At 37.8% G+C, this 144179-nt stretch overlaps 3 protein-coding genes and 3 long non-coding RNA genes across 16 annotated transcripts; 2 read left to right on the top strand and 4 right to left on the bottom strand.

The window, feature by feature from the left end:
* Positions 1-21071: 21071 nt before the first annotated feature.
* Positions 21072-23212, top strand: LOC127902385 (uncharacterized). The gene is made up of 2 exons (XM_052441293.1): positions 21072-21912; positions 22026-23212. Exons 1-2 carry the CDS (start codon positions 21072-21074, stop codon positions 23210-23212), a joined length of 2028 nt encoding a protein of 675 aa, XP_052297253.1.
* A 7325-nt stretch (positions 23213-30537) lies between these two features.
* On the bottom strand, positions 30538-124417 carry LOC102622337 (probable disease resistance protein At4g27220). Of its 9 annotated transcripts, none has more exons than XM_052442834.1 (6): positions 86394-89069; positions 34199-34973; positions 32584-33063; positions 31562-32383; positions 31172-31277; positions 30539-30779 (listed from the first exon to the last, which is right to left on the bottom strand). In XM_052442834.1, exons 1-5 carry the CDS (start codon positions 88511-88513, stop codon positions 31230-31232), a joined length of 4245 nt encoding a protein of 1414 aa, XP_052298794.1. In that variant the 5' UTR covers positions 88514-89069; the 3' UTR covers positions 30539-30779; positions 31172-31229. The 9 variants fall into 9 exon arrangements, with proteins under 9 accessions (XP_052298795.1, XP_052298794.1, XP_052298792.1 ...); XM_052442830.1 differs by lacking the exons at positions 30539-30779; positions 31172-31277; positions 31562-32383; positions 32584-33063; positions 34199-34973 and adding exons at positions 81937-82226; positions 82619-82724; positions 83009-83830; positions 84031-84510 and having other exon boundaries at positions 85619-88522; positions 88637-89058; XM_052442835.1 differs by lacking the exons at positions 34199-34973; positions 86394-89069 and adding an exon at positions 120996-124410 and having other exon boundaries at positions 30538-30779.
* On the bottom strand, positions 53858-56023 carry LOC127902779 (uncharacterized). The gene is made up of 3 exons (XM_052442839.1): positions 55375-56023; positions 54411-55205; positions 53858-54317 (listed from the first exon to the last, which is right to left on the bottom strand). Exons 1-2 carry the CDS (start codon positions 55984-55986, stop codon positions 55005-55007), a joined length of 813 nt encoding a protein of 270 aa, XP_052298799.1. The 5' UTR covers positions 55987-56023; the 3' UTR covers positions 53858-54317; positions 54411-55004.
* LOC127902780 (uncharacterized) lies at positions 63835-71267 on the top strand. Of its 2 annotated transcripts, none has more exons than XR_008055377.1 (3): positions 63835-65997; positions 66266-67293; positions 70374-71267. It is a non-coding gene; the product is annotated as an uncharacterized LOC127902780 (long non-coding RNA). The 2 variants fall into 2 exon arrangements; XR_008055376.1 differs by having other exon boundaries at positions 63837-65997; positions 67222-67293.
* LOC127902782 (uncharacterized) lies at positions 72398-75193 on the bottom strand. Of its 2 annotated transcripts, XR_008055380.1 has the most exons (3): positions 72994-75193; positions 72824-72870; positions 72398-72720 (listed from the first exon to the last, which is right to left on the bottom strand). It is a non-coding gene; the product is annotated as an uncharacterized LOC127902782 (long non-coding RNA). The 2 variants fall into 2 exon arrangements; XR_008055379.1 differs by having other exon boundaries at positions 72398-72870.
* LOC127902784 (uncharacterized) lies at positions 76004-78479 on the bottom strand. Its single transcript, XR_008055383.1, has 3 exons — positions 78038-78479; positions 76393-76505; positions 76004-76089 (listed from the first exon to the last, which is right to left on the bottom strand). It is a non-coding gene; the product is annotated as an uncharacterized LOC127902784 (long non-coding RNA).
* Positions 124418-144179: the final 19762 nt, after the last annotated feature.

The raw sequence follows: 144179 nt of genomic DNA, 5'->3' as shown, positions 1-144179 counted from the left end.
TCGTCATCTTCTGTCCACATAATAGGAACTTGCCGCACTTTTGCTCTTTTGGCTGCCGGTAAATTCAGAAGCACCTCTTTGCTAGCCATGGCGTATCTCCCATAGTTCTTCCGTGCTCTGTTTGAATCCCCGGCCAATGTTGGCCCTCCTGCTATCACACGAATGGTCGGCTGTTCTCGTTCTAGACTCCTCTCAACTCCTTCATCCCGTATGTACTCTGACTCAATGACAGGGGACACTCCGTCTACATACTCATCCAAGTATCGGTTCCTTACTAAATCTTCCACCTGAATCTTCAGGTCACGACATTGGCTGATTGTGTGACCGTGAGTGTCGTGGAATTTGCAGAATCTGTTCTCATCCCGTCGATGAGCCGGTTTTGTTATTGGGGCTGGAGGGTATAGCAGGCCTCTTCCCTCGATCCTCTCATATAGTTCCTCCATGGAGATCTTTAATGGAGTGTATTGTCTATAGGCCGAGCTCTGATCTATTAGCTGAACTGATCGGCTATCATGAATGTCACCTCGGGCTGTCCCAGTTGCTAATTGATCTAGTCGACTAGCCCTGGAATCGGTTGCATGTAATGTTCTGGGAGTGTTGTGATAGGGGTGGGCAGCCATCTGCCGGAATTCTCGCTGCCGCTCTGGGATTGGGGGGCGTGGAGGTTGAGCCCGGCTGTGTTGGAACTGTTGTGCTCTCGGAGTTATGGGGTAAGGGCGGGACCGAGCTGATGTTCCGCCCATCCCTGAAGATTCTCCAGTTCGCTTTCCCAACCCGCTCCCTTTCGGGGCTCTCCGCTCCTTCCGCCTCAGCTCTTCTAGCTGTTCACTTTTTAGTCTTGCTGATTTCTCCTCTTCAATTTCAATATCTCGTCTCGCCTGCTCATACCCTGCTGAATAATTCTGCACCAGGGGGCTTCTCAGGTTATACCATAGCCGGCCTATCCTCACACCCTCCTTTAAACCCCTCAACGCCTGCGGGTGATTGAAAGCTCCCAAATCAAGTACGGCTCGGTGGTATCGCTTTATAAAATCCCGTAGGGACTCATGCTGTAATATACGCACTTGGACTTTCTTAATAAAGTGCCGATTTTTATTTTCCTCTTCTCTATTAATTTTTAATTTCGTCACTATAGTTTAATTGGGATAAATTGAGCTCGATTATACGCGCCGATGGTCGGATTTTATTTTCGTAACGGGTCTGAAATTCGCTTAATTTGTATTAAGCTTAAAAAAAAAAAAAAAAAAAGAGGGGCAGAATTGTATAACTGGAAAGAGGGAAACATGTTTTCCATTTTAGAGAGAAAGAACCCGAGTAGAGAGAGAAAGATAGAGAGAGAAGTCAGACCCGTTGACCCGAGAACCCGACCCAGTAACCCGCGGATTGACCCGACGATTTCTCCAACCTCCAGCCACTTTACCGGCCGTGCTTGGTACCGATCTGAAGCTTGGAAGCAGACCATCGTATCCCTACTGTTATCGTCGCCGGAAACTGGCCAGAACGCCGGTGATCGAGCTCGAAAAGTCGCGGCTTCGACCCGTTTTCGTTGCTGTTGATCCCGCCGGAGTTGTGACGCGCCACCACTTGGAACTGGTTCCTCACATCCCCAGCAACATTTCCCGACCAGCCACGACCGCCGGGGACGCCCGGAACTCGCCGAATGATCTCCGAAAATTTACGGAACTTTGGAACTTCGATCCGCCGCCGGTAGCGCGCGTGGCGACTCACTGCCACCACCGTTGGATTCACCGAGGCCGGAACTAGCAGACCTAAGCTCCCCGTCATCGTTGACTGAAGTCCGGTCACCGTTGACCGGCAGGGGCAATTCGGTAAATTCATGAAACTTTGGGGTGAATTTGTAATTTTATGTAATCAGTGGACATTTCGGTAATTTTATGCCCTGAGGGTAATTTCGTAATTTTGGACAATGTGATTAATTTATGTAATCTGAATTGAGGACAATATGGGTATTAATGAATATGAGGATAATTTGGTAAAATCATGAAGTTTGAGGATAAGTTGGTAAAATATTGATGTTGGGGTATTTTGGCAATTTTGGCCTATAGGGGCATTTTGGTAATTTTATACATGCGGGACTAGTTTATCGTTAATAGATATTTGTTTCGAGATTTATTATATTAATTGGTTTTTACGGAGAATAATTATGGTGTTTTCCGTGATTAGGAGGATCCGCATCCGCGAACGAGAATCTACCCGCGGACGTTGTTGATACTGAGTCTAGACATCATCACTGTGAGTGGAATATACAAAACCTATTTTCATAGTATATGCTGATTTTATTATATAGTACAGTATGGTTGAGAAATAAATATTTAATGCGTCGATTTAATGATTTTTCAGCGAATTGATTTTTAGTTATGTGTTGATATTTATTGATATTGAGAATGAGTTCGATTTACGATTTTATTATCGTTTTGAGTAAAAGCATGATATTAGAATTGAGCAGACTTGAGATATGTTGAATAGAAAGAAAATGAGATTTCAGATGGGATCATATGTTTAATATCAGTTTTGAAATCATTAGACAGTACCCTTCCCTCCAGATACAGAGATACAGATAAAAAGAGATACAGAAAAGAGATACAGATAAGATGAGATAGAGGCCTTTGGGGCCCGTCGGGACACACATAGAGGCTTTGGGCCGTGTGTTCGGGCGCTTTTGCCTTTTGGGGGCTTATGCATGCACAGTACAGATATATGAGATAAGAGATATGAGATATGAGATGAGATCGTCCCCATCTATCCGTTGTGGCTCCGGGGCGTGACGTTACCCAGATAGTGCGTTATTGCCTGGCCGTTGTAGCCCGGATATGATCAGATTATCCCCTGGGTACTTGTTTGATGACAGTTTTTAGTATTCAGTATTTAATATGAGTATGGTGATTCCATCGATTTTATGCAGATTTATTATTGCAGTTATTCAATTTGAATTAAATGAGTTTATGATATTTTGAGAAATTGATTTGAGAATTGATTTACGAAATTGAAATTGATTTAAGAAAAGATTTGAGAAAGATTAAATGATTTTGAATAATTTATTAAAGTATCAGCACCTACTATCCACTCACTGAGCTCACTGAGTTTTATACTCACCCCTCTTTTATTATATTTTTCCCCCCACAGGAGATTTACAGGTACATCAGTCAACCCAGTAGTGAACGTTAGTTTGATATTGTGGTCACGTGATGGTGCTAGAAGTCGTGGATTTTATTATTATATTCGAAATTTGTGTTATTATTTTATGTTATTAAGGATAATCGTTGTATTTTAATATTCGGATGATTTTGGTGATATTTGAGAAGTTGGTTTGAGAAGTTGGTTATGGAGGATGTTTGGTTATTAAATTATTTCGGGAGTGTTATTTTGTCAATTGCAGGGTTGGATATGTTTTATTTATAAGGGAGACTCTGCCGAAATTTTTATAGATTTGTTATTAATTTGATTTTACGAGTTTAGATAGACTCGCCCTGAGGGAGGTTGCGGGGCGGGTCGTTTCAGTTGGTATCAGAGCATGGTTTTAGATTCTGTAGACTTTACGGTCGTAAATAGAATAAGTTTTGATTATTAAGTCGGATTTACTATTTTGTAGGCACCATCATGATTCGTCGTAGCAGTCGACGTGGCCGTGGCCGTGGTCGTGGCCGTACTAGATTAGTAGCTGGGTTGACTTCAGGAGATGTACCTGCGGGGGAAAATATTCCCGTAGACGAGGGAATAGTTGAGTTTTCGACGTACGAGGTTGTGCAACAGGCACCAGGAAATGCTCCGAACATTGAGCAGTCTATTGATAGATTAGCTCAGATTGTGACTACAGTGGTTCAGAATCAGGCTCAGCCGCATGTCGGTCAAGTGAACACTGTTGAGCGTGTTCGAAGTCTTGGGGCGAAGAGTTTTAATGGTTCTGGTGATCCACCTGAGGCAGAGTCGTGGCTTATCAAGTTAGAACGTATCTTTGATGTGATGAGATGCTCAGAGGAGGATAGACTTTCATTTGCCACTTTTCTGCTCGAGGATAAAGCTTATCATTGGTGGCAAACAGTAGAGCGACGATACCAAGGCCATGCTGCGCTTACATGGACTATTTTTCGTAAGGAATTCTACGATCATTATTTTCCGGCTGTGTATCAGGATATTAAGCGGAGTGAATTCCTTCGATTGGTTCAAGGAGCTATGTCAGTAGAAGAGTATGAGAAGAAATTTCTGGATTTGTCTAGATTTGCCATTTCAGCAGTTGGTGATGAGAGGGAGAGATGTAAGCGTTTTGAGGAGGGTCTCCGATTTGAGATTCGTACTACTGTGACGGCATCACGGTACACTGAGTTTATTGAGGTAGTTGAGGCAGCTAAGAGAGTGGAGCACAGTATCTCTGAGGGACGTAGAGTTCAGGCTCTGAAGCAGAAACGTAGCCAGAGTTGGGCAGAAGGTAGCTCGAGCAGCAGACCACCGAAGAGAGGCGCGTATACAAATTACTCTGCTGGTGTGCAAAGGAATCAGAGTATGAGTAGCAGGGGAGATCAGAGACAGACCGCCAGTTACAGTTCGGCGCAGCCTTCAGTGGGGAGTAATGTTAGGACTCAGGGGCAGTATGACAGGAATAGCGGAGGACCCCGTAGGAGTATACAACAGACTCCTTGCCCTACGTGTGGTAGGAACCATCAGGGCCAATGCCGTATCGGAGACAATGTGTGTTATTTATGTGGACAACCTGGACATATTAAAAGATTTTGCCCTACTTTATCTCAGGGTGACAGTTCTACTCGAGGGGCAGCCCCACAGTATCAATCTCATGTTGGACCAGTTCCGGGTCAGAGGGGTATGCAGACAGGGGGTTCTATATCGAGGAGTCAGACCACTTTTCCAAGTCAGAGAGGTCAACCTGGTCGACCTCGTACTCAGGCTCGAGTTTTTGCCTTGACACAGCAGGAGGCTCATGCTACACCAGAAGTTATTATGGGTACATTATCTATCTTTGGTCATGATGCTCATATTCTTATTGATCCTGGATCCACGCATTCTTTTGTTTCTCGCACATTTAGTATGCATCTAGAGAGAGAGCCTGAATTGCTGGATTATGGTTTAGTTGTTAGTACACCTACCGGAGGGTCATTACTTGCTGAAAAGGTGTATCAAGATAGCATGATTCGATTGGGCGAGCATGAATTTAAGGCGAATTTGATTATTCTAGACATTCAAGATTTTGATGCCATTTTGGGCATGGATTGGCTTGCGTCTCACCATACTACAGTGGATTGTTTTAAAAAGGAAGTTGTGTTCAACAAACCAAGAGAAACTGAGGTGAAATTTTGTGGTGAGCGTAGAATTTTACCCTCATGTGTCATATCGGCCATTGATGCAAGACGCTTACTAAGGAAAGGTTGCTCAGCTTATCTGGCATACGTAATAGCCACTGGAGTTCGGGAGTTGAGATTGGAGGATATTCCAGTAGTCCAAGAGTTTTCAGATGTATTTCCAGATGAACTTCCGGGGATGCCACTTCATAGAGAGATTGAGTTTTCTATTGATTTAGTCCCTGGGACGGCTCCTATATCTATAGCACCATATAGGATGGCTCCAGCTGAATTAAAGGAACTTAAGATTCAACTGCAAGAATTGGTGGATAAAGAGTTTATTAGACCTAGTGTATCTCCGTGGGGAGCTCCGGTGTTGTTTGTTAAGAAAAAGGATGGTACTCTTAGACTCTGCATTGACTATAGGCAGTTGAATAAAGTTACAGTGCGTAATAAATATCCACTTCCGCGCATCGATGACTTGTTTGATCAACTTCAGGGAGCAAAGGTGTTTTCTAAGATCGATTTGCGCTCGGGATATCATCAGCTTAGAATTAAAGAGGCCGATGTTCCTAAAACAGCATTTAGAACTCGTTATGGACATTATGAGTTTTTAGTGATGCCATTTGGGTTGACTAATGCCCCAGCGGCTTTTATGGATCTTATGAATAGGGTATTTCGCCCTTATCTGGATCGATTTGTGATTGTGTTTATCGACGACATTTTGGTGTATTCTCGGAGTCAGGAGGAACATGAGGAACACTTGCGGACTATTTTGCAGACTTTAAGGCAAAAGCTATTGTACGCTAAGTTCAGCAAGTGTGAGTTCTGGTTGGATAAAGTAGTATTTCTAGGCCATGTGATATCAGTTGAAGGAATTTATGTTGATCCTCAAAAGATCGAAGCAGTTGTAAATTGGGAACGACCTACAAATGTGACTGAAGTTCGAAGTTTTCTTGGATTAGCTGGCTATTATCGGAGATTTGTGGAAGGATTCTCCAAGATTGCTATTCCTCTGACAAGGTTAACCAGAAAGAATGCTAAGTTCCAGTGGAATGATGATTGTGAAAAGGGTTTTCAAGAACTCAAGGCATGCCTTACTTCAGCACCAGTTCTTACACTTCCATTGGGTAATGAAGGGTTTGTAGTATACAGTGATGCATCCAGGCAAGGATTGGGTTGTGTGCTAATGCAGTATGGGAAAGTAGTGGCTTATGCTTCAAGACAACTTAAGAAGCATGAACAAAATTACCCAACTCATGATTTAGAGCTAGCAGCAGTGGTGTTTGCACTCAAGATATGGAGGCATTACTTATATGGAGCAACATGTCAGATTTTTACTGATCACAAGAGCTTGAAGTATTTGTTTACTCAGAAGGAGTTGAATTTGAGACAGAGAAGATGGATTGAGCTGATTAAAGACTATGATTGTACCATTGATTTTCATCCGGGCAAAGCGAATGTGGTAGCTGATGCGCTAAGCAGGAAGTCTTTTAGCTCTATAGCTCACTTGCGAGGGACATACATGCCGTTATTGATTGAGTTGAGATCTTTGGGAGTTGAATTGGAAGTTGATAATTGCAGAGCTTTAATAGCTAATTTTCGAGTGAGGCCGACTTTGATTGATAAAGTTCATCAGATGCAAGATCAGGATTTGCAGTTACTGAAGTTGAAAGAGGATGTGCAAAAAGACTTACGAATTGATTTTGCGGTGAGAGATGATGGCGTTTTAGTTATGGGTAATCGACTTTGTGTACCCGACATTAAAGAGTTGAAAAAGGAGATCATGGAAGAAGCTCATTGTTCAGCTTATGCTATGCATCCTGGTAGTACGAAGATGTACCGTACCTTGAGAGATCATTACTGGTGGCAAGGTATGAAGAGAGAGATAGCTGAATTTGTATCTCGGTGTTTAGTTTGTCAGCAGATTAAGGCTGAACATCAGAGACCTGCAGGGTTTTCTCAGCCGCTTCCTATCCCTGAGTGGAAATGGGAGCACATTACCATGGATTTTGTAACGGGACTTCCACGTACTCAGAGTGGTCATGATAGTGTTTGGGTAGTTGTTGATCGACTTACCAAATCTACTCACTTTTTACCATTCAAGACCACGTATTCGATGGACAAGTTGGGGAATATTTTTGTGGCAGAGATAGTTCGACTTCACGGAGCACCTGTGTCTATTGTTTCAGATAGAGATTCCAGATTTACTTCTAAGTTCTGGACAAGCTTGCAAAAGGCTATGGGCACCAAGTTGAATTTCAGTACAGCTTTTCACCCACAGACTAATGGTCAGTCAGAGCGTACTATTCAGACCCTGGAGGATATGTTACGAGCTTGTATTTTGGAGTTTAAGGGTAGTTGGGACATTTATTTACCCTTGATGGAGTTTGCTTATAATAACAGTTATCAAGCTAGCATTGAGATGGCACCTTATGAGGCCTTGTATGGCAGGAAATGCAGAACTCCCGTATGTTGGGATGAGGTTGGAGAGCGGAAACTTTATGGTCCCGAATTGGTTCAGAATACTAGTGAGAAGATACAGCTTATCCGGGAAAGATTAAAGGCAGCCCAGAACAGACAAAAGAGCTATGCAGATAAGCGTAGGCGAGAACTTGAGTTTGAAGTGGGTGACAAGGTTTTTATACGGATATCTCCTTGGAAAGGGGTACTTCGTTTTGGGAAGCGTGGGAAGTTGAGTCCACGATACATTGGACCTTATGAAATTGTGGAGCGTATTGGTCCGTTGGCATACCGATTAGCTCTAACACCTGAGTTATCTAGAATCCACAATGTCTTTCATGTTTCGATGCTCCGGAAGTATGTGTATGATCCTAGTCATGTGTTGTCGAGACAACCAATTGAGCTGAAAGAAGATTTGAGTTATGAAGAAGAGCCCGTGGAAATTCTAGAACAGAAGCATCAAGTCTTGCGTTCAAGAACTATTTCATTAGTAAAAGTGTTGTGGAGGAATCACACAAGAGAAGAAGCGACTTGGGAACGCGAAGACTTAATGCGAGCTCAATACCCTCACATGTTCTCAACAAATGTGTAAATTTCGGGGACGAAATTTTTATAAGGGGGGAGGATTGTAATATACGCACTTGGACTTTCTTAATAAAGTGCCGATTTTTATTTTCCTCTTCTCTATTAATTTTTAATTTCGTCACTATAGTTTAATTGGGATAAATTGAGCTCGATTATACGCGCCGATGGTCGGATTTTATTTTCGTAACGGGTCTGAAATTCGCTTAATTTGTATTAAGCTTAAAAAAAAAAAAAAAAAAAAAAAAAAAGAGGGGCAGAATTGTATAACTGGAAAGAGGGAAACAGGTTTTCCATTTTAGAGAGAAAGAACCCGAGTAGAGAGAGAAAGATAGAGAGAGAAGTCAGACCCGTTGACCCGAGAACCCGACCCAGTAACCCGCGGATTGACCCGACGATTTCTCCCAACTCCAGCCACTTTACCGGCCGTGCTTGGTACCGATCTGAAGCTTGGAAGCAGACCATCGTATCCCTGCTGTTATCGTCGCCGGAAACTGGCCAGAACGCCGGTGATCGAGCTCGAAAAGTCGCGGCTTCGACCCGTTTTCGTTGCCGTTGATCCCGCCGGAGTTGTGACGCGCCACCACTTGGAACTGGTTCCTCACATCCCCAGCAACATTTCCCGACCAGCCACGACCGCCGGGGACGCCCGGAACTCGCCGAATGATCTCCGAAAATTTGCGGAACTTTGGAACTTCGATCCGTCGCCGGTAGCGCGCGTGGCGACTCACTGCCACCACCGTTGGATTCACCGAGGCCGGAACTAGCAGACCTAAGCTCCCCGTCATCGTTGACTGAAGTCCGGTCACCGTTGACCGACAGGGGCAATTCGGTAAATTCATGAAACTTTGGGGTGAATTTGTAATTTTATGTAATCAGTGGACATTTCGGTAATTTTATGCCCTGAGGGTAATTTCGTAATTTCGGACAATGTGATTAATTTATGTAATCTGAATTGAGGACAATATGGGTATTAACGAATATGAGGATAATTTGGTAAAATCATGAAGTTTGAGGATAAGTTGGTAAAATATTGATGTTGGGGTATTTTGGCAATTTTGGCCTATAGGGGTATTTTGGTAATTTTATACATGCGGGACTAGTTTATCGTTAATAGATATTTGTTTCGAGATTTATTATATTAATTGGTTTTTACGGAGAATAATTATGGTGTTTTCCGTGATTAGGAGGATCCGCATCCGCGAACGAGAATCTACCCGCGGACGTTGTTGATACTGAGTCTAGACATCATCACTGTGAGTGGAATATACAAAACCTATTTTCATAGTATATGCTGATTTTATTATATAGTACAGTATGGTTGAGAAATAAATATTTAATGCGTCGATTTAATGATTTTTCAGCGAATTGATTTTTAGTTATGTGTTGATATTTATTGATATTGAGAATGAGTTCGATTTACGATTTTATTATCGTTTTTGAGTAAAAGCATGATATTAGAATTGAGCAGACTTGAGATATGTTGAATAGAAAGAAAATGAGATTTCAGATGGGATCATATGTTTAATATCAGTTTTGAAATCATTAGACAGTACCCTTCCCTCCAGATACAGAGATACAGATAAAAAGAGATACAGAAAAGAGATACAGATAAGATGAGATAGAGGCCTTTGGGGCCCGTCGGGACACACATAGAGGCTTTGGGCCGTGTGTTCGGGCGCTTTTGCCTTTTGGGGGCTTATGCATGCACAGTACAGATATATGAGATAAGAGATATGAGATATGAGATGAGATCGTCCCCATCTATCCGTTGTGGCTCCGGGGCGTGACGTTACCCAGATAGTGCGTTATTGCCTGGCCGTTGTAGCCCGGATATGATCAGATTATCCCCTGGGTACTTGTTTGATGACAGTTTTTAGTATTCAGTATTTAATATGAGTATGGTGATTCCATCGATTTTATGCAGATTTATTATTGCAGTTATTCAATTTGAATTAAATGAGTTTATGATATTTTGAGAAATTGATTTGAGAATTGATTTACGAAATTGAAATTGATTTAAGAAAAGATTTGAGAAAGATTAAATGATTTTGAATAATTTATTAAAGTATCAGCACCTACTATCCACTCACTGAGCTCACTGAGTTTTATACTCAACCCTCTTTTATTATATTTTTCCCCCCACAGGAGATTTACAGGTACATCAGTCAACCCAGTAGTGAACGTTAGTTTGATATTGTGGTCACGTGATGGTGCTAGAAGTCGTGGATTTTATTATTATATTCGAAATTTGTGTTATTATTTTATGTTATTAAGGATAATCGTTGTATTTTAATATTCGGATGATTTTGGTGATATTTGAGAAGTTGGTTTGAGAAGTTGGTTATGGAGGATGTTTGGTTATTAAATTATTTCGGGAGTGTTATTTTGTCAATTGCAGGGTTGGATATGTTTTATTTATAAGGGAGACTCTGCCGAAATTTTTATAGATTTGTTATTAATTTGATTTTACGAGTTTAGATAGACTCGCCCTGGGGGAGGTTGCGGGGCGGGTCGTTTCACATGCTCCTCCTGTTTCATCCCCATCAGTTCCATCATGTCGTCCTCTGGGGCTACTGCCCCTCGGAACCTCTCGGCCGACTCCTGACACATCTGCTCATACCCCTTTATACTTCCTCGGGGCAGCTTGCGGTACCATTCTCGAGCTCGTCCCTCTAGCGTCAACGGGAACGCCCTGCACCTCTGAGCTGGTGTCAGCCCCTGCACACCTGTCATGTCGTTGAAACGCTCAATGTGCACCAGTGGATCACTTCGCCCAGAGTATTTGAGGTCGGGGAAGCGGAAATCTCTTGGGATTATGGTACCCATGATTTCAGCTGATAGCGGAGATTCTTCATCTAGCATTATCCTCCAGCTCGGGGGTTTCCTCTTACCCTGTATCTCCTCTATCACTTGCGCTAGTCTGCGCACCTCTCCCTCCAATTCTACAGCACGGTCAGGATCACGTGCAGCTATCTAATCTCGCTCCTGCTCGGCATTTTGCAACCGCTGTCTGAGCTCTCCTTCAACAGCGTTGACTCCTCGGCCATCAGCTCCCGGTACTTGCCTGGGGCGAGGTTGGTTCCTCCCTTCGTCTACTTGTTCTCCAGGAATCCAACCAGTGCTTCTGTGGGGATGAACCCCATAAGGTTGGTCCGCTGGTGGAGGGATCTCCTCGACTCTATGCCTCCGGATGTTGGGCTCTGCTCCCACATCATCTCTCCCCACGGGGATTTCGCGATCCCTTCTCCGCTCATCTCTTAGCTCATTCAGTATGGTGGCGAGAGTCTCCATTTGCTTCTCCATCCGTTCCAATCGATCTTGCGTCACCCTCTCTCGGGCTTCATTTGCAATTTCCCGAAGGGTGATTGTTTCCCCCGATTCGTTATCCTCCCTCAAAACGTCCTTCCTTGACAAATCCATGTCTACTTGTTCTCTGTCTCTCCGGTAAGTGCTAATTCGGTGGTAGCTTTTTATCCAGATCCCCGGCAACGGCGCCAAAATGTTGATGCTGAAATCTGCTCGCCCTTTGACCGACCAGATTCTTTCACCAACGTTTGTGTTATCTGTTGTTGCTCGTTCACTGGAACTGGAATCGTCCCCCTTCCTCTCAATAGACATGCGCTCACTAAAAACGGATCAGAGACGCCGGTGGTTTTGTCGGCGTAAACCCTCCGATGCCTAAGTTAGCTCAAGGTGTTTACGGGAAAAACTTAGCGACGGCCATTCCGAAGTATGCATTCCAGGGTATGAACATCTAAGGTACGGCAATCTTAAGAGTTTCAGACGCCGGAAGACAAAAGAAGGGTTCACTTGATCAGCTCCTTCCTCTGAAATGATATCCTGCAAACTCACACCATCGTGTATCTCCAGATGTTAGAGCTTCTCAAAGAGATTCTGATCACAGAAGCTGAAGATATGTGTTTTAATTTGTGACATCGACAGACAATCAATCGTGTTAAACTTTAAAAGCCAGGAAACGTGACTGGAAGTTGATTGTGCCGAATTTTTTCCACATTAAGTTGATACAGCTCCAAAGCCTCCAAGTTGGGCAACACTGTTGGTTTGAAAAATATTTTGTAGTGGAAATATTTGGATCGCAATTCTCACACAATATATAAAATTGCCATAATTTAGAAATCATACCTTTGCTTTTTCGCTGGTATAATCTAGGCTCTTAGATTACGATATGTCACCACCAATCTTGTTAGATCACGATCTGCCACTAATGATCTTCTAAGTTATGACTTAAGTTTGATCTGCACTAAACGTGTGGGCGCACTTATCACTACTACATATTTATCTCTACTAAAAGCAACTCACAAGACAAAAAAAAATTCTCTCAAAATTAGAGAGAAAAAATCTTTTTTTCTCTGATTTGTATATTGGGACTACTCCCTCATTTTAGAGAAAACAAACTCTTTTATATATCTATTTGGTGGAAACCTAGACTTCTTATTTTTTCTCCCATTTTTTTAATTATATTAAATCAAATTTGATTTAAATAAAAAAAAACAGACAAACCAAAAGTGGCGTTACACTTATTCTTGTTATAGGGGCCCACGTTGTAAAAATAATACAAGGTCCCTTATGCACAAGCATATTAAAATGAGCTTCCTACTAAATAGTATATTTAGACTTTTAACCCAAATAATTAGTTATCTTGCTTATCAATCTAGTAATGATGCAATCAATTAAATGAGCTAACCCATGGATCAATATAATACATACAATAGTGGCTACAATAATTAGGTCTATAATTAAACTACCTCGATTATTTAGTTCCAAACCAACTCCACTAAAAGATTAGAACTGACCTCCATAACTACATGTTATCTAGGATAGTGTTCTCGAATAATAATTCGACCCATGCCACATTGATTTCTTTACTGAACAATCTTTTGTACCACATCACTAATTAAATCGATATTTCAACTATCCAATCAATTTAATTACATCTTATTCCTTGACACTTACTGATTTTATCTAATAATCATTTTTAACATACTAATTATGTTGACACACTCTGGGCAAAGAATTCTATGATCAAGTACCGAAAACCCGTTAAGAGATGTGTTGTACAAATTTTGTATTGTTAATCTATAATCTCACTGCTCATAATTACTTCCACTAAGATACCGGATAATCTTGACTACAAATGTATGTTGCGTCCAGTGGTAACTCAAATGAAATGAAAATAACAAACATGAAACTATAATTAACTCAAGATTGAGATTGCAATAAAATCAATGTCTATGAGATTTAGTAAGTTTAACAGTTATTTCAAGGTTAATTAAATTTCATATGTGATTCAGTTCAATGTAGTCAAATTACATCAGTAAATTCATACATGATTAAGACAAATTATTCAATGAATTTACTACAGTTTAAATATAAATAGAGCAGCCAACTTTATTTATCAACTGCGAACTTAATTTATTTAGTTATAAGATAACTTGTATTTACGTCTTCTATGAATCCATATGATGATCATATAAATACATATAATATGATTAAATAGATCTTATTCAAAATATTTATACAATTAAGAATTTTTGAAAAATATTTCAAATATTTTATCAATCAAAAAATAAATAAATTAATATACTTTAAAGAGCACATCAACAAACACAACCTACTAAAGATAAAGTTTTAGTTAGAATTTTAATTCCTTCTTTTTCTTTTTTCCTAAATGATTTATTTTCAACATAAATATCCTTGTCATCAAATGAGAATGCATGGTAGAATAAAATAATAAAGAAATAATTAAAACAAAAAATGTGTTAGCCTACCTTCTTGTTGAACAAATGTGTCGAGGCATCCAAACGGATTTCGTTGGATTCTTGTCTATTTGGTGATGCTGAAGGTGGCTTCACTCCACAGCAAAAACTTGTAAGCTTTGGAAGACTTCCCAGACTCAAAGACCTTAATTCATCGAACTCTATCTCCTCGATTGCATTATTGTTGTCGACATCAGCTTCTCCACCAATTGCAAAAATCTCTTCCACATTGCTGCAATCAATAACTGCAATCCTCTCAGCTCTTGGAAGGCAGTTTGTAGCAGAGAGCAAGAAGATATTACTCAACTCAACACAATATTCCACTTTTATGGTTTCTAGTTCATTGAAAGACTACTTTCAGTGGATCAATACATATCCTCTCCAAGTTAGTCAATTGTAAAGAGTAAGTGACTCCAAATGAGGAAAGGAATCACAGGGTACTCTGTTTATTGAGTCAACCATACAAAGCAAGTCAGGATTATTTTGAACTTTGAGATGCTTTAATTCTGAAAAGCCATCTGTGTCCAATTCAAAAAGAACATTCTTGACACCTTGCAACTTGTCCAAACATAAGTATTCAACGTTCCTGATGCCCTGCAATTTGTTCGAGCAAATGGTCGTAGAATTAAGCTTGAGCTTCAACCTTCTTAAAGTCTCATGAATGGCGATTGAAAAAGATGGCCGACTGAATCTAAGCCAATCTTCTATGGAAACCTCCGAAGGTACACCCGACACATCTCCTACGGAAATTTTGAACTTTTCAAACTTTCTACTGAAAAAGCCTTTGGGCAATGTATTATCATTTCTAACATCTATTTCAAGCATGGCCAGCCGAGTCAAATGCATCAATTCATCTAGGCCAGCACAACCTTGAACATCCCATTCAACAAAGCAATGTCTTTTATTCAATTCTTTTGAACGAGATAAGCATGATATGACATTGGGTGCAATAACTCTTAGTTGGAAACAATTTGTCAAATCTAACAGCCTTAGCTTAGTCAGTTGACCTAGTGCTTCGGGCAACTGTACAATGTCAGAATTGTCAATGCTAAGGATTTCTAGATTCTTCAACTTTCCCATAATAGCTGTCTCCCAACATGCATTGATCTAAACATAGTGTTTGAAGAATTTCTAACAGATCAATTGAAGATGGCAAGCAAAATAATTGCATCCCAGTAAAATCTACAACTTTAAGCTTTCTCATCCCTGCAAAAATGTTCTCTGGAATATTGATTTGAAGGTAAGAAACTTTGGGAGATATGTATAAAATCCAAGTTACGGGCATTCCAATCCTTCAAGATGCTTGTGAATACGACAATCTCTTATAGAGATCGCATAGCAATTAAATTAAATTTCTAACTCCGTCTGTGTGGAGGGGAAATGTGTACGCTCTCTTGAGATTCAATTGCTACCAACATTTCAAACTTTATAAACTCTCCGATCCTTCATAGCTCTGATTATGGGGTCCGCCTACCTTGCACCTGTTTTGTGAGTAAACCATTAGATCTGACTCGTAAATTGTTTCAACGACATGGATCCAAAGGTTTATGTTTCAAACTTTATGTTTATGGCCCCTAAAAATTTTCACCTCTTTCACTTCTGGAACCCATGCTTTCTGGCACATGCACCAATACTTGGTTGCAACGACATGGTGCTCTTTGATAATTCAAAAATCCAATATGATTTATAGAGAATTACAGAATTGTGGTACGTGATAATTTGCTGATGTAATGAGGGGCCGAAATTCTTATACATGTGATTAAGTTATATATGTATAATTAAGTAATTAATGAGCACTAGTTGGGGGTATTTGTGTCCATGGAAATTTACAGCTGGTTGTTGACATTATACTGCGGGTGTGTAAGTGTAATCAGGGATCTGACCATTCAAATTAAAAAATGGAAAATGAGATTCTTACAACAGTTAGTACCACAGTTAGCACAAAACGGTGCGTTTTGTTAAGACTATATATTGTCACTGTTACTCATTGACTTCTCAACACACACATCGTTCACATCTCGCTCTCTTCCTCACGGCACACGCTCTCTCGCTCTCTCCCTCACGGCTCGCTGCCACAAATCTCACCAAGCCACCAATCTCTCGTTCATCCTCATCACACTCCGTCGGCGGCTCTCTCTCTCCCCCCTCCAAATTCAGCAGTCGTAGATCAAGGGTCACTCTCTCTCTCCCTCTCCAAATCCAGCCGCCGTGGGTCACAGGCCACTCTGTCTCCCCCCTCCAAAATTCACCGATCATGTTTTCCACTCTCTTCAAATTTCATTAATCCACTCTCTCCCTCTCCCTCTCTCTCTCTCTCTCTCTCTCTGTCTTTGTTTTCCCCATGTCATTTTTACCTTATCGGACTGAGAGGGAAAAATCCTTGGTGACCAAATCGACATTGAATTGACTAAACTTGAACCACAATTTAGCTAAAAATATAACAAATCTCTTTAATCTACAAAAGGCATATCCTTTTTTCCGTTCAAGTTCGCAGATCGTTGTTTACAATCGTGATACGAGGGGAATATATTGCTGAAACAAATGAACACAACCAGTCTCGCTAAACTGAAGTGGAAGAGACCATACACTCTAATGCTACATGTCTGAAAACAATCTGCCTAAAGCTGGAATCTTGATAACCAATTGAATTTACTCTCGGATATTTGTGTACAAAATGTGCCCTGAGGGAGAGAGGGAGAGAGCGTGTCTTGTGAACGGTGCGAGTGAGACAGCTGACAGCCAAATGTGGAGAGACCCACGGCGAGAGAGAGAGAGAGAGAACACCGATGGACAGAGCACAGAGCAGTCGAGTGGGTGAGAAACACGGCGTTTCGGCGTGAGTGCTGTGGTCCAGTGAGACGAGTGTGTGTAGTCTGCGCTTACGTTTGAGCAAGACGAGTGTGTGTTTTGGAGCAACAGCAATTTGTTTTATAGGTGGCACAAAACGAACCGTTTTGTGCTAACTGTGGTGCTCATTGGTGTGAGAATATCGGTGCTGTTAAAAAATGGGGTTCCCGCTAACTTACAGAACTAGTAATTATTACGTTTGCAGATATGTTCCTATACGAGAATCTTATCATAAATTGAAAGAATACGAGAACTTGATTGGGCAGGTCATTACATAATTAGAAGGGCACAGCTGGTCGGCAAGAACACTTAGTATGTCCAACCAATCACAAGATGACAGATCAAATGGGGGTGACTGCTAAAATTATTGACGATATGGACAATAATGCAACCTCATTAATAAATTCTAAAATGCATGAAAATTTGACACGCCTCAACAATTTTTTTTAAATAAAATCTATATTAATCTACGGAAAATAATTTGAAGATGCAATAAATAAGATATTAATTTAAATTTACTAATAATATTGACATATGACTAAATAATAAAATGTTCATTTTAATTTTTTTTAATACACTCACCATACTTTTATTTCAAAAAGAATAATTATTTGGCCTTAGCCGATAGTTTTAGAGAAATAATAATGATTAGTAGCACTTATATGTCTAAATTTTGAAACCTATATTATTTATCAATTTTCAACAAGAAATATAGATTACAATATAATTCAATTAGAAATAGATAAAATGGGAGTGAGTTACACCGAGCAACAAAGTTTTGTCTTTGATTAAGATTATTTGATGATAAGAATAAATTGATTATGATAACTTTTAAAATTTAATATTTCATCAAACATAAAACTACCTTAATTTTCAAACTGTAATTTATAAATATTTATCGAACATTTTGTGATTACACGGAAACAATAGAATTAAATTAACGATACTTTTTGAGACTTTTATTTTTAATTTTGTTTTCTTTTGAAGAGTTAGTTGCACTGGTGATTGCTGGTGGCTTCTTGGAATCATTTAAGTCGAAAAGGCAAATCATTGAAGGCCAAACAGACCAGCCAACAACTTTATGCATGAAAATTAAGCACAACATTTACAGGCACATTGATAGCATTAATTTCGTCAATCAGTTGTTAATATCATATGCAGCGCCACCTACCAATGGCGACGGATTTCCATGTTGTAAATGATCCTGTTATTTTCACGCTTGTATCTCCGGCTCCTATCATTAACAGGCACATTGATGGCTTTTTGGACAAGGATCCGATCGGTGGCAATGAAATAGACCAGCTAGCAGCCAACAAGTTTTCTAATGCATGATTTGATACCTCTTGCATTTTCTAAGCACTCTTTCCATGCCTCCTAAATTTTGAAAGTTAGATTTTGTGAAGCAAAGTAGCAAGCCCAATGAAATAAACAGAGGAACAGAACAAACAGGGCAAGAACTAAAATACAGAACAACAGTGATGACAATAAACAATTGGCAAAGAAGATTGATGCTAAATATGTTACGATGAAGTTGTTTCATAGCTACATCAATTTTTGCAAATTTTAAACTCCTTTTGTTCCTTAACTTTAACATTTTTCTTAAATTTGAAAATTCGAGGCAAACAAACTGAGACAACAAATCCTCTGGTTTCAGCATCATATATGTTTGGGGTAATTAAAAGAGCACTAGCCGCGCATGCCCTCATTACCTGGCCGAGGAAGAATCTCCTCGGCCTAACAAGCTATGAGCAGATTCCCGATGCCGGAGCACTCTCTGAGGTGCAGTTATGGCCGACCAGAGAAACTCCTGTTGTTCCTTCTCTTACCATATTTCTTAAATTTGAAAATTTGATTCGAGCTCGAGGCAAACAAAAATAAAACAAATCGAGACAACAAATCCCCTGATTTCAGCATCATGTATATTATGAATATCTCTAACATAATAAACTTATCATCTAAAATACTTGAAATTTCCAATTAGTAGTGTTGATGCTGAAATCTGCTCGCCTTTTAGCCGACCAGATTCTTTCACCAACGCTTGTGTTATCTACTGTTACTCGTTCGCTCAGATTGGAATCGCCCTTGTTGATGCGAGATTCCGGTTCTCCTCGTTCTACGACCAGGATCTCTGCTCGATCAACTTCCCCACGACCAGGAGGTCTCCTAGTAATGCTTCTTCTCCAGATATCCCTGCACACACAGACAAGTCAGAGTACGCCAGTTGTTCTCCCGGCGCAAACCCTCCGACGCTCAAGTCAGATATCAAGGTTCGGGGAACGCTTGCCACAAGTCTTATGGCTTTTTCGTGGTTTTTTTCTTTTATCTCAAAAATGCTAACCCTTTTACCTTCGTTGGCTACCTTTTTATAGGCTTCCTCTGAATCCCAGTTTTCCGCTTTTTTCGAGACGGTCTGGGGCTCTGACTGCTGCGTTATGGGCAAACGGGGGATCTTGCGTGTTACGCCATGGTTCAGGGGAAAGCGTGGCTGTCGTGGTTCTATGAGATCTTGCGTGTTACGCCACGGTTCAGGGGAAAGCGTGGCTGTCGTGGTTCTGTGAGACCTTGCGTGTTACGCCACGGTTCAGGGGAAAGCGTGGCTGTCGTGGTTCTGTGAGATCTTGCGTGTTACGCCATGGCTCAAGAGAAAGCGTGGATGTCGTGCCTAGATTCTCGGGCTGGAGAGCATGTCTTGCCAACTGCCGTCGACCGGGTCTCCTCGCCTATCGACCTCTAGCCGGAATGGCCGTATACCTTTTATAGGGAATTGGCCTCGCGGATGACAACATCGTGGACGAGCAGGATATTTCTGCTCCTGTTCCTCCGCGCACCAGGCTTTTACGGAACACACCGGTTCGCAGAACTCTGCCATCAGATATCTGCTCGTCATTCCTGGTCTCGTCGACATATTTATCCCAAACAGTATCTCTCCCAAACAGCCCTCCTTTCTCTAAATAAGCCTGCGCTCACAAAAAAATGGATCAGAGACGCCGGTGGTTTTGCCGGCGTAAACCCTCCGATGCCTAAGTTAGCTCAAGGTGTTTACGGGAAAACAAATCAATTTGGGTTCAAGAAGTTTATCTGAAATTTGTAAGAAAATGATCTGGATGCAATTTGGCAGCGTTTTCCCTCTCCCCCTTTTCTTTTTCATTTTCCGTCGAGTTCCTTTTCTTTTATAGCCGCTGTCCCCCCGTTTCCGTTTTCCCTTCCTCCCACCTTTTTCGGGTAACGGCAGCCCTCATGGGACTCTAACCGTTGCATCGTGGCAAACGTGGGAGCTTACGTGTCCTTCAACGGTTCTGGGAAAAGCGTAACGGCCGCGATTCTGTGCTCTGGGAGAAGCGTAACGGCCGCGGTTCTGTGGGATCGTGTTCCCGCTTTCCTGGGGATGAGTATCGGCTCGGCATACACTTCTGGTCGGTATGTTTCCCTGGTTGCGTCCATCTCTGCTCGGATAATGTTTACCCCCGTGTTCTGCTCGTCCCACTGTAGTATGGCTGACCTGGTGCCTTTATGTACTCAACACCAGTCCCCCAGTTTCTGGTCTGGCGAGTAAAATGAGTTAAGAGCAGAAACTGATGGTTGAATCTCACCAGCCCGGGGAGCTTCTCTTCTGGGGAGACTCCGACCTGAGCATGGGCCTAAGTGAACATGTCCATTGTATATCTGGGCTTATATCTAACCTGGCCTCTTGTAACGGTTGGTGATGTGGCATCTCCAGACTCTTCGTATTTGAAATTTGAAACGACGGGCTATCCGTCCTCGATATATGGGGAGTGGGCTGGCATATCCCATCACTTAAATATTTCCATTTTCCCCCTTTTCGTTTCAAATCCCTAGACTGGAGTCATCTTCATCTTGTTATTCGTTTCTCCGCCGTTAAACAAATTTTCTCTGAACTTTGCTCACTACTTCCGGCGTCCGAAGTATCCGTTTACTGGGTGTTTTCTTTGTCGCGGCAGCGCTATCGGTGTCAGTCTATTCCAGGTATAGCCTTTAACCTTTTCTTTGGCTATTGTTGTTTGGGTCCTGTGTTACCCCTTTTTGTACCTGTGTACTTGGGTTTGTATTGGTTTTTCTTTGAAGTTCCGACATGTCAAACCGGAAAAGAAAATTAATTGTTGATGAGGGTGATGAAGAGTCAGGGGATTCAGGCCTCAACGTGCCAATACCCACCGATTTTTTAGGTCCCTCCAGTAGTGTAGGTCCTTCCCATGGGAGGGATACCCTTGAGTATCCACGCCCCTTAGTTGTCTCTCCCTCTTCCGAAATAGAGCTTGTAGGTAATAGAGGTGGACCTGCATCGGGCTCTGGTGAGAACCACAGCTGTGGTGAGGTTGGGGTCCCTGAAGGAGCTGGTGATGGTGAGGAGAGCAGTTCCGAACCGAGCAGGCCCCCTCAGAGAAGGCACCTTGGTCATAGGGTAGAGGCGGACTCTTACCCTATTGACTTCACAGCTTGTGCCACCACCCAAACCGATTTGTTCAAGCTGAGGAATCTTTACAACATTCCTCCAGAGGTTCTCCTGGTAGTTCCAGGAAAAGGTGACGTTCCTAGTCGGCCTCCGCGGGGGTATGTGACGATGCACCTGGAGAGCTTCAAATTAGGAGCTCGGCTGCCCCTTCAACGTTATTTTGCTAAGATATTGGGTGGTATGCACCTGGCCCCAGGTCAGCTACATCCCAATGGATGGAGGGTTCTCTCGGCAATGTTTGTGTTGTGGGAGAGGTGCGGGTTGGAGGAGCCTTCCCTTGTTGAAGTGAAACATCTGTATCAGCTGCGGAGCAGCCCACGGGAGGCGGGCTGGTACTACTTCATGTCTAGTTCTGCAAAGAGGAAGCCAATCACCGGTTTCCCCTCCTCGTGCAAAAATTGGAAGAACAAATTCTTCTTTGCTGGGGGGAATTGGTGTCCAGCAGCTCACTCGCTGGGTGGTGATATTTACCTTCCAACGAACTTTGTCACCCCAGGTCGTTCATTATTTTTTGCCTATACTCCTTCTCGACTTGTCACTTATTGGGTTCTTTAACCTCTTTTGTTATTTCAGAGTCGTGGGGTTTGATCGGGGGGCTTGAAGATCGACCTTTGCTTCAGGTGGAAACGGCTCTGTTGAACGCGTCTACCTGCCAAGACCTCCTGTCTCCAACAAACCTGGTCGGCTCGGGCTTAGTAGATATTGCTGCTGGAATGGATAACAAGATCCTCAGCGCGATGAGCAGGAAGCGTGGTCGAGCTTCAGGCAGCTCCAGCAACCCACCTCCTCCTCCGAAGAAAACCAGCGTAGGCCCATCCAAGACTCCTGTTCCTGCTCTGCCCCCTCCCCCGCCCCGTAAGAGTGGTGGGGAGAGAACTTCTGACAAGAGTCCCGAGGTCAGCCTCCAGTCTGGGGACCGATCTTCCCCTCTGCCATCTCGGGAACAAGGGGACTACCTGAGCTTGTATCAGAAGGATTACAAAAGATCGGTGGGGCCCAAGATGGTGAAGGACATTGAGAGTATGGACCTCTCAGAGTTGGCTGCTTCTGTTCAGAGAGTATCCTTCAGGTTGGCCACCATGGTTTCGTGTTACAAGGTCGGGGCCGCGCGCCATGAGAGGAAGCTTCAAGCTGACAATCAGGAGCTGAGGAAGAAAGCTGACTCTGCTGATCGTTCCAAGGAGAAGCTGGCCGAACTGAACCAGCAGATGTCGGAGCTGGCGGAGAAGGTTGCGGTTGCTAAGTCCACCTCCTCCAAACTTGAGGACGAGTTGGGCGGCCTGAAATCTGACCTTCAAGTTGCTCAGAGTGAAAGGGATACTTTGAGGACTGCCCTTGAGGGAGAGATCAAATCCCTGAGTGTCCAGCTGGCTGAAGAGAAAGGCAAATCCACTGATGTGGATGATCGGTTGGATGTTGAGTACAATTCTGGGGTTGCTTTCAGCTATAAGTGTATCATGTCTGTACTCAAGGAAGAATACCCCGAGCTCGACATGAGCAAGCTGGAATCTGGAGTGGAGAGGTTTATGGCTGGGGCCAGCCAGGGAGATAAGGAGCAGGGTGAGCAGGATCAGGTGGAGGCTCCTTTGGATAGAGCGCAGGAGGAGGAAATTGGGGGACGTGCTTTCGAAGTAGGTCAAGGATCCGTGCCTGCACCTCCCAGTAATGCTGATCCCCCACCTCCTGAGACTGCTGACGCTTTACCTCCCGAGGTCGCTGATTTTTCAGCTGCTGGAGCCGCTGACTCTCATAATCTTTAGGCCCCCTTTTTTTTTGTATGAACTCTTGAGTTGTATTCGTTTGATAAAGAATTGAACATTTATGAGATTTCCAGATACTTCTATTGGATCTCTTGTCTGGTGTTTACTTGCATTTAGCAAAATTTTTCGAAAAATTAGCTGCTGGTCTTTCGTTGACCGAGCAGAAGCAGACACTCATTTGCCTTAATAAAATTTACGAAAAATTAGCTGCTGGTCCTTTGTTGACCGAGCAGAAGCAGGCACTTTGTTGCCTTCGTAGGATTTTCGTAGCTTTAGCTGCTGGTCTTTTGTTGACCGAGCAGAAGCAGGCACTTACTTGCCTTAGTAATATCTTCATAAATTTAGCTGCTGGTCTTTCGTTGATCGGGCAGAAACAGGCACTTACTTGCCTTAGTAAAACTTTCGAGAATTTAGCTGCTGGTCTTTCGTTGACCGAGCAGAAACAGGCACTTACTTGCCTTAGTAATATTTTTACTGGTCTTGCTACCAGGGGACTTCATGCTGAATTCATCTTTATTGAAATTTGAATGCATTACAAAAAACGTAGAACATATGCATGTACAACAGACTATCATGCATTTAACAAAAATAACTTGTCAGAGCGAAAATTCAGTAGAGCATTTTGCTTACTGGAAATATTTCTTCAAGTGCTCGGCGTTCCACGACCTTTTCACATCTCTCCCATCCTGGTATGCTAGCTTATAAGCTCCTGGTCCAGTGGCGCGTATCACCCTGTACGGGCCTTCCCACTTCGGGCCGAGGGTGCCATGGTTAGGTTCCCTGGTGTTTTGGTTCACCTTCCTAAGTACCCAATCTCCTGCTCGGAATTGCCTCACGCGTACGTTCTTGTTGTAATAACGCATCATCCTTTGCTGACACTGGGCTACTTTCTGTGATGCCCCTGCCCTCTTCTCTTCAAGCAGGTCTAGGTTTAAGCAGATCTGCTCGTCATTTTGCCCCTCGTTGAAATATTCCGTTCGATGTGTCCCTACTCCAATTTCTGCTGGGACTACCGCCTCATGACCAAAAGCTAAGGCGAACGGAGTTTCCCCTGTGGCGGTCTTGTGAGTTATCCGATAAGCCCATAACATTCCTGGTAACTCGTCAACCCAGGCCCCTTTCTTCTCTCCCAGTCTAGTTTTCAGGAGCTTCTTTATCACTTTGTTGGCTGCTTCCACTTGTCCGTTTGCCTGGGGGTGTGCGGGGGTGCAGAATTTCAGGTCCACCCCCAAATTTTGGCAAAATTCCCTGAAATTGCCGTTGTCAAACTGTCTCCCATTGTCTGTAACGATGGCATAGGGGATCCCGTATCTGCAGATGATATTTCTCCAAATAAAATCTGTTGTCTTCCTCTCCGTGATTTGGCTGAGGACTCCCACTTCCACCCACTTGGTGAAATAGTCTATCGCCACAATTGCATGTGTCGCCGCTCCTCGGCCCTTAGGTAACAGTCCGATCAAGTCGATTCCCCATTGAGCGAAAGGCCACGGGGATGTCATGGTGGTCAGCTTCTCTGGGGGTTGTGCAGGAACCTCGGAGAAGCTTTGGCAGGTTTTACAGTTCTTTGCCATCCTTTTCGCATCCTGATGCATGGTTGGCCAGAAGTATCCTTGTCGGAGTGCCTTGAAGGCTAAAGTTCTCGCTCCCGAGTGATTGCCGCAAATTCCTTCATGAATTTCCCTTAATACATAATCTGCCTTCTCATCATCCACACATCTCAACAGGGGCAAAGTGAATCCTCGGCGATAGAGTACTCCATCGAGTAATGTGTACCTCGCTGCTCGGCATTTTAGCTTTCTCGCTTGCCTTTTGTCCTCTGGTAAAACTCCATCGCGGACGTATGCAAGGATCGTGTCCATCCAGGATTCTTCAGTGCTTACTCTCATTACCTCTACTTCTTCTCCTATGCTCGGCGAGGTTCTCACCTCTAGTGGAACTGACTTAGGTAATTTGGGATCTACAGTTGCGGCCATCCTAGCCAACATGTCAGCTCGGTAATTTTCGTTCCGGGATATCTGCTTCACCTCTACTTCCTTGAATAGTTCAACCATCTGCCTCGCCTTCTTTACATAAAATCCCAATTTCTCTTCCTTTACTTGGAATTGATCGCTGAGCTGGTTGCATACTAGCTGGGAATCTGCTCGGATCTCAACCCTTTCTGCTCGTAGCGTATGCGCAAGACCGAGACCAATAATGAAGGCCTCATATTCAGCTTGGTTGTTCGTAAGCTGGAATTCGAACTTTACAGCGTAGGATACCTCAACACCTTCTGGGCTTCGTATTATAACTCCTGCCCCGGATCCCAGTTCACTACGTGATCCATCAACCATCACCAACCATATCCCCTTCGAATCCTCCTGTTCCGCTGGTTGTCCCTCCTGGACCCCTTCCCCTGGTTCAACGCGGTCCACCATAAAATCTACCAGGGCTTGAGCCTTGATTGCCCCTCGGGGCCTCTACGACAGGTCAAATTCGCTCAATTCTACCGACCATTTTACTAACCGACCAGACGCGTCTGGTTTTTGAAGTACTTGCCGAAGGGGTTGGTCGGTCATCACAACTATCTGGTGGGCTTGGAAATATGGTCGGAGTTTGCGTGCCGCCGTTATCAGAGCTAGCGCCCACTTCTCCATTAGCGGATATCTGGTTTCTGCGTCCACTAGGGCCTTGCTTGCATAATATACCGGGTGTTGCTTCCTTTCTTCTTCCCTGACTAAAACCGAGCTGGTAGCCCACTTAGAGATTGCTAAGTACAAAAACAGTTGGTCACCCTCTCTCGGAGTTGATAGTAACGGGGCGCGGGCTAGATATTCTTTCAACTGTCCAAATGCCTCCTCGCATTCCGGTGTCCATTCCATCTTCCTCCCTTTCTTTATGACTTGGAAGAAAGGGTGACACTTATCAGTGGCTCGCGAAATAAATCGGTTCAATGCTGCCAACCTCCCCGTAAGGCTCTGCACCTCCTTTACTGTTCGTGGCGACCTCATTTCTATCACTGCTCGTATCTTTTTCGGGTTGGCCTCAATCCCTCGATGGCTCACCAGGAATCCCAGAAATTTGCCCGAGCTGACCCCAAATGCACATTTCTCTGGGTTTAGCTTCATCTCGTACCTCCTCAGTAATTCAAAGGTTTCCTCAAGATGCTTCACGTGATCCCTTGGTTCTTTGGACTTTGTGATCATATCGTCCACATATACCTCCATTGTATGTCCGATCAATGGCTTGAAGATCTTGTTCACCAACCTTTGATAGGTAGCCCCTGCATTTTTCAAGCCGAAAGGCATCACCCTGTAGCAAAACAAACCCATGTTAGTTATAAAGGTCGTGCTTTCCTCATCCTGCTCGTTCATGGGTATCTGGTTGTATCCGGAGAAGGCATCCATGAAACTGAGCAGACTATGACCCGCGGTTGAGTCCACCAACTGATCTATTTTTGGTAGGGGAAAGCTATCTTTCGGGCATGCCTTGTTGAGGTCCGTGAAGTCTACACACATTCTCCACTTCCCATTGGCCTTCTTTACCAGTACTACATTGGAAATCCACTCCGGGTACTTGGCTTCCCTTATAAATCCCGCTTTCAGCAGTTTTTCTACTTCCGCATTTATGGCCTCGTACCGTTCCTGGTTGAAGCACCTCCTTTTCTACCTCACCGGCCTTGCCCCTTTCCTGACTGCCAGCTTATGACAAGCTACCCCTCGATCAATACCTGGCATATCTTCATGAGACCAGGCAAATATGTCCGCATGGGACTGTAGACACTTCACCAGCTCGCCTTTTATTTCTTCACCCAATTCCGATCCGACTTTAACCACTCTGCTCGGGTCACTCCTGCTAACAACAACTTCCTCCAGCTTCTCAACAGGTTCCTGGCGACCGTTTTTTGTCTCCCCTCGGTTATCTAGAGAGGTGACCTACAACGTTTCCTTGGCCGCTGTAGCATAGCAGCTCCTGGCCATCCTCTGGTCGCCCTTTACCACACCCACAACTCCATTTATTCTGTACTTCAGCGCTAGATAATGCGTGGACATTACACATTGGCTTATCCTCATGAACGGTCTCCCCAATATCATCTGGTAAGGGCTTCTTTCCTCTACCACGACGAAGTCCAGCATCATCGTTCGTTCAAACGGCTTTGTCCCCACAGTAATCGGGAGTTCAATGATCCCCAAGGGAGTTAACCGTCCCCCTCCAAATCCTTTCAAGGAAGTATTTGTCCGCTCCAGCTTCAAATCTGAAATCCCCATATCATCTAGGGCCGACTTAAACAGAATGTCTACTGAGCTGCCCGTGTCTACCAGTATTCGCTGCAATTCTGTACCGGCCACCTTTGCCTTAATCACCAAGGCATCCTCATGAGGATACAAAATACCCTCTTCGTCATCCTCCGTCCACATAATAGGAACTTGCCGCACTTTTGCTCTTTTGGCTGCTGGTAAATTCAGAAGCACCTCTTTGCCAGCCATGGCGTATCTCCCATAGTTCTTCCGTGCTCTGTTTGAATTCCCGGCCAATGTTGGCCCTCCTGCTATCACACGGATGGTCGGCTGTTCTCGTTCCAGACCCCTCTCGACTCCTTCATCCCGTGTGTACTCTGACTCAATGACAGGGGACACTCCGTCTACATACTCATCCAAGTATCGGTTCCTTACTAAATCTTCCACCTGAATCTTCAGGTCACGACATTGGCTGATAGTGTGACCGTGAGTGTCGTGGAATTTGCAGAATCTGTTCTTATCCCGTCGATGAGCCGGTTTTGTTATTGGGGCTGGGGGGTATAGCAGGCCTCTTCCCTCGATCTTCTCATATAATTCCTCCATTGAGATCTTTAATGGGGTGTATTGTCTATAGGCCGAGCTCTGATCTATTAGCTGAACTGATCGGCTATCATGAATGTCACCTCAGGCCGTCCCAGTTGCTAACTGATCTGGTCGACTAGCCCTGGAATCGGTTGCATGTAATGTTCTGGGAGTGTTGTGATAGGGGTGGGCAGCCATCTGCCGGAATTCTCACTGCCGCTCTGGGATTGGGGGGCGTGGAGGTTGAGCCCGGTTGTGTTGGAACTGTTGTGCTCTCGGAGTTATGGGGTAAGGGCAGGACCGAGCTGATGTTCCGCCCATCCCTGAAGATTCTCCAGTTCGCTTTCCCAACCCGCTCCCTTTCGGGGCTCTCCGCTCCTTCCGCCTCAGCTCTTCTAGCTGTTCACTTTTTAGTCTTGCTGATTTCTCCTCTTCAATTTCAATATCTCGTCTCGCCTGCTCATACCCTGCTGAATAATTCTGTACCAGGGGGCTTCTCAGGTTATACCATAGCCGGCCTATCCTCACACCCTCCTTTAAACCCCTCAACGCCTGCGGGTGATTGAAGGCTCCCAAATCAAGTACGGCTCGGTGGTATCGCTTTACAAAATCCCGTAGGGACTCGTGCTCCTCCTGTTTCATCCCCATCAGTTCCATCATGTCGTCCTCTGGGGTTACCACCCCTCGGAACTGCTCGGCCAACTCCTGGCACATCTGCTCGTACCCCTTTATACTTCCTCGGGGCAGCTTGCGGTACCAATCTCGAGCTCGTCCCTCTAGTGTCAACGGGAACGCCCTGCACCTCTGAGCTGATGTCAGCCCCTGCACACCCGTCATATCGTTGAAACGCTCAATGTGCACCAATGGGTCACTTCGCCCTGAGTATTTGAGGTCGGGGAAGCGAAAATCTTTTGGGATTATGGTACCCATGATCTCAATTGATAACGGAGATTCTTCATCTAACATTATCCTCCAGCTCGGGGGCTTTCTCTTGCCCTGTATCTCCTCTATCACCTGCGCCAACCTGCGCACCTCCCCCTCCAATTCTATAGCACGGTTAGGATCACGCGCAGCTATCTGGTCTCGCTCCTGCTCGGCGTTCTGCAGCCGCTGTCTGAGCTCCCCTTCATCAACACCGGCACCTCGGCCAGTAGTTTCCAGTACCCGTCCGGGGCGAGGTTGGTCTCCCCCTTCCTCCCCATGTTCTCCTGGGACCCGACCAGTACTTCTGTGGGGATGCGCCTCATTAGGTTGTTCTGCGGGCGGAGGAATGTCCTCGACTCTACGTCTCCGGAGGCTGGTTTCTACTCCGACTTCATCTCTTCCCACAGGGGTGTCACAATCCCTTCTCCGCTCGTCCCTTAGCTCAAATAATACGGCTGTGAGAGTCTCCATTTGCTTTTCCATCCGCTCCAGTCTGTCTTGCATCATCCTCTCTCGGGCTTCATTCGCAATTTCCCGGAGAGTGGTTATCTCCACCGTTTCATTGTCCTCCCTCAGAGTGTCCTTTCTCGTCACATCCATATCTGACCGTTCACTGCTTCTCCGGTAACCGCTAATTTGGTGGTAACTTTTTATCCAGGCTCCCCACAGACGGCGCCAAAATGTTGATGCTGAAATCTGCTCGCCTTTTAGCCGACCAGATTCTTTCACCAACGCTTGTGTTATCTACTGTTACTCGTTCGCTCAGATTGGAATCGCCCTCCTTTCTCTAAATAAGCCTGCGCTCACAAAAAAATGGATCAGAGACGCCGGTGGTTTTGCCGGCGTAAACCCTCCGATGCCTAAGTTAGCTCAAGGTGTTTACGGGAAAACAAATCAATTTGGGTTCAAGAAGTTTATCTGAAATTTGTAAGAAAATGATCTGGATGCAATTTGGCAGCGTTTTCCCTCTCCCCCTTTTCTTTTTCATTTTCCGTCGAGTTCCTTTTCTTTTATAGCCGCTGTCCCCCCGTTTCCGTTTTCCCTTCCTCCCACCTTTTTCGGGTAACGGCAGCCCTCATGGGACTCTAACCGTTGCATCGTGGCAAACGTGGGAGCTTACGTGTCCTTCAACGGTTCTGGGAAAAGCGTAACGGCCGCGATTCTGTGCTCTGGGAGAAGCGTAACGGCCGCGGTTCTGTGGGATCGTGTTCCCGCTTTCCTGGGGATGAGTATCGGCTCGGCATACACTTCTGGTCGGTATGTTTCCCTGGTTGCGTCCATCTCTGCTCGGATAATGTTTACCCCGTGTTCTGCTCGTCCCACTGTAGTATGGCTGACCTGGTGCCTTTATGTACTCAACAAGTAGTAATAATAATAGACAGCAACAACAACAATAATGGTAAAATCACAAGATTGCTGATAAAATTTCATTTGCCTGCACGTCTAATAAAACTCTTCTGGGATATTATGTGCTTTTATTCATGCAAGGGCTGACGTGTGTTTGAGATAACAAAAATAAAACTGAAGATAAATCAGAACAATTATGAAACCTTTCAATGAAAATTCAAACATATCTCGTATTAAATATCAAAATACATAAAAAATTTATTGTATATAATACAAGGGGTGCAAACAAATGGTAAATTTAAACATCTTTAGTCAAGCAATGTAGCGCCTTCGAAACTTACAATGCTCAAATGAAGGAAACAATAGTTATCGCAACACTCACAAAGCTGTAGCGATACAATGAAGTAGAACAGCAAAGATAACACAGGAAGCCCCTCAGCATGTAAACTTTTAATACAAGGAACACAAATGTCAAAGAAAAATATCTTTGATTCCACATCCTGCAAAAGAAGAGTGATAAAGTTGAGACCTCGGTAATCAAAAAGAGCAACATAGAAGTGCAGAAAAGATTATTATTTTTCTGTAATCTGAAGGCTTTCAACACAAAAGTGTTGTTCCTTTCAATGACATTGTCAAGCAATTTTATCATAAAAAAATTTGCACAATCTTAAGGAATTATAAATAGCATACTATAAAGCCTTGACTATCAAACAAAATCTCAAAAGTTCAGACCAAAAGACATCCAATGATGAAAAATTTGCTCATAAAGCCCTGAACGAAACATTAAAACTTCATTTCAAAGTTAACAATAAACCAGTGACGCAATCTAAATAGTTCAGGTGAACCGATGAAACAAGCCACGAGAACAAATAAATAAAATGAAATTATTTACCTGGGACTTTAGTCTTCTATTTCACAACTCGAAGTAATATATTAAAAAGCCAATGCGATCACAATGTATCGTACTTCCTCAAATTAGAAGACGACCCTTCCAACATCTGAAAATAAAATTCTCATTCATTAATTTGACAAGACTTTTATATTATGAAGTTAAAACTAATGATTCATGAATTTTTGATAATTGAAAAAGATTCCCAAACTTTTGGCAAAATGTCCGTTTTAAATTGGACAATTTCAAGAATTAAATACAAAAGTGTCTCACACTTTTTAAAACCTGATCATGCGCTTAATCAATAACAAATATTCTAGTTGTCGATGATCTATTTTCTGAATTTTGCAAAAACTGCAAATTTTGCAAAAATTTCCTTGGGATTAACCGTACCTTTTCAGCATGTAACTCTTGTATCGTAACGTTAAGGTCATTAGCCCAACGACATTCACCATCTCCCTCTCCATACCAGACGTTTACTCTCGGCGGTGTACATAATTCTCCTGTGGTGAAAATCTTCATCTTGGGACAACCAATCACTTCTAAATCTCGTAAAGATGGGAATTTGAAGGTGTAATTGCCGGAGCAGAAACTTGTGAGGCTATCTAAATCAAGCAGAGTCAACGCCTTCAAATTGCTGAAAACAATTTCATCTTCTGCTCCATCTTTCTCACTTGTTACCACTTGTGTCATTGCTCTGCTTCCACATACCTTCATTATCCTGAGTCGCACTAGACTCTTTGCTGTGGAGGATGTTACCAACTTCATCAATTCCTTGCAACCCCAAACTTGCAGATCCGTCAGATTTCGGAAAGATACCGATGACGATGGCAATAGAACAATCAGATTTTGACAACAATATACTCGTAGAATTTCAAGATTTGTGAAAATGAAGTCTAGTTTGGAGCCTTGTTTCCACAGCTGCTTCAGATCATTCAGTTTGTACGGCTGTAAATGTTTTACTTGTGAGAACTTGCCCACGTGCTTCTCCGAGTGTCCTTCATTTGATAATATCTCTGTGTATGAAGTACGACTCAGATAGAGGATTTCCAGATTGCGAAACTTCTCAAGTAAACCAAGCGGAAAACAAGCTGAGTCATCTTGCACAACCTCAATGTATTTAAGACTGCCAAATAGGTTTTGTGGGTAATCACCCTGCAAAATCATCCTGAAATCCTTTCCACTTAATAGGAGTTTCTCCAAGCTGGGGAAGATCTGAACATCATCAACTCATATAAAAACTAATTAGTTCTATTGATGTTCTGTCAAACAATTTTGAGTAATACATACATGTACAGTGGGTATTTCTAAAATCTTTTGTTTGTGAGTTTCTTTGCAACAAAGAATCAAACGTAAAACATAAGAAACAGTAAGACTCAACTGATAAAAAATCAAATAAATGGTTGCATATATACCTTTTCGATCAAGAACAGAGGCTGTTGTGCTGGGATAGGAAGTTGATTCTCATCAATGTTTCCATGGAAGCTAGATAACTCAGAAGCAAATAACTTTATTTTGTCACAACCAAAGACCATCAACGATTTTAGTGCCGGCCATTCCGAAGTATGCATTCCAGGATATAAACATCTAAGTTCTGGTAGACGACCTAGTCTTAGAAATGTCAGCCGCGGAAAGATAAAACAAGGTGGCACTTGATCTGCTCCTTCGGAAATAATCTCAAGCAAACCCATACAGTTGTATATATTCAGCTGTCGGAGTTGTTCAAAGCTTCTGAGCATAGAAGTCGAAAATATACATTTTAATTTGTGACATTCCCCCACGATCAATTTAGTTAAACTTTGAAAGCAAAGAAACATGGCTGGAAGTTGATTTTGCCAAATCTTTTCGACAGTAATTCCAATCAGCTTCAAATCCTCCAAGTTGGGGAGCACAACCTAAACATTAATTTTTTATTAGATCCAATATAAGCTGAGAAGTATCTTCTTTGATTGTAAATATAAGCCATCAAAACCTTCTTCCTAAGTGACAGCTTCAGTGCGTGTTTGGTATTTGATTATTTGACAATCTAATGTACCAAAGAGTTTGACAAATGTAATTTAAAAGTAATTATTAAAATAATGTGCTCAATATTATTTATGAATTATAAAAAACCTCTTTTATTTTTGAAAAATAATAAAACATGTATTTTATAATAGTAAATTACCAAACATGCATGTGTACCGAATGTAATTTAAATAGTAAAACAAGTATTTTAGTTATTAATTTTTTTGTTTACTTATGTTTAATATTGGATTTTGCACTTAAAATAACTTGCAATGAGAAAATAATAAGAAATATTCCATAAAAACTCGAAAAAAAAGAAGGAGAAGAGGAGAAGAGGACAAAGAAGAAAAAAAAAAGAGGTCAAAGGCCCCAAAAAAGGAAAAACAATACTTACTTTATTTTGAAAAAATAAAAATAATGAGTGCAAAATTAATTTTATTTATGGAAAAATAAAATAAAAATATTGATTTTATCATTATTCATCTAAGTATTGATTAAGATGTTGTAAATAAAAAAGTTTTAAGGTTTAAAACATGAAAATTATATATATATATATATATATATATATATATATATATATTAAATAATGAGTGTGTTATATGGGGTGTTCATAGTAATCATGTAATATTGACTTATAATAAATTGTGCTTAACGTAATTCATATGATAGATATTTTTGTTATAAAATTTTTATTTCAGAGTGTTTAGAGTAATTTTTGAAGTGCAAATAGCTCACCCATTTACAAAACATTGTGTTAAACTTTTTTCAAATATGGTTTTTAGAAATCCGTGCTAAAAATGATTTTTTGAGAATTATTACCATACCAAACATACACTTAATATGCAATTTAATTCACATTATTACTATGTAAAGCGAGCTTGAGTGAGTGTGTGAGATTCTAATTTCCAATTCTCATTTTCTTTTTCCCTTATAATTCATTTTCTATAGTTGTCATCAAACGAGAATGCACGATAGAATAAGTTGAGAAAGAAAAAAGAATGCTTTGGTTTCATTATAACAGCTTACCTTCTCGTTGAAAAGCGGTGTCGAAGTATCAACCTTGTCCTCCTCCAATAAACTGATTTCGGTCGAGCAAGTAGTAGCTGTCAATTCCTCTTGCGACCCTTGTGTATTTGGTCTCTTTACTTCAGAGCAAAAACTTGCAAGCTTCGGAAGATTTAGCAGATGTAAAAATTTTAATGCAGCAAACTCTATCTTCTCCACTGCATTATTGTTGTCGACATCTGGTTCTCCACCAATTGCAAAGACCTCTTCAATCTTATCGCAATCAAAAACTGCAATCCTCTCAAGTGTGGGAAGGCAGCTTATAGAAGACAGCAAGAAGATATTACTCAACTCATCACATTTTCCCACCCTTATGGTTTTAAGTTCACAGAAAGACTCTACTTTGAGTCGATCAATACATACCCTCTCCATGTTAATCAAATTGTAAAGAGTAAGTGACTCCAAAAGAGGAAACACATCACGAGGTACCCCCTCCGTTGAGTCAACAACGCACACAAAGTCAGGATTATTTTGAACATGGAGATGCTTCAACTGTAGAAAGCCCTCAATGTCCATATCTAAAAGAACATTCTTGACACCTTGCAGCTTGTCCAAACACAAGTATTCAACATTCTGGATGCCCTGCATTTTCTTCGAGCAAATAGGCTTTGAGCTAAGCTTCAGCTTTATGGTTCTTACACTCGAAGGATTACTGATCAAAACCCGTCGACTACCGAACCATTCATCCGCACGCACGGGAGGCTTGAATGACTCATCTCCTATTGATATTTTGAACCTTTCTAATTTTTTTGCAAAAAAGCCTTCTGGTAAAATACTATCATTTTTGACATCTATTTCTAGAGTGGTCAGTCGCGGCAATTGCAACAACTCACCAAGGCTGGCAGTACTTCTTCTACCATTAGGTCTTTCAACATCCCATTCGATAAAGCAATTTTTCATGTAGAGTTCTTCTAATCGAGTTAACCTTGATAGGACATTGGGTGCAATAGCTTTTAGCTGGAAACAATTGGATAAATCTAACAACCTTAGCTTAGTCAATTCACCTAGTTCTTCAGGCAACTGCACAATATCTGATTTTAAAAAGCTAAGGATTTCCAGATTCTTCAACCTTCCAATAATAGCTATGTCTCTCAACATGCATTGATCCAAACATAGTGTTTGAAGATTTACTAAGAGATCAATTGAAGATGGCAAGCAACATAATTGCATCCCAGTAAAATCTACAACTCTAAGCTTCCGCATCCCTGCAAAAAAGTTCTCAGGAATATTGATTTGAAGGTAAGAGTCTTTGGGAGATACATATAAAAATTCGAGTTGCAAGCATTCCAATCCTTGAGGAAGCTCCTGAATACGGCAACCTCTTATAGAAATCGCATAGCAATTTTCAAGTGCTTCCTTTTCCGGCAGCTCCAACACATCCTCATTTTTTGCCAAAAATACATGATGGTCCCGGCAAGCAATTGATATGCCAACATCGCGAACGACGTCATGCATTGAAAATTGTTCGTTGCTACCTCCCTCAAGCAACAAACAAGCGTCTTTAAGTTTATAGGCCAATGCATATAATTGGTTTCGTGCATCTTCCATCTTCTTGACTCCTTGGAGTATACCCAAACCCATGGAGTATTTAAACAGGTCTGAAGTAAAAATAGAATTACCCATTAGACTACAAAGCAGAAAAATTTTCTTGAGCTGCTCACCTTTTAAATACTTGAAACTCAGCTCGATTCTTGAATAAGTATCTGCCGGCAGTCCTTCGAAGTTCATCACTGAAGACGTCTGAAGTTCTCGCAAGGCATTCTTCCATTCATGCACAGTCTTGTCTCTCATTGCCCTTGCTGTTGTAGCTAAGGCAATAGGCAAACCTCCACATCCCTTGGCTACATCTGTTGCTGTAGATTTCAGCTGACGATTTTCAACATAATCACCCGCCATCGTCTTAAACAATCTCCAAGCTTCTTCTTCATTTAAGTTGTCAATAAAGAAGTTATGTTTAGAATCCATATCCAACAAAACATTACGATCTCTTGCTGTCAGCAAGAGTTTACAACCTCTATGATCATCACCAAAAGGAATTCCAACAGTCTCCAAATCAAGATGCTTCCATATGTTATCTAGAACCACAAGAATCTTCTTCTCATTCTTCAACTGTTCATACAGTCTACTCGCAGTTCTAGATTCAGTTTCCTCATGCCATGCCAGACCCAAGTCCTCAGCAATATCCCGCTGAATCTTTTTTATGTCTACAGTTTCGGAAACCTCTGAAAAGGCTATTTGATCAAAGAGCTTGTCTGCCAAGGCTTGCCTAACGATCTCCTTCGCTAGAGTCGTCTTTCCAACGCCGCCCATGCCGTACACTCCAACGATGCTGACATTAACATCAGTCAAAGCGTTTTGTATACACTTCAAAGTAGAAAGCCTTGATCCAAAGGCCTCGTAACCTTTGTGGGACTTGAGCCATATCTTGTCCGGATAGGTAAGGTAGGAAATTCTATCAAGTCGACCGGCTTCTTCTCGGCACTCAACAAGGGCCTTCACCTGTGTCTCTGCTTTCTTGCTAAGCTGATAGCGAGCCTTCAAATTAGGACACAGCCCCTTGAGACATCGCTTATTTGCAGTCTCTTCATCTTCCATGAATTTGGCATTCACCTCATCAATGATCTTGTTGGCGCTAACCAGCCACTTCTCGACTTTCTCTTCACTCTTTTCTCCTTTTTTATCGGCCCCAAAAACTCTGCGCTCAATGCTCCTAATTTCAACCTTCAGGCTCTCGGTTTCTGCCTCGAGTTTCTGAATGTTTTCATTGTAGTTACGCAAGTAATCAAGTTGGCGTTGTGTCGGAGGAGCCAAGCATTTCACAACTTCTAAAACAACAGTAACAATGCTTTCCACCATCTTCAATCTCTTTTTTTTTTTTTCGTATTTTTCACATAGAAATAGAATAGAGTCAACGACAGGTCAGTTGATAATCAAACAGATAATGGCGAAATTATGTTTGTACAAAACAAGGACAAAATCAGTGTGGCAGACGAGAATCAAAATGCTTTTGAGATCAGAAAATTGAAACAAGAAAAAGGTTTCTTCATCCAAGGAAATGCAAAGAGCTGATGGCAAAAGGAAACAAAGCTATATAGGAAAAGAACTAGCACTAGAAGCGACCACAATCAACAGAAGCAAAGCATGTTTGAGATCAAAAGATGAAAATCCGGAAAAGGTTTTTTGGTCAAGAATTGAATGCAAATCATGGATGACAAAGTTACAGACGTTCAAGCAAGGAGGAGGATCTGAAGAATACAGAGATCAGAGAGAGAAAATGTTTGCTGGCGAAAAAATTTTTAAGACTCTTTCTATCAAGAAATATTCCTACTGCACCCCCAAGACTTTTTTTGGTATATTGTATGACCTGCTAAATTGCATCCTTTATAATTTTTTGAACTATATATTTTATTTTTTACATTTTATTCATCTGAATAGGATGTTGTATGAAAATTTTAGTGGAATATATTAATTGAGTTTTAATTTGATTGGACAGGAATTGGACGGTGTTCAATTATTGGATTTCTGTTCAATAATTTGTATATATTCAACAATTTCTATGCAGCAACCCCACAACCCTCTTTATTAATTTGTATGTAGTCACAATAGATTGACTTGGGGGTGAATCATAAAACAAAAAAAAAAGTTTTATTTTAAAACAAAAAAAGGCTTTTCTTTTATGGTAAATGCTAAGTTACAATTATTGTAACTTAGAGGCTCCCTTCTTTTATTAGAAAGAGTTGTTCCCACTTGTCAATGATGTTGACGTGTCCAGCTTGACGCGACCCACGTCTAAGAAGCTTCCTGAACCTGCACCCCTTTTTTCTAATGCAAATGGATGAAAAAACAAGTAATTAATTAAGAAGATATAGTTGGATATTAATTTATTTCCTACCAATTATTATTGACATAGTGGCATCAATTGATATAGACCCAAAAAAAAAAAAAAGAAGTTATGGCCAAATGGAGCAGCCACCAGCCAAAAACCTTTTCCCGGCCAAAAAATAGGTCAGCCAACATCTAATTATTCCAAAGAGATGATCAGATTGTGCTCATTGCAAACATTTGATGGTTTAATGACTACTTGTTGAAGAAGGCCTTATATGGTCTTAAATAAGCTCCTAGGGCTTGGTACAGCAGGATTGATGAACACCTTCAAAGTCTTAGATTTATTAAAAGTCCAAGTGAAGCTACATTATATGTAAATGAACAAATACTAACTCAATTATAGTTTCTATTTATGTTGATGATCTCCTTGTTACAGGAAGTAATGAGAAACTAGTAAAGGGGCTTAATGTGGAAATTCTCAAAGTATTTGAGATGATAGACCTTGGCTTGATGTCCTGTTTTTTGGGAATGAAGGTGAAGCAAGATTAAGATGGAGTCTTCATAAGCCAAAAGAAGTATGCAAGGGAAATACTAAAAAAACTTCACATGGAGGATTGCAAAAGTACCAGCACACCAATGAATTAGAAAGAGAAATTTAGCAAAGATGATGGAGCAGAAAAAGTTGATGAAAGCAAATATAGAAGCCTAATTGGTTGCTTGATGTATCTTACAGCCACCAGACTAGACATTATGTTTGCAGTAAGCTTACTCTCGAGATTCATGCATTGCGCCAGTGAAGTGCATTTTCAAGCTAATAAAAGGATTGTAAGTTATATTAAGGGCACAACAAATTATGGCATTAAATATTCTTATTGTTAGAATTTTAAGCTTCATAATTTTTCTAATAGTGATTGAGTAGGCTCTATTGATGACATGAAAAGTACAAAAGGTTTTTGTTTTTGTTTAGGGAATGAAATAGGGTGACCAAGATAAAGATGTTTGCTCATACATTATCGTGCTCTCCTTAAAGTAAAAGTGAGCAAATGGTTGAGCAGATCACCTCGACTAGGATGTTGTTTGGTAACCTCAAGCACATCACCTCAACCAGGATGTTATTGGTTACCTCGAGCAGATCATCTCGACCAAGATGTTATTGGTCACCTCGACCAGAATAATATGTGGTGACCTCAAGCACATCACCTCGACCAGAATGTTATTGGTCACCTCGACCAGAATAATATGTGGTGACCTCAAGCACATCACCTCGACCAGGAGATTACCAGGAAGCACGACTCAGTCAAAATATTTTCTCCGAAATATTAGGGACCATATTCTTAGTGGGCTGAAAATTAGTAGTTTTCTTGAGAATTCTAGGGGAGAGGATAAAAACCGCTATAATTTCCTATAAAAACCCTGGGAAGAAGGAGGAAAGGGGGGGTCTATTCTTTTCTCTCTCTCTCTCTCTCTAGGTGACTGAACCCATTGGATCTTTTTCTTTCTCTACCACTGGGAAATTTCTCTTTCGCTTATAATTTCTTTAAGATTAATTATTCTCAATTATTTTCCTTTAAATTTACTTAAAAGCTTTTGGTTTAAAGCAATCATAATTAAGCCACATGAACTATGGTATTGGTTTTTCCAAATAAGACCCAAATCGCTGACTTGAGCGTCGGAGGGTTCTCGCCGGAAAAATTTATGGGGCCTCCTGATTGTTGGCTGTGCTCACAGGCTCACAGATAATCACAGGTTATCTGCTCATGGATTGTCTGCTCATGGATTGTATGCTCATGGATCGTCTGCTCATGGATCGTCTCCTCATGAGTTGTCTGCTCATAGAACATATGCTCATAGAAAATTTACTCATGGTGCTAACTAATCAGCGGCTTCACACCAAACAAATTTAATGTTGATGCAAGGATCTGAGATTTAACCAACTCATCTGGATTTCGGCATCAACATTTGGCGTCGTCTGTGGGGACCGGTACGATAAGCCAATTTTTTGTCTCTATCAATTTTCATCTAGTCGAAGCAAATCAGAATGTTACAGTGCGTAAATGGATGAGCTTGCTTAAATAAGGAAACAAAAACCTTAAATGAGAGCATATTGAAGGCACACGTTTGCAAAAATCAGAACAGGTCAGAAGTTAAATTTTTATTTACAAGTAATTTTTTCATGAAAATTTAATTATTTCTCTAAATCCTGGTATGTGAGATGAGGATACCTTATATTCATTAAATTGATTGTGCTCATATTAGGGCTGACGATATAACTTAGTTAACTTGATTTCTTGAGAGTTACTCAATATGAGAATGATTTAAGAAAAGAGAGCTAGGCTAGCGTTGAGAAGCCAATCAAAGTTTACTAATAAGGCATGCAAAGGCTCCAAAGTCTCAAAGCCTGTTTTATGGCGAGACAGGAAGCCAAGCATGCCAGGATCCGCTCGACCAAGTGAAGGCGACCAGACCACCAAAGTTCCAAAAAATTTCTAAGGCGTACAAAGGCTCCAAAGTCTCAAAGCATGTTTTATGGCGAGACAGGAAGCCAAGCATGTCAAGATCTGCTCGACCAAGCAAAGGCGAGCAGACCACCAAAGTTCCAAAAAGTTTCTAACGCGTGCAAAGGCTTCAAAGTCTCAAAGTCTGTTTTATGGCGAGACAGGAAGCCAAGCATGCCAGGATCTGCTTGACCAAGCAAAGGTGAGCAGACCACCAAAGTTCCAAAAAGTTTCTAAGGCACGCAAAGGCTCCAATGTCTTAGAGCCTATTTTATGGCGAGACAGTAAGCCAAGCATGCCAGGATTTGCTCGACCAAGCGAAGGCGAGCAGACCACTAAAGTTTCCAGTCTTGATTCGTTTCACTCTCAATAGTAGAAATTGGGGGATTGGTTTTTAGGGAATGAAATAGGGTGACCAAGATAAAGGTGTTTGCTCATACATTATCGTGCTCTCCTCAAAGTAAAAGTGAGCAAATGGTTGAGCAGATTACCTCGACTAGGATGTTGTTTGATGACCTCAAGCACATCACCTCAAACAGGATGTTATTGCTTACCTCGAGTAGATCATCTCGACCAGGATGTAATTGGTCACCTAGACCAGAATAATATATGGCGACCTCGAGCACATCATCTCGACCAGGAGGTTACCAGGAAGCACGACTCAGTCAAAATATTAGGAACCATATTCTTAGTAGGCTGAAAATTAGTAGTTTTCTTGAGAATTCTAGGGGAGAGGATAAAAACCGCTATAATTTCCTATAAAAATCCTGGGAAGAATGAGGAAATGGGGGTCTATTCTTTTCTCTTTCTCTCTCTCTCTCTGGGTGACTGATCCCATTAGATCTTTTCTCTCTCTACCACTGGGAAATTTCTCTTTCGCTTATGATTTCTTTAAGATTAATTATTCTCAATTATTTTCCTTTAAATTTACTTAAAAGCTTTTGGTTTAAAGCAATCATAATTAAGCCACATGAACTATGGTATTGGTTTTTTCAAGTAAGACCCAAATCGCTAACTTGAGCGTCGGAGGGTTCTCACCGGAAAAACTTCCGGTGCCTCCTAACTGTTGGCTGTGCTCACAGGCTCACAGGTTATCTGCTCATGGATTGTCTGCTCATGGATCATCTACTCATGGATTGTATGCACATGGATTGTCTGCTCATGAGTTGTCTGCTCATGGAACATCTACTCATAGAAAATCTGCTCATGGTGCTAACTAATCAGTGGCTTCCCACCAAACAAATTTAATGTTGATGCAGGGATCTGAGATTTAACCAACTCATCTGGATTTCGGCATCAACAGTTTCAATTTTAGATTAGGAATTTTTACATGATCTTCAAAGAAGCAAGATGTGATAGCTCAAAGTACAGCTGAGGCAGAATATGTAGCATCCAATGCTATAGTAAATCAAGGAATTTGGATCAAGAAAATACTTGCAGATTTACATATGTAACAAAATGAGCTGACGCATATTCATATAGATAACCAAGCTGCAATTGTAATCTCAAATGATCATGTTTTTCATGGCAAGACTAATCATTTCAAGATCAAGTTGTATCACTTGAGAGAAGTACAAAAGGGTGGCGAAATTAAACTGCTTTATTGCAAGACTGAGGAATAAGTTGCAGATATCTTAACCAAGGCTCTACATAAAGCTAGATTTGAAATGTTAATAAACAAATTAGGCCTCTGCAACTACTAAGACAAGGAGGAGTGTTGGAAACGTGTCTTAATTGCTTCAATAATCGATTTGCTAAATAATTGGTCAATAGACCAAGTCCTTAGGATATTTGGTTAGATATGGCTTGATATTACGAAGATATTTTATTTTTCTGTTATGTTTTTCAACTCTATATAAAAGAGTATTGTAATGAATAACAATATAATTCAAATAAAATCTTTCTTAATTTCTTTACTTTCAAATATTTTTCTTTTTATTATTATAAATTTTCTGCCTTGTTCCTTGCGATACATTAACTACTTTAAACAATCTCCAAGCTTCTTCTTCATTCAAAACGCCACTTAAGAAGTCATCCTTTGAGCCCATACTTAAAGAGTAGTAAACTACGATCTCTCACAGTCAACAATAATTTACATCCTTGTGATCATCTCTGAAAGGAATTCCAACAGTGTCCAAATAAACATGTTTCCACACATTATCCAACACTATAAGGATCTTCTTCTCATCCTTCAATCATTCATAAAGCCTATTTGCTCTTCTAGATTCAGCTTGTTCATGCAAGACCAAACCTAGTTCTCTGCAATTTACCCTTGAATCTTTTTTATGTTAGGAGTCTGTGAAACTTCAGAAAATATCACATGATCAAAGAGATTGTCTTGTCTCGCTAGCCGAGCAACCTCTTTCACTAATGTTGTCTTCCCAATGCCACACATCCCGTACACCCAGATGATGCTGAATTAGGATCAATCAATACTTTTTGTATGGCCTTTATAGTAGGAAGCCTTGATTTGAAGGCCTCATATCGTTGGTGAGACTTAAGCCATATCTCCTATGGAATTGTACAGTAGGAAATTCTATCGTATCTCCTAGCTTCTTCTTGAAGTTCAACAATGGCCTTCTCCATTGTAACTGCTTTATAGCTAAGTTGATAGCAGGTCTTCAAATTAGGACACAAGCCCTTGAAACAGCGCCTATTTGTTGCCTTTCATCTGAAAAGAATTTCGCTGCCTCATTGATGTTCTTGTTCGTACTAACCTGCCATTTCTTACCCTTCTCGTCAATCTTTTCTCATTTTCTTTCAGCCTCAGAAACTCTGCGCTAAACGCTCCTACTTTCATCCTTGAGCTTCTCGATTTCTGCCTTGAGATAACCAAGTCTGCGTTCTGTTCGAGAAGCCAAGCATTTTACAACTTCTAAAACAAGATTAACAATGATTTCCACCATCTTTAATCTTTTTTTTTTCTTTTTCAAAGTTCTTGTTAATTTAAAACCAGCAAATGACTGATCTTTAACCTCCTAGACTCAATCTTGAAGCAATTAATCCTCAAATCCCTAATCAAACGAAACTAGAGATTGTAATCCAGTCCAAAAACAATCAGACTCAACAAAGAATTTACTAATCACAGAAGCGTAAGCAAATTGGAAATGTAAAACACACAAAAGGAAATTAAGTTGTTCAGCTTTCTAAGCCTACATCCACTGTGAAACAATGAAGCAAGATTTCACTAACTCTTTAAAAGCTCAGGATACAACCAGAGAATTATTTCATGAACCCCTTCTTTATACCCCCTTGAACATCAAGAGAAAAATCACAGAAGAAAACCCTCAAGCAAGCTTTATAATTCTGAGTTTGTTAAGAGCCCAGAATTTTTCCACTCAAGCTAACAGACTGAACCAATTAAACAGCTAATCTCCACGTGTCCATGTATATATGCTTTAGCTGTCAAAACGACGGTAGCTAGGTGCCGTTTAGGCTAATGGTTTAAGTGTTGCACCTGATTAGTCACATGCCTCAGTGGCCGAAATGGATGACAATTAGAACTATGTCGTTCATGCATATTTGACATATTCAGCGACATGTCAGCATTTCTATGCACACAAAATTGACACGTCCGACTGTTATCCTTGAGCAGATTTTAGGTTCACATCCAACAGTTCTCAATTGTAAATAAATACGGAGCGAACCAGAAGAGAGATTTAAAAAAAAAAAAAAAAAAAGAACAACAAAAAAAGGGACAGCTTCGATAGAAAAAGGAAACTGGTGCGGAAGCAACGAAGTGAAAGAAAGGCAAAACATGAGTTTGCTCCCCAGTTCGAGTTGCAGAGAAGTTGCCTTTGTTGGGAGAACCTATGCCTCTCTGTTCGAGCGGGGACTTCTAGTCTGGGTTGTAGTACGGGCTTAAAGGTGCCTCCCACAGTTGGGGCCCTCCCCAGGATACCTCGTGGTCAAAACCAAAAAAAAAGAAAGGCAAAACAAAGTAAAAACAGCTATAGACATACAAGAACGATAGGACAGGCTACAAAAACAAACAACAAGAAGCAACGGGAAAGACTTTTTCAAATGAGAAGATGGAAACAAGGAAGGGTTTCTAGTCGAGGCACAAATGCAAAGAGCTGATAGAAGAAGGACGGCTAGCTTTAGATAATGCAGGAGGAGGGAACTAATCAAAATAACATAAGTATTGACTAGAATAATGGTGAAAATAAGCTAATGAATGCAAAGAGTAGATGGTAAAAAAAAGAGGAATTTTAAAATACATCACAGCTAATACATTAATTAATTAATGTATATATGACATGTGTAATCAAATTTAATTCAATCATCATTTGTATGGTGGTTTTTCAAAATAAAGACACACATATCATAATATTATTTGTTTGTTGTAGTGGTGATATAATACCTCTGATATATTTTAAAATTTCTCAAGAGAGAATTTGATTAATACTAAACAGCGTTGAAAAATTACTGAGAGCACAAATCATTTTAGAGTACATCAAATGTACTACATATAATTAATGTATGTATGATATGTGTGCATTTATTTTCAAAAAATATCGTGCAATAAGTAGTTATATTTAATTGACGTATATATATCATTAGTAGTTTTCTAGTCCGAGGAAAAGTTAGGGTTAAAACTGTGAGGTTTTAAAAATTTAAAACTTAAAGTACTTAAACCGGACGGTTTATGTGTTTCCCGCACTTTAAAATTCCAAATTAAAATATTTTTATACATATCATATATGCATAGATGGGTGTAGTACCTCTAATATACTCGAAAATCTCTCCTTTCACTAATGTGACAAAATTTGCTTTAATGCTTTTAATAGAGCAAACCATTAATTCGACTTATTTTCAAGCATCCTGTTAACTAACTGCTTAAGACCTTATGTGCAAAAATTAAATATGAGATATATTATTTGCACAAAAAAAGAAAAGAAAAGAATCATTTTAATAAAAGACAAACTTAATCACTTTATTAATATTATCTTCTTTTTTTTGCAATTTTATTAATATTATCTCGAAGCACAAATGCAAAGAGCTTATAGAAGAAGGACGGCTAGTTTTAGATAATGCAGGAGGAGGGAACTAATCAAAATAACATAAGTATTGACTAGAAGAATGGTGAAAATAAGATAATGAATGCGAAGAGTAGATGGCAAGAGAGAGGAGGAATTTTAAAATACATCACAGCTAATAAATTAATTAATTAATGTATTTATGACATGTGTAATCGAATTTAATCCAATCATCATTTGTATGGTAGTTTTTCAAAATAAAGACGCATATATCATAACATTATTTGTTTGTTGTAGTGGTGACATAATACATCTGATGTATTCTAAAATTTCTCAAGAGAGAATTTGATTAATACTAAACAGCGTCGAAAATTTACTGAGAGCACAAATCATTTTAGAGTACATCAAACGTATGTATGATATGTGTGCATTTATTTTCAAAAAATATCGTGTAATAAGTAGTTATATTTAATTGATGTATATATATCATTAGTAGTTTTCTAGTCCGAGATCTTAAAGTGTATGAAAGGTCTGAGAAAGCTTTAAAACCGTAAGGTTTTAAAGGCTTAAAGCTTAAAGCGCTTAAACCATATGGTTTATGCGTTTCTCAGACTTTTCCGCATTTTAAAATTTCAAATTGAAACATTTCTATATATATCATATATGCATTGAGGGGTATTGTACCTCTAATATACTCTAAAATCTCTCCTTTCAGTGCTTTCACTGATGTGACAAAATTTGCTTTAATACTTTTAATAGAGCAAAGCATTAATTCACCTTATTTTCAAGCCTCCTGTTAACTGGCTGCTTAAGACCTTATGTGCAAAAATTAAATATGAGATATATTATTTGCACACAAAAGAAAAGAAAGAAACATTTTAATAAAAGACAAACTTAATAACTTTATTAATATTATCTTTTTGTTTTATTTATTTTTTCAATTTTATGGAAAATAACATATATTATTTGCACACAAAAGAAAAGAAAGAAACATTTTAATAAAAGACAAACTTAATCACTTTATTAATATTATCTTTTTGTTTTTTTTTACAATTTTATGAAAATAACATTTTTTCCATTAAATATTCCCAAAGATTCTAGCAAATTGTTGTTAAAACGATTGTTGTAATAAGACGTAACTTATTATAATCAACAAATAGTACTCTTGTTCTAAATTATGGATTACAGATTAAACAAGTGGAAAGGCCAGAGGATGACGAAGCACGATTAATGAATTTATGAATTTAAAAAATTGGAAGTAAAGAATTTCGTGTTTTTCATTTGGTAAGAAATTCAGAAGAGAACATTTCTAGTTTAACAAATCAGCGTACCAGGTACCAACGAACCACCAGCAGACCTTTTCGAATATGCATTCCAGTATTTCAGAGAGAAATGAAAATAAAAGATAGAGCTTTCAGTAATAGATACTGATTTTAATCTTGATTATTTCATGACCTTATGTAACAATAAAGCCAGCTAGTGAAGAATATTGTTGTAAATTCAAAACGGAGTGTTTGAGGCTTCCTTCATTATCTACTAATTGCTGCACTATTCGTTTCATTATCCTTTGCCTTTTTCTGACCGATATCATTTTATTCTTTCTCATTTTTTTACTTTTCCCCAAGGATTGCTGGATTTCGGTTCCATCCCCTTTACTGAGGCTCAAACTGAGTACTTTGGCTCTAAGAAGCGATACTTTTACCACTTGATGAGCCAAGACTTCAACTCATTTCACAATAATTTATGTAAATGGGATTTATCCGAATTGAGCGTAACGCTTCTAGGAACACCCAAGATCCTTTTTTGTTATATTGTATTCACCACTATATTTCATTCTTAATAATTTTATTTTTAATTATTTTATTTCGTTGTGTACATTTTACTCATCTGAATAGGCCATTCTAAAAAAAATATATTAGAATATATTAATTGAGTTTTAATTTGTTTGGAAATGAATTGAATGGTTTTCATATATTGAATTTTCTATTCAACAACACTAGCCACCGGCCGAAATCAAACAATCCAACTAAAATAAATAAAACGTTGAAAGCAGCAAGCCAACAACTCTTTTTATATGTATTCACAGTCAGATGTAATTAAGAAAGACTTGAGCAATTAGAGAATCTAATCGTATAAAGTTCTTGGGGGTTATGAATGAGAAATTAAAAATCTGAGAGTCAACGTGTACCAGTTTTAGAGCCCGAATTACATAAGGAGTGAAAGAGTAAAACAATTGGAGATTAGGTGATAATGATGAAATATTTGTATTTGTCTTCATAATTTATATGTTTGAAATCAGAATCAATAACTATAAACTACATGCCGTTCAACCAAAGAGACAAAACATAGAAAAGAATTGATAACAATCTAACAACTTGCAAATAATATAAAGAAAGACTTGCAGACCTAGGGCTAACGCTCTAAGTCTTTATTATTATTATTATTATTATCTCTAAATAATTAAAAGTTAAAATATTTAATCAAAGTAACAATAGAGCTACAGATTTTTATATATATTTATTTTTATAAATTAATGCGGCATAAATCCGTTAATTAGATCACTCAAGTGATTACTATTAAGTGGTAGCATAGAATGTGACATTTTCGATTATCAGAAAGTGACCCACATGCATTTTTTTAATTGCCTTAGAGGGGGAGAAAATTTAATAGTTTCAAAATATAGTTTCAAAAATGCAAAGCCGGTTAACATTTACAACTCCTGCACTCCATACTTGCCCGGTGGGCTGTTGCGGCTGGCTTCGCTGCCTCCCTGTAAATGACGCTGACGTGTCATACTTGGACAGGTTTCTACAGCTTTAAGTCAAGGAAAGGCTTTTAAAAATGCTACGTGTACTTGATTATATGGTAGTCTCCACAACAGGGAACAAGTCAAATTCATGCAATATATATTGGAGCTAATTAAGCAGGTTCATTTAGAGAAACAAGGCAGGTGAGGTGATTGAAGCAATAACTTTCAATTGTTTTGAACTGCTATTACAATCTTCCGTGTTAAAACAAGCCATTTGGTAGGTTTTAGTTAGAATCAACTTGTACAATTCTTGCCCAACAAAGTACCTCTAATATTCTTAACAGGGAACACAAAACATAAACGTTGAAGTCATTCCAGCAATGTCACTGGTTTATCATCCTTCTCATGGTGAGTGATTTCAACATGAATGGATATCATCATCTTCACCATACTCCTCATCTTCATCCTCATCATTATGCGATAACGTCATGGGACGTTCAGCCTGATTAATTTACCATTACACCAATAAGGTAAGCATAGAGTTTTAAATATCAATTCATAATACTTAAAATTCCTTAAGAATTGCTTTTTCTTAGCAAGCAGAGCAAAATAAACCAGAGAGCTTTTGTATTCGAAAATAAAGCTTGAATTGATTTCAATGTTTACAGGCCAACGTCTATATATACATAAGAAAACAAAATGACAGCTAGCTAAAAGATAACAAATTCAGATAAAACAAAAATAATCACTAAATCATTGGCCAATAATATAGTGCTTCTAGAATCTTCATCCATTCATCCCATGTGCGGATATTCCTCTGTGTAACTGTTTTGCCACCTCATTGAATTCATCTCATTTCTTTCATCAGCTAACTGTAAATGTGTGTAGCTCATGTGGCATGCCACTGTGTCATTAAAGTCAGTGGTTGACTGGCTAAGATCATGGCTACCATGGCTGCTATTTTCAACACCCTCTCTCAAACACAAGGTTTTGTCAAACACCTTGAGTTTGCTTCTGAAGCAGCTAAATTTGTAATAAGGTAACGGCTTAGTTAGAACATCAGCTATTTGATCTCTGCCTGCAACAAAGCTAATTTCCATTTCACCTTTAGCTACCTTATCCCTGATAAAATGTAGGTCTATCTCAAAGTGCTTAGTTTTTGAATGAAAAACTGGGTTGGTGGCTATTGCAGCTGCACTTGTGCTATCACTCAAGATTGTTGGTGTTCTTTGCATCTCTAATTTCAGCTCACTTAGTAAGGAGCTGATCCATGTGATTTCCGTAGCACAAAGGGCCATTGCTCTGTATTCTGATTCAGCCGTAGATCTAGCAACCAAGCCTTGCTTTCTTGAACTCCAAGCAATGAGATTTCCACCCAGAAATACACAATAGGCATTGATAGACCTCCTGTCATCCAAATCGTTTGCCCAGTCTGCATCTGTGTAAGCCACTAGATCAAAGTACTTTGACTTCTTGAATTTCAGACACATGTTCATGGTGTTTTTGAGATACCTCAATACTCTTTTGCATGCTATCCAGTGAGGTTGCCTAGGATCAGACATGTATTGGCTGAGCTTGTTCACTGAGTAAGCAAGCTCAGGCCTTGTGATGTTGCATACTGCAGGCTGCCTATAACACTTCGATACAGTGTGGGATCATGAAACTTTTCTCCTTCATTCTTTTTCAGCTTTTCTGTGGTACTGAAAGGTGATTCAATTCCTTTACAGTCACTCATTTCTGTTTTGGCAAGCAAATCTTAAATATACTTGGTTTGAGACAGCAAAATGGCATTTTGTTTTCTGTTTACCTGAATCCCCAGAAAAAAAAGTTTAGCTCTCCCAGATCCTTTAAGGCAAAGGTCCTATTTAAGTTGCTAACCAGCTCTTCAATACTTCCATTGTTATCACCAGTAATAATAATGTCGTCAACATAAATAAGTAATATAACTATCTCAGATTTAGTTCTTCTGTAGAATAATGAGGTATCACACTTAGAGTTTTCAAATCCCCAAGAGTTCAAGGCACCTTTTAGTTTGTCAAACCATGCCCTGGGGGCTTGTCTCAAACCATACAATGCTTTCTTTAATCTGCATATGTGATTGGGCTTGCTTTTGTTCATAAAACCTTCAGGCTGTGGCATGTAAACCATCTTTGTCAGCTCACCATTCAAAAAAGCATTGTTTATATCTACCTGCCTCAGCAACCAGTCATTGTTTACTGCCAAAGTAAGGATGATTCTGATTGTTGCAGCCTTAACAACTGGGCTGAAGGTCTCTGTGAAATCGATGCCTGGAATTTGCAAGAACCCCTTCACCACTAATCTGGCCTTATATTTATTTATGGTTCCATCTGGATTCTCTTTGACTCTGTACACCCATTTATTTCCAATCAGCTTGTAGCTTGAGTCATTTGGTACCAAGGTCCATGTTTCATTTTTTATCAAGGCATTGTACTCATCTTCCATTTCCCTTTTCCAACTTGGTTCTTTTAAAGCTTCTGAGGTGTTTGAGGGTAATGCTGTGTGTGGTTGAGTAGTGATTTAGTACAGCTTTGGTTTAAAGATCCCTACCTTAGATCTTGTTACCATAGGATGTGATGGTACAACTTCTTTTGTGTTGGGTGCTGTTATAGGGGATGAAGGTTGGTCATTTGCTTGAGGCTGGTGATTTGAGTAAGGTAAGGATAACTGATTATTTGATATCATGTTAGTGCTCAAATTCTCTTGTGTCTTACCTTGGTCAAGGTTCTGGGATTGTTCTGTATCTTTAGGAGCTTCAAGAGAGTGGCTTTGATCAGCTGCTGACTAAGTGTTTTGAGGAGTATCAAGGAAGAATGACACAACCTGAAATTTTTCTAAAAGATTAAAGAAATCATTCTGACTTGTGGACTCTTGCCTGCTGAACTTGGGGCCATTAGAAAAAGGGAATGAGCTTTCATTAGAAAAAGGGAATGAGCTTTCATTGAACCTGACACTTGCAGAGACATATATTCTACCTGAGTGATGCATGCAAACATATCCTTTGTGAGTTATGCTTATTCTTAGCAGTGTGCATTTGGCAGTATGGAAATCAAACTTGTGCTTGTTATATGGTCTCAAAAATGGATAGCATTTACATCCAAACACTTTGATTTGTGAGTAATTTGGTTTGTGATGGTAAATCATTTCAAAGGGGGTTTTATTCCCAATAACAAGTGAGGCTAATCTGTTGATAATGTAGATGGCGTAATTGAAGGCTTCTTGCCATAATTTTAATGGCATTTTAGCTTGTGCTAGCAATGTAAGTCCAGTTTCTACCACATGTCTGTGCTTTCTCTCAACCTTCCCATTTTGTTCATGTAAATAAGGACATGATTGTCTCAATATAATGCCCTCTTTGTCAAGAAATGGTTTGAATGGTTTAAACTCTCCTCCCATGTCTGTCTGTAGTGCTTTAATTTTCATATTCAATTGGTTTTCAATTTGGCTTTTGAAGGTGATGAATGTGTTAAGAGCTTGGGATTTTGTTATCAAAGGAAACAGCCAGGTGTATCTTGTCATGTCATCCACAAAAGATATGTAATATTTGTGTCCATGACTTGAGGGAATTGGTGCTACTCTCCATAAATCAGCATGAATCAGCTCTAAGGCTTTGCTGGTTTTAGTTTCTGTGCTTTTGAAATTTTGCTTAGATAGTTTTCCATACTGACATGCACAACAAAATGAAGGAACAGAATTCTTGTTTAATTTGAACTGATTGCAAGACAACAAAGTGCTTTTCAGAGCAAACTCATTTGGATGCCCTAGTCTGAGATGCCAGAGATCAATATCTTTCAAAACATCATTGATTGATTTATCAGTTTCAGAAGACTCAACACAAACATTAACTAACTTGACACTACTAGGATTAAATGACAACATAGACACTGGATTGCTGATGCAACTTATTGACTTAGGCATAAAAGATGAAGACAAAACAGCAGCATAAGGAGTTTTGTTCCCACTCAGGTGAGTAGGCAAGCACAGCAACTCATAAAGCCCTTCTCTAGCCACTCCTTTCACTAGAATTTTCCCTTGTCTCTTGTCCTTGATAAAACACACAGATTTTTGAAATTCAATGTCAATATCATTGTCATGCAATAATCTGGAAATGCTAATGAGATTTTTAGTGATGTTTGGCACAAATAATATGTCATTCAAGGCAATGTGTTTATGTGGATTTGAAGTGGAAAGCATAGAATTACCAACATGAGAGATCATGAGTTTTTCACCATTTCCAACAGTTAATTTTTCATTACCTTGATACTCAGAGTTGATGTTTATGTTACCAAGAGCATTTGTCACATGGTTTGTGGCACCACTGTCCAGGTACCAGGCTCCACTGCTTTGGCCATCAGTTGCAGCCACATATGCACCTCTTGGTTATCTCATTTGGCTTGGTTGTGGCACATAATTCTTTTTGAATTTGTGCCAGCAATCAACAGCTGTGTGTCCCATTTTCCAGCAAATTTGACAAGGTCCCTTTGGATTTGAACCATCCTCATCACTTACAGCTTTACCTTTCCCTTTGTCCTGAGAGTTCTGATTTCCCTGACCAGATCCATTTCCAAGGGTTCTAAAAACTATTCCAGGCTGGTGTTGATTTCCAGCCCTGTTATGGTTGTTCCAATTTCTTCTTCCATTTCTTGCTTGTGCATAGTTTGCCTCTATAGTCCCTGAGCTTAAGTTATGTTCAGTTCTGTTTTCTTGGCTGAAAAGCATGCCATAGACTTCAGAATGTGAGGGACTTTCTTGCATTGAGTTTATGCTGGCTACAACTGAGTCATATTCTGATCCCAAACTAGCAAATACACACATGATAAAGTCATCATCACTCATGTTACTACCTGCAGCCCTAAGAGCATTCAATATGGACTTCATTCTAGAGTAATACTCATGAATAGTTAATGAACCCTTTTTGGTGGTCTGGATTTGTGTTCAGAGGTGTAAGATTCTAGCTCTAGTTCTTGCACCAAACTGATTGGAAAGAGTTGTCCACACCTCAAGGGAGGTGGAACAATCCACCACAGTGCCTAAGACTTCCTCAGTTAGTGAAGATAACAACCAACTTAGAAGAATGTGGTCTTGTTTCTTCCAGACTTGGTATTCTGGGTTGGGTGTGGTAACTATTGTTTGGTCTTGTCCAAGGTTTATGAAGACTCTAGGAGGGCAGATATGATTGCCATCTATGAACCCCTCAAGCTCGTTTGCTCTAATGCTAGAAATCACTTGTGATCTCCAGAGCATGAAATTGTTTTGATTGAGCTTAATGGGGGTTGTGAATACATATGTGCTGCTAGTGATGTGTTGAGTGGGTGAGGGTGTGTTGTGACTTGAACTTCGTTCAGTGTTTTGATTTTCATTTTGATTCAAGTTGCCCATCTGATCATTTTGATTCACATTTGCTTGTGTGCTGCTACTGCTTGCCATAGCTTTAAAGATGGCTCTGATACCAACTTAAAATTCCTTAAGAATTGCTTTTTCTTAGCATGCAGAGCAAAATAAACTAGAGAGCTTTTGTATTCGAAAATAAAGCTTGAATTGATTTCAATGTTTACAGGCCAACGTCTATATATACATAAGAAAACAAAATGACAGCTAGCTAAAAGATAACAAATTCAGATAAAACAAAAACAATCACTAAATCATTGGCCAATAATATAGTGCTTTTAGAATCTTCATCCATTCATCCCATGTGCTGATATTACTCTGTGTAACTGTTTTGCCACCTCATTGAATTCATCTCATTTCTTTCATCAGCTGACTGTAAATGTATGTAGCTCAGGTGGCATGCCACTGTGTCATTAAAGTCAGTGGTTGACTGGCTAAGATCATGGCTGCTATTTTCAACAATAATTACATTAAAAAAGAACATCATTAATATGAAAATTAAATAAAATAAATCTTAAACAAACCGATGGGTCGCCCCCTACATTTTCCTCCTCCTCCTCCGCCTCATTTTCCTCTGACATCGACGTCTCAGACTCGTATTCAACCTCTGTCATGCGACGTTTAGCCTACAGTTTTACACATAACTCTTATCAGTAGCAGACTAAATATGTTCACTAGCTATCAAGTTAGTGAGACAGATTAATGAATCGGTGGCGTACCATTTTTTCATTCAAGTGTTGAAGTGTTGTATTGACGTCACCTGCCCAAAAGTCTTCATCTAGTTTCCAATTTTGAACTGCTCGTAACCTTGGTGTCTTCAAAACTCCCGCAGAGAAAGTATTCAACTTGGGGCAATTCTCCACGATTAAAACTTCCAAGGATGGGAAACTGATGGCGTAATTGCCAGAGCAGAAGCTTGTGATACTTCCCGAACTTTCAAGAAACAACCACTTCAATTTGCTGAAAACAATTTCAATTCTCTAAGTCATTTGCAGCTATTTCTTCCAGCCTATGTCATTCGGATACTCTCAATTCTCTAAGTTGCACGAGTTTTGGCTGTTTGGGGTGTTACTAAGCTTATTAGTTGCCAACAGTCGCATACCTTCAAAACTGTGAGATTTCAGAAAGATGCTGAGGATGGTACAAGACTTATCAAGCTAAGCGCGCACTCTTTTACCTCTAGAAATTCAAGATTTTGAAGAAATGAGTCCAACTTGGAATCTGGATTCCATAAGTGCTCCTTAATAAACCAAAGTTTATTTAGCTTTAAGCTTTTTATCTGTGCGATCCCCTCGGCATGTTCCTCAACCTCTTCACATGAAAATATTTTTTTTGTATTGACAAGTACTCAGTACAAGCTTTTCTAGATTGTGAATATTCTGAAGCAGACCAACTTGGAAAAAATCTGACCCATCAGAAATGAAATGAAGAATTTTAAGCTTGTGAAACTGGGCCTGCCGCCATGTGGTGAAGATATATTTGCTTAATGTCAACTCCTCCAAGTTGGGGAAAACCTGTTGACCAATCAGACAAAGCTAGTTTGGAGTTGAGGTGACAAAAATATAAAGTAAATGAAAAAAAGAAGAGAGAAAAATACGGTCAGGTCACAAACTAACTAACATGACTAAACTTTGAAAAATAAATCGATCATTTCAGCATAGCAAATAAAATCATAATTCGTACCTTTTCGAACCAAAAGAGGGGTTCTTGAGCTGGAAAATCAAGTTGGCCCTCCTGAATATATTCTGAAGTAAACACCTCTACGTCGCTAACTTCTAGTTTTCTCAACTCAGGACATTCCAATGTGTGCATTCCAGAGTAGAAAGTTGTCAGATATGGCAAATCCCGTAGTTTGAGGAATGTTAAACTTGGAAATATAAACTTAGTGGCTGCGTCATTACCCCTTACGTCATTTGCAACAATCTCCTCCACTGATCCACAATCCTTGATAGAAAGCGTTTCAAGCTGCAGAAGGCTCTTGGCAACGGAGGTTGGAAATATACTTTTCAACCTCTGACATTCAAATATTCTCACGAGGACTAGATTTGGGAAGATGAGCTTTCCTCGAGGATCCTTATTCCATATCTTCGTCAATTTTGGTAGACAAAAAACATGCAATTCTCTCAATCGAGATACTGCTCCAGAATGTGTTTCTTCAGAATTTAACTCCTGGAGATTAAATATCTCTTCTAGTGAACCACAAGCACCAACAATTAGTGATTGAAGTTTCAAGAATCTTGCAAACATATTATGAGGGAAAATAGTCCATAGACTTTTGCAGAATATAACTTCCATTAGTTTTAGTTTGCAAAAGGACTCCCCAGTAAATTGGTTGTGCCATATCAGTTATACATTTCCTCTAAGCTAGGTAATACAACCTGTAGCAGTTATACATGTCATTGAATAACTGAGTTACTAACCTCTTATTCTAGTTGAAAGCACTAATGGAAAATCTTTTAGAATAAAGAAATAATTGAATATAAGACCACAAAGATTATGGAGAGTGAAGAATGTGAAAGTCTTTTACCTTCTCGTTGAAGAAAGATTGAATCCCCACTACAGTCATGTCTGTGTTGATATTTTGCAAAATGAATGCCTTCAATTCAGGGCATTTCGCCATCCGCAGCTGTTTCAAGGATGGAAGTTCAATACAATTTCCAGAACAAAATCTTGTGAGCTTTGCAAGATCTTTCATCTTTAGGAAGTTTAATTGAGGGAACACGATGTCCTTCCTTTCTTCTTCTATCATCTCTTCCGGGAAAACTATCCCTTCTAAGTCCATGCACTTGCGTATCTCGAGGTGCTGGAGCTGCACGAAGCTTCTGACTAGTGAAGTTGAAAATAAAAACTTCAAATTATTGCAGCCATGCACAATCAAACGAGTTAAATTCTGAATGCAGGATGACATTGCTGGAAGTTGATTGTGCCAAATCGTCTCAGAATTAATTGCAGAAAGTTTCAAGGTCTCCAAGTTGGGGAAGGCAACCTGCATATACATATGGCTTTTGGTTCAACATATTTTCATATAAATAAAAGAAAATTTCAATAACAAACAAACTATGCACAGACAAATTAATTTTTAACAAACCAAAAGAAGCAAAAAGAATATAAAGAAACAGAACAAGGTTGTTGATAACAAACCTTTTCATTGAAAAGTTGTTTGTTAGTATCACGCTCATAATCCAGAATGACTTCAGTAGACAATGTGCCGCTTGCCAATAGTTCCTGTTGCCTTTGCAAACTGTAAGGTTTCTTCACTACAGAGCAAAAGCTTCTAAGTTGCGGCAGAGATTTAAGAGTCAGTTTGCGCAATTGACTAAACTCAATCTTATCAATCACTTCAGTATTGTTGATAACATCTTCCCTGCCAACCTCAAATATCACTTTCATATTCTTGCATGCAGTCACTTTAATTGTTTGAAGTTGTGGAAGGCCTCTGGAAATGGAAAATGAGAAGATATGGGTCAATTTTTCGCAGCTTTCCACTTTTAGGTTTCTTAATCTGAGGAAAGACTCTGCTCTGAGTTGACTACAACTTATCTTCTCCAAGTTCATCAAATTGCTAAGAGATAATGACTCCAATAGGGGAAAGGCATCTCGAGGAACCAACTCTGTTGAATCATTGATACACAGAAGGTATGGATTATTTTGGATATGAAGAAGCTTCAAACTTGGAAAACCCTCCCTATCTAATTCATAAACAACATTTTCCACACCCTGCACTTCATCTAGCCATAGTTCTTCAAGTCCCTTTAACTGCGTGAAAAATTTATCCTTCAGGCAAATGCTGGCGTTGAGCTTGAGACTGATGTCATTTGTCTTCTCCCTGAACCACGTACAACCACCTGTCCACTTCCTTCCTGCAACTTCAGATAGCTTTTTCTCCAGTTTAGAAATGACCTCTTTAATACGTTCCTCAAATTCCTAATAAAAGTACCTTCATCCCCAAATCTTCGAACACCCGTGGCAAAAAATGTACTTTGTTGCGACCCTACCATCTTTTTCAATGTGAGATTTGCTTAGAGTGTTACGTACACCCACTTTAGGCACTCAATGTCCTCACTGAGGTTTGTCCAAGCATCTTTTAAGAGGACACGCAGAGTCTCTCTGATACTATTTGTCATGACCCAACCCAAACTTGCCAAGATATTATCCGTTTTAGGCCTATTTAACTGTTAATGAGCTTTAGATTTAGCCTTTCACCCTAGTTACAAGTTAGGTTTTGATCAAGTAACTTTATTTTTTTTTTATTTTAGAGATCCAGAATGCTGCTTTAATTATATGCTAAATGGCAAGTGCAGAATGTTGTACAATTTCTTTCTCCTATATTCTCTCAAACTAATTAAGTAGCTCTTAGGCTTATAGATGTCTCCTCATTGCCTATAACAATCATTATTCTTGTTAAAGAAATGATGGTGCTTTTATTTTTTCCACGCAACCAAGTCTTGGTGGATCCCAAATACAGTCTCATCTTTCAATTCAAGGCTGAACACTCTCAAGTGCCGAGTTCAAGTTATGAGCCAAATGATATTTAGATTCTTAATGATTCTTGCAATTACATACTTGTTTTTCCAGCGTGAAGCAACTTGAAGACATAGTATGCCGATCACTTTCATCCTGTTGTCTTATGATGTGTCTACGGCTCCGTCGACAAGCTTTGTGTAGACATGCTTAGAGGCAGCGAATTTCTATGGCTTATATACTAGGAGGCTCTGTGCTTGCTGCATTTCTTTTCAAACAGCTGTGCCTTGCATTTGCTTCATATCCTTCATGGATTGGCCAATGTCTCTCAAGGGGCAAAAAGAAAAATAATGATTCTGCACTAGGAATGAAGATTCCTGTTTTATTCTATTTTGCTTTTCATTATACCATTAGTATGCGGCCTCATGCCTTTTGCAAGCTGAAGTGAATGGAAAGAACACTTCTCACTACTAGTCTTAGATTATCAGTCGTCCATACATGATTAAAATTGGATTTTGATGTGCCATAAAGGCCAAATAAAATTGGACACCTTGATAAACAGTACAAAAACAGAAGACTAATTTACACCAATTGTTGATAAATAAACCTCCATTAGATGATGAATGAATACACAGATCTTTACAACATACCAAACTTCAGTTTCAAACACATAGATGACTGGTAATCTAAGACTAACAGTGAGAAATGCTCTTTCAGTTCGATTGGGCTTGCAAAAGGAATGAGGCTGCATACTAATGGTATAATGAAAAACAGAGTAGAATAAAGCAGAGATCTTCATACCTACTGTGGAATCATTGTTTTTCCTTTTGTCCCTTGAGAGACATTGACCAGTCCGTGAAGGACATGGAACAAATGTGAGGTGCAACAGCTTGAAAAGAAATATAACGAGCAGAGAGCCTCCTAGTATAGGAGCCATAAAAATTCGCTGCCTCCAAGCATGTCTACACAAAGCTTACCGACAAAGCCTCAGACACCTCATAAGAGCAACATGATGAAAGTGATCAGCATACTATGTCTTGAAGTTGCTTCACGCTGAAGAATGCAATTGCAAGAATCATTAAGAACCAAAATGCCATTCGATTCATAACTTGAACTTAGCACTTGAGAGTGTTTAGCCCTGAATTAAACGATGACACAATATTTGGAATCCACCAAGACTTGGCTGCCTGGAAAAAAAGCATCATCATTTCTTTAACAAGAATAAAAATTATTATAGGCAATGGGGAGACATCTTAAAGCCTAAAAGCTACTTAATTCGTTTGAGAGAATATAGGAGAAAAAAATTATGAGATATTCTGCACTTGCCATTCAACATATAATTAAAGCAACATTCTAGATCTCCAAAATAAAATAAAAATGAAGTTATAAGATCAAAATCTAATTTGTAACTAGGCTTAAAGGCCAAATCTAAATCTTATCAACTATTAAATAAGCCCAAAGAAGACAATATCATGACAGGTTTGGGTTGGATCATGACAACTACAAAGCAGAAATATTTTCTTTAGTTTCTCACCTTTTAAATACTTGTAATGTAGCTCAATAGTTGAACATGCTTCTTTTAGTACCCCTTGGAAGTTTTTCATTGAAGGCCTTTGGAGTTCTTGCAAGACATTCTCCCATTCAGGCACACTCTTATTTTTTAATGCCCTTGTTATTGTAGTTAAGGCTAGAAAGGGAGACTAGACAATATTACAACAAACAAATGTGATTGTGTTGTTGGGATCAGAAGATTGAAATAAGAAAAGGGTTTTCTTGATTGATACTTTGCAAATACAAAAGAGCTGATCACAAAAGGAAACAAAAGTTGAATAACAAACACTAGTGAACACAATTAGGAACAAAAGCAACTTTGTTTGAGATCAGAATAAAGGTTGCAAAAAATGAAAGGGCTTCTTGGATTTTGAATTAATGAATGGACATAGCAAGTTAAATATGATTTGATGAGAAAATTAAAAAATTATTTTAATAAGGGGGAGGGGTTGAAGAATAATGGTTTGCTAAAAGTTTAAGGAAGGAAATTCTCTCTAACTTTAACAAGTCAAGAATTGCATCTGATAATACTTTTCTTTTCTTTAAGTTTAATCTAACTAATACAAAAAAAGAATAATACCAATATAGCAAAGCAAAGAAATGTGCATAAGTCCAACTTTCACAAAGTGAAATAAAGTAGATGGTTATCTTACATCAAAAGCAAAGTCATTACGATGCCTTGTATTTGTATAGCTAATAAAGGCATACATAGAGAAGTGTAATCTTTTAACATTAATTATGGATAACAATGAATGTAATCCTTCTACTAAGCCATGATTTTAAATATTTCGTCATAAGTAAATAATTTTGCTTTAATGCATGCATGAAAAAATGACCAGAAATTTTTTAAAGAAAATCAATTACAATGCATTCCAAAATCTGAAAATGACTTTATAAAGATTTATTCAAACATAGTCATAGAGTTCTTAAAGATTTATTTAAACATAATCATGGAGTCATCATCAACTGCCTGCTTTGGGATGTCATTTGTCTTCTCCATGAACTACACACAACCACTTGTCCACCTTCCTTCCTACAACCTTGGATAGCTTTTTCTCCAATTTAGAAATGACCTCTTCGATCCATTCCTCAAATTCCCAATAAAAATACCCCCATCTCCAAATCTTCGAACATCCATGGAAAAGAATGTGTCAAACTTGAAACAACTCTTCAAAAACATGCCAAAATAAACATGCTTAATGCTTTTGATGTAAACATTGCATGATAAGCACGTTAAATTTAATACATTAATGAACAAGGTTTGGGACACAAACATTGCTATAGGATGTTACTTTAGGATTTTAAGGACTTTATTATTTTAAGTCGATATTTTTATTTTAATTAGAGTCAACTATACTATGTCTTTTAGTCTTTTATTTCCAGTATGATTGTGATTTAGTTTCCCTTTTTAAGTTAAATTAGAGGAATAAGTTTCCTTTATTATAAATAGAGAGGTCTTGTTATTATTTTCATAACATCAATTTCAATTATTTAATAAAAAATTCCTTTTAATAATTCCTTTTGAGATTATCTATCAAATCTCTTTTATAAAGTCGTTTAAATTAGAGTATCATCTAATCTCGCTTAATACATTATTAAAAATCTCTTTTATAGAGTCATTTCAATTAGAGCGTAGGTTAATCGTGTTCGCCTGGTCCAGTACTAAAACAATATCTAGTGCTATCTCCCTGAGAGTTAATCCTTAATTATAGTTTTTTCATTGGTTATATTTTTAATTTGAGAAAAATGATACAGATAGAATATCAAGATTCATATTGTTTTCTTAAGTTTGAAGATATCTTGTATTCTGATGGTATCCTAATAATATTTTTTCCTGTATATGCATGATGGATGATTTTCTTCAAACTATCTCATTGAGAGTTGATGTTTCTCATGCATCATTTAAGTTGATAGGTGATGCTTTAGATTAGTAGGAACAACTACAAGAATCAAGGATTCGACAAGGGAAAAAAGAAATCAAAGAATGGTTTGATATGAGACAATTAATAGAAGACCATTTTGTTCATTACAACAATATTGAATCATCTCTTTTTACACCAATGAAAGTAGAAGATGATGAGATTATTGATCTATCTAAGATTTTTAAAGAAAAAATACAATCTACTATTGATTTGAGTAGCCTAATAGTATGATTGAGTTTGTGCATCAAACTCAAGCTGAAAAGACCTCATCAGGGATTGACATGATTATGCCTACACACATTGAATACAAGAAGTTATTCTTGAAGATGATTTGGTTACAAAGATAAAGTTAATTGGCAAGAACATAAGCAAGATTTTGGTAAAAGACTTGAGAGTGAAGCGTGGAGAATTTTGAGTTTTAAGAAAGACTGATGAGCAAGGCTACAAGTTCAACCTCCAAGATGCGTTGATGCTCCACTTCAAGTTCTATCCTTCAGATAAACTCGAGGATGAGTTTTCTTTTAGGAGGATAAGACTAATGTAGGACATTATTTTAGGATTTTACGATTTATTATTTTAGGTCTTTGATATTTTCTATTCTAATTTGAGTCAATTATGGTTTGTGTTTTAATCTTTTATTCTCAGTATAATTGTGATTTAGTTTCTCTTTTCAAGTTAACTTAGGGCAGTAGATATCTCTCTATTATAAATATAAAGGTTTTGTTACTATTTTCATAAATTCGGTTTCAATTATTCAATAAAAATCTCTTTTATAATTCCCTTTAAGATTATCTATTAAAATCTATTTTACGGAGTTGTTTGGATTAGAACGTTAACTAATCTCACTTAATACATTATTAAAAATCACATTAAATTATTTAGATTAAAAAGAGATCCAATCACACTTCAATTTGTGCATTAAGTACGATACTAAAACAATATTTAGTGTTATCTACCTTATCAATTCTGCTTCTGCTTCTTCTACCCGCTCCGTCAAAACATATATTATAATTTACATCCTGCATACTCAATTAATTGAGTGTACCTAGGTTTTCGTTAATCTTTATGAAGTCAAAGAACCTTGTCAAAGAAGATCTAATCACGGCACAAAGATCAAACTTTTGGAATAAAAGTACTATTTTTTACTTAACTATTGACAAATTGCATCATAAACAATTACTTGAATGATAAATTTTAAGAGAGTTAGTTTATTGTTAAGATTAAGACCATTAAAAGTACTATATTTTTTTTTAATCATGAGAACCAATCTATTAAACAACCCCACAATTGGATTAAAAACATCAATACTTAATATTTTTTCTTTTAGCTTTGTCTATATATATATATATATATATATATTTTGGGGCTATAGTAAGATCAATGACATAACTATACCTAAACAATATAAAGAAATGGAGTAATAACATCAAGGTTTTGAATTTTTACAATTTTTTTCAAACAATGACATAGTTCTGCAGTATTTATTTAGTACAATCATAGTCTATTAGGGTTCTCATGATTAAAAAAAAATCTGTCTTTTAGAAGTCCATCTATGAGGATTGCATAGCTCATAAGTCTAGAAAGTATAACTAAAAATTTGCGCCTACAAAAGTGTGAGATCTAGTCCCATTTTAGTAATTTCTTAGTTATATTCAATAAATCCTTTTATGATATAATTATATGAATTTAAACTCTATTAGACATTGATAATGTTGTCAACTATATTAAAGGAAGGAATGAAACTTTCATCCCTCTTTGTTTTTTTTTTTTTGGATTAAAAAGTTAATGAATAAATATGATTTTTTTTGTATAAATTAATCAATCTTATTGAGTTACATCTTAATTAATTAATAGATGAGAGTTATTTAGATTTATAAGTAGGATTGATCCCTCCACTCAATAGTCAATTTTTTTGAATTAGAAGGTAGATAATTCAAAATCTTAAGTCGAATCCTATAATAATTGAAAATATTAACAAATTATAAAATGAGTATTAAAAATTTATAAAGGACATAAATGGTAAAAAAAAAAAAAAACTTGTAAGAGCAGCAGCAACTCAATTTGTCGGATTTGGATCCCATGCTTAACTGACTGTAATTTGTTTTTTTATTAACAAGCCTCAACTGCCAGCAATTAACTCAATGGCAATTTTTTTTTAAAAAAAAATTATTAACTCAAATGCACTTTATTAACAGACATTTTTTTTCATCGTACTTTTTTCTAAAACATCTTTTTTTTTTTTTTTTCCTCTCGTTTTCCTTTCCCCCTCATTTTCTTTGACAAATTCACAACAACTCTATTCAAGCTCAAAGTTTCAACAACAATGGCGTATATAAAGAAATATAAATAATTTTTTTTTTTGGTTTCAATTCTTGGAAGCGATTGATGAGGAAATTAAATTTGTTATATATGCAAGGAATCTAATTTAGATTTACTGGATTCGATTTTTATAGTGAAATCTTGATTTAGTTTTATTTTTTCTTCTCTATTTCTCTATTTTTTTTTTAATTAGGGGACTTTTAACTTTTATTTTCTCCAAATAAATCAAGGTATTGTGATGGTCGTGTGTTCATGAGATTGGAAGTAAGGGAAAAAAAAAACTAGCCGCCCAAAATATTTTAAAATTTAAAAAACAAAAACGCAAAGAAAGAGAAGTAAGAAAAAGAAGGGCAAGAGTTTGATGAGATCGGGAAAGTCAGCTGAGCATTGAATCCAAATCCCAACTTGTCACTCATACGTGTGCCTCTCTCTTTCGTCTTTCAAGATTTCTTTTTCGTCTTTCAAGAAATCTTCTAGCTAAATGTCTTCTCTCACGCAAATTATCGAACACTTACGTTCACTTATCGCTTGCATATTTTTTCTGCGTTAACTAAAAAGAACTAATATTCTCATTATTTGTTACTATTCTGTCAGCTCTGCATTTGAATATTTTAGTTCCATAAGGCTGCAGTTAGTCAATTAGTCAATTAGTTTTATTTGGAGTCCAGTTTTAGTTAGAAGTCCATCAGTGTTATTTAGGTCACAAGGACTTCAAATCTTCAATTTTTCCTCAATAGGTGCATGAGTTTTTGAGCTTGTTTATGTTTTGATACATTTTTAGCTTGAATGTTGTGCTGCTTCTCACATTTTGGGATTTGGAGTTAATGTCAGTCTATTGGGAAGGTTTGAGGTTAATTTATGCTAATCTGCCAATCTTATCGTTATTGGATCAATGAATGTGTCAGTTAATTCGAGGTTTATTTGCTGAAAGAGGTGGGAAGTACAGAGTGATGATGTTTTAGTGAATTCATATGTCAAACGGTATCGGTGCATTGATAAGGAGAAGAATGAATTAAGAGCTTTGATTGTATTGTTATGTGTTCTTCAGTGATTTCTTTGGGCAAATTATGTGGGTTTGTCATAGAACAGGTGGTTTCTTTTCATTTTTTCATTTTTTTATTTTAATTAACTTATTAATTAATCTGTTGTTTCCCTGCTGGGAAAAATTGAGGACAGTAGAGTAATGAATTATTTTTTATATATCCTCGTGTTAAACTGGTATTAGTGTATTAATACAGAGAAGAAGGAACTGGAATTCTTTGTTGCATTGTTGTGTCTTGTTGAAAGACTTCTTCTAATTGATTTGATTGTTTTTGTTTAGCCTTGGGATTGATGTATAACAATTTATAATAGAGAGGACTAACAAAGTGAAAAATTAAAATCTTTCGTAGCATTGATTCCAAGATGGGTGTTTCCGTAGTAATGGTGTGAACTTTTAAGGCTTTGCATAGAGTAGTATCATGGAACCACGAGATTAAGAAATGAGCTAGAAGTGCAGAGGACCAGGAATAAAGAACATACGTCGTGGGTTGTCAATGTGAGAAAACTGAGAGATTAAGATATAATTTTCTTTTTCCTCCTGTACATATTTCCAATAACTATACGGTGCACATGATATCTTAATTCTTTCATTGTCTCATTGATACAATTGCAAAGCTATGTGTACTGAACAGATGGCAAGGATACATATTTTTCTTATGTCTAATCTGTATAAAGTTGTTTGTTGTTATTCTGCATTTTTTTTTTATACTCACTTCATAATCACATTGGTGCTGATACTATTTTATTTGTTTATGGGGTTAGACCTTGTTGAAGTTATTACTGTGGCAGCTGCCACATATTTATTGCAATTCTCCATTTACTTGACTACTTTTGGAGCAAACACTGCAAGTTTAATGAGTGGTTTTCTTCCTAATATGCAATAGATTGACTTTGAGCCTGTTTTATTATGCCATTTCATGTACCACTAACTTGATATAATATTTGTTGGTTTTATAGATATTCTTTGAGTCCACTGCATTGGTGAAATGATCAATTTATGGTGCTCAGGAAGGTATGAAAACTAGTTCTTATGGTTCTTGTAAGTCCTGTTAATGCCTGTGACTTAAAATTATCTAGTACCTCCTCTGTAGCTTTTTAGCCCTTGCCTATGAATGAAAGGTTTGATGGCTCCTTCATTTACTCTTCTTTTGTTCTGTACATAGTTCCTAAGGGAGTAACGAATGGGTGATCTTTCAATTCCAAACAATAATGATAGGGATATAAACTATTTTAAAATTTTACATCATTCGAGGCTAAAACTGTTCAGCCTAAGTCTGCAGAAGTGGCCCAAACTGACTGGATAGAGCATACTTCTGCTGATGGAAGAAGGGACGTTATTGTGATAGCTACAACTGGTCCTATACACCCATTTGTACTTTTATTTGTCTGATGTAGTTGCATATTTTTAAAGTTTCAAGGGTATTGGCAAAACGGAAAAACCATGTTTGAATCAGCTTTGAAAAATATTGTTTGCCAGAGCTTTTAAAGGCCTTTTGTAACAGTTTTGTTGTTATAGGCTGACTGTATGACAGGCTATTCTCAGGCATGTGTTTCATGATAATATTGTTTTAGCTTCATTTTGGTAGATATTAATTTTCTTAATAATGCCAAAGAGGGTTATTTTGGTTGGTATTAATTTTCGTAAATAAAGTCAAAGGAGGTTTCATACCAAGTTCACGATTGCTAATATGACATGTTCATCTTGCTGATAGTTTTATTCTCTCTGACTAGATGAAAATCAATCCTTCCACAAATTATATCCTCGTAAATTTATTGGCTATTGCTATTTTTTAGAGTACCTTGAGAATTTCTAAAGCTTCTTTTTGGCTTTAGAATGATTTCAAGTGAATTGAAACACCATTTACAAAAACAGTGCAGATACCTTTGGGAATTGCTTTTTATGGAGAAGGACAAAATAATATAATGCACATTCTGCAATGACATATTTCACATTATTTTAAATGCATTGTGTCACTTATCACAATTTCATTTGGCATGTTATTAGTTGTTGACAGTTGCAATATGTCACCTAATTCTCACAATAAGTTAGTCCATGCTGGACTCTTATCGAAAATATGGTGGTAGAGCACACAATCAGCATTTTTTAGAACAATATGCATCCGTCTTGAACTTTACTTCTTGGTTTTGCTACAGCATTATGTTTATCGTGTTCTTTTGGAGGCGTTCTATATTTTGTTTCTCACACTAGTTGAATATGATTCCTCTGAATTTCTAGAGATATTATTACAACAACAGGACCAGACAATCTACTTGGGATAATCCTTTGGAATTAATGACACCAGTTGAGGTGAGATGCACGACTTAATATTCTGTTTCCTAAACCTTTCTTCTTAATGCCTTGTTATTACAGTAATGCATAGCTCATTAACAAGTGTTGCTAAAAGAAGGTAAATAGTACACCTTACCCAGGAAGATTTTATGTTTGCCCTTTCAGTTTTGTCATATGTAATTTGATCAAGGTTTTGTTTTGTATTGAATGTGTATCTGTTTTGTGTTACATGTGTCACATATTATGTAAACTTGCTGCAGACACCCATTTTTAGGAGTAGTACTTATTTCTCAAGTATGCGGTCATCCATTTTCACTTCTTCTGTTTACTTTGAGGTTTCTTACCTGTGTCAAGTCTGTGGGTTCAATATACTGTCTCTTGAAAGGGGTGATCTTACCTGTGTGCTCCCCTTCTGTTTTCATTGGTATAAATGTTGGGAATATGATTTTTTTTCATATGGTTCCTAACAAGATCTCTGTCCTGGGAAGAAAACATGAGTTGTTAGTGGATCTTTCACCTCCGTTACCTGAGAGTTTTTATTCAGTTTTATGACCCTCCAACTACTTATAAGGAGGTCTTTTTCTATTCTGGGTCATAAATAATTAGAAAAAAATTGGTCTCCTTTCTGCTTCCTGTTCAGTTGCTTTCTTCCTTTTTTTCTCACGCATGTAAATAATGAATTAAGAGCTTTGATTGTATTGTTATGTGTTATTCAGGGATTTCTTTGGGCAAATTATGTGGGTTTGTCATAGAACTGGTGGTTGCTTTTTCATTTTTTTTTTATTTTTTATTTTAATTAACTTGTTAGTTAATCTGTTGTTTCCCTGCTGGGAAAAATTGAGGAAAGTAGAGTAGCGAATTATTTTTAAGATATCCTTGTGTTAAAATGGGTACTAGTGTGTCAATACAGAGAAGAAGGAACTGGAATTCTTTGTTGCATTGTTAGTGTCATGTTGAAAGACTTCTTCTAATTGATTTGATTGTTTTTGTTCAGCCTTGCGATTGATCTATAACAATTTATAATAGAGAGGACTAACAAAGTGAAAAATTAAAATCTTTCGTAGCATTGATTCCCAAGATGGGTGTTTCCATAGTAATGGTGTGAATTTTTAAGGCTTTGCATGGAATAGTTTCACATACCGATGGGATTAAGAAATGAGCTAGCTAGCAGTGCAGAGGACCAGGAATAAAGAACATACATCGTGGGTTGTCGATGTGAGAAAACTGAGTGATTAAGATATAATTTTCTTTTTCCTCCTGTACATATTTCCAATAACTATGCGGTGCACATGATATCTTAATTCTTTCATTCTCATTGATACAATTGAAAAGCAATGTGTACTGAACAGATGGCAATGATACATATTTTTCTTATGTCTAATCCGGACAAAGTTGTTATTCTGCATTTTTTTTACTCACTTCATAATCACATTGGTGCGTGATACTATTTTATTCCTTTATGTGGTTAGACCTTGCTGAAGTTATTACTGTGGCAGCTGCCGCATATAACTTTTGGTGCAAACACTGCAAGGTTAATGGGTGGTTTTCTTCCTAATATGCATACATTGACTTTGAGCCTGTTTTATTATGCCATTTCATGTATCACTAACTTGATATAATATTTGTTGGTTTTATACATATTTTTTGAGTCCACTGCATTGGTGAAATGGTCAATTTCTGGTGCCCAGGTAGTGTGTGAAAACTAATCCTTATGGTTCTTGTAAGCCCTGTTAATGCCTGTGACTTAAAATTATCTAGTGCCTTCTCTGTAGCTTTTTAGCCCTTGGCTATGAAAGAAAGGTTTTATGGCTCCCTCATTTAGTCTTGCTTTGTTCTCTACATAGTTTCTAAAGGAGTAACTAATGGGTGATCTTTTAATTCCAAACAATAATGATGGGGATAATATTGTTTTAGCTTCATTTTGGTAGGTATTAGTTTTCTTAATAACGCCAATGAGGGTTATTTTGGTTGGTATTAATTTGCTTAACCAAAGTCAAAGGAGGTTTCATACCACGTTCATGATTGCTAGTATGACATGTTCATCTTGCTGATAGTTTTACTCTCCCTGACTAGATGAAAATCAATCCTTCCACAAATTATATCCTCGTAAATTTATTGGCCATTGCTATTTTTTAGAGTACCTTGAGAATTTCTAAAGCTTCTTTTTGGCTTTAGAATGATTTCAAGTAAATTGAAACAGCATTTACAAAAACAGTGTAGATACCCTTGGAATTGCTTTTTTCTTCCTTGATGAATCTTCTATTAATGCCTTTAAAAACATGGAGAAGGACAAAATAGTATAATGCACATTCTGCAGTGACATATTTCACTTTATTTTAAATGCATTGTGTCACTTGTCACAATTTCATTTGGCATGTTATTAGTTGCTGACAGTTGCAATATGTCACCTAATTCTCACAATAAGTTAGTCCATGCTGGACTCTTATCGAAAATATGGTGGTAGAGCACACAATCAGCATTTTTTAGAACAATATGCATCCGTCTTGAACTTTTAACTTCTTGTTTTTGCTACAGCATTATGTTTATCGTGTTCTTTTGGAGGTGTTCTATATTTTGTTTCTCACACTAGTTGAATATGATTCCTCTGAATTTCTAGAGATATTATTACAACAGCAGGACGAGACAATCTACTTGGGCTAATACTTTGGAATTAATGACACCAATACTTAATATTCTGTTTCCTAAACCTTTCTTCTTAATGCCTTGTTATCACGGAAATGCACAGCTCATTAACAACTGTTGCTAAAAGAAGGTAACTAGTACACCTTAACCAGGAAGATTTTATGTTTGCCCTTTCAGTTTTGTCATATGTAATTTGATTAAGGTTTTGTGTTGTATCGATTGGTATCTGTTATGTGTAAACTTGCTGCAGAAACCCATTTTTAGGAGTAGTACTTATCTCTCAAGCAGGCTGTCATCTGTTTTTATTTCTTATGTCTACTTTGAGGTTTCTTACCTATATCAAGTCTGTGGGTTCGATATTCTGTCTCTTGAAAGGGGTGATCCAACCAGTGTGCTCCCTTTCTGTTTTCATTGCTTAAATGTTTGGAATATGATTTTTTTTTTTTTTCATATAGTTCCTAACAAGATCTTTGTCCTGGGGAAGAAGACATGAGTTGTTGATGGATCTTTCACCTCTGTTACATGAGAGTTTTGTTCAGTTTTATGAGCCTCCAACTACTTAAAAGGAGGTCTTTTTCTAGTCATGGTCATAAATATTTAGAAACATATTGGTCTCCTTTTTGCTCCTGTTCAGTTGCTTTCTTCCTTTTGTTCTCATGCATGTAAATAATCCTTCCTCCACAATTATTTGTACAGATGGAAACTGCTTAGTGATTAGTTCATCAATAGCATATTGTTCCAGAGTGAAATTTGTTCGTGTCTGTATACACCCGATTTGTAGAAGACTTATTACAAATAGACTGCTGAATGGTTTCAATTTTGACATGTTTTTAATTGAACTTGATGGTTATGCCATTCATATACACTCTGGGTATTCCATATGGGCAAGTATTCGCCAAGTTATTTCTAAAATTTGTCTTCTACTGGTGTCTATTTGCACTAAGGTGGGCATTAATGTCAAATGATTTATTGACTCCATTTGAAGTTTTATCTTTTTTTTATTTTGGTTATTTCCATATATGCTTGCATGACTTCCATAGCTTTATAGGTGCTGGCGAGTACCTGCTGTGCCACTCTGTTGGGAAGTAGCATATGCCATGGGTCTTTTCTGCTTGCTCTACCTTCTTTACGGCGTGAATGATGGTTGATTCTCCATTTGTATTATTTGTTTGATTTATATGATTGTCTGCTCGAATATCTCATGTTACATAAGAAAGGGACGTCCTTGTATCAATTGTTTGGCAATTATATTTTTCTCACAAGTTTGATTGTAGAATGTTTACTTGTGTCTAAGACTTGGCATAACATCTATTTTGAACGTTGAATGTGAGAGGTCATGGGTTCTTTTTTATGTTGTATTTTGCATTTTCTATTCATTTTCTTGCTTTGACTAGGAGGCATGAATCTTTGTCAAGAGAATCTTAGAACTTTAAGCTCTTATTTTCAATGTAACTGTGACACAGGGCAGGTGAAGCGTCTGACTGGATACTTGCTTTCTTCCATCAGATGCTCTAACTGTCTTACACCAATGACTGCTGTATCACCAAAGTGAAACGAGATGCTGTAACTGTCAATACAGTTTTGGAAACAAAGTACTCTTTAGCTGGTTTGTAGTTGTTATGCTTATATTTTTGCAATTGGTGTGTTGAGTTTCAAGGAAAGGGTCACAAAAAGTTCCCAGAGAAATGACTTTATTATTCGAGATGCTGTACGGACGAGAATCCAGCATCTTTCTCAGAGCCTGGACATTCTGTTATCCTAAAGCATAATATTTGAGCAAAAACTGAAGAGAAAAACTATATTGCGTAGGCTTTTCAGATAACCTGCCCAAAAACTAGCTTCCTTCTATTTTTCTTGGTTTTTTTAATGTTAATTTGGTCTTTGTTTATGTATTTTCACTTCCACTGTGGATTCAATCTAACCAAAAAGAAGGCTTATTTTGCTAAATGTACTAGTTTCAGAATGCACCAGTGAATAGCGACGCATTCTAAACATTAATTGTGCCTATTCAAACTGAGCTTTCAAAGTTATTGATTGCTGACCAAACACTAGTAAATCAGAGTATTGAATATATCTCAATATAACCAATTTCACGACTAAAACACTTGATCTTCCAGATTGTAGCAGCAATAATAATAACAGGGAGCTGGCTAAGTTACAGATTCTGTAACATACAGATCCCACTTAGCCAGCTCCTGATTGGTTAGCTAGCTACCGAACAAAAACAATTGCATGCTTTTTCTCCATATGCAGGACAGGTGTGGTGCATGCATTGGGTGCGTATGTTACAGAATCTGTTGGTAACAGTGACATCAACAAACAACAATAATAGTAAATTACTAGACTGCTGTTGAAATTTCATTTGCATGAGTGTCGGATAAAACTTTTATGATATTAATGTGTTTATGCATGCAAGGCCCGACGTGTTTGTGATCACAAAATAAAACTGAAGATAGATCCGAGCAATTACCAAGCTCCGTTGAAAATTCAAACATACTTATATTTAAAATGTCGACACACAGAAGTTTGGTGCTTATGATACAAGTACACAATACACACAAATTAACGACAAATCTAAACATCTTTCAGTTTTGGTATATATCCTGTCTTTCAACTTATACATTCAAAGCTGTAGCTACACATTAATGGAGTAAACGAACAACGAAGATCGAAATGAGCAGCCCCTCAGCATGTAAACTTTCAACAGGCGGAGCACAAGTTTCACAAGAAAAGAAATGGCTCTAATGCCAGAGGCTGTAGAGAAGAGTATAAACTGTCGTTCTTATTCATAAGTTGGGAATTCTGTAATCAGAGCACAACATTGAGCAGGAACTATAGAAATGTATTACTTCGTATACTTTTCACATGGTAACCTTACCAAAAAAGCGGCTTAATTAATTATTACCTGTCAGATTAGTACATTGTCGAGTAAGATGACGACCCCTCTCACAGCTGAAAAGGAAAAAAGGAAAAAGGAAAAAGAAAAAAGAGAAGGTTCTCATTAATAAAAATTCATATTCTAAATTTTTTATACGGTGACAGATAGTTTATAGTGAGTTGTTTATGGAACCATACCTTTTCTTGATGTCAATGTTATATGGTTGTGTTAAGGTCATTGTCCCAACAACACGCGCTCTCTGAGTACCACGCGTCTACTCTCTTGGGTGTGATTAAATCTCCTGAAGTGAAAATCTTCATGTTGCAACAACCGGTCACAATCAAATCCTCCAGAGATGGGAATTTGAATGTGTAATCGACGACCCCAGAGCAGAAGCTTGTGAGATTTTCTAAATCAAGCATTGTCATGTACCTCAATTTGCTGAAAAGAATCTCTTCTTCTAAATTTGCTCCTGCAACATCTGAATCTCCCTGATCACAGCTTGCCACCACTTGTGTCATTGCACTGCATCCACTTACCCTCAGCGTTACAAGTCGCTCTAGACTCTTTGCTACAGAGGATGGTACTAAGTTCATCAATTTCTTGCAACTGAAAACTACCAGATGGGTTAGATTCCCAAAAGATACTGATGATGACAACGGCAATAGAGATAACAGATTTCGACAGTAATTTAGTGACAGAAATTCAAGATTTCAAGAAATGGAGTCCAGTTGAGACTCTTGTTTCAACAGGTACTTGATGAGATGATTAAGTTCGACCAGCTGTAAACTTTTTATCAGCGCCAACTTGCTTACACCAACGTGACTCTCCAAGCAGCCTTCATTTGAGAATATCTCTTTGTATGAAGTACAACTCAGGTGAAGAGTTTCCAGAGAGTGAAGTACCTCAAGTAAACCAACTGGAAAACCAGTTGCCACGTCATCACGCACAACCTCCAGTCGTCTAAGTCTGCCAAAGAGGTGTCGTGGGAAATCGCCCTGGAAAATCACCTGGATGTCTTTGTCCAGGTAATTCTTAACTGGATAATAAGAAATGATATTTTTTTTATAGGTTTATTAAATGATTTTAGAGAATGATTCTAGACTTTTCTAATTTACTAGAATTACTTAGAATTTTCTAGTATTACATTTATTAATTACACAAGACATGTGTACTTACATTATTACTTGTATTTGTTATGCATTTATTATTTATATTTTTTATAAAGGCTTGTATTTATTTAAAGGTGCATGAACATTCATAATTACATTTATTTAAGCTTTTTGTTTTATTAAAGTTTACTTTAATTTATCAAAATTTACTTTGTATATATAATTACACTTATTAAAATTTACTTTATAACTTCAACAAAACTTACTTTAATTTATTATTACACTTATTAAAGTTTACTTTATATATATTGTTGTTTTTATTAAAGTTACTTTGTTAAAGTTTGCTTTACATGTATATTTACATTTATTATTTGCTTGCTTTGTTTTTGTTAATTCTTGATTGAAAACCGCGACTTGAAATAAGAAAACATAGAATTATTCAACTTCTTTCATTATTCATCATCTTTCTCTGTCAACACCAAGATCTAAATTCTAGATCTCTCATAGCAACTTTCTCCAGTTCTTCAATAGAATTAGAGATCTTAGTTAATTTTGAAGCTTCTTGATTTAGTGAGTCTCTATTGCTTATGTTTTTATTGTTGTGAATACATGCTTAACTTGAAATTCTAATTGTATGAAACATGTTATGGAATTCTCTGGACAACATTAATATTTTGTATTAAAATCATGGCCATTTAAAATGATTTTGAGAATAACCATGTCTTTTTGTAAACTAGACATCCAGGGCTTATTAAAAAAAAATTATTTCGTAAGATTTGACTTTATTTTTGATTTTATATAGAATTTCGAATACAATATTGTTGTATTGGAAAATTGTTGTTCCAGCAGAATGACCAAATTCACAACATTATTTATACTGTAAAATGAACTCGAAAATTTTTGAGTTTTTAAATAGGAGTTAATATATCTGTAGTATTTCTAGTTTTAATTTCATAATTTTCTGATTCATATATAATTTCATAAAAATCTCGGGACCAATATTGTTCAATTAAGGCACTGTGAGACAGTTTTGAGTCTATCAAGAAATAAATAGTTTCTCCCTCAACACCAAGATCTAAATTCTAGATCTCTCATAGCAACCTTCTATAGTTATTCAATAGAGTTAGAAATCTTAGTTAATTTGGAAGTTTCTTGATTTGGTGAGTCTTCATTACTCATGTTTTTATTCTTGTGAATACGTGCTTAACTTGAAACTATCAAGAAGATGAATAATGAAAGAAGTTGAATAATTATGTGTTTCCTTCTTTCATGTCCCGGTTTTCAATCAAGAATTAACAAACACAAAGTAAGCAAATAATAAATGTAAATATACATGTAAAGCAAACTTTAATAAAACAACAATAAATATAAAGTAAACTTTAATAAGTATAATCATAAATACCAAGGTAATAACAAATTAAAGTAAGCTTTATTAAAGAAACATTAATAAAATAATAATAAATATAAAATAAATTTTAATAAGTGTAATCATATATACAGAGCAAGCTTTGATAAATTAAAGTAAATTTTAATAAAGAAACTTTAATAAAGCCATGAAAAAAGCTTAAATAAATATAATTATGAATGTTCATAATTACATCTTTAAATAAATTCAAGCTGAAAAATATAAATAATAAATGCATAACAAATGTAAGTAATAATGTAAGTACACATGTCTTGTGAAATTAATAAATGTAATACTAAAAAATTCTAAGTAATTCTAGTAAATTAAAAAAGCATAGTATCATTCTCAAATCCTTTAGTAAACCAATAAAAAGAAATAACATTGCTTATTATCTAGCCAAGAATTACCATAATTATTAATAAAGAAAAATTTTGAGGGCGTTACAAATTCTACTTTGAATTATTTTAAGAAACAAGAAGGAACTGATAAAAACGCTTAACAAAATAGTTTCATACCTTTCCGCACAAGAACAGGGGCTGTAGCACTGGGATATGGAACATATTCTTCTCATCATTATTTCTGCGGGAGCAAGATAATTCTGAAGCGAATGCCTTCATTTTGTCACAGCTACACACCTGCAAAGTACTTAGCGACGGCCATTCCGAAGTATGCATTCCAGGGTATGAACATCTAAGGTACGGCAATCTTAAGAGTTTCAGACGCCGGAAGACAAAAGAAGGGTTCACTTGATCAGCTCCTTCCTCTGAAATGATATCCTGCAAACTCACACCATCGTGTATCTCCAGATGTTAGAGCTTCTCAAAGAGATTCTGATCACAGAAGCTGAAGATATGTGTTTTAATTTGTGACATCGACAGACAATCAATCGTGTTAAACTTTAAAAGCCAGGAAACGTGACTGGAAGTTGATTGTGCCGAATTTTTTCCACATTAAGTTGATACAGCTCCAAAGCCTCCAAGTTGGGCAACACTGTTGGTTTGAAAAATATTTTGCAGTGGAAATATTTGGATCGCAATTCTCACACAATATATAAAATTGCCATAATTTAGAAATCATACCTTTGCTTTTTCGCTGGTATAATCTAGGCTCTTAGATTACGATATGTCACCACCAATCTTGTTAGATCACAATCCGCCACTAATGATCTTCTAAGTTATGACTTAAGTTTGATCTGCACTAAACGTGTGGGCGCACTTATCACTACTACATATTTATCTCTACTAAAAGCAACTCACAAGACAAAAAAAAATTCTCTCAAAATTAGAGAGAAAAAATCTTTTTTTCTCTGATTTGTATATTGGGACTACTCCCTCATTTTAGAGAAAACAAACTCTTTTATATATCTATTTGGTGGAAACCTAGACTTCTTATTTTTTCTCCCATTTTTTTAATTATATTAAATCAAATTTGATTTAAATAAAAAAAACAGACAAACCAAAAGTGGCGTTACACTTATTCTTGTTATAGGGGCCCACGTTGTAAAAATAATACAAGGTCCCTTATGCACAAGCATATTAAAATGAGCTTCCTACTAAATAGTATATTTAGACTTTTAACCCAAATAATTAGTTATCTTGCTTATCAATCTAGTAATGATGCAATCAATTAAATGAGCTAACCCATGGATCAATATAATGCATACAATAGTGGCTACAATAATTAGGTCTATAATTAAACTAACTCGATTATTTAGTTCCAAACCAACTCCACTAAAAGATTAGAACTGACTTCCATAACTACATGTTATCTAGGATAGTGTTCTCGAATAATAATTCGACCCATGCCACATTGATTTCTTTACTGAACAATCTTTTGTACCACATCACTAATTAAATCGATATTTCAACTATCCAATCAATTTAATTACAACTTATTCCTTGACACTTACTGATTTTATCTAATAATCATTTTTAACATACTAATTATGTTGACACACTCTGGGCAGAGAATTCTATAATCAAGTACCGAAAACCCGTTAAGAGATGTGTTGTACAAATTCTGTATTGTTAATCTATAATCTCACTGCTCATAATTACTTCCACTAAGATACCGGATAATCTTGACTACAAATGTATGTTGCGTCCAGTGGTAACTCAAATGAAATGAAAATAACAAACATGAAACTATAATTAACTCAAGATTGAGATTGCAATAAAATCAATGTCTATGAGATTTAGTAAGTTTAACAGTTATTTCAAGGTTAATTAAATTTCATATGTGATTCAGTTCAATGTAGTCAAATTACATCAGTAAATTCATACATGATTAAGACAAATTATTCAATGAATTTACTACAGTTTAAATATAAATAGAGCAGCCAACTTTATTTATCAACTGCGAACTTAATTTATTTAGTTATAAGATAACTTGTATTTACGTCTTCTATGAATCCATATGATGATCATATAAATACATATAATATGATTAAATAGATCTTATTCAAAATATTTATACAATTAAGAATTTTTGAAAAATATCTCAAATATTTTATCAATCAAAAAATAAATAAATTAATATACTTTAAAGAGCACATCAACAAACACAACCTACTAAAGATAAAGTTTTAGTTAGAATTTTAATTCCTTCTTTTTCTTTTTTCCTAAATGATTTATTTTCAACATAAGTATCCTTGTCATCAAATGAGAATGCATGGTAGAGTAAAATAATAAAGAAATAATTAAAACAAAAAATGTGTTAGCCTACCTTCTTGTTGAACAAATGTGTCGAGGCATCCAAACGGATTTCGTTGGATTCTTGTCTATTTGGTGATGCTGAAGGTGGCTTCACTCCACAGCAAAAACTTGTAAGCTTTGGAAGATTTCCCAGACTCAAAGACCTTAATTCATCGAACTCTATCTCCTCGATTGCATTATTGTTGTCGACATCAGCTTCTCCACCAATTGCAAAAATCTCTTCCACATTGCTGCAATCAATAACTGCAATCCTCTCAGCTCTTGGAAGGCAGTTTGTAGCAGAGAGCAAGAAGATATTACTCAACTCAACACAATATTCCACTTTTATGGTTTCTAGTTCATTGAAAGACTACTTTCAGTGGATCAATACATATCCTCTCCAAGTTAGTCAATTGTAAAGAGTAAGTGACTCCAAATGAGGAAAGGAATCACAGGGTACTCTGTTTATTGAGTCAACCATACAAAGCAAGTCAGGATTACTTTGAACTTTGAGATGCTTTAATTCTGAAAAGCCATCTGTGTCCAATTCAAAAAGAACATTCTTGACACCTTGCAACTTGTCCAAACATAAGTATTCAACGTTCCTGATGCCCTGCAATTTGTTCGAGCAAATGGTCGTAGAATTAAGCTTGAGCTTCAACCTTCTTAAAGTCTCATGAATGGCGATTGAAAAAGATGGCCGACTGAATCTAAGCCAATCTTCTATGGAAACCTCCGAAGGTACACCCGACACATCTCCTACGGAAATTTTGAACTTTTCAAACTTTCTACTGAAAAAGCCTTTGGGCAATGTATTATCATTTCTAACATCTATTTCAAGCATGGCCAGCCGAGTCAAATGCATCAATTCATCTAGGCCAGCACAACCTTGAACATCCCATTCAACAAAGCAATGTCTTATATTCAATTCTTTTGAACGAGATAAGCATGATATGACATTGGGTGCAATAATTCTTAGTTGGAAACAATTTGTCAAATCTAACAGCCTTAGCTTAGTCAGTTGACCTAGTGCTTCGGGCAACTGTACAATGTCAGAATTGTCAATGCTAAGGATTTCTAGATTCTTCAACTTTCCCATAATAGCTGTCTCCCAACATGCATTGATCTAAACATAGTGTTTGAAGAATTTCTAACAGATCAATTGAAGATGGCAAGCAAAATAATTGCATCCCAGTAAAATCTACAACTTTAAGCTTTCTCATCCCTGCAAAAATGTTCTCTGGAATATTGATTTGAAGGTAAGAAACTTTGGGAGATATGTATAAAATCCAAGTTACGGGCATTCCAATCCTTCAAGATGCTTGTGAATACGACAATCTCTTATAGAGATCGCATAGCAATTAAATTAAATTTCTAACTCCGTCTGTGTGGAGGGGAAATGTGTACGCTCTCTTGAGATTCAATTGCTACCAACATTTCAAACTTTATAAACTCTCCGATCCTTCATAGCTCTGATTATGGGGTCCGCCTACCTTGCACCTGTTTTGTGAGTAAACCATTAGATCTGACTCGTAAATTGTTTCAACGACATGGATCCAAAGGTTTATGTTTCAAACTTTATGTTTATGGCCCCTAAAAATTTTCACCTCTTTCACTTCTGGAACCCATGCTTTCTGGCACATGCACCAATACTTGGTTGCAACGACATGGTGCTCTTTGATAATTCAAAAATCCAATATGATTTATAGAGAATTACAGAATTGTGGTACGTGATAATTTGCTGATGTAATGAGGGGCCGAAATTCTTATACATGTGATTAAGTTATATATGTATAATTAAGTAATTAATGAGCACTAGTTGGGGGTATTTGTGTCCATGGAAATTTACAGCTGGTTGTTGACATTATACTGCGGGTGTGTAAGTGTAATCATGGATCTGACCATTCAAATTAAAAAATGGGGTTCCCGCTAACTTACAGAACTAGTAATTATTACGTTTGCAGATATGTTCCTATACGAGAATCTTATCATAAATTGAAAGAATACGAGAACTTGATTGGGCAGGTCATTACATAATTAGAAGGGCACAGCTGGTCGGCAAGAACACTTAGTATGTCCAACCAATCACAAGATGACAGATCAAATGGGGGTGACTGCTAAAATTATTGACGATATGGACAATAATGCAACCTCATTAATAAATTCTAAAATGCATGAAAATTTGACACGCGTCAACAATATTTTTTTGTTAAATAAAATCTATTTAATCTACGGAAAATAATTTGAAGATGCAATAAATAAGATATTAATTTAAATTTACTAATAATATTGACATATGACTAAATAATAAAATGTTCATTTTAATTTTTTTTAATACACACACCATACTTTTATTTCAAAAAGAATAATTATTCCGCCTTAGGCGATAGTTTTAGAGAAATAATAATGATTAGCAGCACTTATATGTCTAAATTTTGAAACCTATATTATTTATCAATTTTCAACAAGAAATATAGATTACAATATAATTCAATTAGAAATAGATAAAATGGGAGTGAGTTACACTGAGCAACAAAGTTTTGTCTTTGATTAAGATTATTTGATGATAAGAATAAATTGATTATGATAACTTTTAAAATTTAATATTTCATCAAATATAAAACTACCTTAATTTTCAAACTGTAATTTATAAATATTTATCGAACACTTTGTGATTACACGGAAACAATAGAATTAAATTAACGATACTTTTTGAGACTTTTATTTTTAATTTTGTTTTCTTTTGAAGAGTTAGTTGCACTGGTGATTGCTGATGGCTTTTTGGAATCATTTAGTCGAAAAGGCAAATCATTGAAGGCCAAACAGACCAGCCAACGACTTTATGCATGAAAATTAAGCACAACATTTACAGGCACATTGATAGCATTAATTTCGTCAATCAGTTGTTAATATCATATGCAGCGCCACCTACCAATGGCGACTGATTTCCATGTTGTAAATGATCCTGTTATTTTCACGCTTGTATCTCCGGCTCCTATCATTAACAGGCACATTGATGGCTTTTTGGACAAGGATCCGATCGGTGGCAATGAAATAGACCAGCTAGCAGCCAACAAGTTTTCTAATGCATGATTTGATACCTCTTGCATTTTCTAAGCACTCTTTCCATGCCTCCTAAATTTTGAAAGTTATATTTTGTGAAGCAAAGTAGCAAGCCCAATGAAATAAACAGAGGAACAGAACAAACAGGGCAAGAACTAAAATACAGAACAACAGTGATGACAATAAACAATTGGCAAAGAAGATTGATGCTAAATATGTTACGACGAAGTTGTTTCATAGCTACATCAATTTTTGCAAATTTTAAACTCCTTTTGTTCCTTAACTTTAACATTTTTCTTAAATTTGAAAATTCGAGGCAAACAAACTGAGATAACAAATCCTCTGGTTTCAGCATCATATATGTTTGGGGTAATTAAAAGAGCACTAGCCGCGCATGCCCTCATTACCTGACCGAGGAAGAATCTCCTCGGCCTAACAAGCTATGAGCAGATTCCCGATGCCGGAGCACTCTCTGAGGTGCAGTTATGGCCAACCAGAGAAACTCCTGTTGTTCCTTCTCTTACCATATTTCTTAAATTTGAAAATTTGATTCGAGACAAACAAAAATAAAACAAATCGAGACAACAAATCCCCTGATTTCAGCATCATGTATATTATGAATATCTCTAACATAATAAACTTATCATCTAAAATACTTGAAATTTCCAATTAGTAGTAATAATAATAGACAGCAACAACAACAATAATGGTAAAATCACAAGATTGCTGATAAAATTTCATTTGCCTGCACGTCTAATAAAACTCTTCTGGGATATTATGTGCGTTTATTCATGCAAGGGCTGACGTGTGTTTGAGATAACAAAAATAAAACTGAAGATAAATCAGAACAATTATGAAACCTTTCAATGAAAATTCAAACATATCTCGTATTAAATATCAAAATACATCAAAAATTTATTGTATATAATACAAGGGGTGCAAACAAATGGTAAATTTAAACATCTTTAGTCAAGCAATGTAGCGCCTTCGAAACTTACAATGCTCAAATGAAGGAAACAATAGTTATCGTAACACTCACAAAGCTGTAGCGATACAATGAAGTAGAACAGCAAAGATAACACAGGAAGCCCCTCAGCATGTAAACTTTTAATACAAGGAACACAAATGTCAAAGAAAAATATCTTTGATTCCACATCCTGCAAAAGAAGAGTGATAAAGTTGAGACCTCGGTAATCAAAAAGAGCAACATAGAAGTGCAGAAAAGATTATTATTTTTCTGTAATCTGAAGGCTTTCAACACAAAAGTGTTGTTCCTTTCAATGACATTGTCAAGCAATTTTATCATAAAAAAATTTGCACAATCTTAAGGAATTATAAATAGCATACTATAAAGCCTTGACTATCAAACAAAATCTCAAAAGTTCAGACCAAAAGACATCCAATGATGAAAAATTTGCTCATAAAGCCCTGAACGAAACATTAAAACTTCATTTCAAAGTTAACAATAAACCAGTGACGCAATCTAAATAGTTCAGGTGAACCGATGAAACAAGCCACGAGAACAAATAAATAAAATGAAATTATTTACCTGGGACTTTATTCTTCTATTTCACAACTCGAAGTAATATATTAAAAAGCCAATGCGATCACAATGTATCGTACTTCCTCAAATTAGAAGATGACCCTTCCAACATCTGAAAATAAAATTCTCATTCATTAATTTGACAAGACTTTTATATTATGAAGTTAAAACTAATGATTCATGAAGTTTTGATAATTGAAAAAGATTCCCAAACTTTTGGCAAAATGTCCGTTTTAAATTGGACAATTTCAAGAATTAAATACAAAAGTGTCTCACACTTTTTAAAACCTGATCATGCGCTTAATCAATAACAAATATTCTAGTTGTCGATGATCTATTTTCTGAATTTTGCAAAAACTGCAAATTTTGCAAAAATTTCCTTGGGATTAACCGTACCTTTTCAGCATGTAACTCTTGTATCGTAACGTTAAGGTCATTAGCCCAACGACATTCACCATCTCCCTCTCCATACCAGACGTTTACTCTTGGCGGTGTACATAATTCTCCTGTGGTGAAAATCTTCATCTTGGGACAACCAATCACTTCTAAATCTCGTAAAGATGGGAATTTGAAGGTGTAATTGCCAGAGCAGAAACTTGTGAGGCTATCTAAATCAAGCAGAGTCAACGCCGTCAAATTGCTGAAAACAATTTCATCTTCTGCTCCATCTTCCTCACTTGTTACCACTTGTGTCATTGCTCTGCTTCCACATACCTTCATTATCCTGAGTCGCACTAGACTCTTTGCTGTGGAGGATGTTACCAACTTCATCAATTCCTTGCAACCCCAAACTTGCAGATCCGTCAGATTTCGGAAAGATACCGATGACGATGGCAATAGAACAATCAGATTTTGACAACAATATACTCGTAGAATTTCAAGATTTGTGAAAATGAAGTCTAGTTTGGAGCCTTGTTTCCACAGCTGCTTCAGATCATTCAGTTTGTACGGCTGTAAATGTTTTACTTGTGAGAACTTGCCCACGTGCTTCTCCGAGTGTCCTTCATTTGATAATATCTCTGTGTATGAAGTACCACTCAGATAGAGGATTTCCAGATTGCGAAACTTCTCAAGTAAACCAAGCGGAAAACAAGCTGAGTCATCTTGCACAACCTCAATGTATTTAAGACTGCCAAATAGGTTTTGTGGGTAATCACCCTGCAAAATCATCCTGAAATCCTTTCCACTTAATAGGAGTTTCTCCAAGCTGGGGAAGATCTGAACATCATCAACTCATATAAAAACTAATTAGTTCTATTGATGTTCTGTCAAACAATTTTGAGTAATACATACATGTACAGTGGGTATTTCTAAAATCTTTTGTTTGTGAGTTTCTTTGCAACAAAGAATCAAACGTAAAACATAAGAAACAGTAAGACTCAACTGATAAAAAATCAAATAAATGGTTGCATATATACCTTTTCGATCAAGAACAGAGGCTGTTGTGCTGGGATAGGAAGTTGATTCTCATCAATGTTTCCATGGAAGCTAGATAACTCAGAAGCAAATAACTTTATTTTGTCACAACCAAAGACCATCAACGATTTTAGTGCCGGCCATTCCGAAGTATGCATTCCAGGATATAAACATCTAAGTTCTGGTAGTTCACCTAGTCTTAGAAATGTCAGCCGCGGAAAGATAAAACAAGGTGGCACTTGATCTGCTCCTTCGGAAATAATCTCAAGCAAACCCATACAGTTGTATATATCCAGCTTTCGGAGTTGTTCAAAGCTTCTGAGCATAGAAGTCGAAAATATACATTTTAATTTGTGACATTCCCCCACGATCAATTTAGTTAAACTTTGAAAGCAAAGAAACATGGCTGGAAGTTGATTTTGCCAAATCTTTTCGACATTAATTCCAACCAGCTTCAAATCCTCCAAGCTGGGGAGCACAACCTAAACATTAATTTTTTATTAGATCCAATATAAGCTGAGAAGTATCTTCTTTGATTGTAAATATAAGCCATCAAAACCTTCTTCCCAAGTGACAGCTTCAGTGCGTGTTTGGTATTGATTATTTGACAATCTAATGTACCAAAGAGTTTGACAAATGTAATTTAAAAGTGATTATTAAAATAGTGTGCTCAATATTATTTATGAATTATAAAAACCTCTTTTATTTTTGAAAAATAATAAAACATGTATTTTATAATAGTAAATTACCAAACATGCATGTGTACCGAATGTAATTTAAATAGTAAAACAAGTATTTTAGTTATTAATTTTTTTGTTTACTTATGTTTAATATTGGATTTTGCACTTAAAATAACTTGCAATGAGAAAATAATAAGAAGAAATATTCCATAAAAACTAGAAAAAAAGAAGGAGAAGAAGAGAAGAGGACAAAGAAGAAAAAAAAAAAAGAGGTCAAAAGCCCCAAAAAGGAAAAAAAATACTTTATTTTTGAAAAAATAAAAATAATGAGTGAAAAATTAATTTTATTTATGGAAAAATAAAATAAAAATATTGATTTTATCATTATTCATCTAAGTATTGATTAAGATGTTGTAAATAAAAAAGTTTTAAGGTTTAAAACATGAAAATTATATATATTAAATAATGAGTGTGTTATATGGGGTGTTCATAGTAATTATGTAATATTGACTTATAATAAATGGTCCTTAACGTAATTCATATGATAGATATTTTTGTTATAAAATTTTTATTTCAATTAGAGTGTTTAGAGTACTTTTTTAAGTGCAAATAGCTCACCCATTTACAAAACATTGTGTTAAACTTTTTTCAAATATATTTTTAGAAATCCGTACTAAAAATGATTTTTTGAGAATTATTACCATACCAAACATACACTTAATATGCAATTTAATTCACATTATTAATATGTAAAGCAAGCTTAGTGAGTGAGTGTGTGAGATTCTAATTTCCATTCTCATTTTCTATTTCCCTTATAACTTATTTTCTACAGTTTTCATCAAATGAGAATGCACGATAGAATAAATTGAGAAAGAAAAACGAATGCTTTGGTTTCATTATAATTGCTTACCTTCTCCTTGAAAAGTGGTGTCGAAGTATCAGGCTTGTCCTCCTCCAACAAACTGATTTCGTTCGAGCAAGTAATAGCTGTCAATTCCTCTTGCGACTCTTGTGTATTTGGTCTCTTTACTTCAGAGCAAAAACTTGCAAGCTTCGGAAGATTTTGCAGATGTAAAACTTTTAATGCAGCAAACTCTATCTTCTCCACTGCATTATTGTTGTCGACATCTGGTTCTCCACCAATTGCAAAGACCTCTTCAATCTTATCGCAATCAAAAACTGCAATCCTCTCAAGTGTGGGAAGGCAGCTTATAGAAGACAGCATGAAGATATTACTCAACTCATCACATTTTCCCACCTTTATGGTTTTAAGTTCACAGAAAGACTCTACTTTGAGTCGATCAATACATACCCTCTCCATGTTAATCAAATTGTAAAGAGTAAGTGACTCCAAAAGAGGAAACACATCACGAGGTACCCCCTCCGTTGAGTCAACAACGCACATGAAGTCAGGATTATTTTGAACATGGAGATGCTTCAACTGTAGAAATCCCTCAATGTCCATATCTAAAAGAACATTCTTGACACCTTGCAGCTTGTCCAAACACAAGTATTCAACATTCTGGATGCCCTGCATTTTCTTCGAGCAAATACGCTTTGAGCTAAGCTTCAGCATTATGGTTCTTAGACTCGAAGGATTACTGATCAAAACCCGCCGACTACCGAACCATTCATCCGCACACACGGGAGGCTTGAATGACTCATCTCCTATTGATATTTTGAACCTTTCTAATTTTTTTGCAAAAAAGCCTTCTGGTAAAATACTATCATTTTTGACATCTATTTCTAGAGTGGTCAGTCGAGGCAATTGCAACAACTCACCAAGGCTGGCAGTACTTCTTCCACCATTGGGTCTTTCAACATCCCATTCGATAAAGCAATTTTTCATGTAGAGTTCTTCCAATCGAGTTAAGCTTGATAGGACATTGGGTGCAATAGCTTTTAGCCGGAAACAATTGGATAAATCTAACAACCTTAGCTTAGTCAATTCACCTAGTTCTTCAGGCAACTGCACAATATCTGAATTTAAAAAGCTAAGGATTTCCAGATTCTTCAACCTTCCAATAATAGCTATGTCTCTCAACATGCATTGATCCAAACATAGTGTTTGAAGATTTACTAAGAGATCAATTGAAGATGGCAAGCAACATAATTGCATCCCAGTAAAATCTACAACTCTAAGCTTCCGCATCCCTGCAAAAATGTTCTCAGGAATATTGATTTGAAGGTAAGAGTCTTTGGGAGATATATATAAAAGTTCGAGTTGCAAGCATTCCAATCCTTGAGGAAGCTCCTGAATACGGCATCCACTTATAGAAATCGCATAGCAATTTTCAAGTGCTTCCTTGTCCGGCAGCTCCAACACATCCTCATTTTTTGCCAAAAATACATGTTGGTCCCGGCAAGCAATTGATATGCCAACATCGCGAACGACGTCATGCATTGAAAATTGTTCGTTGCTACCTCCCTCAAGCAACAAACAAGCGTCTTTAAGTTTATAGGCCAATGCATATAATTGGTTTCGTGCATCTTCCATCTTCTTGACTCCTTGGAGTATACCCAAACCCATGGAGTATTTAAACAGGTCTGAAGTAAAAATAGGATTACCCATTAGACTGCAAAGCAGAAAAATTTTCTTGAGCTGCTCACCTTTTAAATACTTGAAACTCAGCTCGATTCTTGAATAAGTATCTGCCGGCAGTCCTTCGAAGTTCATCACTGAAGGCGTCTGAAGTTCTCGCAAGGCATTCTTCCATTCATGCACAGTCTTGTCTCTCATTGCCCTTGCTGTTGTAGCTAAGGCAATAGGCAAACCTCCACATCCCTTTGCTACATCTGTTGCTGTAGATTTCAGCTGACGATTTTCAACATAATCACCCGCCATCGTCTTAAACAATCTCCAAGCTTCTTCTTCATTTAAGTTGTCAATAAAGAAGTTATGTTTAGAATCCATATCCAACAAAACATTACGATCTCTTGCAGTCAGCAAGAGTTTACAACCTCTATAATCATCACCAAAAGGAATTCCAACAGTCTCCAAATCAAGATGCTTCCATATGTTATCTAGAACCACAAGAATCTTCTTCTCATTCTTCAACTGTTCATACAGTCTACTCGCAGTTCGAGATTCAGTTTCCTCATGCCATGCCAGACCCAAGTCCTCAGCAATATCCCGCTGAATCTTTTTTATGTCTACAGTTTCGGAAACCTCTGAAAAGGCTATTTGATCAAAGAGCTTGTCTGCCAAGGCTTGCCTAACGATCTCCTTCGCTAGAGTCGTCTTTCCAACGCCGCCCATGCCGTACACTCCAACGATGCTGACATTAACATCAGTCAAAGCGTTTTGTATACACTTCAAAGTAGAAAGCCTTGATCCAAAGGCCTCGTAACCTTTGTGGGACTTGAGCCATATCTTGTCCGGATAGGTAAGGTAGGAAATTCTATCAAGTCGACCGGCTTCTTCTCGGCACTCACCAAGGGCCTTCACCTGTGCCTCTGCTTTCTTGCTAAGCTGATAGCGAGCCTTCAAATTAGGACACAGCCCCTTGAGACATCGCTTATTTGCAGTCTCTTCATCTTCCATGAATTTGGCATTCACCTCATCAATGATCTTGTTGGCGCTAACCAGCCACTTCTCAACCTTCTCTTCACTCTTTTCTCCTTTTTTTTCGGCTCCAAAAACTCTGCGCTCAATGCTTCTAATTTCAACCTTCAGGCTCTCGGTTTCTGCTTCGAGTTTCTGAATGTTTTCATTGTAGTTACGCAAGTAATCAAGTTGGCGTTGTGTCGGAGGAGCCAAGCATTTCACAACTTCTAAAACAACAGTAACAATGCTTTCCACCATCTTCAATCTCTTTTTTTTTTTCGTATTTTTCACATAGAAATAGAATAGAGTCAACGACAGGTCAATTGATAATCAAACAGATAATGGCGAAATTATGTTTGTACAAAACAAGGACAAACTCACTGTGGCAGACGAGAATCAAAGTGCTTTTGAGATCAGAAAATTGAAACAAGAAAAAGGTTTCTTCATCCAAGGAAATGCAAAGAGCTGATGGCAAAAGGGAACAAAGCTATATAAGGAAAGAACTAGCACTAGAAGCGACCACAATCAACAGAAGCAAAGCATGTTTGAGATCAAAAGATGAAAATCCGGAAAAAGGTTTTTTGGTCAAGAATTGAATGCAAATCATGGACGACAAAGTTACAGACGTTCAAGCAAGGAGGAGGATCTGAAGAATACAGAGATCAGAGAGAGAAAATGTTTGCTGGCGAAAAAAATTTTAAGACTCTTTCTGTCAAGAAATATTCCTACTGCACCCCCAAGACTTTTTTTGGTATATTGTATGACCTGCTAAATTGCATCCTTTATAATTTTTTGAATTATATATTATATTTTTTACATTTTATTCATCTGAATAGAATGTTGTATGAAAAATTTAGTGGAATATATTAATTGAGTTTTAATTTGATTGGACAGGAATTGGACGGTGTTCAATTATTGGATTTCTGTTCAATAATTTGTATATATTCAACAATTTATATGCAGCAACCCCACAACCCTCTTTATTAATGAGTGGAGCTATTGGCACTCCTCGAAAGTACTGTCAAGATTCCTTTTCTTTTTGTACCAGTCGTAATATTAAAATGAATATAATTTTTTCTAATGACACTTCCCTTATTCCGAAAATAATCTTGTTAAATTTAGAAGTTGAGAAGATGATGGTTAATTGCAGAAAAGCAGCTGAGTTTTGCAATTATTTTCTTGAATTTGTTTATAAAAAAAAAACAGAAATTGGATTCACAAGCAAGAAGGTTGATAACAGAGAAAGGAGAGAAAACTCTAGGCTATCGTTAAAGGAAGACGATTTCACTTGCAAATCTTAGAAAAATAATGGAGAAAGTTGATGAGTTTAAAAGAGGACGAATGCTTGAAAGAAAAAAAAAACCAAGTTATTGCAGTTATCACAATGGCACAAATGATGCATCAACAATAAACTAATGAATTTTGAGAACCATGAGAGTTGTATTTGAAGGAGCAAAACAATGATCAGTGATTGTTCTTCACAAATGTAACAAGAAAATTATGAAAATTAAAATAAATAAAAATAGAATTTGAGACCCATATGCAATAATAAGTTCTTTGCACTTCTTCTACTATTTTGAATTGGACTGAAAAATTAATTAAAAAAATAAAGGATATTCTACATGTGGGTGCCAAGAGTTTGTATTATGAAGTCTGTAATTGCAGGTGTAAAATGTTTGCACAAGATAAGATGAAATTGTATGGGGGTTTCATATAATTCTACACGAGGATAAGATTGTAAATTTAAAGAAAAGGTTTCATTAGGATATTAAAGGGGTGCTAATAGCATCACTCTTATTAATTTGTATGTAGTCACAATAGAATGACTTGGGGGTGAATCATAAAAAAGAAAAGCTTTATTTTAAAACAAAAAAGGCTTTTCTTTTATTAGAAAGAGCTGTTCCCACTTGTAAATGATGTTGACGTGTCATGCTTGACGCCACCCACGTCTAATTTGATTGGACAAGAATTGGACGGTGTTCAATTATTGGATTTCTGTTCAATAATTTGTATGTATTCCAACAATTTCTATCCAGCAACCCCACAAGTCTCTTTATTAATTTGCATGTATTCACAATAGAATGACTTGGGCAATTAGTAATAGTGAATCATCCAAAAAAACTTTATTTTAAAACAAAAAAGGCTTTTCTTTTATGAAAAAGAGTTGTTCCCACTTGTAAATGATGTTGACGTGTATTCACAATATATAATTTTGTAATTATATATTTTATTTTGAACATTTTATACAACTGAATAGGATATTGTATGAAAAATTTAGTGGAATATATTAATTGAGTTTTAATTTGTTCGTTTATTGGATTTCTATTCAATAATTGGAGATGGCTATGTTACAGATTCTGTATGTAACATAGCCAATGAGCAGCTTACTCACTGTTGTAGGAGAGAGGAGAAGCTGCTGGAACTTGGCTGATGCAAGGCCACAAAGGACTCAGCTGTAAGTTGCAGATGCTGCAACTTAGCTGAGTCCTCAATAATTTGTATGTATTCAACAATTTCTATGCAGCGACCACACAACTCTCTTTATTAATTTGCATGTACTCAACAATTTCTATGCAGCAAACCCCACAACCCTCTTTATTAAGTTGTGTGTATTCACAGTGGAATGACTGGGGCAATTAGTAATAGTGAATCATAAAAACCAAAGCTTTATTTTAAAACAAAAAAGGCTTTTCTTTTATTAAAAAGAGTTGTTCCCACTTGTAAATGATGTTGACGTGTGCTGCTTGACACAGCTTAATAAAAGAAAAGCTTTTGAAAGTGCCACGTGTAAGAAGCTCCCTGAACTTGCATCCCTTTTTTCCAATGTAAATGGATAAAAAAATAAATAATTAATTAAGAAGATATAGTTAGATATTAATTTATTTCCTACCAATTATTATTGATACAGCAGCAATTATTCATATCAATTGACATCGACCAACAAATAAATTAATAAATAAAAAGTTAAGGCCCAATAGAGCAGCCACCATCCGAAAACCTTTTTACTGGCCAAAAAATACACCAGCCAACATCTAAAATCTAATTATTCCGAGCAGATGATCAGATTGTGCTCATTGCAAACATTTGATGGTTTAATGATTTGTTTTAGGGATAATGAGACGATTAGATTTCTCTCTTTCTTCTTTTTTTATTTTATTTGTTTGTGTTATCCGATGAATGATATTTCAATTGTTCTTTATGTGTTCATGTGCAGGAGCATTTGACCATATGCATGATTTGATACCTCTTGCATTTCCTACCCGCTCTTTCCTTGCCTTCTAAGTTTTGAAAGATAGACTTTGGCAAAGTAGATTGATGCTAAATGTGTTTGGATATAATTGTTCATAGCTACAACTATTTTGACAAATTTTTTACTCCTTTTGTTCCTTCTCTCACCACATTTCTAAAATTTGGAAATTAGAATTGGAAAAAACAAAATGAAACAAACTGAGACAACAAGTCTCCTCTTTTCAGCATCATATATATTTTGAATATCTCTAGCATAATGAATTTCACAACTAAATTACTTGAAATTTTCGAGTAATAGTAACTATGACACTAACAATGGCATCAGCAACGGCATCGTCTTGTACGTAGCTGAAAACAAAATTCCCATTCAATAAGTTGAACTAAAATTCGCAAACGTAGATACTTGAAAATAAAAAGTAAAACCCATGATAAAGAAAGTAAATAAGAAAAAGAAAACTGCTGTCCCTTCTAATGACATTTTCGAGGCATCATGATAAGAAAAAAAATATATGCATGCTTTCAAGGAGTTACAAAAATTACTAAAAATAGCACAATATAAAGCTGAATGTCAAAAACCTGAGAAGTTAAGGCCAAACAACCCTCAATGATGCAAACAAAATCCCTGAATGATACGTTAAAACTTCGTTCCAAATTAACAATAAACAAAATTAATGCATTCCAAAGAGTTTAGATGAAACGATGAAACAAAACCATGAGAAAAGTACATAAGTAATAAAATTAGTTACCTGCGATCTTTATTCTTCAAATTCACATCTTATCCAAGTACTAAGATGTATTTGATCAGATTACTTTTATAAAGTCGACTAAGATGAAAGCCCCTCCAACAGCTGAAAAAATAAGAATTGTCATTCATTAATCTAAATTAAAAGTCGTAAAATTAGGCACTTGGAAATAAATACTAAAGCACATGGAGATTAGGAAGGAAGCCACTAGCGAGAGATTTAATAAGTTTAATAACACAATTTCTTTGACAAGATTTTCATATTATGAAATTAAAACTAATTATTAACGAATTTGTGATAATTGAAAAACATTATCTAACTTTTGTGAAAATGTCAATATTAAATAGGACAGTTTCATGAATTAAATACAAAAGTAATAGCGAATATTCTAATGAATCAAACTAACTTGTCAACGATCAGTTTTCTACGTTTTGTTAAAAAATTGCAAATTTTGTAAAACTTTTCCATTGGAGATAGAATAGTGAATTATACTTACCGTTTCTGCATGTAGTTGTTGTATGGTTGTGTTAAGGTCATTAGCCCAACGCCTTTCATCTTCTCTCTCTCCGTACCAGATGGCATCCATAATTCTCCTCTAGTAAAATTCTTCATCTTGGGACAGCCAATCACAGTTAAATCTTGCAAGGATGGGAATTTGAAAGTGCAATTGCCAGAGCAGAAACTTGTGAGTCTAACTAAATCAAACAGAGCCAACGTCTTTAATTTGCTGAAAACTATCTCTTGTTTTGCTGCTCAATCTTCGTCACTTAATACAACTTCTGTCATTTCTCTGCATCATATCTAAACAGATCCCCAGTATTCAGCATCATATATAATATATATATATATATATATATATATATGCATGTATGTATACCTTGAATATCTAATATGATAAATGTCACGTCTAAAACAATTCGAATTTTCCAACTAGTAGAACAATGATAGCAGCAACAACCACAATAATAGTAAATTACAAAATTGCTGCAGATAAGTTATGGTAACGCTTATAATGCTGTAGCTACACAATGAAGCAAAGCACAAGTAGAATGACAAAGATGAAATAGGAAGCCCCCCAGCATGTGAACTTTTAATATCAGGAACACAAATTTCACAGAAAAGTATCTTTCATTACAGATCTTGCACAAGAAGAGTGATAACAATGAGAATTTTGTAACCATAAAGCATTACATAGAAGTACAGAAAAATAATAAGGCTTTCTTTCAACATAAAAAGTTCAGTTCGTTTCAACGACATTTTTAAGTAATTTTATCATAAAATGTTTGCACATTCTCAAGGAATTATAAAATTTAAGAAAATACTTCGCATGCTATAAAGCCGAAATGTCAAACAAAAATTTCAAAAGTTAAGACTAAATGACCTTCTTTTTTTCTTAAAGGAGTAGGCAAAGTCTAAATTCATTTTTAACTATTTATCTCTTTAAGATTCGAACTCAGGTAACCAGTTGAATAAAATTGCTTGAAAATCACTAAACCTCGCCCTTTGATCAAATGACATTCAATGATGCAAAATTTGCTCATAAAGCCCTGACCGAAACATCAAAAACTTCATTCCAAAATTAACAACCAAGACGCATTCCACATAATTTAGATGATGAAACAAGCCATGAGAGCAAATAAATGAAATAAAAATTAATTACCAGGGATATTAGTCCTCAAATTTACAACTCCACGTAATAAATAAAAATGGCATGTGCTGTAACGCCACAAATTTCCATAATATTAAATTATGGAAATTGTGCTTTCTTTGAGAATTATGGGTGGCCTATAACCCTTATTAAGAAAGGGATACTAATTATAAATAGAGGTTATTTATGAGATAATTTTGGAACAGTGTTATTTTTCCTAATTAAATAGGGTTTCTTAAGACTCTCTATAAATTCATACTTTTTCCCTTCCATAACCCTAAGTTCACGACGTTTATTCTTCTTCTCTACTACTCTTTATGCTCCTACCCAAATCTTAGGATTCAAACCTTTGTTTTGGAGAGAATCAAAGCGACGGGTAAGTTATTCTCCCTATTCTCAACAGATTTCTAATCACTCTATCTAGGGTTTATATTGGCACGATTCTAGCTGGTTATAGATCATAATGCATGATTTAGAATCTATTTAGGCTTTTTTTAGAGTTTTGATTTATTATGAGTTTAGTTAATCAATCCTTGACATATTAAGCACAGGATAATTCTGGACAGTATAAGTATCTCGAACTTAAACCTATATTTTCTGAATGAGTTTTCTTATGAAATTTATATTTCTGGAAACTAGACATGTAGGGCTTCTTGAGTAAATTTTATTTCATTAAATTCGACTTCGTTTTCAATTTTATATGTATTTTCGAAATAGAAACCACTGCACTGGAAAACTGCGATTCCAGCATTGTGATCGGATTCACAAGATTATTTGTACCACCAAATGAACTCCGAAAATTCTAGAAATTTTATATGTAGGTTAATATATGTGTCTAGGATTCCCAGTTTTAATTTCATAATTTTCTGATTAGTATTTTATTTTATAAAAATCACAGAACCCGTTCTGTTTGGTTTAGGTTATGTGAAAACAATTTCGAAATTGTTGAGAAATAAATAGTTTTGAAAATATTTTTGATGTTGGATCCTCTTGCAAATTTTACATGGGGTACTCATGGATGTCCAGAACAGTATGTCGTTATGAGTTATAGATCAAGAGTTAAAATTCTGAGAATCAGACCTGTACGGGTATGAATTAGAAAGTCATATTCTTAGAATAAGTTATTAATTGTCATATCTTGTATTTCTTTAAGGTGTTGGAGGTGATTGAGACTCTTAGAGGCTTAGAGGCATGTTAATTCAAATTCTTTAGTCGAGGTAAGTAACTTCATTCCTAGTATACTGGATATGTATAAATATTTTGATATTATTATTATAAGTATAAATGTTTTTATACTACTTAAAGGATTAATTGATTTTGATAAAAAAAATTAGTTTTATGTAAATGTTTTCAAACCTAAATTCTTTTTAACAAAGTATTTTATAAATGCTTTTTAATATGTAAATGATTTTATGACATGACAACCTTTTATGATTTTATCTTTAAAATGTTATGCAAGCCTAAATTGTTGTTATGGACATTTATGAAACTGATACGAATGTTTTGTGCCTATGTGTGATTTAATTATTTATGATTGTACGGGGGCCACCTTTTGGGACTATATGGGGGACACCTCTTGAAGGCCAAAGCGTCGCAAAGTGCCACATATAGTGCAAAGTGCCACGTATAAGTCATTATGTTTTGGCTCATTGTCTGTAGTTATTCTAATTCTGATTCTGATCATATAATACGATATATGTCTGTTCTGGACTAGTACTGGATTTCTGTTCTGAGTGTGCACACGATATTCTGATTCTGTTTTTGGTTAGGTCACCGGAACTATAAGTGACACTATGTGACATGAGCTAACCTTTTGTTTTCTGTATACGTATTATATGATTTGCTTCACAAGTAAATATGCTTTTGGATTTTTTGAATTATTAATAATTTATGTTATGTTATCGTGATATATCGTTTTATGAAATTTATGGATTATGAAATATGTTTTAGACAAAAGAAGGCTTGCAATATTTTTAGTATCGATAGGCATAGTGTGTTAGGAATGTTTTTACTTACCGAGTTGACGGCTCACCCCTCGTCATTATTTTTTGCAAATTAAGTTTCTTTTGAGAGGTACGCTTAGCTTTGGAGTTAGTAATTTTTCGTTTCCGTTTGCCATTTGATTAACAAGAGGAATAGACTCATGTTTTTATTCAATTTATTCCGTTATGAACTTGTAATTTAGAGTTTGAGACTTTTGTTGTCTTTATGTTTGGGAGAGATTATTTAGTGTTAGACGTTTGAATTTGTGGATTTGTTTGTGTTGAAAAGTCAAAGAGTTTTGGTTGAAAAAGAAAAGTGAGCCACATGCATTGCTTTTGTTTTTCAAAGTCGGCACCAAAATGCAAGCTGTAAAATATTTGGCATTTGACAATCCTGCACCAAATGAAGAAAAATGGAAAAGTTAGCAAATTTGTCAAATTGACAGAGATGAAGATTGACAAATTGCAGAGGGATTAGGTGGAATAGTGCAAGCTTGAAGCCTATAAATTGAAGCCATTTCTTCATTCTAAATTATCCCAAAATTTGTTAAGCTTATAAGTTTTTAAGCTTTTGAGAGTTCTAAGAGTGTGAGCAATTGGAGAGTGTGTGTAAGAGTACTGGGTGTATTTAGGTTCTAGGAAAGTGAGATTTCTTTACTCAAATTTGTACTCAAATAATTGTTAATAATACAATTATTTTTCTCTTGCTCCCGTGGGCGTAGGCATATTGTCGAACCACGTAATTCTTGTGTCCTTTATTTTTCTATAATTATTTGGTGCGCTTGATTTCGCATTCCCCGCACAACAAGTGGTATCAGAGCCGACGGTTCGTACTTGGGGGATACGGTACTATTCACGTATACGGTACTATTCACGTATATGGTACTATTAATGTAAATGGTACTGTTCATGCATACGATAGAGACAGCCATTTGTACTTGGGAGACAATCTATTGTAAGTAGTGTGTATTTTTGCATGTTTAGGAAAGTTCTGTCAACAAAGGCGATAAGAGTCTAAGGATTCTGGTTTTTATTGGGACCGAGTTCCCGTCCAGTCTCCTGAAAACTTTTCTAGTGCATTTAACATCATAGAGGCTATTTTTCAAGTGGAAATAGTTCGTTAAGAAAATGGTAGAAGGTGAAACTTCCAGAATTATGGAGAGATCTACCGAGACTATTTCAGGAGACACTTTAGGTGGGAGGCGAGATTTGTCAAATCGCTATTCAACACCTGTTATAGGAGGCAAGAAGATTGATGTAGAAAAGTTTGATGGGAAAATCAACTTCGGCATGTGGAGGCACGAAGTTATGGATGCCCTTATTCAAATCGATCTCGATGTTGTTCTGAAAAATAAAAGACACTTGTATGATGAAGAAATTTGGGATCGTATGAACGAGAAAGCTTGTGTCAGATCAGATCTTATTTGACCAATGAGGTGAAATACTTGGTGAAAGATGAGGAGTGTGCGGTGACTTTGTGGCGTACATTGGAGGAGAAGTATCTGCTGAAAAGTCCTGAAAATCGTCTTCATACAATGAGCCAAGTATATGACTTTCGAATGAAGCATAGGGTGTCAATGCACGATCATGTCTCAAGATTTGAAAAGTTACTTATTGATTTGAAGAATCTTAATAAAGATATTAAGGATGAAGTCAAGGTTATGATTCTGTTACACTCACTACCAGAGGAATATAGCTATTTTGTGACTACCTTGATATATGGGAAGAGTGTGATTGTCTTCAAAGATGTTTGCACAACATTGACTAACTTGGAGATTAGGAATAATGATAAAAATTCTGAACGAGCATCGTCTGAAGCTTTAGTGAGCCGAGATTGGGCGATGGAGAAAAAGAAAAAGTATGGTGGAAAGAATTCTCGATCCAAATCGAGAAGCAGAAATATAGCTCGAGACGAGTGTGTCTTTTGTCATGAAAAGGGTCATTGGAGGAAAGATTGTCCAAAGGCTCAAAAGAGAGATAGGAAGAAACCAGCAGCAGCAAACATGGCACGGAAAGATGAAGACTCTGATTATTCACTAAGTATTACTCCTACAGCATACGTGGCTAGTTCGAGCGAGTGGGTACTTGATACTGGAGCAACATATCATTTGTGTCCTATTAAGGAATGGTTTACGGATTTTTGTAATTTGGAATCCGGTGCAGTTGTGATGGGGAATGATCAACCTTGTCGCACAATGGGGATAGGAACAATTCGGCTCAAAATGTTTAATGGAATGGTCAAAGAACTCAAAGAGGTTAGATTTGTTCCATCTTTAAAGAAAAATCTAATTTCTGTGGGTGCTTTGGAAGCTAAAGGCTACAAGGTTACCATTGGAGATGGCACAATGAAGTTTACACATGGAGCTATAGTGATTCTGCAAGGGGTTCGGCGTCACAATCTGTACTATTTGAAGGGAGGTACAACTGATGAAGCAAATGTTGTTGAGGCGCACAATGACACCACCAAGCTATGGCATGTACGATTAGGACATGCTGGAGAGAAGTCTTTGCAAACTCTGATGAGGCACGGACTCTTAAAAAGTACCAAAACTTGTAAATTAAATTTCTGTGAGCATTGTGTAGTAGGCAAGAAAACAAGGGTCAAGTTTGGTACAGCTAATCACGATACTCGTGAGATCCTTGAATATGTTCATAGTGATGTATGGGGACCAACCAAGACTGCAACAATTGGTGGAAGCCATTATTTTATTACATTTATTAATAATTTCTCTAGACGTGTGTGGGTGTACACCATGCGAGCAAAGGATGAGGTTCTAGAGATTTTCGTGAAATGGAAGAAATTGGTGGAAACTCAAACTGGCAGAAAGATCAAAGTATTACGATCTGATAATATGGGTGAATATACTTCTGATCCATTCTTGCAAGTATGCCAGAACGAGGGTATTAAAAGACATTTCACGGTGAGACATACTCCGCAACAGAACAGTGTGGCTGAACGTATGAATCGTACTTTACTGGAGAAGGTACGGTGTATGTTATCTAATCCTAGTTTAGATAAAAAATTTTGGGCTGAAGCTGTGAGCTACGCAAGTCACTTGGTAAACCGGTTGCCTTCTGCTGCAATTGGAGGTAAAACTCCTATGGAAATGTGGTCTGGAAAGCACGCACAAGGCTATGATTCCCTTCGTATATTCGGGTGTCCAGCTTATTATCATGTCAAAAATGGTAAACTGGATTCTCGTGCTAGAAAAGCTATCTTTGTGGGATTCAAATGTGGAGTAAAGGGCTTCAAGCTTTGGGATCTCGAAGACAAAAAGTTTGTGTGTAGCAGAGATGTCACATTTGATAAAACTTCAATGATGAAAATTTCAAGTTCTCAGCAGGTGGAGAACAAGACCAAAGAGGTATTGCAGCGGGTGGAGTTTGATGCAACTCCATATGTACCAGTTAGTTCTACATCAAAGAAGGGTTCAACTATGGAGGTGACATCTAGAGTTAAAGAAGAGATTGTTTCTTCTGATGTCCCACAAAATGAAAAAACAATTGATGATGTAGATAATGATGATTTTATAGCAACAAAGAGGTCAAGAAGAGAGATAAAGAAACCCGGATGGCTTACTAAAGATATGGTGGTAGCCTATGCGCTTCCAATTATTGATGATGACATCCCCAACACTTTCGGTGAAGCATTACGCAGCAGTGAAAGTGATCAGTGAAAGTTAGCCATGGAGGAAAAGACGAAATCTCTCCATCAAAACTAGACTTGGGAACTTATAAAGTTACCAAAGGGGAAAAAGGCTATTGGCAATAAATGGGTCTACACAAAAAAACAAGGATCTCCGAATTAAACAACTCATCGATACAAGGCAAGGCTCATGGCAAAAGGTTTTGTTCAAAAGGAAGGTATTGATTACAATGAAGTTTTCTCTCCAGTTGTAAAACATACTTCCATTCGTATGGTACTTGCCTTAGTTGCAGAATATGAGTTAGAGTTGGCTCAATTGGATGTTAAGACGGCGTTCTTACATGGAGATTTGGAGAAGGAAATCTATATGATTCAGCCTTGTGGTTTCAGAGTTGCTGGAAAAGAGAATCATGTGTGTAGGGTGATTAAATCTTTGTACGGACTGAAGCAATCACCAAGGCAGTGGTACAAAAGATTTGATCAATTTATACAAGGGCAGAAATTCACCAGAAGTGAACACAATCATTATGTTTACTTTAGAAGACTACCAGATGGAGCTTTCATTTATTTGTTACTCTATGTTGACGATATGCTTATAGCTTCGAAGAATAGAGATGAGATCGGAAGATTAAAGAAGCAGGTGGCTTCTGAGTTCGAGATGAATGACTTGGGTGTGAACAGAGAATACTTGGGATAGAGATTCGTAGAGACAAGAAGGATGGGAGCGTATGGTTGACTCTAAAGTCTTATTTGAAGAAAGTGCTAGAAAGATTCGGTATGGATAACAAAACAAAACCGGTATGTACACCTCTAGCCCCTCATTTCAAATTAAGCTCTTCTTCATGTCCTAGATCTCAAGAGGAGCGCAATTACATGGATCGTGTTCCATATGCTAGTGTTGTGGGTAGTCTTATGTATGCTATGGTATGCACAAGGCTCGATATATCTCAAGCAGTGAGCATGGTTAGTAGATACATGCACAATCGGGGTAAAAATCAATGGCTTGCGGTAAAGTGGATTCTCCGATATCTGTATGGGATAGTTGATGTTGGGTTATTGTTCAAGAAGGATTGTGGTCAACAATGTGTTGGGTATTGTGATTCTGATTTCGCTGGAGACCTTGACAAGCGAAGATCAACAACAGGCTACGTATTTACATTGGGTGGAGATCTGGTTAGCTAGAGGTCGATTCTACAATCGACAATTGCTCTGTCCACTATGGAAGCAGAGTATATGGCAGCAACTGAAGTTGTAAAAGAAGCTATTTGGTTGAAAGGCTTGTTAGGTGATTTGGGAGTAATCCAGGAGAACATTGCGGTCTTTTGTGATAATCAAAGTGCGACATTCCTTGCGAAGAATCAAACATATCACGCTCGGACGAAGCACATATATGTGAAATATCATTATGTGAGGGAGATTATCGAAGGTGGTGATGTGTTGTTGAAGAAGATCAATACAAAAGATAATCCATCAGATATGTTGACGAAGGTAGTTTCTGAGTTAAGTTTCAACATTGCTTGAAACTAATTCAAATCCTTCGATTGTGTTAAGTTATGTCCTTTGGAAATTTTGAACTACGGTTGGGTTGATCCCAAATTTTGGGTACGTAGGCAGTCACAAAGATGCAGCCACTTTAGGGATGATGATTGGTTGGTAGTCGGCTCAGATTTGGCAAATCTTCGCCGAGGTAGAGAATTGTTGAAAAGTCAAAGAGTTTTGGTTGAAAAAGAAAAGTGAGCCACATGCATTGCTTTTGTTTTACAAAGTCGGCACCAAAATGCAAACTGTAAAATATTTGGCATTTGACAATCCTACACCAAATGAAGAAAAATGGAAAAGTTAACAAAATTTGTCAAATTGACAAAGATGAAGATTGACAAATTGCAGAGGGATTAGGCGGAATAGTGCAAGCTTGAAGCCTATAAATTGAAGCCATTTCTTCATTCTAGATTATCCCAAAATTTGTTAAGCTTATAAGTTTCTAAGCTTTTGAGAGTTCTAAGAGTGTGAGCAATTAGAGAGTGTGTGTAAGAGTACTGGGTGTATTTGGGTTCTGGGAAAGTGAGATTTCTTTACTCAAATTTGTACTCAAATAATTGTTAATAATACAATTATTTTTCTCTTGCTCCTGTGGACGTAGGCATATTGTCGAACCACGTAATTATTGTATCCTTTATTTTTCTATAATTATTTGGTGCGCTTGATTCCGCATTCCGCACACAACAGTTTGAATATAAATTTGAGGTATTTCAGTTTGGAATTTGATGAGTAAAGATTACTATCTATAAGTAGCCTCCTTCTTCACGTGCTCCGCAGGTGTTAGTTTTGGGGTGTTACATGTGCAGTTAGCACATATCGTACTTCGTCGAGAAAAGGGATGGCCCCTCCAACAGCAAAAAATAAAATTCTCATATTATGAAATTATGACTAATGGTTCATGAATTGTTGATAATTGAATAAGGTTCTCCAACTTTTGCAAAAATGTCAGTTCTAAACAGGACATTCTCTCAAGAATTAAGTACAAAACACTCTCATGTTTCAAAACGTGATTACAAACTTACTTATAACAAAGATACTAATGGGTCAAACTTAATCATCAATGATATGTTTTCTCCATTTTTGTTAAAAGTTGCAAATTTTGTAAAATTTTTAATGAGAGATAGTTAGGTTAGTGAGATGTATAACCGTACCTTTTCTGCATGTAATTGTTGTATGGTTGTGTTAAGATCAATAGCCTAATGATGTCCATCACCTTTCGCCGCGCACCAGACGTCTACTCTGGGCGGCGTGCATAACTCTCCTACAGTGAAAATCTTCAAATTGGGACAACCAGTCACAATTAATAATTGCAAAGATCGGAATTTGAAGGTGTGACTGCCAGAGCAGAAACTTGTGATCTAAACCATGCAGAGACAACGTCTTCAATATACTGAAAACAATCTCGTCTTTTGCTCATTCATCTTCATCGCATATTACAACTTATGTCATTGCACTGCATCCAAATACCCTCAGTGTTACGAGTCGCACTAAACCTTTTGCTGCGGAGGATGTCACTAAGTTAACCAATTCCTCGCAAGCGAAAACATGCACTTCTGTTAGATTCCAAAAAGGTACCGATGACGATGGCAGTAGATTTAACAGATTCTTACAGTAAGATACGTATAGACTCTCACGATTTTTAAGAACGGAGTCCAGCTTGGAGTGTTGTTTCCACAGGTACTTGAGATGATTCAGTCGGATCATATGTAAACTTTTTATCCCCACATGTTGCTCCAAATATCCTTCATTTGAAAATATCTCTTCGTATAAACACACGTGGAGTGACAAGATTTCCAGATTGTGAAGTCTCTCAACTAAACCAAGTGGAAAACAAGCCGAGTCATCTCACGCAACCTCAAACACCTTAAGATTTCTGAAGAGGTGTTGTGGGAAACCTCCCTGCAAAAATCTTGATCTCTTTTCCATTTAATGACACTTCCTTCAAGTTGGGGAATATCTGAACCATCAATTAAAATCTAATTAGGTAAATTGATGTTCTCTCAAATGATTTTGTGTAATGCATTCATATACAGTGACTTCATAATATGTGATCTACGAAAAAGAATGGAAAAATATGGAATTGGTGGAAAATGTTATTTAAGTTTTTTTTTAAAAAAAAATTTCATATATTTTTCATATACCCTAATTAGTAGTCTCCACAAATCCAACATCATTTGATGGCAAACAAAAGGGTGAAGCTATTTGCACTCTAAATTTTGAATATAATTTTTAAGATTTAATGAGCATTTATAATCATTAGATAAGGTATAATAAATAGAGTCTCTATATATTTTAAAATTTATTTTTTAATCAACAATAAAAAAACAACATGCAAAGAAAATAAAGTACAACAATTAATATCTTTTTGAAGCAGGGATTCATTTATTGTTGATTCAAAATAAATGTACTGAACCAATATTCTCAAAATTTATTATTGAAAGTTTGCGAAAGAAATATAAAATAATCTTATTTCATGTAGGAAAATGAGTATAACCCTGCTGTTTGATGAAACTAAGTAACAACCATATGATGTTTTAAAATAAATCTAAAACCCCCTTTCGTTATAATGGCGTTAAATTTATTAATTAATTTACTATTTTACCCCTAAATCATTAACCACTCTGTTGACTTTTGCTATATACGGTTTACTGTTGTAAATTAAAAAAATTTTAAAAATATGTACATTACTACAAACAAAAATTACCTAAAATAAAAATATTTTAAAATAGGAAAATTAAAAAATCATATTGTTAACCCTAATCCTAATTCAATTTGAGAAAATGCCAAATCCTAACCCAAGCCTAATTCATCTAAAATTATTAAACCCTAGAGTGGTGGTAAGGTTTGTGGGTGTCAGAGTGTCAAGATGCTACATTGGCAAGTGTGTGCTTTTCTTGTGCGTTTTGATTTAGAGAGGATTGTGCATACATTCACAAATGGTGGTTTCATTATTCGATTTGCGTATATAATAAGTAAGAAGAAAAACTAAAAATAAAGCACAAAACGCAAAGTAGTTAACTAAGGAATTACTAGGTAGGTGGTAAGATCACTTAGGCGCTTATGAATGCTATTCTAGGCATGTCTTGATAGCTAAGTCATTAGAAGATTGCTTATCAAAATAATTATTTGAAAATCATACTATTCAACTCTTCAGTAACTTTTATTTCACAATGAAAGCTTGAAATGGAGCTTTGGCTTCACGCTAAAAAACCTGTGAGTTTCTTCGCTAACAAGACTCCGCTTAGAAAGTAAGAAACGACTCAACTAATAAAAGGTATAGAAATGGTTTTCATACCTTTTCGAACAAGAAGAAGGGCTGTTGCGCTGGGATATGAAGTTGATTCTCCTCATATTCTGAACCAAATATCTTTAAATTGTCACAACCGGTTGCTTCCAAGCTTTTCAGTGTCGGCCATTCCGAAGTATGCATTCCAGGGTAAAAACATCTAAGTTTCAGTAAATCTATGAGTCTCAGAGTGGTCACCCGTGGAAAGACAAAACAAGGGGTCACTTGAATTGCTGTGTCTTCAGAGATGATCCCCAGCAAACCCTTACACAAGCGTATCTCTAGGTGTTGGAGCTGCTCAAAACTTCGGATCATAGAAGCTGAAAATAGGTATTTTAGCTTATGACAGTTCGACACGATCAATCGTGTTAAACTTTGAAAGCGGGGAAACTTGGCAGGAACTTGACTGCGCCAAATCTTTTCGACATTAATTTCATGCAGCTCCAAAGCCTCCAATTTGGGTAACCGAACCTAATTATAAAGTTTTTGTTAGATCCAATATCATATGAGACGCATCTGTCAGAATTATCTTCTTTGATTGCAAATGCTAGTCAAAGCAAGTGACAGCTGAGTAAGTGCAAACTAATTCACGTTATATGTTGAGAGCTTAGGGGGTGTGTGAGATTCGTATTTCCTTTCTCATTTTTCTTTTTCTCTAAATGTCAACAAAATGGGAATGGACGATAGAATAAGATGATAGAGAACAAGAAATTGTTAGCATACCTTGTCATTGAAAAGCACTGTTGGTGTATCAAGCTTATCCTCCAAACTTACCTCGTAGGAAGATGCAATAGCTGCCGTCGATTGGTCTTGCGAATCTTTTGCATTCGATGACATGGAATGTCTCTTAACTTCGCGGCAAAAGCTTGTCAGCTGTGGAAGATTTCCCAGACTCAAACAGCTTATCAGAGCAAATATCTCTCTCAGTGACGACATCAACTTCTCCACCAATTGCAAAAATCTGTTCCATCTTTTTGCAATTAATAACTGCAATCCTCGTAAGTCTTGGAAGGCATTTTGTAGTACACAGCAAGAAGATATTACTCAGCTCATCACAACTTTCTACTTTTATGGTTTTGAGCTCATTGAAAGACTCTACTTCGAGGCGGTCAATCCATATCCTCTCCAAGTTAATCAAATTGTGAAGAGTAAGTGACTCCAAAAGGGGAAAGGCATCGCAAGGCACCTTCGCCATTAAGTCAACAATACACAATAAGTCTATATTATCTTGAACATAGAGATGCTTCAATTGTAGAAAACCCTGTGTCCAAATAAAAAAGAACATTCTTGACACCTTGCAGCTTGTCCAAACGTAAGTATTCAACGTTGTTGATGCCATGCATTTTCTTTGAGCGAATAGGCTTAGAACTAAGCTTGAGCTTCAATGTTCTTAAGCTCTCGTGATTAAAATTGTAGCCGACTTCGGAACCAACCTACAAAGAAACTTAAGGGAGGATCGAATGACCCATCTCCTATTGAAATTTTGAACCGTTCCAATTTTTTGGCAAAAAAGATATCTGGTAAGATGTTATCGTTTTTAGCATCTATTTCCAAAGTAGTCAGCCGAGGCAAATGCATCAACTCATCTAGGCTAGCATTACTTCTTTCACGATTGGGTCCTTCAACCTCCCATTCAATGAAGCAGTTACCCATATAGAGTTCTTCTAATCGGATTAAGCTTGATATGACATTGGGTGCAATAACTTTTAATTGGAAACAATTAGCTAAATCTAACTGCCTTAGCTTAGTCAGTTGACCTAATTCTTCAGGCAGCTTTATAATATCATACCCCCGAATGCTAAGAATTTCTAGATTCTTCAGCTTCCCAATTATGGCTATGTCTCCCAACATGCATTGATGTAAACATAATGTTTGATGTTAACTCACGTGTATATATATATAGCAAGTTACGTTAGCAAGTTAGCAAGTTACGTTAGCAAGTTACGTGTTATATGTTTCCTAGTTTGATAGGATTTCCTTTCCTTGTGAACTAGGGTTATGTACATATAAATATTGATCAATAAAGAGCAGACGCATCACCATGCAAGCGACTGCAGTTTTTGCATCGTAAATTTCTACATGGTATCAGAGCAAGATGGAAGACCAAACTCAAACAAAAACAAAAGATAAAGAGGCTAGCGGAAGTGGATTGGGCAAGTCAATGATGTCTCCTTACTTCCTCTCGGCCAGTGATAACCCTGGAACTATCATTACTCAAGTGCAACTTCGAGGAACCAACTATGACGAGTGGGCAAGGGCTATGCGGACTGCATTGCGCGCCAAGAAGAAATTCGGTTTTGTTGATGGAACCGTGAAACAGCCTGCTGATGACTCCGCTGATTTGGAGGATTGGTGGATGGTGAATTCAATGTTGGTCTCCTGGATACAGAATACAATCGAACCAAACCTGCGATCAACTGTGACTTATACAGAAGTTGCTAAGTTGCTGTGGGATGATATCAAGGAAAGGTTCTCTGTTGGGAATGGACCACGTGTGCAGCAACTCAAATCTGAGTTAGCGAATTGCAAGCAGCGAGGTATGACTATTTTGAATTATTATGGCAAACTCAAGATGTTGTGGGAAGAATTGAGTAACTACGAGCAATCGCCTACTTGTCTATGCGGCAATTGTATGTGTAATCTAGGTGCGGAATGGGATAAGAAACAAGATGAAGAAAAGTTGCATCAATTCTTGATGGGTCTTGATGAAGCCGTGTACGGTGGTGTGCGGTCTCATATTCTAAGCACCGAGCCGCTGCCAAAGTTGAACCGTGCCTATGCCATAGTCATTCAGGAGGAGCAGGTTCAGTCAATGACACGTGCTAAAGAAGAACGAAGTAAACCTATAGCATTTGTCGTTCAAGCCGCGCAAGGATCACATGATAACCGTGATAAGACTTCTGTACTTTGTACCCATTGCAACAAGACTGGACATGAAGCATCTTCCTGTTTCCAGCTTATTGGGTATCCCGAATGGTGGGGTGAACGACCGAAAGCCACGAGGAATGCAGGTCGTGGTCGCGGCAATTCACGACAGAATGGTGGAAACAATGGGCGTGGTCGTGGAGGTCCTGCTCGAGCCAACGCTGCTCAAGTCGCAACAGGGTCTAACAATCCGTCTGGAGAACTCACGGAATCAGCCGCAAGCGGTCTCAACGGTTTGAGCAGTGAGCAGTGGAACACATTGCTTAATCTTTTAAACAGTCAAAAAGATAGCAACTCACGGATCAGTGGTAAGCGTAATTCAATGGAGTGGATTCTTGATACTGGGGCCTCACATCACATGACGGGAAACAGAAAAATCTTACACGACATTGTATCTGTTATTCCCTGCTCTATTCGGCTGCCTGATGGAAATGTGACAATAACAAATACAGAAGGAACAGTTGTGCTTGCGAGCCACCTGCGACTAAATAATGTTTTATTTGTGCCAAGTTTAACTTGCAATTTAATTTCTGTATCGCAACTGATTCGAGATGTCAATTGTTTTATCCAATTTTCTGATCAATTATGTGTGATACAGGACCGCATTACGAGGATGCTGATTGGAGCAGGTGAGCAGCGAGAGGGACTCTATTATTTTCGGGACATTGGTTCGGCCGTCGCTCTATCTAGTGTTGCCAACCGAGCTTGTGATTTATGGCATCGAAGGTTGGGGCATCCTTCCTCTAAAGTTGTTCAGCTGCTTCCATTTATTGATTCGGCTTCTTGTCTGTCTAGTTTTCAGAACTGTGATGTATGCTTTCGAGCAAAACAGTGTCGTGACAAATTTGTTTTAAGCAATAACAAAGCTTCAGATATTTTTGAATTGATTTATTGTGACTTGTGGGGACCTTATCGCACAGCTAGTTCTTGTGGTGCTCATTATTTCTTGACTATTGTTGATGATTTTTCTCGCGGTGTTTGGACATATCTGCTAATCGCGAAGAATGAGGTTGGGCGTGTATTACGCAATTTTTTGAGTATGGTCTCTAGACAATTCCATAAACTTATTAAAATTATACGGACAGACAATGGGACAGAATTTATGCATTTATCTGATTTCTTTGCTGAGCATGGCATTCATCATCAAACATCCTGTGTGGGTACTTCTCAACAGAATGGTCGAGTTGAACGCAAGCATCGACACATTCTCAATGTAGCTCGCGCTCTGCGCTTTCAGGCTTTCTTACCCATTGAATTCTGGGGTGAATGTGTCTTAACTGCTTGCTACTTGATCAATCGAACACCTTCTGTTCTTCTTGACGGACAGACTCCTTATGAACGACTATTTGGCAAGGCACCATCTTATGCAAATATTCGATCATTTGGTTGCCTCGCTTATGCCTACAACCGTGGTCATCGCGGTGATAAATTTGCTAGTCGAAGTCGTCGTTGTATATTCATGGGTTATCCCTTTGGTAAAAAGGGATGGTATTTATATGATTTGGAGAGTGCGTCATTCTTTACTTCCTGGGATGTAACGTTCGTTGAGCATGACTTTCCCTACAAGGCTCTAACCGAACCAGCTGCTACTGTCATGCCTGCTCCTGAGCGTGATGAACCGATTTTAGCTGAGGATTTATCACATGATATAAGCGCTCCTATTGTCTCACCAGATTCACAGGACACAGGGGATGTTCTTAAGACCATTAATACTCCATCACCAGTACCCGCCTCTTCTACTTTTGATGATCATGCTTCCGATGACAGTGGGGGCATTGAAGCTATTGAGACATCATTGCAACAACAACCGGCGTTGGGGCGTCATCTTAGACAGCGACAACAATCGATTAAGTTAAAAGATTATGTCTTACATACTGTTCAGCATTTGAGTCCCTCTTCGCAGCCTTCTTCATGCTCACACGCTCAATCACTTCCTGCAGGTAGTCCTTATCCCATACTTGATTATGTGAATTGTAATAATTTTTCTATTCGACATTGTGCTTTTGTAGCAGCGATTACTGCAAGAGTTGAGCCTGCCTCTTTTGCTGAAGCCGTGAGAGATCCTAAATGGTGTGAGGCCATGAAATCTGAATTACAGGCACTGGAAAATAATAACACATGGACTGTTGTGTCTCTACCACCTGGAAAGCGTGCTATAGGCTGTAAGTGGGTATACTGGATTAAGTACAATGCCGACGGTACAATTGAAAGATACAAAGCTCGCTTGGTGATCCTTGGGAACAAGCAAGTTGAAGGAATTGATTACACAGAGACATTTGCTCCTGTCGCAAAACTTGTTACAGTTTGAACTTTTTTGGCTGTTGCTGCGGCTACGAATTGGGAGCTTCATCAGATGGATGTTCACAATGCTTTCTTACACGGTGAGCTTAATGAAGAAGTTTACATGCGCTTACCGCCTGGTTTCACCTCAAACGAATTTGGAATGGTTTGTCGTCTAAGAAAGTCATTATATGGATTAAAGCAAGCTCCTCGTTGTTGGTTTGCAAAGTTGACAGTAGCTTTGAAGACTTACGGCTTTGCTCAATCAAGCTCGGATTATTCCCTTTTTACCTTGCGTCGAGATAACATACATCTACTTGTGCTTGTGTATGTTGACGATATAATTGTTTCGGGAAACAACAGCGAAGCTATTCGGGTATTCAAAATGTATTTGAGTGGTTGTTTTTATATGAAAGATCTGGGTCCATTGAAATATTTTTTGGGTATTGAAGTTGCAAGAAATCCGACAGGAATCTTCCTGTCTCAGCGGAAGCATGTGTTAGATATTATCTCTGAGGCTGGATTACTTGGTGCAAAACCAGCCCCATTTCCCTTGGAACCGAATCATCAGCTAGCTTTGGCCGAAGGCCTATATTTTTCTGATCCTACAAAATATAGACGACTCGTCGGCAGATTAATTTATCTTTCCGCTACAAGGCCAGAGTTGTCTTATTCGGTTCATCTGCTTTCTCAATTTATGCAGCAGCCACGGGAGCGACATTGGGACGCAGCTTTGTGGGTCATTCGCTATCTGAAAGGTAACCCTGGTCAAGGTGTGTTTTTAAGCTCAGATTGTGATTTGCAACTCTATGGGTGGTGTGATTCTGATTGGGCAAGCTGCCCCCTATCTCGGCGTTCTTTATCTGGGTGGTTTGTCATGCTTGGATCCTCTCCTATATCCTGGAAATCTAAGAAACAACACACTGTTGCGCGATCCTCTGCTGAAGCTGAATATCGTGCCATGGCAACAGTTACATGTGAGCTCAAGTGGCTCAAAGGATTGTTGATGTCTCTCGGCGTTGATCACTCACGACCCATGCACCTGTATTGTGACAGCCAGGCTGCTCTTCATCTAGCTGCCAATCCCGTGTTTCATGAGCGGACCAAGCACATCGAAGTTGACTGTCATTTTGTCCGCGATGAAATTCAACGAAGAAACATACGGCCTGCCTATGTGTCTACTCATATTCAGCTAGCTGATATCTTCACAAAGGCACTTGGCAGCAAAGAGTTCGAGTTTCTTCTTCGCAAGTTGGGCATTCGTGATCTCCATGCTCCAACTTGAGGGGGGGTGTTAACTCACGTGTATATATATATATAGCAAGTTACGTTAGCAAGTTAGCAAGTTACGTGTTATATGTTTCCTAGTTTGATAGGATTTCCTTTCCTTGTGAACTAGGGTTATGTACATATAAATATTGATCAATAAAGAGCAGACGCATCACCATGCAAGCGACTGCAGTTTTTGCATCGTAAATTTCTACATTTGAAGATTTACTAGGAGATCAATAGAAGACAGCAACGAAAATAACCGCATTCTTGCCATATCTACAACTTTGAGCTTCCTCATCCCTGAGAAAAGCTTCTCAGGAATATTGGTTTCGATTAACGTAGCCTTGCAATCCATAAGTAAAAATTCAAGATGCGGACATTCCAATCCTTCAGGAAGTTCACGAATACTACTATTCAGTAAAGAGATTGCATGACATTGTTTTAGAGCATCCTCATTTGGCCATTCCCACACATCTTCATTTCTCACCAAAAAAACACGTTGGTCTCGGCATGCAATTGATATAGCAACGTCCCGAATGACGTCATGCATCGAAAATACCTCATTGCTTCCACCCTCAACTAAAAAGCAAGAGTCTTTAAGTTCATGGAGCAACGCATGTAATTTGTTATATGCATCTTCCATCTTGTTTGGTCTCTGAAGTATAGCCAAACCCATGCAGCATTTGAACAAGAATGAAGTTGAAATAAAATTTCCCACTAGACTACAAAGCAGAAAAATTTTCTTGAGTTGCTCACCTTTTAAATACTTGAAACTAAGCTCAATACTGGAATATGCCTCTGCTGGCACTCCTTCGAAGTTTACCACAGAAGGCGTTAGGAGTTCTCGCAAGGCATTCTTCCATTCAAGCACACTCTTGTCTCTCATTGCCCTTCCTATTGTAGTCAAGGCAATAGGCAAACCTCCACATGCCTTGGCTACATCTGTTACTGTAGATTTCAACCTACGATTTTCAACATCATCCCCAGCCATTGTCTTAAACAATCTCCAAGCTTCTTCTTCATTTAAATTGCCAATCAAAAAGTTATCTTTAGATCCCATACTTAGCAGCACATTACGATGCCTTGCAGTCAGTAGTACTTTACATCCTTTGTGCTCATCTCCGAAAGGAATTCCAACACTCTCCAAATCAACATGTTTCCAGATGTTATCTAGAACTATAAGGATTTTCTTCTCCCCCTTTAATCGTTCATATAGCCTATTTGCTCTTCTTGATTCAACTTCTTCGCAAAAAACAAGATCCAATTTCTCTGTAATGTCTCTTTGAATCATTTTTATGTTTGGATTCTGGGAAACCACTGAAAAAGCCACCTGATCAAAGAGCTTATCTTCCTTCACTTTCCTTGCAACTTCTTTCACCAGAGTCGTCTTCCCAATTCCGGCCATGCCGTACACCCCAATGATGCTGACATTTAGATCAGACAAAGCATTTTGTATAGCCTTCAAAGTAGAAAGTCTTGATTCGAAGGACTCATAACCTTTGTGAGACTTAAGCCATATCTCCTCCGGAACTGTGCGGTAGGAAATTCTATCAAACTTCCCAGCTTCTTCCCGGAGTTCAACAATGGCCTTCATCTCTGTCTCTGCTTTCTTGCTGAGCTGGTAGCGAGTCCTAAAATCAGGGCACAGACCCTTGAGACATCGCTTATTATTTGTCTCTTCCCCTTTTGCTGTCGCCTCTGAAACTCTACGCTGTATGCGCGTACTTTCATCCCTCAGCTTCTCCATTTCAGCCTTGAGACGCTCAATGTTGGCATCGTAGTTACGCAAATAACGGAGCCTGCTTTCCGTTGGAGGAGCCAAGCATTTTACAACTTCTAAAACAAGAGTAACAGCGATTTCCACCATCTTCAATTCTGACAACAACGATGGACAATTTTGACAAAAAGCGGATAACAAAATGAACACTAGTCAACTTACAAGTGAAGAAGACCAGAGGAAAGTGAAAAACGAAGAAACAACAATAGAACAAGCAGTTAAATAAGGAACCAAAACAAAAAACAGACAAACTGATGCAGAGTGTTTTCTAGATCAAATAGAAGATGGAAACAGGAGAAAGGGTTTCTAGCTAGATCAGGAACAATTGTAAAGAGCTGATAGAATAAGAAATGATTAAGAGAATGGGTGAGCTAGGACAGATGGAGCAAAGTTAAATAACAGAACAAGAACAATGACCAGAGTAACAAAAGATGAAAAATGAGGGAATGAATGCAAAGAGAAAGTGGCTTGATTACTTTCCAAGGTCGATTCATGTAATGACAGATCTGGTTTCGATATTCATAATTTAGGTATATAATCAGAACAAGGTGAACGACAAAATACTGAGACACAGCCAAAAACTTTATTCACGCATGAACCGTTGATATACTGTGATTAGGGCAGAGGAAAATAAGAGGTTAAACCTACTATATAATTAATTAATCATCAAGTGGTAGCTCTCTTGTGCCTTATTCAATTAAAATAAAAAGGTAAAAAAGGGACCCACTAAACCTGAGAGCGGAGTCCGCGATGTCATTCAGGCATTTCTCCGAACATGTGAAACAACCTTAAAACATTATCTTATTTATGAAAAATATCACCATATATGATATTTTTTATTCTTTATTTCACAAATGACTTAGTCAAAAATAAATTGAAAATTTAGTCTTCCTTACATTGTATAATTAATTAAACTTTTTTTTTTCAAAATCATAATGGTTTGCCCATTGGATAGGCGGTCACAACTCAAAATATGTTTCATATTTTTCATCTCACGAATATTTGACCAAATAGTTTTCAACCAACTTTATTTAGGTGGCCATCTAAATTTGAGTCTTGGGGAAGTTAGGAATTAAAAAAATTGATTCGAGTTTTGTCCACTCTCCCAACTTTAAAAAAAAAGTAAATCGGTCCAAAAACAGATCATATTGATAGTTGATATTGATTTTGCGTTGTATTGTGTTCTGTTATTACTTGTATTGTGTTCTGTTATTACTTGTGTTAAATTTTAGTTACTCAAATCAGATCCATTAGTTTATTAGGTAAAAAATAAATTAAAATAAGGTTATCTTAATCACTATAACTTGAATCAACTAGCCAGTTACATTTCATAATTTTAAAAATTAATCAAAAGATCTCCGTCAATAGTTTTTTCATTATAAACCAGTATTTTGTCGCATGTAACTTAAAACTCCAACAAGTCATGTGAAAATTAAAGAATAATGAGGTAGATTTTAAATAGGTAATTAGCTCAATCTATAGAAACTAGAAAAGCATTCACTAGTCACGAAATATAAAAAAACAAATCTATTCATTATTTTCATCTTGTTATGAGCTGGCCCATCAATGAGACCGCTCTTTTTCTTAAATAAAGGCAAAATGTTATTTGAACAAAATTTCCATTAAAAAGGTAACAAAAACACATCCAAAATAAACATCATTTGTGGAGTATTCCTATTACTCCTATCTTTTTTTTTTTAAAAAAAGTTTTATTGAAATAGAATTGCTCTTGCAAAATTTCAAATATAAATTACAAAAAAAATGTAACAATAATTGTGAAAATAGGATTACCCATTGGACTACAGAGCAGAAAATTTTTCTTGAGTTGCTCATCTTTTAAGTACTTAAAACTCAACTCAATTCTTGAATACGTGTCAGCTGGCAGTCCTTTGAAGTTCACCACCGAAGGCGTTTGAAGTTCTCGCAAGGCATTCTTCCATTCATGCACACTCTTGTTTCTCATTGCCCTTGCTATTGTAGTTAAGGCGATGGGCAAACCTCCAATCCCTTGGCTATATCTGTTGATGTAGATTTGATCTTACGATTTTCAACATAATCACCCGCCATTTTCTTGAACATTCTCCAAGCTTCTTCTTGGTCTAAATTGTCAATAAAGAAGTTATGTTTAGAATCCATATCCAACAAAACATTACGATCTCTTGCTGTCAGCAACAGTTTACACCCCCTATGATCATCGCCAAAACGAATTCAAACAGTCTCCAAATCAAGATGTTTCCAGATGTTATCTCTCATTCTTCAATCGACCATACAGTCAGCCTACTTGCAATTCTAGATTCAGTTTCCTCAAGCAATGGCAGACCTAAATCCTCAGCAATATCCCGCTGAATCTTTTTTATGTCCACAGTTTCAGAAACCTCTGAAAAGACCACTTGATCAAAGAGCTTGTCTCCCCAGGCTCGCCTGGCGACCTCCTTCACTAGCATCGTCTTTCCAATGCCGGCCATGCCGTACACCCCAACGATGCTGACATTAACATCAGTCAATACATTTTGTATACACCTGAAAGTAGAAAGCCTTGATCCAAAGGCCTTGTAACCTTTGTGAGACTTAAGCCATGTCTTATCCGGGCAGGGTCCGGTCATTGCAATACCTAGACCCTGCCCGAGATTTTGCCATTCCTATATGCAGCCCCACCTACCAATGGCGACTGATTTCCATGTTGTTATTTTCACGCTTATATCTCCGACTCCTAATTATTTTAGGGATAATGATTCGATCGGCGCCAATGAAATAGACCAGCCAGCAGCCAACAAGTTTTTTAATGCATGATTTGATACCTCTTGCATTTTCTAAGCGCTCTTTCCTTGTCTTCTAAATTTTGAAAGTAAGATTTTGTGAAGCAAACCCAATGAAATAAACAGAGAAACAGAACAAACAGAGCAAGAACTAAAATAACGGAACAACAATGATCATAAAGTAGAATGATGCTAAACATGTTAGGATACAATTGTTTCATTGCTACATCAATTTTGGCAAATTTTTTAACTCCTCTTGTTCCTTCTCTTACCATATTTCTTAAATTTCAAAATTTGATTCGAGGCAAACAAAAATAAAACAAACTGAGACAACAAATTCCCTGATTTCAGCATCATGTATATTATGAATTGTTGATGCGAGATTCTGGATCTCCTCGTTCTACGACCAGGGTCTCTGCTCGATCAACTTCACCGCGATCAGGATCTCTCCTTGTAAAGCTTCTTCTCCAAAGGTTCCTGCGCACACAGACAAGTCAGAGTACGCCGGTTGTTTTCCCGGCGCAAACCCTCCGACGCTCAAGTTAGATATGAAGGTTCGGGGAACGCTTGCCACAAATCTTATGGCTTTTGAGTAGTTTTCTCTCTTCTAGTCTCAAAATTGCTAACCCTTTTACCTTCGTTGGCTACCTTTTTATAGGCTTCCTCTGAATCCCAGTTTTCCGCAGTCTACGTCTGTTATCCTCCCACCTCTCGAACGTGGATTCCCCATTTCCGTAGTTGTGGGTGGTTGCGTGGCCTTCGTGCCTAGATTCTCGGGCTGGAGAGCATGCCTCGCCAACTGTCGTTGACCGGGTCTCCTCGAATCAACCCTTACCAAGAATACAGCAGGAATGACTTTATGCTTCTTACAGGAAATTGGCCTCCCGGATGACGTGCTCGTGGATGAGCAGGATATTCCTGCCCCTGTTTTCCTGCTACCTGGCTCTTACAGGACACACCTGCTCACAGACTTCTGTCACCAAACATCTGCTCATCACGTCTGGTCTCGTCGGAGTATTCCCTCAAACATGAATATCTCTAAATAATAAATTTCTCATCTAAAATACTTGAAATTTTCAAGTAGTAGTATAATAATAGTAATAATGGCGGCGGCGGGAGCAGCAACAACAACGATGATAGTACAATCATCTGATAAAACTCTTCTGGGATATTACGTGCGTCTATGCATGCAAGGCCTAACATGTGTTTGAGATATGCTGAAGAGGGGAAGCTCAAATCTGGACTCGGGAATGTGTATGACGTGTCTGATGCTTGGGAAAGGAAGTGATGTCATTTCGGTTTTTGAAGTTCAGAGGAGCTGAACGACAGAAATGCTGTGTCGGCTGGTTGAATAAGTTACACACGTGATTCATCACGTGTTTTACTAATCCAAACGGCAGCCACATTTGCGTTTTAAGTAGCAAATTATACGAGCATTTGACAAGTGTCCCTGAGCAGTTCCAGAAGCTGTTAATTCAGTTAATTCTCGCGGGATGCAGGTGCAGCTGGGATTGCTTAGCTGAGAAACCCAGGAGCGTGAGCTGATTGTTTGGGGTCCTTTTAGAGGGTTTTGATTGAAATGTAAAAGGCTCTATGATCTGTTACTGAGGGGTTTCGATTCTGTTACACATACTCTTCATCTTTGTGACCTGTAATCTCTGAAATCAGTGAAACCTTGCTTCTCTTTTCACGGTGGATATAGGCAAGAAAATGGCCGAACCACTATAAATCTTGGTGCTGTGTGAGAGATCTGTTTTCTTTCTTTTCTGCTTTTGTTCCTTGAGTTGTGTTTGATTCCAGTTACCTAGCCAAATTTCTTCTTAAACTCAGTCTAGTATCAGACCTAGTTAAGATCAAGTTTCTTAGAGTGGATCTTGGGTGTTCCAAATTGATCTTGGTCGTCAATTTGGTTCCAACAAGAAAAAAATAAAACTGAAGATAAATTTGAACAATTATGAAACCTTTCAATGAAAATTCAAACACATCTCGTATTAAATTTCAAAATACATAAAAACTTTTATTGTAAATAATACAAGGGGTACAAACAGATGATAAATTTAAACATCTCTAGTTAAGCTATGTAGTGCCTTCCAAACTTACGATCCTCAAATGAAGGAAACAAGAGTTGTCATAGCACTTATAAAGCTGTAGAGACACAACGAAGTAGAGCACAAGCAGAACAGCAAAGATGACACAGGAAGCCCCTCAGCATGCAAACTTTTAATACAAGGAACACAAATTTCATAGAAAAGTATCTTTAATTCCACATCCTGCAAAAGAAAAGTGATAACATTGAGAACTCTGTAATCATAAAGAGCAACATAGAAGTTCCTTTCAATGACACATTCAAGCAATTTTATCATAAAAAATTTTGCACATTCTTAAGGAATTATAAATAGCATACTATAAAGCCTTGACTATGAAACAAAAAGCTCAAAAGTTCAGACCAAAGGACATTCAATGATGTAAAATTTGCTCATAAAGCCCCGAATGAAACTTTAAAACTTCGTTTTAAAGTTAACAATAAACCAGTGACGCAATCTAAATAGTTCAGGTGAACCGATGAAACAAGCTATGAGATCAAATAAGGGAAATTAAATTATTTACCTGGGACTTTATTCTTCAAATTCACAACTCCAAGTAATAAATTAAAAAGCCAACATGATCACCTATCGTACTTCCTCAAGTTAGATGACGACCCCTCCAACATCTGAAAACAAAATTCTCATTCATTAATTTGACACGACTTTTATATTATGAAGTTAAAACTAATGATTCATGAATTTTTGATAATTGAATAAGATTCCCAAACTTTAGGGAAAATGTCCGTTTTAAATTGGACAGTTTCAAGAACTACATACAGAAGTGTCTCATACTTTTTCAAACCCGATCATGCACTTACTCAATAATAAATATTCTAATGAGTCAAACTTGGTTGTCCATGATCTATTTTCTAAATTTTGTTAAAAAGTGCAAATTTGTAAAATTTTTCCTTGGGAGTTCAAGTTGGTGGGTTAACCGTACCTTTTCAGCATGTAACTCTCGTACCGTACCGTTAAGGTCGTTAGCCCAGCGACATTCACCATCTCCCTCTCCGTACCACACGTTTACTCTCGGCGGTGTACATAATTCTCCTGTAGTGAAAATCTTCATCTTGGGACAACCAATCACTTCTAAATCTTGTAGAGATGGGAATTTGAAGGTGTAATTGCCAGAGTAGAAACTTGTGAGGCTATCTAAATCAAGCAGAGACAACGTCTTCAATTTGCTGAAAACAATTTCATCTTCTGCTCCATCTTCCTCACTTACCACCACTTGTGTCATTGCTTTGCTCCCACACACCTTCATTGTCATGAGGCGCACTAGACTCTTTGCTGTGGAGGATGTTACCAAATTCATCAATTTCTTGCAACCCCAAACTTGCAGATCTGTTAGATTCCAAAACGATACCGATGATGATGGCAATAGAACAGTCAGATTTTGACAACAATATACCCGTAGAATTTCAAGATTTGCAAGAATGGAGTCTAGTTTGGAGTCTTGTTTCCACAGGTGCTTCAGATCATTCAGTTTGTACGGCTGTAAATGTTTTAATTGTGAGAACTTGCCCACATGCTTCTCCGAGTGTCCTTCATTTGATAATATCTCTGTGTATGAAGTACAACTCAGATAGAGGATTTCCAGATTTTGATATTTCTCAAGTAAACCAAGTGGAAAACAAGCTGAGTCATCTTGCACAACCTCAATGTATTTAAGACTGCCAAATAGGTTTTGTGGGTAATCACCCTGCAAAATCATCCTAAAATCCTTTCCACTTAATAGGAGTTTCTCCAAGCTGGGGAAGATCTGAACATCGTCAACTCATATAAAAACTAATTAGTTCTATTGATGTTCTGTCAAACAATTTTGAGTAATACATACATGTACAGTGCGTATTTCTAAAGTCTTTGTTTGTGAGTTTCTTTGCAACAAAGAATCAAACGTAAAACATAAGAAACAGTAAGACTCAACTGATAAAAAATCAAATAAATGGTTGCATATATACCTTTTCGATCAACAACAGGGGCTGTTGCGCTGGGATATGAAGCTGATTCTTATCAATGTTTCCATGGAAGCTAGATAATTCGGAACCGAATAACTTTATTTTGTCACAACCAAAGACCTTCAACATTTTTAGTGCCGGCCATTCCGAAGTATGCATTCCAGGATATAAACATCTAAGTTCTGGTAGTTTACGTAGTCTTAGAAATGTCAGCCGCGGAAAGATAAAACAAGGTGGCACTTGATCTGCTCCTTCGGAAATAATCTCAAGCAAACCCATACAGTTGTATATATTCAGCTGTCGGAGTTGTTCAAAGCTTCTGAGCATAGAAGTCGAAAATATACATTTTAATTTGTGACACTCCCCCACGATCAATTTAGTTAAACTTTGAAAGCAAAGAAACATGGCTGGAAGTTGATTTTGCCAAATCTTTTCGACAGTAATTCCAATCAGCTTCAAATCCTCCAAGCTGGGGAGCACAACCTAAACATTAATTTTTTATTAGATCCAATATAAGCTGAGAAGTATCTTCTTTGATTGTAAATATAAGCCATCAAAACCTTCTTCCAAGTGACAGCTTCAGTGCGTGTTTGGTATTGATTATTTGACAATCTAATGTACCAAAGAGTTTGACAAATGTAATTGAAAAGTGATTATTAAAATAGTGTGCTCAATATTATTTATGAATTATAAAAAACCTCTTTTATTTTTGAAAAATAATAAAACATGTATTTTATAATAGTAAATTACCAAACATGCATGTGTACCGAATGTAATTTAAATAGTAAAACAAGTATTTTAGTTATTAAGTTTTTTGTTTACTTATGTTTAAAATTGGATTTTGCACTTAAAATAACTTGCAATGAGAAAATAATAAGAAGAAATATTCCATAAAAACTCTAAAAAAGGAAGGAGAAGAAGAGAAGAGGACAAAGAAGAAAGAAAAAAAGAGGTCAAAAGCCCAAAAAAAGGAAAAAAAATACTTACTTTATTTTTGAAAAAATAAAAATAATGAGTGCAAAATTAATTTTATTTATGGAAAAATAAAAGAAAAATATTGATTTTATCATTATTCATCTAAGTATTGATGAAGATTTTGTAAATAAAAATTTTTAAGGTTTAAAATATGAAAATTATATATATTAAATAATGAGTGTGTTATATGGGGCGTTCATAGTAATTATGTATTATTGACTTATAATAAATTGTCCTTAATGTAATTCATATGATAGATATTTTTGTTATAAATTTTTATTTCAATTAGAGTGTTTAGAGTAATTTTTTAGGTGCAAATAACTCACCCATTTACAAAACATTGTGTTAAACTTTTTTCAATTATAGTTTTTAGAAATCCATGCTAAAAATGATTTTTTGAGAATTATTACCATACCAAACATACACTTAATATGCAATTTAATTCACATCATTAATATGTAAAGCGACCTTAGTGAGTGAGTGTCTGAGATTCTAATTTCCAATTCTCATTTTGTTTTTCCCTTATAATTCATTTTCTATAGTTGTCATCAAACGAGAATGCACGATAGAATAAGTTGAGAAAGAAAAACGAATGCTTTGGTTTCATTATAACAGCTTACCTTCTCGTTGAAAAGCGGTGTCGAAGTATCAAGCTTGTCCTCCAACAAACTGATTTCGGTCGAGCAAGTAGTAGCTGTCAATTCCTCTTGCGACCCTTGTGTATTTGGTCTCTTTACTTCAGAGCAAAAACTTGCAAGCTTCGGAAGATTTTGCAGATGTAAAAATTTTAATGCTGCAAACTCTATCTTCTCCACCGCATTATTGTTGTCGACATCTGGTTCTCCACCAATTGCAAAGACCTCTTCAATCTTATCGCAATCAAAAACTGCAATCCTCTGAAGTCTGGGAAAGCAGCTTGTGGAAGACAGCAAGAAGATATTACTCAACTCATCACATTTTCCCACTTTTATGGTTTTAAGTTCACAGAAAGACTCTACTTTGAGTCGATCAGTACACACCCTCTCCATGTTAATCAAATTGTAAAGAGTAAGTGACTCCAAAAGAGGAAAGGCATCGCGAGATACCCTCTCCGTTGAGTCAACAACACACGAGAATTCAGGATTATTTTGAACATGGAGATGCTTCAACTGTAGAAAGCCCTCAGTGTCCATATCGAAAAGAACATTATTCACACCTTGCAGCTTGTCCAAACACAAGTATTCAGCATTCTGGATGCCCTGCAATTTCCTCGAGCAAATAGGCTTTGAGCTAAGCTTCAGCTTTATGGTTCTTAAACTCGAAGGATTACTGATCAAAAGCCGCCGACTACCGAACCATTCATTCGCAAGCACGGGAGGCTTGAATGACTCATCTCCTATTGATATTTTGAACCTTTCTAATTTTTTTGCCAAAAAGCCTTCTGGTAAAATACTATCATTTTTGACATCTATTTCTAGAGTGGTCAGTCGAGGCAATTGCAACAACTCACCAAGCCTGGCAGTACTTCTTCCACCATTGGGTCTTTCAACATCCCATTCGATAAAGCAATTTTTCATGTAGAGTCCTTCCAATCGAGTTAAGCTTGATAGGACATTGGGTGCAATAGCTTTTAGCCGGAAACAATTGGATAAATCTAACAACCTTAGCTTAGTCAATTCACCTAGTTCTTCAGGCAACTGCACAATATCTGAATTTAAAAAGCTAAGGATTTCCAGATTCTTCAACTTTCCAATAATAGCTATGTCTCTCAACATGCATTGATGCAAACATAGTGTTTGAAGATTTACTAAGAGATCAATCGAAGATGGCAAGCAACATAATTGCATCCCAGTAAAATCTACAACTCTAAGCTTCCGCATCCCTGCAAAAAAGTTCTCAGGAATATTGATTTGAAGGTAAGAGTCTTTGGGAGATATATATAAAAATTCGAGTTGCAAGCATTCCAATCCTTGAGGAAGCTCCTGAATACGGCAACCTGTTATAGAAATCGCAAAGCAATTTTCAAGTGCTTCCTTGTCCGGCAGCTCCAACACATCCTCATTTTTTGCCAAAAATACATGTTGGTCCCGGCAAGCAATTGATATACCAACATCGCGAACGACGTCATGCATTGAAAATTGTTCGCTGCTACCTCCCTCAAGCAACAAACAAGCGTCTTTAAGTTTATAGGCCAATGCATATAATTGGTTTCGTGCATCTTCCATCTTCTTGACTCCTTGGAGTATACCCAAACCCATGGAGTATTTAAACAGGTCTGAAGTAAAAATAGAATTACCCATTAGACTACAAAGCAGAAAAATTTTCTTGAGCTGCTCACCTTTTAAATACTTGAAACTCAGCTCGATTCTTGAATAAGTATCTGCCGGCAGTCCTTCGAAGTTCATCACTGACGGCGTCCGAAGTTCTCGCAAGGCATTCTTCCATTCATGCACAGTTTTGTCTCTCATTGCCCTTGCTGTTGTAGCTAAGGCAATAGGCAAACCTCCACATCCCTTTGCTACATCTGTTGCTGTAGATTTCAGTTGACGATTTTCAACATAATCACCCGCCATCGTCTTAAACAATCTCCAAGCTTCTTCTTCATTTAAGCTGTCAATAAAGAAGTTATGTTTAGAATCCATATCCAACAAAACATTACGATCTCTTGCTGTCAGCAAGAGTTTACAACCTCTATAATCATCACCAAAAGGAATTCCAACAGTCTCCAAATCAAGATGCTTCCATATGTTATCTAGAACCACAAGAATCTTCTTCTCATTCTTCAACTGCTCATACAGTCTACTCGCAGTACTAGATTCAGTTTCCTCATGCCATGCGAGACCCAAGTCCTCCGCAATATCCCGCTGAATCTTTTTTATGTCTACAGTTTCGGAAACCTCTGAAAAGGCTATTTGATCAAAGAGCTTGTCTGCCAAGGCTTGCCTAACAATCTCCTTCGCTAGAGTCGTCTTTCCAACGCCGCCCATGCCGTACACTCCAACGATGCTGACATTAACATCAATCAAGGCGTTTTGTATACACTTCAAAGTAGAAAGCCTTGATCCAAAGGCCTCGTAACCTTTGTGGGACTTGAGCCATACCTTGTCCGGATAGGTAAGGTAGGAAATTCTATCAAGTCGACCGGCTTCTTCTCGGCACTCAACAAGGTCCTTAACCTGTGTCTCTGCTTTCTTGCTAAGCTGATAGCGAGCCTTCAAATTAGGACACAGCCCCTTGAGACATCGCTTATTTGCAGTCTCTTCATCTTCCATGAATTTGGCATTCACCTCATCAATGATCTTGTTGGCGCTAACCAGCCACTTCTCAACCTTCTCTTCTCTCTTTTCTCCTTTTTTTTCGGCTCCAAAAACTCTGCGCTCAATGCTCCTAATTTCAACCTTCAGGCTCTCGGTTTCTGCCTCCAGTTTCTGAATGTTTTCATTGTAGTTACGCAAGTAATCAAGTTGGCGTTGTGTCGGAGGAGCCAAGCATTTCACAACTTCTAAAACAACAGTAACAATGCTTTCCACCATCTTCAATCTCTTTTTTTTTTTTTTTTTCGTATTTTTCACATAGAAATAGAATAGAGTCAACGACGGGTCAATTGATAATCAAACAGATAATGGCGAAATTATGTTTGTACAAAACAAGGACAAAATCAGTGTGGCAGACGAGAATCAAAGTGCTTTTGAGATCAGAAAATTGAAACAAGAAAAAGGTTTCTTCATCCAAGGAAATGCAAAGAGCTGATGGCAAAAGGGAACAAAGCTATAGAAGAAAAGAACTAGCACTAGAAGCGACCACAATCAACAGAAGCAAAGCATGTTTGAGATCAAAAGATGAAAATCCGGAAAAAGGTTTTTTGGTCAAGAATTGAATGCAAATCATGGATGACAAAGTTACAGACGTTCAAGCAAGGAGGAGGATGTGAAGAATACAGAGATCAGAGAGAGAAAATGTTTGCTGGCGAAAAACTTTTTAAGACTCTTTCTATCAAGAAATATTCCTACTGCACCCCCAAGACTTTTTTTGGTATATTGTATGATCTGCTAAATTGCATCCTTTATAATTTTTTGAATTATATATTTTATTTTTTACATTTTATTCATCTGAATAGGATGTTGTATGAAAAATTTAGTGGAATATATTAATTGAGTTTTAATTTGATTGGACAAGAATTGGACGGTGTTCAATTATTGGATTTCTGTTCAATAATTTGTATGTATTCCAACAATTTCTATCCAGCAACCCCACAAGTCTCTTTATTAATTTGCATGTATTCACAATAGAATGACTTGGGCAATTAGTAATAGTGAATCATCCAAAAAAACTTTATTTTAAAACAAAAAAGGCTTTTCTTTTATGAAAAAGAGTTGTTCCCACTTGTAAATGATGTTGACGTGTATTCACAATATATAATTTTGTAATTATATATTTTATTTTGAACATTTTATACAACTGAATAGGATATTGTATGAAAAATTTAGTGGAATATATTAATTGAGTTTTAATTTGTTCGTTTATTGGATTTCTATTCAATAATTGGAGATGGCTATGTTACAGATTCTGTATGTAACATAGCCAATGAGCAGCTTACTCACTGTTGTAGGAGAGAGGAGAAGCTGCTGGAACTTGGCTGATGCAAGGCCACAAAGGACTCAGCTGTAAGTTGCAGATGCTGCAACTTAGCTGAGTCCTCAATAATTTGTATGTATTCAACAATTTCTATGCAGCGACCACACAACTCTCTTTATTAATTTGCATGTACTCAACAATTTCTATGCAGCAAACCCCACAACCCTCTTTATTAAATTGTGTGTATTCACAGTGGAATGACTGGGGCAATTAGTAATAGTGAATCATAAAAACCAAAGCTTTATTTTAAAACAAAAAAGGCTTTTCTTTTATTAAAAAGAGTTGTTCCCACTTGTTAATGATGTTGACGTGTGCTGCTTGACACAGCTTAATAAAAGAAAAGCTTTTGAAAGTGCCACGTGTAAGAAGCTCCCTGAACTTGCATCCCTTTTTTCCAATGTAAATGGATAAAAAAATAAATAATTAATTAAGAAGATATAGTTAGATATTAATTTATTTCCTACCAATTATTATTGATACAGCAGCAATTATTCATATCAATTGACATCGACCAACAAATAAATTAATAAATAAAAAGTTAAGGCCCAATAGAGCAGCCACCATCCGAAAACCTTTTTACTGGCCAAAAAATACACCAGCCAACATCTAAAATCTAATTATTCCGAGCAGATGATCAGATTGTGCTCATTGCAAACATTTGATGGTTTAATGATTTGTTTTAGGGATAATGAGACGATTAGATTTCTCTCTTTCTTCTTTTTTTATTTTATTTGTTTGTGTTATCCGATGAATGATATTTCAATTGTTCTTTATGTGTTCATGTGCAGGAGCATTTGACCATATGCATGATTTGATACCTCTTGCATTTCCTACCCGCTCTTTCCTTGCCTTCTAAGTTTTGAAAGATAGACTTTGGCAAAGTAGATTGATGCTAAATGGGTTTGGATATAATTGTTCATAGCTACAACTATTTTGACAAATTTTTTACTCCTTTTGTTCCTTCTCTCACCACATTTCTAAAATTTGGAAATTAGAATTGGAAAAAACAAAATGAAACAAACTGAGACAACAAGTCTCCTCTTTTCAGCATCATATATATTTTGAATATCTCTAGCATAATGAATTTCACAACTAAATTACTTGAAATTTTCGAGTAATAGTAACTATGACACTAACAATGGCATCAGCAACGGCATCGTCTTGTACGTAGCTGAAAACAAAATTCCCATTCAATAAGTTGAACTAAAATTCGCAAACGTAGATACTTGAAAATAAAAAGTAAAACCCATGATAAAGAAAGTAAATAAGAAAAAGAAAACTGCTGTCCCTTCTAATGACATTTTCGAGGCATCATGATAAGAAAAAAAATATATGCATGCTTTCAAGGAGTTACAAAAATTACTGAAAATAGCACAATATAAAGCTGAATGTCAAAAACCTGAGAAGTTAAGGCCAAACAACCCTCAATGATGCAAACAAAATCCCTGAATGATACGTTAAAACTTCGTTCCAAATTAACAATAAACAAAATTAATGCATTCCAAAGAGTTTAGATGAAACGATGAAACAAAACCATGAGAAAAGTACATAAGTAATAAAATTAGTTACCTGCGATCTTTATTCTTCAAATTCACATCTTATCCAAGTACTAAGATGTATTTGATCAGATTACTTTTATAAAGTCGACTAAGATGAAAGCCCCTCCAACAGCTGAAAAAATAAGAATTGTCATTCATTAATCTAAATTAAAAGTCGTAAAATTAGGCACTTGGAAATAAATACTAAAGCACATGGAGATTAGGAAGGAAGCCACTAGCGAGAGATTTAATAAGTTTAATAACACAATTTCTTTGACAAGATTTTCATATTATGAAATTAAAACTAATTATTAACGAATTTGTGATAATTGAAAAACATTATCTAACTTTTGTGAAAATGTCAATATTAAATAGTACAGTTTCATGAATTAAATACAAAAGTAATAGCGAATATTCTAATGAATCAAACTTACTTGTCAATGATCACTTTTCTACGTTTTGTTAAAAAATTGCAAATTTTGTAAAAGTTTTCCATTGGAGATAGAATAGTGAATTATACATACCGTTTCTGTATGTAATTGTTGTATGGTTGTGTTAAGGTCATTAGCCCAACGCCTTTCATCTTTTCTCTCTCCGTACCAGATGGCATCCATAATTCTCCTCTCGTAAAATTCTTCATCTTGGGATAGCCAATCACAGTTAAATCTTGCAAGGATGGACAGCCAATTATATATGTATGTATGTATACCTTGAATATCTAATATGATAAATGTTAAGTCTAAAATAATTCGAATTTTCCAACTAGTAGAACAATGATAGCAGCAACAACCACAATAATAGTAAATTACAAAATTGCTGCAGATAAGTTATGGTAACGCTTATAATGCTGTAGCTACACAATGAAGCAAAGCACAAGTAGAATGACAAAGATGAAATAGGAAGCCCCCCAGCATGTGAACTTTTAATATAAGGAACACAAATTTCACAGAAAAGTATCTTTCATTACAGATCTTGCACAAGAAGAGTGATAACAATGAGAATTTTGTAACCATAAAGCATTACATAGAAGTACAGAAAAATAATAAGGCTTTCTTTCAACATAAAAGTTCAGTTCGTTTCAACGACATTTTTAAGTAATTTTATCATAAAATGTTTGCACATTCTCAAGGAATTATAAAATTTAAGAAAATACATCGCATGCAATAAAGCCGAAATGTCAAACAAAAATTTCAAAAGTTAAGACTAAATGACCTTCTTTTTTTCTTAAAGGAGTAGGCAAAGTCTAAATTCATTTTTAACTATTTATCTCTTTAAGATTCGAACTCAGGTAACCAGTTGAATAAAACTGCTTGAAAATCACTAAACCTCGCCCTTTGATCAAATGACATTCAATGATGCAAAATTTGCTCATAAAGCCCTGACCGAAACATTAAAAACTTCATTCCAAAATTAACAACCAAGACGCATTCCACATAATTTAGATGATGAAACAAGCCATGAGAGCAAATAAATGAAATAAAAATGAATTACCAGGGATTTTAGTCCTCGAATTTACAACTCCAAGTAATAAATAAAAATGGCTTGTGCAGTCAGCACATATCGTACTTCGTCGAGAAAAGGGACGGCCCCTCGAACAGCTGAAAATAAAATTCTCATATTATGAAATTATGACTAATGGTTCATGAATTGTTGATAATTGAATAAGGTTCTCCAACTTTGGCAAAAATGTCAGTTCTAAACAGGACATTCTTTCAAGAATTAAGTACAAAACACTCTCATGTTTCAAAACGTGAATACAAACTTACTTCTAACAAAGATACTAATGGGTCAAACTTAATCATCAATGATATGTTTTCTCCATTTTTGTTAAAAGTTGCAAATTTTGTAAAATTTTTAATGGGAGATATTTAGGTTAGTGAGATGTATAAACGTACCTTTTCTGCATGTAATTGTTATATGGTTGTGTTAAGATCAACAGCCCAATGATGTCTGTTTGAGGGAAATACTCCGACGAGACCAGATGTGATGAGCAAATGTTTGGTGGCAGATGTCTGCGAGCAGGTGTGTCCTGTAAGAGCTAGGTAGCAGGGGAACAGGGGCAGGAATATCCTGCTCATCCACGAGCACGTCATCCGCGAGGCCAATTTCCTGTAAGAAGCATAAATCCATTCCTGCTGTATTCTTGCTAAGGGTTTATTCGAGGAGACCTGGTCAACGACAGTTGGCGAGGCACGCTCTCCAGCCCGAGAATCTAGGCACGAAGGCCACGCAACCACCCACGACTACGGAAATGGGGAATCCACATCCGAAGGTGGGGAGAATAACGGGCGTAAACTGCGGAAGGTCGGGACTCAGAGGAAGCCTATAAAAAGGTAGCCAACAAAGGTAAAAGGATTAGATTTTTTGCTATTTGAACTAAGAAAAGAGAGAAAACAACCTAACAGCCATAAGATTTGTGGCAAGCGTTCCCCGAACCTTCATATCTGACTTGAGCGTCGGAGGGTTTGCGCCGGGAAAACAACCGGCGTACTCTGACCTGTCTGTGTGCGCAGGAACCTCTGGAGAAGAAGCTTTACGAGGAGAGATCCTGGTCGTGGTGAAGTTGATCGAGCAGAGACCCTGGTCGTAGAACGAGGATAACCAGAATCTCGCATCAACATTTTGGCGCAGTCTGTGGGGAGCTAAGCAAAAAGCTTCTGTTGATAGCAAGAAGAGAAGGAAAGCAACTGAAAAGCAATGGAGATAGGAGGAAGTAGCGCACAAGGGGGGGATATGAGGCTTAACGATTCCGTGACGCTGAGGGAGATAGCCAGCGAAGCACGGGAAAAAGCCATGTTCGACCGGATGGAACGGATGGAAAAGCAGATGGAGACCTTGACAACCATCTTGCATGAACTGCGGAGCGAGCCAAGGGTACCCGAAGAGGAAATGGTGAGAGGTGGTGGAGTGGCACCAGGTCCCGATAGTGTGAGGAGAAGCCAAACCACCAGGAGATTTGGTGGTGAGAGAGGTAACATACCTTTGCGGGGAGAATTTCATAGAGAGGAAGACCAGTCCCCGGCAAGACAGATTTTTGACGAGGACGACGGGGTGGTGAATGCAGAGGAAACAGAGTTGAGGCAACACTTGCATGATGTAGAGCAAGAGCGGGATCAAGTTGCAGCACGTGACCCTGGTCGTGCAGTGCAGCTGGAGGAGGAAGTGCGCAGGCTAGCGTAGATAATTGACAACATGCAAGGAAGGAGCAGAGCTCCTGGTTGGAGGATAATGCTGGACGGAGAATCACCGCTCGCAGCAGAGATCATGAGGGCAATTATTCCGAGAGATTTCCGCCTCCTAGACCTCAGATACTCGGGAACAACTGATCCGCTGGTGCACATAGAACGCTTCAACGACATAACTGGGGTACAAGGATTATCTCAATCCCAAAGGTGCAGGGTGTTCCCATTATCCCTTGAGGGACGTGCACGAGAGTGGTATAGGAAACTTCCTCGGGGCAGCATTAAAACCTTCGAGTAGATGTGCCAAGAATTCGCAGAGCAGTTTAGTGGGGCAATGGCACCAGAAGATGACATGATGGAGCTGAAAAGCATGAAACAGGGGGAGCAGGAAACCCTTCGGGAATTCATCAAGAGGTTTCATCGTGTAGTCCTCGACTTGGGGGCCTTCAACCACCCTCAAGCGTTAAGGGGATTGAAAGAAGGGGTGAAAATAGGAAGGCTGTGGTACAACTTAAGAAGCCCAGTTATTCAGACGTATGCGGCCGCATACGAGCAGGCTAAGAGAGACATTGAGATTGAAGAGGAGAAGGCCGCACGGATTAAAACAGACCAGTTAGAAGGGTTGGGGAGGAAAGAGAAGAGAACATTACCAGGGAATGGACCGATCAGAAGGAGGGACCACCAGACCTCGGATAGTGGAGCAGGAGGTCGGGTAACTGCTTACCAGCCTCATCAGAGGCCACCACAGTACCAGCTCAGCAGGGCTCAACCTCCTCGTTCCCAGCTAGGGAGCCTTGGAGAAGGTATGACTCGGCATATGGTGGTCTTCATCAACACTCCCACGGTAGTAGAGGGAGCAGACCAGAAGTGCTGCCACCGCCTCCAACTCAGAATGGAGCAAATAGAGAAAGGGCAGTGCACCTGATCGACCAGAACCAGGACTATGGGCGGTATACTTCCTTGAAGATGTCCCTGGACGAGGTTTACGAGGTCATAAAGGATCGAGGATTGCTGTACCCCCTGCCCCAATAACAAAGCTACCCAACATGAGGGATAGGGGACGCTATTGTAAGTTCCATGGCACTCATGGCCACACCACAGCAGATTGCAAAGATCTCAAGACCCAGGTTGAAGATTTGGTGAGAAATCGCTATCTGGACGAGTTTATAGATGGGACATTCCCAATGGTAGCCTCAACAAGTGAAGGGGAGCAGAGTGACAGGAGCTTGAAGCGCGAGCAGCCTGCAGTAAGGGTGATAGCTGGGGGCCCGACATTGGCTGGAGATTCCAACAAGTCGAGGAAGAATTATGCTAGATACGCCATGACCAGCAAAGAGGTATTCTTCAACACCCCAGCAGCCAAACGAGCAAGGGTCAGGCAAGTGCCAATCATATGGACGGATGAAGACGAGGAAGGGATTCTATACCCCCACGAGGATGCTTTGGTCATCAAGGCTACGGTCGCTAGCAAGAAGTTTGACCGGATATTGATTGATACAGGGAGCTCAGTTGATGTGCTATTTAAGTCAACTTTGGAGGAGATGGGAATAGCAGACCGAAAGTTGGAATACACCAATACCTCCTTAAAGGGGTTCGGAGGGGGAAAGCTGGTCCCTCTGGGCGTGGTCGAGCTGCCTATCACGATTGGGAGCTCCCCGACGGAAAGGACAATGATACTGGAGTTTGTGGTGGTGGATGAAGAAGGTCCTTACCAGATGATCCTAGGTCGGCCGTTTCTAAGGATGAGCAAAGTGGTATTGTCCATCCATTATCTGGCTCTCAAGTACCGGGTGAACGGGGTAGTTGGTGTGGTACGAGGGGACCAGAGAATCGCTAGAAGCTACTACTCCTCGGCAGCAAAGGAGGCAATGCAGATAACATCCCTTAACACCCGAGTGGAAAGCAAGAAGGGCAGACAAGAACCTGTAGAGGAGCTGGAGACAGTAAGCGTGGGACCAGAGAATCCGGGAATGACGATCAGAATCGGGTCGAAACATAAGGAAGAGCAGAAGCATGAGTTAGTGAAATGCTTACAGGCTCATGCAGATGTGCTCGGTATTGAATCTTGATCTACTAACGGAAAAGAGGGATCAAGTAGCCAAGCGATCAGCCATTTACCAGCAGAGGGTTTCTCGGTATTATAATCAGGACGTAAATGCATGGCAGTTCAAGGTTGGAGATTGGGTGTTAAGGAGAGTAAATCAGAACACAAAAGACTCGACTCAAGGAATGCTCGGTCTAAATTGGGGGGGGCCATATAGAGTCAGGCAGCTAGTTGGACCAGGAGCCTACAAGCTGGTCCGCATGAATGGCCACGAGGTGAAGAGCCCATGGAACGCAGCACATCTCAGGAAATATTTCCAGTAAGAGTTGTTAATATTTTCAAGTTCTTTCTGTTCGTATTTGCGGTTATTTATTTTATGTCCAAAGCAAGTTCATGTAAAATCAAAACCTGCAATTAATGAAACGTCGAGGAATGTCATTCACTTGAAACGGTGATAGATCATCTAAGGCATGCAAAGGCTCGTCAAGTCTCAAAGCCTGTTTTATGGCGAGACAGAAGCCAAGCATGCCAGGATCTGCTCGGCCACGAGAAGGCTAGCAGAATCCCAAGCTTTGAAGAAATCATCCAAGGCATGCAAAGGCTCACCAAGCCTCAAAGCCTGTTTTATGGCGAGACAGAAGCCAAGCATGCCAGGATCTGCTCGGCCACGAGAAGGCTAGCAGAATCCCAAGCTTTGAAGAAATTACCTAAGGCATGCAAAGGCTCACCAAGTCTCAAAGCCTGTTTTATGGCGAGACAGAAGCCAAGCATGCCAGGATCTGCTCGGCCACGAGAAGGCTAGCAGAATCCCAAGCTTTGAAGAAATCATCCAAGGCATGCAAAGGCTCACCAAGCCTCAAAGCCTGTTTTATGGTGAGACAGAAGCCAAGCATGCCAGGATCTGCTCGGCCACGAGAAGGCTAGCAGAATCTCAAGCTTTGAAGAAATTACCTAAGGCATGCAAAGGCTCACCAAGTCTCAAAGCCTGTTTTATGGCGAGACAGAAGCCAAGCATGCCAGGATCTGCTTGGCCACGAGAAGGCTAGCAGAATCCCAAGCTTTGAAGAAATCATCTAAGGCATGCAAAGGCTCGTCAAGTCTCAAAGCCCGTTTATGGCGAGACAAAAGCCAAGCATGCCAGGATCTGCTCGGCCACGTGAAGGCGAGCAGACTCCAAAGCATTTGAAAAATTTCCAAGGCATGCAAAGGCTCGTCAAGTCTCAAAGCCTGTTTTATGGCTAGACAGAAGCCAAGCATGCCAGGATCTGCTCGGCCACGAGAAGGCTAGCAGAATCTCAAGCTTTGAAGAAATTACCTAAGGCATGCAAAGGCTCACCAAGTCTCAAAGCCTGTTTTATGGCGAGACAGAAGCCAAGCATGCCAGGATCTGCTCGACCACGTGAAGGCGAGCAGACTCCAAAGCATTCGAAAAATTTTCAAAGGCATGCAAAGGCTCACCAAGTCTCAAAGCCTGTTTTATGGCGAGACCAGAAGCCAAGCGTGCCAGGATCTGCTCGACCAAGTGTAGGCGAACAGACTCCCAAGCATTAAAAAATTTCCAAGGCATGCAAAGGCTCGTCAAGTCTCAAAACCTGCTTTATGGCGAGACAGAAGCCAAGCATGCTAGGATCTGCTCGACCACGTGAAGGCGAGCAGACTCCAAAGCATTCGAAAAATTTTCAAAGTCATGCAAAGGCTCACCAAGTCTCAAAGCCTGTTTTATGGCGAGACCAGAAGCCAAGCGTGCCAGGATCTGCTCGACCAAGTGTAGGCGAGCAGACTCCCAAGCATTAAAAAATTTCTAAGGCATGCAAAGACTCACCAAGTCTCAAAGCCTGTTTATGGCGAGACCAGAAACCAGGCGTGCCAGGATCTGCTCGACCAAGCGAAGGCGAGTAGACCACTAAAGTTTCCAGTCTTGATTCGTTTCACTCTCAACACTAGAAACTGGGGGACCGGTGTTTGAGGGAAATACTCCGACGAGACCAGACGTGATGAGCAGATGTTTGGTGGCAAAAGTCTGCGAGCAGGTGTGTCCTGTAAGAGCCAGGTAGCAGGGGAACAGGGGCAGGAATATCCTGCTCATCCATGAGCACGTCATCCGCGAGGCCAATTTCTTGTAAGAAGCATAAATCCATTCCTGCTGTATTCTTGCTAAGGGTTTATTCGAGGAGACCTGGTCAACGACAGTTGGCGAGGCACGCTCTCCAGCCCGAGAATCTAGGCACGAAGGCCACGCAACCACCCACGACTACGGAAATGGGGAATCCACATCCGAATGTGGGGAGAATAACGGGCGTAAACTGCGGAAGGTCGGGACTCAGAGGAAGCCTATAAAAAGGTAGCCAACAAAGGTAAAAGGGTTAGATTTTTTGCTATTTGAACTAAGAAAAGAGAGAAAACAACCTAACAGCCATAAGATTTGTGGCAAGCGTTCCCCGAACCTTCATATCTGACTTGAGCGTCGGAGGGTTTGCGCCGGGAAAACAACCGGCGTACTCTGACCTGTCTGTGTGCGCAGGAACCTCTGGAGAAGAAGCTTTACGAGGAGAGATCCTGGTCGTGGTGAAGTTGATCGAGCAGAGACCCTGGTCGTAGAACGAGGATAACCAGAATCTCGCATCAACAATGTCCATCACCTTTCACCGCGCACCAGACGTCTACTCTGGGTGATACAACCACTGCACAACCGATTGCTCAAGCTAGGCCTAAGAGACAGCCCAAAGTTCCCTTCAAGCTTCAAGATTTTGTGCGGGAATGATGGTGCAACCGATTACAGCACTTAGACACTCTTTAAGATATTATGCTGAATTTGTTATTTACTATTATTGCAATTATGTTTTGCCGTGCTGTCAAGTTTGTTAGAGAGAATGTTGTGCTGTCAACTTTGTTAGAGAGAATATTGTGCTGTAAAGTTTGTGCTGTGAATATGTTTTGTCTGTAGCTCTCTTGGAGGAGTATTTAAGGAAATGAATGAACAAGAAAAAGGGGAGTTCCCTAATTCCAAAATACAAATCTTCTATTCTCTAATTTCTCTAGTCTCTACTCTTTACCCTTCTATTTCTGGAGGACTCCACCCTCTAAAGTGGACACTTAATTCCCAGAAACTTGCTGCTGCTAACAGTCAAGTCTAACACTGGGCGGCGTGCATAACTCTCCTACAGTGAAAATCTTCAAATTCGGACAACCAGTCACAACTAATAATTGCAAAGATGGGAATTTGAAGGTGTGACTGCCAAAGCAGAAACTTGTGAGGTTATCTAAATCATGCAGAGACGACGTCTTCAATTTGCTGAAAACAATCTCGTCTTTTGCTCCTTCATCTTCATCGCTTATTACCACCAGCCGAAAATCTCGTCTTTTGCTCCTTCATCTTCATCTTCATCCCTCAGTAGTGTTACGAGTCGCACTAGACCTTTTGCTGCGGAGGATGTCACTAAGTTAACCAATTCCTTGCAAGCGAAAACATGCACTTCTGTTAGATTCCAAAAAGGTACCGATGACGATGGCAGTAGATTTAACATATTCTTACAGTAAGATACGTATAGACTTTCAAGATTTTTAAGAATGGAGTCCAGCTTGGAGTGTTGTTTCCACAGGTACTTGAGATGATTCAGTCGAATCAGGTGTAAATTTTTAATCCCCACATGTTGCTCCAAATATCCTTCATTTGAAAATATCTCTTCGTATAAACACACGTGGAGTGACAAGATTTCCAGATTGTGAAGTCTCTCAAGTAAACCAAGTGGAAAACAAGCCGAGTCATCTCGCGCAACCTCAAACACCTTAAGGTTTCCGAAGAGGTGTTGTGGGAAATTTCCCTGCAAAGTCATCTTGATCTCTTTTCCACTTAATGACACTTCCTTCAAGTTGGGGAATATCTGATCCATCAAATAAAATCTAATTAGGTAAATTGATGTTCTCTCAAACGATTTTGTGTAATGCAATCATATACAGTGACTTCCTAATATGTGATCTCCGAAAGAGAATGGAAAAATATGGAATTGGTGGAAAATGTTATTTAAGTTTTTTTTTTTAAAAAAATTCATATATTTTTCATATACCCTAATTAGTAGTCTCCACAAATCCAACATCATTTGATGGCAAACAAAAGGGTGAAGCTATTTACACTCTAAATTTTGAATATGATTTTTAAGATTCAATGAGCACTTATAATCATTAGATAAGGTATAATAAATAGAGTCTCTATATATTTTAAAATTTATTTTTTAATCAACAATAAAAAAACAACATGCAAAGCAAATAAAGTACAACAATTAATATCTTTTTGAAGCAGGGATTCATTTATTGTTGATTCAAAATAAATGTACCGAACCAATATTCTCAAAATTTATTATTGAAAGTTTGCGAAAGAAATATAAAATAATCTTATTTCATGTAGGAAAATGAGTATAACCCTGTTGTTTGATGAAACTAAGTAACAACCATATGATGTTTTAAAATAAATCTAAAACCCCCTTTCGTTATAATGGCGTTAAATTTATTAATTAATTTACTATTTTACCCCTAAATCATTAACCACTCTGTCGACTTTTGCTATATACGGTTTACTGTTGTAAATTAAAAAAATTTTAAAAATATGTACATTACTACAAACAAAAATTACCTAAAATAAAAATATTTTAAAATAGGAAAATTAAAAAATCATATTGTTAACCCTAATCCTAATTCAATTTGAGAAAATGCCAAATCCTAACCCAAGCCTAATTCATCTAAAATTATTAAACCCTAGAGTGGTGGTAAGGTTTGTGGGTGTCAGAGTGTCAAGATGCTACATTGGCAAGTGTGTGCTTTTCTTGTGCGTTTTGATTTAGAGAGGATTGTGCATACATTCACAAATGGTGGTTTCATTATTCGATTTGCGTATATAATAAGTAAGAAGAAAAACTAAAAATAAAGCACAAAACGCAAAGTAGTTAACTAAGGAATTACTAGGTAGGTGGTAAGATCACTTAGGCGCTTATGAATGCTATTCTAGGCATGTCTTGATAGCTAAGTCATTAGAAGATTGCTTATCAAAATAATTATTTGAAAATCATACTATTCAACTCTTCAGTAACTTTTATTTCACAATGAAAGCTTGAAATGGGGCTTTGGCTTCACGCTAAAAACCTGTGAGTTTCTTCGCTAACAAGACTCCGCTTAGAAAGTAAGAAACGACTCAACTAATAAAAGGTATAGAAATGGTTTTCATACCTTTTCGAACAAGAAGAAGGGCTGTTGCGCTGGGATATGAAGTTGATTCTCCTCATATTCTGAACCAAATATCTTTAAATTGTCACAACCGGTTGCTTCCAAGCTTTTCAGTGTCGGCCATTCCGAAGTATGCATTCCAGGGTAAAAACATCTAAGTTTCAGTAAATCTATGAGTCTCAGAGTGGTCACCCGTGGAAAGACAAAACAAGGGGTCACTTGAATTGCTGTGTCTTCAGAGATGATCCCCAGCAAACCCTTACACAAGCGTATCTCTAGGTGTTGGAGCTGCTCAAAACTTCGGATCATAGAAGCTGAAAATAGGTATTTTAGCTTATGACAGTTCGACACGATCAATCGTGTTAAACTTTGAAAGCGGGGAAACTTGGCAGGAACTTGACTGCGCCAAATCTTTTCGACATTAATTTCATGCAGCTCCAAAGCCTCCAATTTGGGTAACCGAACCTAATTATAAAGTTTTTGTTAGATCCAATATCATATGAGACGCATCTGTCAGAATTATCTTCTTTGATTGCAAATGCTAGTCAAAGCAAGTGACAGCTGAGTAAGTGCAAACTAATTCACGTTATATGTTGAGAGCTTAGGGGGTGTGTGAGATTCGTATTTCCTTTCTCATTTTTCTTTTTCTCTAACTGTCAACAAAATGGGAATGGACGATAGAATAAGATGATAGAGAACAAGAAATTGTTAGCATACCTTGTCATTGAAAAGCACTGTTGGTGTATCAAGCTTATCCTCCAAACTTACCTCGTAGGAAGATGCAATAGCTGCCGTCGATTGGTCTTGCGAATCTTTTGCATTCGATGACATGGAATGTCTCTTAACTTCGCGGCAAAAGCTTGTCAGCTGTGGAAGATTTCCCAGACTCAAACAGCTTATCAGAGCAAATATCTCTCTCAGTGACGACATCAACTTCTCCACCAATTGCAAAAATCTGTTCCATCTTTTTGCAATTAATAACTGCAATCCTCGTAAGTCTTGGAAGGCATTTTGTAGTACACAGCAAGAAGATATTACTCAGCTCATCACAACTTTCTACTTTTATGGTTTTGAGCTCATTGAAAGACTCTACTTCGAGGCGGTCAATCCATATCCTCTCCAAGTTAATCAAATTGTGAAGAGTAAGTGACTCCAAAAGGGGAAAGGCATCGCAAGGCACCTTCGCCATTAAGTCAACAATACACAATAAGTCTAGATTATCTTGAACATAGAGATGCTTCAATTGTAGAAAACCCTCTGTGTCCAAATAAAAAAGAACATTCTTGACACCTTGCAGCTTGTCCAAACGTAAGTATTCAACGTTGTTGATGCCATGCATTTTCTTTGAGCCAATAGGCTTAGAACTAAGCTTGAGCTTCAATGTTCTTAAGCTCTCGTGATTAAAATTGTAGCCGACTTCGGAACCAACCTACAAAGAAACTTAAGGGAGGATCGAATGACCCATCTCCTATTGAAATTTTGAACCGTTCCAATTTTTTGGCAAAAAAGATATCTGGTAAGATGTTATCGTTTTTAGCATCTATTTCCAAAGTAGTCAGCCGAGGCAAATGCATCAACTCATCTAGGCTAGCATTACTTCTTTCACGATTGGGTCCTTCAACCTCCCATTCAATGAAGCAGTTACCCACATAGAGTTCTTCTAATCGGATTAAGCTTGATATGACATTGGGTGCAATAACTTTTAATTGGAAACAATTAGCTAAATCTAACTGCCTTAGCTTAGTCAGTTGACCTAATTCTTCAGGCAGCTTTATAATATCAGACCCCCGAATGCTAAGAATTTCTGGATTCTTCAGCTTCCCAATTATGGCTGTCTCCCAACATGCATTGATGTAAACATAATGTTTGAAGATTTACTAGGAGATCAATAGAAGACGGCAACGAAAATAACCGCATTCTTGCCATATCTACAACTTTGAGCTTCCTCATCCCTGAGAAAAGCTTCTCAGGAATATTGGTTTCGATTAACGTAGCCTTGCAATCCATAAGTAAAAATTCAAGATGCGGACATTCCAATCCTTCAGGAAGTTCACGAATACTACTATTCAGTAAAGAGATTGCATGACATTGTTTTAGAGCATCCTCATTTGGCCATTCCCACACATCTTCATTTCTCACCAAAAAAACACGTTGGTCTCGGCATGCAATTGATATAGCAACGTCCCGAATGACGTCATGCATCGAAAATACCTCATTGCTTCCACCCTCAACTAAAAAGCAAGAGTCTTTAAGTTCATGGAGCAACGCATGTAATTTGTTATATGCATCTTCCATCTTGTTTGGTCTCTGAAGTATAGCCAAACCCATGCAGCATTTGAACAAGAATGAAGTTGAAATAAAATTTCCCACTAGACTACAAAGCAGAAAAATTTTCTTGAGTTGCTCACCTTTTAAATACTTGAAACTAAGCTCAATACTGGAATATGCCTCTGCTGGCACTCCTTCGTAGTTTACCACAGAAGGCGTTAGGAGTTCTCGCAAGGCATTCTTCCATTCAAGCACACTCTTGTCTCTCATTGCCCTTCCTATTGTAGTCAAGGCAATAGGCAAACCTCCACATGCCTTGGCTACATCTGTTGCTGTAGATTTCAACCTACGATTTTCAACATCATCCCCAGCCATTGTCTTAAACAATCTCCAAGCTTCTTCTTCATTTAAATTGCCAATCAAAAAGTTATCTTTAGATCCCATACTTAGCAGCACATTACGATGCCTTGCAGTCAGTAGACTTAAATTCTTATGAATTGCTTAAGTATGCAAGCAGAGCAGAAAAACAAACAACCTTTTTATATATTATGATTACATTAAAAAGATATACACATCCTTCACATATTTATACTAAACGTAAAAATGGTAGCTTGCTCAAAGGGAAAACAGAAATGAATAAAACAAAAGATTACAGCTGCACTAGCCAATCATTGAAAACATTCTAGAAACTCCAGCTTGCAGTATTCACGTGAAAATATTCCCCTGCATAACAGTTTTGCCAGCTCATTGAATACACCTCAGCTTCTTCATCAGCTGGCTGCTGGATATGGCTGCTCAGGTGGTGTGCCAACATGGCCTTGGGGTCAATTGTTGACTCATCTTCATAGTCTGAATTCTCAACACCCTCTCTCAAACTTAAGGTCTTGTCAAAGACATTAAGTTTGCTTCTAAATTGACTGAACTTGTAATAAGGCAATGGCTTGGTTAGTATGTCTGCAACTTGATCTCTGCTGGCTACAAAACTGATTTCCAGCTCTCCTTGAGTGACTTTGTCTCTAATGAAATGAAGGTCTATCTCAAAATGCTTTGTCTTTGAGTGATACACTGGATTTGTGGCTATTGCTGCTGCACTTGTGCTATCACTTAAGATCATTGGAACTCTTTGCATCTTGATTTCCAATTCACCAAACAGAGAATTTATCCAAGTGATTTCAGTAGTACACAAAGCTATGGCCCTGTACTCGGACTCAGCTGTCGATCTTGCTACCATGCCTTGCTTTCTTGAGCTCCAAGCTACTAAATTGTCTCCCAAAAACGCACAATATCCACTTACTGATCTTCTGTCATCTGGATCACTAGCCCAGTCAGCATCAGTATAGGCTATCAAATCTAGATGTTTTGACTTCTGGAACTTTAAACACATGTTTGCAGTGCTCTTTAGGTACCTCAACACTCGTTTGCAAGCTGTCCAGTGAGATTGTCTTGGGTCAGACAGGTATTGGCTGAGCTTGTTAACAGAATATGCAAGCTCTGGTCTTGTTAAAACAGCATACTGTAGACTTCCTACAACACTCCTATAAAATAAAGGATTGTCAAGCTTGGTGCCTTCACCCTTCTTTAGTTTCTCTGCTGTGCTGAATGGTGACTCTATTCCCTTACAACTCTCCATATCTGTTTTAGCTAATAGGTCTTGAACATATTTAGCTTGAGAGAGCAGAATGGAGTTCTGATTTCTTATAACCTGTATCCCAAGGAAGTAGCTTAAATTTCCAAGATCTTTCAGTGCAAAGGCTCCACTTAACTTTCCTATCACTTCCTCAATACCCTTGCTGTTATTTCCAGTCACAATTATGTCATCTACATACACAAGCACAATGATTATTTCAGCACTGCTTCTTTTGAAGAATAGAGAAGTATCACACTTGGAGTTGTTGAATCCCCAAGAGCACAGAGCATTCTTTAATTTGTCAAACCATGCTCTGGGTGCTTGTCTCAGTCCATAAAGAGCTTTCTTGAGCTTGCATATGTAGTTTGGTCTTCTCCTATCCTCAAATCCCTCAGGTTGTGGCATGTACACTGTCTCTGTCAAATCTCCATTCAGAAATGCATTATTTATGTCAACCTGCCTCAACAGCCAATCATTACTTACAGCCAAAGTTAAAATGATTCTGATTGTTGCAGCTTTAACCACAGGGCTGAAAGTCTCATTAAAGTCAAGTCCTGGTGTCTGCAGAAACCCCTTCACGACAAGTCTAGCTTTGTATCTATTTATGGTGCCATCTGGATTTTCCTTTACTTTGTACACCCATTTGTTGCCAATGAGTTTGTAGTTCTGGTCATGTGGAATTAAGGTCCAGGTTTGGTTTTTGACAAGAGCATTATATTCATCTTCCATTGCTCTTCTCCATTTAGGATCTTTCAGTGCCACAGTGGAGTCAGGGGGTAAGGAAGTTTGAGATTGAGTGGATGTTTGATAAACCTTTGGCTTGAAAATCCCTACTTTTGACCTAGTGATCATGGGATGTAAGGAGGCTTGAGTGTTTGGTTCTGTTATGGGAGGCAAGGTGCAGTTTTCTACTGAGGTGTTTGGTGAGAGTTCAACAGGTGAGTGGTTGTCTGATATAGAGTTGAGGCTCAAATTCTGACAAGCTTCATCTTGACTAAAACTTGGGAGCTGTTCTGAGTTTCCAGCAGTGGCCTGAGATTGACTATGAGCTGCATTTTGTTGTGTTGACTCAGGAGGAACACTAGTGGAGAAAGATACAACTTGAAATTTTTCTAGAATTGTGGGGGAATCATTTTGGTCAGTGAGCCTTTGCTTGCAGAAATTTGAGTCATTTTGAAAAGGGAATGAATGTTCATTAAATTTGACACTGGCTGAAATGTAGATCCTCCCAGAATGATGCATGCAAATGTAACCTTTGTGACTGATGCTAATGCCTAGTAGTGTGCACTTGGAAGTGTGAAAATCAAACTTATGCTTGTTGTAGGGCCTTAAGTATGGATAGCATTCACAACCGAAAACTTTAATTTGGGAATAATCTGGTTTGGTGAGATATAACAGCTCAAATGGAGTTTTGTTTTCAAGAATAGGTGAGGTTAATCTGTTTATGATGTAGGTGGCATAGCTGAAAGCTTCTTGCCAATATCTCAAAGGCATTTTTGCTTGGGCTAGTAATGTTAGGCCAGTTTCCACAATGTGTCTGTGCTTTCTCTCCACCTTTCCATTTTGTTCATGTAAATAAGGGCATGCGTGTCTTAAGGCTATTCCTTCTTTCTTGAGAAAGGGTTCGAAAGTTTTAAACTCCCTACCTATGTCTGTTTGTAAAGCCTTGATTCTTAAATTTAGCTGATTTTCTACTTGGTTTTTAAACACAATGAATGTGTCAAGGGCCTGTGATTTTGTTGTTAAGGGAAACAACCATGTGTATCTTGTCTTGTCATCCACAAATGATATGTAATATTTATGTCCATGGGTAGATGGAATGGGTGCTGGTCCCCAGAGATCACTGTGTATTAGTTCTAAGGCTGTGCTGGTATTGGTTTCAATGCTTTTAAAGTTCAGTTTTGATTGCTTTCCATACTGACAAGCATTACAGAATAAGGGAAAGATATTTTTATTTAAGTTGAGCTGATTACAAGATAATAGAGTATTTTTCAGAACTGACTTATTTGGATGCCCCAGCCTATGGTGCCAGAGATCCATTTCATTTGTTTTAAGATCCCTACTGCTTGTATCAACTCTACTGGACTCGACAACACTGGCACCTAAAGACTCATTACTACTGAAATTGAAACATGCCATTGACATTGGATTGCTAATGCAACTTATTGACTCGGGTATTGGAAATGAAAATAGCTCAGCATCATAAGTAACCTTGTTGCCACTCAAATGAGTTGGCATGCACAGCAACTCATATAGTCCATCTCTAGCCACTCCTTTCACCAGAATTCTCCCTTGGCTCTTGTCCTTGATGAAGCAAACAGATTTTTGAAACTCAACATCAATATCATTATCATGAAGCAATTTAGAAACACTAATAAGATTTTTGGTAATATCAGGTACAAACAAAATATGATTTAATTTGATATGTTTGTGTGGACTGTAAGTGGGCAATATAGAATAACCAATGTGAGAGATGTGAAGTTTGTTACCATTACCAACAGTGAGCTTGTCATTACCTTGGTACTCTGAGTTCAGGTTCATGTTTCCAATAGTATTGGTCACATGATTTGTGGCACCACTGTCAAGGTACCAGGCATTGCTGCTTTGTCCTTCTGTTGTGGCCATGTAGGCTCCTCTCCTCCTATTTGGCTGTGGCACATAATTTTTCTTAAACCTATGCCAGCATTCAGCAGCTGTGTGTTCCATTTTGAGGCAGATTTGGCATGGACCCTTTGGCTCAGAACCTTCACCTTCTGCAGCAGCTTTGCCTTTGCCTTTGTCTTTAATATTTTGATTTCCCTGACCATGACCACCATTGCCACCATTTCCAGTGCCACCACCAGGATTTCTGAAGACTATCCCAGGTTGTTGCTGACTGCCAAATCTTTCACCATTGCCCCAGTTCCTCCTGCCATTTCTCATCTGTGTGAAGTTAGCCTCAAGAGTCCCTAGGCTGAGGTTTTGCTCAGTCCTGGTTTCTTGGCTGAGGAGCATGCTGTAGACCTCTGACAATGAAGGAGTTTCTGGCATAGAGTTAATGTTAGTGACAACAGAGTCATATTCAGATCCTACTCCAGCTAAGACACACATAATAAAGTCCTCATCACTCATGTTGTTTCCAGCTGCTCTGAGTGTGTTTAGGATAGTTTTCATCCTGGAGTAATAATCATGGATTGTAAGAGAGCCCTTTTTAGTAGTTTGAATCTGTGTCCTCAAATATAGGATTCTAGCTCTTGTTCTTGCACCATACTGATTGGTGAGAGTTATCCAAACTTCATGTGAAGTGGAACAATCCACCACAGTGCCGAGGACACCCT

The sequence above is a fragment of the Citrus sinensis genome, chromosome 5, assembly GCF_022201045.2.
Source record: "Citrus sinensis cultivar Valencia sweet orange chromosome 5, DVS_A1.0, whole genome shotgun sequence".
NCBI lineage: Eukaryota > Viridiplantae > Streptophyta > Magnoliopsida > Sapindales > Rutaceae > Citrus > Citrus sinensis.
Note: the sequence above shows the minus strand (reverse complement) of the source record. Positions and strands in the feature narration are given on the sequence as shown.

Bases quoted from the DNA above. Each gene is read 5' to 3' on its own strand.
- LOC127902779 (XM_052442839.1), bottom strand. From the start codon at position 55,986: ATGGAAGTTATATTCTGCAAAAGTCTATGGACTATTTTCCCTCATAAT. The intron at 55,206-55,374 runs GTACGAATTATG...ATTGGTCAACAG, and splicing joins CCCTCTTTTGGTTCGAAAAG to GTTTTCCCCAACTTGGAGGA.
- LOC127902385 (XM_052441293.1), top strand. From the start codon at position 21,072: ATGTCAAACCGGAAAAGAAAATTAATTGTTGATGAGGGTGATGAAGAG. The intron at 21,913-22,025 runs GTGATATTTACC...TTGTTATTTCAG, and splicing joins AGCAGCTCACTCGCTGGGTG to AGTCGTGGGGTTTGATCGGG.
- LOC102622337 (XM_052442834.1), bottom strand. From the start codon at position 88,513: ATGGTGGAAAGCATTGTTACTGTTGTTTTAGAAGTTGTGAAATGCTTG. The intron at 34,974-86,393 runs GTTCAAAATATC...AAAATTAGAAAG, and splicing joins TTTGCAAAAAAATTAGAAAG to GTTCAAAATATCAATAGGAG. The intron at 32,384-32,583 runs GTATATATGCAA...GATGATGTTCAG, and splicing joins CTCTGTTCTTGATCGAAAAG to ATCTTCCCCAGCTTGGAGAA.